Source organism: Bolinopsis microptera, chromosome 1, assembly GCF_026151205.1.
Source record: "Bolinopsis microptera isolate Bmic1 chromosome 1, MBARI_Bmic_1.0, whole genome shotgun sequence".
Taxonomy (NCBI): domain Eukaryota; kingdom Metazoa; phylum Ctenophora; class Tentaculata; order Lobata; family Bolinopsidae; genus Bolinopsis; species Bolinopsis microptera.
Genome location: NC_087072.1, coordinates 12,560,157 through 12,678,470, shown reverse-complemented (window position 1 = coordinate 12,678,470; position 118,314 = coordinate 12,560,157). Strand labels below are relative to the sequence as shown.

Here is a 118,314-nt window from a genome sequence, read left to right as displayed (position 1 = left end):
AAAACAATTTCAATTTATTGAATAATAATTCATAGTTAAATCAGACCTAAGTGCAGAGGGTCGGCGGTCGCACGCGAAAAAAGTGCATACAATCAAAACATCAAAGCATCAAGTATCAACCGTAAGATTTTGAAAGCTTTCATGATCTTAGGCAAATATAAAACGTTCAGAATATGATTTTTATCTGGAGTCTACTTTACAAGCCTTATAATCTCTTGACGACATGCTACTCAGCTTCAACTTCAAGTGAGATTAAGGGGGAAAATAAATACAGTAAATCCCGATTCACCGCAGTCTTTTCTTTCCCCCGAATAGGCCTTAACATCACATACTTAATATGAATAAATAAAATCACGATTTACCGCGAACCCCGATTTACCGTGCCTGTTTCCTTTCTCACAAAACCCGCGGTAAATCGGGGTGTTATATTTGGCAAATTACTTCAGATGTTTTGAAAGAGGATAGAGGTTTAAAACCGCGAGGAAAAAAGAGGCCCACAGCTGCTATAGTACAGCTCATGCCTTTAAAACATAAAACCGATAAGGTGGTAAAAGTAAAACCAATAAAGTCTATGATGAGGTCGGAAACGTAGAGCAATTGACAGAGCACACAATTAGTTACTTCTTATCAAGACACTACTTGACCGGCCACTAACTGACACTGAAATGTGGTGAGCAGTGCGTTTAGAACTGCTTGGATGACACGCTCTGTGTTTTGAGTGGTGCTGATTAGCTGGCTCTGAAGCCGACTACTGACAGGTGGCTTTAACAGGTGCCACTTTGCTTGTCAGCCGGACAACACGCCGCTCTGACAAGGCCCTTGTAGTTGATCAAGCAATAGTAGGCAATACACACGCAGTGGAGTTGAGCAGGACATCACAGGCTGCTGAACATGACGGACAGCGTCCGGAGACCGCCAGTAAAACGAAAGTCCGCCAGCGACCAGTGAAAAAATAGCATGGGCTGAGGGCAACCAATCAGCAAGCAGTACATGCCTTTGACAACCAATCAATTTGAAGGACAAGTCACGTGGTACCGTGAGCCCAGTCAACGGACAAGCATGAGAATTCATGAGAATGTTTTCAGAGTTATGATCCCAGACGAGGAAAATTAAGAGATGAGACGGTATCTCTATATGCAATTATTACTGCATCTGTATCTAATGTTCAATCTCGTACATTTTATCATTTCAGGTGTTGTTTCTCTAATAGTCCCAGCATGCTTCTCTGGACCACCTCTGGGTAGGGGGTCTATGTAGTGTACTCCTGCGAATCTGCAAGAGTGCAGGGGCGGTTCAGTGGTTGTTTCAATTATGTTTTTGATTTGTCTAGAGGAAAATTCGTACGCAGTAATTTATCAAAAGAAGTATAAAATTAGTTCCAAAATACACAAAATATCCTCTCTTTAAGTGCCCCACAGTGACGGGTCCACATTAAATATCTGTTATCAAACTTCATCCCGACCCTTTCTGAACCCAACTAAACCTCATATCTCTTATCAAACTTAACCACCCGACCCTTTCTGAACCCTTTCTGAACCTCATAATTGTTAATAAACTTAACCACCCCTTCCTGGACAATTTTAAACTTAACCACTCTCTGAACCCGACTAAACCTCACATCTTAACCCAAACTTTTCTGAATCAGTTTCAGTATAATCAATTAAATTCATATAGATTTTACTAGAAACACTGTTAAAGGGAGATTTAGTATGGACCCGAGTTATAAATAATTCTACCTCAAATCCAAAATACATAAGTTAAACACGATGTATAGAACATGACTTGACCACATCTGCATAGCGAGTACTGGGAAAGGACAATTCTGTTCGCGTCCTCTGGCCATAAACTGATTCATTCTCAATTTGAAACTGGGCTGAGCTTCTTGTTACTTTGTTAGTGTCGCCCATATGCGCGCGTTACCAGACAACTTTTAACTGGGCTTCTTCATAACCCTAGTTCCTTCTCAAATAAGCAGATGTGGTCTCCATCCTGAACAATCGACTAAAACACACCAGTTCCGAACAAACAATGTCCACACACAAAATTAAATCTTCTCAAATCTATTTGATCAAAGTAGTGATATATCTCAGAGTTTGATAAAATCCTTCATTAGGTGGTGTTAGTTCTTTTGTATTTGAGAAGCCAGCCATTGATGAGTCTCTGAGTTAGTATGTGAAGACTTGAGACCCGTTGTACGGCGCACAGCACGCCACTGCTCGTCTCGGTGGTCTCAAACCATTCTCTGATCAGTTCGTTCTGCAGACCAACCTTAGAGGGGAGTTGAGGTTACAACTTTGTCAAAGTTAACGTCCATTAAAATATTAAATATAGGACGTGAGAGTAATCATCATGATAGCCATCTAGAATTTATGCTAACAAATAACTTCATGCGTTCAACTAATTGGAACCATGATAGGTTGACGTTTTTTCATCAAAATAAAAATGTTGTTGGTTAGTGGTTTATCACACTGTAGATTAAATAATTGATTTTAATCATGATGAAGCAACTATTTGACCTGCATTCCTCTGTTCTAGTGCATTATGTGTAACTGTGTAACGCACTCTAGTATCAATTTGAGGTGTTACATGTTTCAACTCTAACAGTTTGTCACGTGGTATTGAAATCTCAAGCATGAAAAACAAATTACCCCTCGATATTTGAAGCAGTTAAACATCTATTCTGCAGTTAAACAGTTAAATTACTAAACTGAAGAGCACGATGAGTAATGATTGTTCTAATTGTAATTTATTTGTTCTTAAAATACCGCTTTAATTACACGATGATGGAGGTCACTTGTACATGTTACGTTTGTGGTGATCAACTTTGCTTTGCTTTAAAGCTTTTCTTTGAGCTATTGATGGAAAGAGTTATACATGTCACGATGCTCCCGAATAACGTGTCCCAAAACAACTCAGTTGAAGAAAAAAAAAGAAATGCAAATAGTAAAAAAACTAAATAGCTGTGTGTATGATTTACCTCCTCCTCAGTAATGAAGTGAAGGGGTAGAGGCTGATGTTGCGAGTCAGTGAGAGGTAGTAATATAGAACTATCGTCGCTTTCTTGCTGTATCCCGACTAGAGCAGAGAAGTGACCTCGCGTGTATCCCAGTACTACAGGAGACTTTATACAACATCCTGATCCCCACAGGAGCGGTAGATATATTCCTGGGGGTAAATTCTTGTTAATGTGTGTGTGGGTTATGAAGTAGTGTCAAGTGAATTTGACGGTTTAGTTTAGGGAGATTTTGGTTCTAATCATAAAACACGATTCGGGAGAGAAATCTCTTAATTTCACGTGTCACTTAATTGCGCGCGTCGCGCGCAGCAAAACAGATACGCTAAAATTTCGTTTTCTATTACATTTAACACGCGGATTGCTCACACCTGTAGACCGGTGCCGCGCACTCGAAAATTGGCCTGGAGAATAATACCGGGATCGACAGTTCACCTTATGAAAAAACCTTAAAGTGGGTGACGTGACGCAACAACTATTAGGGTTGTTAGACGGGTAGACATGATTAGAAACTGGAAAATACCCTTACTGTATTGATAGGGTTGGAACTTGATGGTTGTTCACTATAAATAATAAAGATATTATGTCCTTTCATGTTAGGTCAAATTGTTTATTAAATTTTGGGGTATTTGAGAGAGAAACCATCACCTCTTTAAAATGCACAGCAGAAGCTCAGTACTAAATTACATCTAAATGCCTCTACCGTCCAGGACTAAATATAGCCATAGGTAGCGAGTATACGCCACATAAATGTAATAAGCTGCAGTAATAAGTCAAATATTTGAGGGTTTTTAAAAGTAACTTATTTTAAAGAGCATGCGATGTGACCACACTCCATGTTCCAGTGCACAATGCACATACGAACATTATCAGACAGTACGTTTCCAATTATAAGCTATACATCTGTCTATACCCGCACTGCAACACACTGAAGTACAGTGCAGACAGCAGGTTTATACATACCCAGATATTATACTAGACCTAATCTGTATGTTTAGTACACACAGTTAACTCTATATCACTATGTAAAGATAGTAGATAACGAGAAAAGTTTGCTGTATTCCCGTGTCTAGTAGCTTCCTTTTGGCTCAGATATAGAAGCTATTTCTTCAGACACGAACCCACATATCTAATTAAAAACTCCAAATATCTGAGCACGCTATAATTTTTTTAAAAAACTAATTACAACACTACAAATCTATTACATTTATTGAGTGGAACTATGTAAAAGGGGATCGTTGCTAGCGTTAAAACTGTTTTAACCCTGCCATAGTCAGTTGAAAGTCTGATAGCATATGTTCCGTTTGATTTGACCAAACTAATGCCTTTCATTGCTTTATAAAGGTAGACCCTGGCTATAACAGACCACACTGTTGTGATAAGTGAGATGTGATATGTGCTGTCTAGCTGGGATCAAATACAAAATATCACGTGACAAATACAACATTTCACGTGACCACACACATTAACTTTAAAAACAGACAAGTCAGAATATCTTACCTTCAAATCGCGCGTAATCCAGCACCTCTCCAGTGGAGTTGTGCACGTACTTCACCCCGTACACTATGACAGGTCTGCGGAGCACGTGCGCTAGACAGAATATGTGCGCTTGTTCGAGGGACTTGCCCGGTTGTTCCGCTAACTTCACTAGCTTCTTCCAGGCAGTGCTCCACTGGGACTCGTTTAGTGTGTAGTGCAGGTTAGCTGCGTGCATACACTCGTACTCCTTCCAGCGGGGGTACAACCTGGGGGAGTAGTGCAGGTTAGCTGCGTGCATACACTCGTACTCCTTCCAGCGGGGGTACAACCTGGGGGAGTAGTGCAGGTTAGCTGCGTGCATACACTCGTACTCCCTCCAGCGGGAGTTAATATCAGGTAGTATAACTATGGTAACATCACCTTATATGGTAACATCACCTTATATGGTAACATCACCTTATATGGAGAGGGTCATTTCCTATTTTTCTGCATACTATTCATATGATTCTCCAGAGGGGGATGCCAGGTAATTTATCGCCGTTCTCATAAGACTCGGCACGATCTATGTTTAAAACTAAATTGAACAAAGTCCACAGAAATTATATAATTCCACAAAATTATTTAATTCCACAGAATAAGTTAGCTGATATTCATATTTCTGAATATAATTTTATATCGGAGTGTAATTTCTTTTGTGCAACAATACTCTCTTTTTGACGTAATCTCACTGGAAATGCAGGAATGTGGCTGTTTTGTTCCACACAATCCACTCACTCCGCATAACTCCGATAATATATTTCATTAGACCTGCCATGACTCACACACAGACACAGTGTTTTCAAGCAATAACTGGATGAAATGTGCAACTTGCACAAGCTAATAAATGAGTTTTATTGCTACTACTAACACTACAACAGGTGGGGTGCTCACTGTTACAGGACTGTGTATTGGCAGGTGTGTGTGTATACACGCAATATCGACCATACAAACCGCATATTGGCTGCTACTAAAGCTAACCAGCAGATATTTATACATTGACTTGTATACACTGTATACATTGACTTGTATTCACTATTCACTGTATACATTAACATTTGACGGTTACTATAAATGAAGTTGTGACGAGGAAATACGTGGCTCACTGCCAGAATACAGCATACGAGGCTTTGTACCATTGTTACCATGGTTACAATTATAAAATTTGTTATAGTTTCCATAGTCCATACATTAAGCAATAAGCATATTAGGTTGAGTGTAAGTACATTATAATTTATACATTGCACATTATACATTGTAAGTACATTATTTAATATATATTCATAACTTCCTGGATTAGTATTAGCCCTGAAGTCTGTATCAGACCAAGACGCACAATGAATGATGTAATTTGATAATATCTGTTGTACCTATAACATTCATTGTTATAGGTACAACATTGTATAATAATAGTTTGTAATTTGCTATGTTTTGTTAGCTTCAATTTGCTGCGGAGAAAGCGGAGAGCGAGACGAGACAATGAAATCGACAAGAAATAAAGAAGGAGGAGCTCCTCCTCCTCCTCCATTATTACAATGGTTAAACTTGTCTGGACTTGTGATATGAGATACGCAAAAAGAACATCACAAATATAAAGATCTCTATTATCTCTATATTACTAAAATGTGTAGAGTTTGACTAACTTGTCCTGTGCGTGTACAAGTGTGTTGGAAAGTGCTCGTCTCAGAGACCCGTCCCTATCGTTAACTCCCCATGTTGCCTGAATAACACTTGATTAACAAACTTATCTGTTAATTATATTATATATTATGTTAAATATTATATTATAGAATATATACGGCATCTTATGCTGGATGTATTTATAAAGTTTTAAAAGCATCTTCATCTGGATTCTGAATGGCTCTTCAGTTATAAAACAAACCTATTATACTATATATGTAGCGAACTTACTAACTTTCTAATGTAATCTGCACTTTATTGAACATATTATTTATTAATAAAAGTGTTAAATTATAGAAGTACAAGATAAGTTAAAAAGGGATACTTGGTTACTAAACTTCAAAGTAGAATACAGGGTTTCCACAGCATACGGGCAGCATACAGGTTGCGTGTACGCGGTTTTAGAGTTTGTAAATGAAAACACACATATTGTTAACACACATATTGTTAACACACATATTGTTAACACACATATTGTTAACACACGTATTGTTAACACACATATTGTTAACACAAATATTGTTAACACACATATTGTTAACACACATATTGTTAACACACATATTGGCTAATGATAACACGTTTGATAACACCAGGCACATCCGGGACTAGTTTTAAAATAGGCAGGTATTATATAAACTATATCAACACTTTACACTTATTACATTTATTGGGGGAGAAAAGTGAAAGGAAATGACAGTCAGCCTGGTAAAACTTGTTTAAATTGCCAATATTACAGTCTCTACTAATGTGAACCTAGTTGATAGTGTCTCGCTTGTTAACAAGAAATCAGGTTTCAGAGTTTCAGTGTGAAATTCAGTGTGTAATTGGGAGGTATCAGGTGACGCAATATTTGAACAACATTTCACCAGCTCAGGGCGGTAGTTATCTGTAACACACCATAATAAAGTATTTGGTCAAAACCTGGCACAACTTAGCGAGTTTAGAAGGTTTGAGATGTTATTTGTGCTCCCTAGGGTCTCTACTTCAAAAAAAATTTGGGTGGATAATTTTTTATGTTTGTTTAAACCCGTGACCACGCCCTTTTTAAAGCGTGGGAAAATTTTCCCAAAATTATTGAAATTTGCCTATAATATTTGATGGGGGTCTCTAAATGGCTTGATATGATGCCATCAGTATTACTAGAACATAATGAAATAAAATTTGGGTAAATAAAAGTGTAGTGGCACCCTGACCACGCCCATTTACACAATTTTTGGCGGAAAATTCGGAAAATTCGAAGTTGTTTACTCTAGCAGCAGGGAGGTGTTTAGTGTGTATTTAAACTGCTGAATCAAGTTAAATAGGTTATATAAGTAACTTAATTCAATTAATTGGGCATGTTGAGCCATTAGTTCAGCCTTGGGGAACCACGCCCATATTTCATATTAGGCGCGAATGTGAGAAATTTTTATCTCAGCTTCTGAAGGCCGTAGAAACTTAACTTTGGGCTTAAAATTACCGCAATATGTAAGTTTATTTTGACACTATTAAGGTGCTGAAGCTCTCCAGGACTTACTTTTGGATAAAAATGAGAAAAACTGATATAATTTACTGAAGCGCATTAACAAACAAAAAACTTCCCTAGCAGCTAGGTTAAGTCAAGTAGGCACATCAATGTATAAAGTTTTACTCGACACGGTCGAGTAAAATTCGTAAGGTCTAAAGGTCATTCTGGGCTAGAATAATTTGATTTTGGGTGCCCACGTTTATCAGTAGTCCAACCCTGGCCTAGGTAGTAAAATTTCTACATTGCCCTGCAGGCGCGAATATAAGATTTTTCTATCCATCTCAGCTCCTGAATATTGTAGGACTTTCAAGATAACCACAACAGCAGAATGGCCATATTGATATTTATATACAAGCTATGAAGCAGTATGGGGTCTATAGTGCATAGTTTTTGAGATATTTATTTTTAAAACATGATTTTTAAATATATCTTGCGCTTAAAAATACAACAAAGGTTCAACACTACCGCATTTATGAACCAGCACCATCACTCCAGTGGCGTAACGTTGCCTGTTGGCGCCCCCCTGCCGAAAAAAGCGCCCCCCTGTTGGCGCCCCCTCCCCTTTTGGTGCCCCTCCCTAAAATTGAACAAATTAGGTGATTTTAAAGAATACGCCGGTAAAATCTCTAAAAAAGTGTGTATCTAGATCAAAACGCGCAGTTTTGCTAGTACTTTAGTGAAGTTTTCGAAATTGTCCCACATTCAAACGACGATTTGGCGCCCCCCTAAGACGGCGCTCCCCTGCACAGCGGGGTCAGCAGGGCCTTTCGTTACGCCACTGCATCACTCATCAGCTCATCTTAGAAATCACAAACAACCCGCCGGGCAGCTATCTCTAGTTAAGCTCATTTCAGTACCCGTCGACTATAATATATGCCCACTTTTATGTCAGTACAACCTCATCTAGCAAAGTCCAGCTGAAGCAAAAGGCCGACTTCCAGGTCCCCCCATTATTAGGGTCCCATGGAGATCTGATCATGTCACTAATCAGTGACGTATAATTAGTGATGTGATCCATCGGTAGAATTTAACTGACCTAGAAATGGGCGAGATACAGGGTAGAGTTCACATGTCAACTCTGTATGTATCATAGCTGTGCATTAAGAAGTAAACATGATCTTTAAGATTTGACCGCTCGACTCGTATATCACATAAGGGACGGGAGCTCTTGGTAAAGCTAAGGGGGGTTCTCGTATCTAGGGATGTCAGACGTACGTGCCAAAGAAATGCAACGGGAGTGAGCCGATCTGATGTCGAGCAAGTATTCTCTGAAATAACGTACTATATACAGACAAACTTGCCTAAGCTAATGTCTATAGTTAATTATTTCGAGAAGACTTACTTTGGGTCAGTCATTGTGGACAGTGAGGTGAGGCTGCTCCCTGCATATCCCTTAAGAGTTATTAAAGAGCAGCAAGTCATTACTGACTTGTTGTAATGACTCAAATCACATGTTCTGTAAATCATAGATGGTGGATCACATCACTAATTATGCGTCACATCACTAATTATACGTCATATGATCTGACCCATAATAATAGGGGGGCCTGGAAGTCGTGCAGCCGCTGAAGCTACTAACAGTTACCTCCAGCCCTATCCTAATATTAATTTTCCCTCCAATTCTAGCTCTTTCCAGTGACTTCAACTTCATTCTAATTTGGTGAAAAATCGTGTAAAATGGTGACAAATAGTGAATGATTTTGTTTCCATTGTAAAATTTCACCATTTTCACAATTGTTCACCATTGTGACCCCCAGTTCTCTTCCGGTATTGGGATGGCCTGAGATGCTTATATCCTTTTCAGTAACCCTAACCCACTTGCACTCTGTGTCAAGGCACTATACTCGTATACTAGTTGTAGGGGGTTAGTCCTACGGGCTACGAGCCAGGGAGTGTGAATCTTAGTGATTGGCCGACATTACCCGGTTCCGGTCCGGCAAAATGCGGCAAACCGTATCCTGTCTTTTCCGGTCCGGTGGCCAAAACCGTTGACCGGTCGGTTTCTAACCCTCTGCTCTATCCAGCGGCCACTGGAAGCCTACTATTCCAGTTCTTCTGCCAATAACTTCCTGCTCCATCCATTTGTGTTCTTCAAGTAACTTTATCATTTTCCAGCAACGACTGTTGCAATTTACTCTATCCATGTAATAGCATCAACATCCTACAATTAAAGCTCTTTCAAAATGTTCCAAAAATGATTACTTAATATGTGAAAGACCTCCAAAAGGTTGCTATAAAATTTAGATTTGTAGGATACTGGTGATAGCTAGCAGGCTAGAAGCTACAATTAGTTGAAGAGGGCAGCAACAGGGTAGATTTGGAGCCTAGAGATAACTGAAGGTTGCTAAAACCGGAATTTACTTGTCACTTGATGAGATTGAGGTCAGTAGAAAGAGCTAATATTGGAGGGAAAGGATAATATCAGAAGATAGCTAGAGCTGCAGTTAGCTATTGCTGGAGTTTCCTAAATGAGATTGAGGTGGGTGGAAAGAGCTAGGAGGTTGTACTGACATAAAAGTGGGCATACAGGGTGAGTTGAAAATAGTGTGTAGATTGTAAAAATCGATAATGTTTTATGTATATTATAGTCAACGGGTATATTATAGTCAACGGGTACTGAAATGAGCTTAACTAGAGATAGCTGCCCGGCGGGTTGTTTGTGATTTCTAAGATGAGCTGATAGTACTGGTACATAAATTCGGTAGCCCAAGATAAATGCGGTAGCCCAAGATATATTTAAAAATCATGTTTTAAAAATAAATATCTCAAAAACTATGCACCCCATACTGCTTCATGCACCCCATGTACTGCTTCATAGCTTGTATAATGTATATAAATATGGCTTTTCTGCTGTTGTGGTTATCTTGAATGTCCTACAATATTCAGGAGCTGAGATGGATAGAAAAATCATATATTTGCGCCTGAGGGCAGTTTAGAAATTTTACCACAGCTAGGACAGGGTTGGACTACTAATAAAAGTGGGCACCCAAAATCAAATTATTCTAGCCCAGAATGACCTTTAGACCTTACGAAGGACACTGTGTCGAGTAAAACTTTATACATTGATGTGCCTACTTGACTTAACCTAGCTGCTAGGGAAGTTTTTTTTGAAAAGGCCCATGGGTGAATATGGGTTAATGCGCTTCAGTAAATTATATCAGTTTTTCTCATTTTTATCCAAAAGTAAGTCCTGGAGAGCTTCAGCACCTGAATACTTTAATAGTGTCAATATAAACTTACATATTGCGGTAGTTTTAAGCCCAAAGTTAAGTTTCTACGGCCTTCAGAAGCTGAGATAAAAATTTCTCACATACGCGCCTAATATGAAATATGGGCGTGGTTCCCCAAGGCTGAACTAATGGCTCAACATGCCCAATTAATTGAATTAAGTTACTTATATAACCTATTTAACTTGATTCAGCAGTTTAAATACACACTAAACACCTCCCTGCTGCTAGAGTAAACAACTTCGAATTTTCCGAATTTTCCGCCAAAAATTGTGTAAATGGGCGTGGTCAGGGTGCCACTACACTTTTATTTACCCAAATTTTATTTTATTATGTTCTAGTAATACTGATGGCATCATATCAAGCTATTTAGAGACCCCCATCAAATATTATAGGCAAATTTCAATAATTTTGGGAAAATTTTCCCACGCTTTAAAAAGGGCGTGGTCACGGGTTTAAACAAACATACAAAATTATCCACCCAAATTTTTTTTGAAGTTGAGACCCTAGGGAGCACAAATAACATCTCAAACCTTCTAAACTCGCTAAGTTGTGCCAGGTTTTGACCAGATACAGGATTACTGCGGTACTTGCAGTACCGGTTACGCTGCTATTTGGCAACCGCCCAACTTATTTACCGCACCACTGCGGTACTTGCAGTACCGGTCGCGCTGCTATTTGGCAACCGCCCAACTTATTTACCGCACCACTGCGGTACTTGCAGTACCGGTCACGCTGCTATTTGGCAACCGCCCAACTTATTTACCGCAACTTTCAATTATCGTCTACTTTAGTTGGGCGGTTGCTCTTATCGCGGACTAATTATCATATTATAATATTCCAGCAGTGGTCGTTAAATCATTATATTTATCAATTTCAGTCGGTAAATCTCATTATTTCAACGCCGAGCTGCACAAATGTTTTAAATTCAGATCGGCTTGTCAAGCTGTGCAATGTGTATGTGATTTAAAGTATGATCGCAGCGGGTATTACTGCGTTAAATGTCCTACTACTATTAAAGTCCTAGTGTAATGAAATTAGTGAAACCTAGGAGACGCGAACAACCTCTGCAGTCTGTTTTAACTGGAAATTAAATAGTTAGTTAGTGAAACATTATTCTGAGGAATATAGTGGTAGTTATACCTTGTACAGCAGTGACAGTTGTAAGGACTCCGTGCACAGTACAGTTACTGACAACGCAGTAAGTAGATATGTAGACTGTAAAGTTACTAGGAGGGCACTCAAACACCCAGCATACCACACATTATCATAACGCAGAAATAAATATTATGTTAAATATACTAATATTATGGTTTTAGAGGTATAGACTGTACTAAATCACTACATACCACGCAGATAACAGACAGCACATATTTACAGGCGCAGTTACACGTGCAGTTACACGTGCAGTTACACGTGCAGTTACACGCGCAGTTACACGTGCAATACGTTCAGTGACACTACTTCACACATAACACACAGAGCAGTAACTCTGTAGAGTGGACACTAATAACACTTTATAATCCAGGTTTTATCTCTCTCCGCAGCAGTGTGCAGTGTGCAGTGTGCACTGAGTATATGAATATTGAATAGTGTGTGGTATTGTCTACTCAACAACCAGTACGTGAGCTAAGTGTAGTAGACGCAGCAGTAACAGCAAATAGACGCTGTACAGTATCGGCTGTATGGATTTAGAATAATGGAGTAGGAGTACTGTAACATTGTTAGACACAGTGATACACTAGACATTAGCCAGGAGAGAGTTAGTGTGTGTGTTAACGGGAGCAGGAGAGAGTACCCAGTAGGGTACCATATGTAATATGTATACAACAAAACGTGGACACTATGAGAACGAGACAAAGAACGGGGTCCCGCATAATCAAGATGAGAATAAACAAAGGAAAACCCCAAAATCACCTTAAAATCCTGGTGAAAGTTGAACCACGGCCCGTTTAAAGGGGAAAGCAGTGTACTTTATTATAATAGTAATACCATTTACTGCTTATATTTACCTGTAAAGCACTGTCAAGAAGACAGTCACCAGCACTCCTGTTCCAGAGAGCGTAAAGTTTACTGTTGTGTTTAGTTACGATCTCCTTACTCCAGTTAACCACTCTGTTCTCCTCCAGCACTGAAATAGATCACGTGTTAAGTTAAGTGTCACGTGTTAAATAATGTATCACGTGTTAAATAACGTGTCACGTGTTAAGTTAAGTGTCACGTGTTAAATAATGTATCACGTGTTAAATAACGTGTCACGTGTTAAGTTAAGTGTCACGTGTTAAATAATGTATCACGTGTTAAATAATGTGTCACGTGTTAAATAATGTGAATAACAGTGTGCGTGCCCATGGTAACCCCACACAACTAGATACTTTTTAAATATAATATCTTCATATAAGATTGAAATTTCAGGGCTAGAATTATTTATGTTAGAATTATAAGCTAGTCCAATAATTATAGGCACTAGCCCTCGCACCGACAACGGAGACAGTAAAGTTAGGACTGTGAGTGTGAGTAATGTAGGATGTTACAGACCAGACTGTGTAACCACTGTGATCCTGTCACACCCCACTTGTCACACCCCACTTGTCACACTGTGCATATCATCTTAGTAAGCCATACGATCTCCCCATTTCCCTTAATTCCCTTAATATAACATTTAACTTTAAACACCGTTTTGAAATTACCTAAATCAGACGAGTGTAAACGTGTAATGCAGGATAATATATTTTAATACAGGAGGATTTTATCTTAACGTCTCAGAATCACCCCACACTCCTACTCAATCCCAGTTCATGTGTATTTCAGCACAACTGTGCAGTGTGTACACTGTGTATAATCTTACTGATAATAATATGGCAATATTTCAACGGTTTGAAATATGACTACACTTTTTTCATCTTATCTCTTAAAGTTAGCTTAATAATATTACTAGCTCAGAGTTGTAGTGATCTCAGTTTCAAAAGCAGAAGAAATGGAGAATATGACGTTGAGTCGATGAAGTATTGAATTTAGGGTATGATCATATTGCCTATCTCATATTATTATATATATATACTATTAGCGGTTATTGCAGCTGAATAGCGTGTGTAATATTGCACTACTCTGAGGTGTCCTCAATAAGCATTGAGTAAAATAGTACTTTAGTATAATAATATAATACTTGAGGTCACTTTACAGTTCAGCAGTGTACAAACTATAGTTGACCCGTCATAACACGTGACATAACACGTGACATAACACGTGACATAACACGTGACATAACACGTGACATAACACGTGACATAACACGTGACATAACACGTGGCATAACACGTGATATAACACGTGACATAACACGTGACATAACACGTGGCAACACGTGATATGGCTCCCAAAATAGCTTCACAGTTTTAAAGCCGAATATTGGGCCCCGTAGTGTAATTATATGCCATATGGAGTTGCTATGCTTTACATAACATATTAAATATAGCTTTAGTTGCTATGGTTAACACTAAATATAACATTTTACTTAAATAGTTGCTATGGTTTGCATGATTGTTAAGATTAGTCAATGCCCCAGCTCAGCATTTTAACACAAAGATTAAATTACCTCTTTGCGCCTCTAGGTCCAGGATCTCGTCAAATAAACACTTTTGTGTGTAACTGCCAAACGAAAATATCTCTGAAATAGTGGGTAAGTTAAACTTGGTTAGTAATTGAGAATTTACACATGAATAACATTGTCATATCAATATCATAATCCGCTTATTTCCCCCCGAGACCAATAATAATATCCCAGCCCTGTTTTTTACTTGAAAACAGTGTTAGTTATAAATATAATACAGTGATACAGTGTTATAACCTATAATTGTAATACAGTGTTAGCCTAATTGTGAATGTTCAGAACCAGACATCCATCATTAGTTTTACAATTCGGTTCATGTGCATGTTACATAAAATATAACAACTTTTGATAAGCACACACGTATTATCACTTCAGACATAACTCTGAATATATGCAAGCATGGCACGTACGGTTTTTGATATATCCAGCGCGATTTTCTTGGACTCAAGCCAAATGGAAAGTCTAAACTTTCACATCTTCAGATTTAGCAGTAACGATGTTATAATCTAGCTGCTGCAGATGCTGCAAAAAAAGATATGCTACCAAACACAACGCAACTGTGACGATGTTATGTCTCAATAAAACAAGTATTCAAACAAGCCTATTAGGGCATGTTTGGGCATGCAGCTTTTGATATTTTATTTGTAGCCTTCCCAGACCTAAGAATTAGCACCACACGTTATTGCGGCTCTGTTCTCTTAACAGATTGACTTACAGACCAAGCCTCACTACCCGCATTCCACTGTTCACAGAAGTAATAGTGTATACACTGGCACAGTAATAGTGTATACACTGGCACAGTAATAGTGTATACGCTGGCACAGTAATATTGTATACACTGGCACAGTAATAGTGTATACACTGGCACAGTAATAGTGTATACGCTGGCACAGTAATAGTGTATACACTGGCACAGTAATAGTGTATACACTGGCACAGTAATAGTGTATACACTGGCACAGTAATAGTGTATACGCTGGCACAGTAATATTGTATACACTGGCACAGTAATAGTGTATACACTGGCACAGTAATATTGTATACACTGACACAGTAATAACTTGTATACACTGGCACAGTAATAGTGTATACACTGGCACAGTAATATTGTATACACTGGCACAGTAATAGTGTATACACTGGCACAGTAATAGTGTATACACTGGCACAGTAATATTGTATATTCTGGCACAGTAATATTGTATACACTGGCACAGTAATAGTGTATACACTGGCACAGTAATATTGTATACACTGGCACAGTAATAGTGTATACACTGGCACAGTAATAGTGTATAAAGCTATACTAGTATACGGAGGTATGCTCACATACCGTAGGGAAGGATGAAAGTAACAGGATCGCTCATGTAGTGACAGTAGAAATCTCCATGGTTGTACTGCCTCAGGTTACTGGCTACAACTCGTCTGATCTCTGTAGCTGTACTCGGACATTCGTACGAGGGCATTCTTTTTAGGTTCCCCCCTGTTCCACTGGGTCTCGACTGAGGAAATACTGGGTGTTATCTACTGATTACTATACTAGTTTTATGCTCGTGAAGGACATTTAAGGTAATAAAACTCCACAGCAAAAGCTATTATAGGAATCGGAGATGTATTAATATGAAATTAATAATATAAATTTACTGAAGCGCGTGATTAACCTGTGCGGGTATTTATAATTTATTAACCTGTGCGAGTGCCGTATTGAAAAACGCACTTTATAAGGTAAAATAGTTTCCATAGTTGTGAGTTTGGATAAGTTTCTCAGAAAAACAACTTTACACGCTAAATAACGTTCTGTCAACGCCACTCCTTATATGGGCATCACGTGTCAACGCCACCTGCTCAACAATTGCAACCCAGTCTCCCATTACAAATTCTGGCAAGCCGCCAGCGAAACATGCCCAAACATGGTCATGTCACAATGGCTCACCACTGCACAGTAAAACTTGTACCACATGGGTCACTCCCTGGTGAGCGACCAGATGACCAGTGCGTCACAACTTTCGTACTTTACCTGTTGTTGATGACTGAGAAGGACTACAAGGACGTTGTGATTGGAGTGCCGTTGGAGTGCCAGATGAATGAGACTCTGACCCGGGTCGACTGTGTGTGTGTCGCAACTCAGCACTCGCGCTTCTTCAGGGGTCAGAGCGCGTGTGATGCTCCCTATTCTCTTGATATACGTCTCTACCGGGATAGGGTCTCCGTCAATTGCACCTGTAAAGTGTAAAGGTTAAATAACCTGACAGAAATAGCACGTTAGAGCTACTAGTAGGAACCCGTCTAACCTGTCTAACCCTAAAGTGGTGTCAAGACTCAAGATACTAAAACAATTATATTACCTATTTAATTCGCGTTTTTGACACCATTGGGAATCCAAATTTTGGGCACTAAAATTCTTATTCCTTGGCCAATTTTTTATCTTTTCATGCTGATATGAAGGCCATTAAAGTATTTGAACCAGTCAAAAAAGTTTAAGTCATATATCTTCTACGGTTTTTAAGGAAAGTCGTGTTAACTTGATGCCGTCTCGCTTTATATATAGTAAGATGGGTGACCTGAGTGAACTGTGTTTGTATGTAAAGGGCCCCTCAGCTCTGAGTAATTGAAACATCCAACCTTGAGGGTTTTTTGGTATTTGGCCCACTTCCAATAATCATTCACACAACAGTATTGCATTAAAACACAGGGCGTTATACTTTCTTAGCGCACATTTACTAATCATTTACTAAACATTGTGTCAGGCTTTTTGTTGTCGAGAAATAATTTCATCATCTTTTCAAGAATATAATTGCTTTTAATTTTCATAGACTCCGACGTTAATCCTGAATATGGCATGCAGCCAGCAAGCTAGCGGAGAAAGAATTAGCATCCAGATCAGCTGCAATAATAATAATATGTTAAACTCGACACATTCCAACGGGCGAGTGCTAATCACTGTTGCAGTCACTTGTGTGTAACATGTTAATGGGTGCACTGTGCACTGCATCGTGTGCACTGTGCACTGCATTGTGTGCACTGTGCACTGCATTGTGTGTGCTTACAGCAGGGACGTGGTAGATATCACGTGATGCCCATATAAGGTGCGCTACTACTGGTGGTGATGCGGTGCACGCTGACTATTAAAAAGCGCACCTCCATTTCAAGAAATTCAATAATATAATTAATATCTTTATTGTCTCTTCAGAACGTTTAACTTCGGTATAACCATGAAGCCATGCAGACTGTTTAAAAGGCTTGCCATTCTGTACAAATAGCATGCTGAGTGTAAGGTCAATAGACACATGTTTCATATAGATATGTGCGTGCGAGTATTTAGCAATACGCTACTGGAGCCTGGCCAACGGACAAACTTATTTATCTTAGAATCAATCATCTAATTTCCAACAACATTTTATCATACCGATATCACAAATTGAAGTTTACAGAATACACATTATGTAATTATAGTAATGCATAGTGTTATGTATAGTACATATATCGCTGTACACAGTGTACTTACCAATACACGCATGTATCCAGATCCAATCCTCTTGAAGTATTTTATTTCTTATTTGCTTCTTCCTGGTAGAATCATAAAGTAGTTTGCGCTTCTCTGGCCTGCGCCCCTCCGGTCTGTCCGGCCGGAGAGTGCTGCGCTGCTCGGTGCGCGTGCACTTCTCTATAATACGTGACGTACCGGAGCGACGTGACTCAGTGCTGTGTATACTGTCTGTGCTGCTGGAGCTGGAGTTGGAGAGCTGTAGAGGGAGGAAGTTAGAATATCGCGGAGAATGTGGAGGAGAGACAGAGTTAGTTTACGCTCAAGACAGACAGCCTCATTATTGGATTTGGGGATATACGTATTGTCGGACGTTTAATGAGATAATTGGCGAATGTCTTTGCCGTTGCAATTTTGTCGCAGTAAGTTTACATCACACGAAACGAATGTAATATCGATATTTCCGCCGATTTGTAGCAGAAGCTGCATTTCATATTTACTGTTTAGGTTGGTTACCAGCTCAGTTTTAAGTTCAAGAATCTAAAGATTTTGAAGAATTTTCAATTGAAGGTATTTTATGTAAAACCATAACTTTTATCATAATGGGAGTAACAGTAACAAATTTAACAATCAGTTGAACTTAACCTAATATAAACCCTAATACACCCTAATATAAACCCTGAAAGTTAGGTTTAACCTGTCTTATTATAATATAGACCCTGAAAGTTAGGTTTAACCCGCTTATATACCCTGAATGTTAGGTTTAACCTGTCTTATGTAGGTGGGTGTAGGAGAGGTCTGGCACATTACACACTTCTTTGTCTTGGGGAAGTTCACATACGTACACTTAGAACACACCCATTTGTCAGCAGGCTGAGAAGTGTGACACGGTTAGTGACTGATGAGTGTGACACGGTTAGTGTTGAGGAGTGTGACACGGTTAGTGATTGAGGAGTGTGACACGGTTAGTGGTTGAGGAGTGTGACACGGTTAGTGACTGAGGAGTGTGACACGGTTAGTGGTTGAGGAGTGTGACACGGTTAGTGATTGAGGAGTGTGACACGGTTAGTGATTGAGGAGTGTGACACGGTTAGTGGTTGAGGAGTGTGACACGGTTAGTGATTGAGGAGTGTGACACGGTTAGTGATTGAGGAGTGTGACACGGTTAGTGATTGAGGAGTGTGACACGGTTAGTGACTGAGGAGTGTGACACGGTTAGTGACTGAGGAGTGTGACACGGTTAGTGATTGAGGAGTGTGACACGGTTAGTGATTGAGGAGTGTGACACGGTTAGTGATTGAGGAGTGTGACACGGTTAGTGGTTGAGGAGTGTGACATGGTTAGTGATTGAGGAGTGTGACACGGTTAGTGATTGAGGAGTGTGACACGGTTAGTGGTTGAGGAGTGTGACACGGTTAGTGGTTGAGGAGTGTGACATGGTTAGTGATTGAGGAGTGTGACACGGTTAGTGGTTGAGAAGTGTGACACGGTTAGTGATTGAGGAGTGTGACACGGTTAGTGATTGAGGAGTGAGACACGGTTAGTGATTGAGGAGTGTGACACGGTTAGTGATTGAGGAGTGTGACACGGTTAGTGACTGAGGAGTGTGACACGGTTAGTGATTGAGGAGTGTGACACGGTTAGTGATTGAGGAGTGTGACACGGTTAGTGACTGAGGAGTGTGACACGGTTAGTGACTGAGGAGTGTGACACGGTTAGTGATTGAGGAGTGTGACACGGTTAGTGTTTGGCTATTATAGAGTTATAGGGGATATCAGCAAAATTGCTGTCTAAATATTTTCACTGTGATTAAACAGTAATAAACTGTTTTAGAATTATAATTATCGTTATAATTCATTCATGCCGGGTTGCTAGAAATGCATATTAAGTTAGGTGTTTAAACTCCAACCTCGTTGCAGGTTGATCTGTTTTTCCTAGACCTCCTAGAATTCCTCACAATACCAGAAGCAGTGGTTTTAGTTGACGCACCACACGCACCATCAGAGGTCTGCTCACTCTCGTTTGGAGCTGTTATTATTGTGTCATCCTTTGAAACCTGGCACATTGTGCACCTTTTCGTGACAGGCCAGTTGTCATAGGTACAATTCTGAGGAAGGAAGAATTAATTACAGAACATCTTTTGATGTTATACTAGCTAAGTATAAACTGCTCACTATCTACGAGTACTCAAAGTAGATGAATTCTTTCGTTATGGGTCCCCGAATATTACCTTGCAAGTCCATTTGTTGCTAGGTGGTTGTATTATCTCAGCTTTAACCTTCCCTTTCTCCACATCTATGACACTTTCTTTGGGAGTCAAACACAGCGTGCACTTTCTTGCAAGAGGCCAATTTGCATAACTACATGTTGTACAAGGCCACTTGTGTGTTTCATCTTGATTCATTTGCTTCTGAAGGAATTGTGTTAGTAAGACAAATAATTCACAATATTTGTCATTTTCCGAATTTATCAATTGATATTATTAGCAAGAGGATCATAATTATTAAAGCATAATTTTGAGCAATCGCACTTACAATAAAAACAGGTTACATATCACTAGAAATCTATTACATTTATTGAGAATTATGTAATGTAACGTGATGGAAATATTTTAAGCGGGCATTATCCTGTCCAAACCCAGGATGCATAACAAGAAGAATTTGTTTTAACTTGTATGAATGAAAAGCATTAACATCTAATTTTCAATGCAGAAAAGCTACAGGGGGCCAAAAGTTAGTATATGAAATACATACGTTGGGACTTATAACATAGCCAATATTAGCCATGTTTCATATTTGAGACTTGTAGCTTTGCTGATGACTGTAATTACTGGTTCGAAAATTCTGTTGTTAAAATTTAATTTTTCGAATATTGAAGACCACGCACATTTAATGTTAAATTATTGTTCTTTTCGATCATGCTTAACATCCCATTTTTACATATTAAAGTTGATTGTTGATTGCTGCATCTGATCTAAAAAAGATGTGAAATGGAGATGTTTTCCCCAAACCAGTTATGTATCAAAAATAATTATCTTTATCGGGTTTTCAGTGATTGAGCTATAAACGCCAAGTGATTTCCTTTACCTTTTTCCTGAGATACTTTTTTAACTAGAAATACTTTTTTATTTGATATAACGTGATCCATAATAAGCACTTAGGTAGATTGCTCTTTGGATGAGTGCATGTTTTTCTTAGATCCATAAGAACATCATTGCACTCAACAGAACACACGGTCCCACCTTGCGGATCAAAAATAGAACCATTTGGAATCATCAAGCTGGTACAGTTTGCAACAAATTTTAAATATAAAAGCTGTGAAATCAAAAAATTTGTACTATAATTCATGCACAATAGGTTTAAAATTGAGATGAGAAAACTGAGAATAAACGAACAAAACATCTCATTCCAATGTTGGCTGTTGTAATTTACCGATTAGAGCAATAAAAAGAGTAGAAGTTTTACGGTTTCATAACAGAAAAAACAAATCAGCTAACTTAAACAATATATTTTCTGCCTGACTCTTCTGAAGTCTTCTTGTAGAGATAACACCACACTATCCACCAGGTGAGAATTCCTCCCACGCCAGTTGAGAATACTCAACATGACATCAAGGTAGAATAATAAAACTATCAACTGACCTTGTTTGCATACACCATGGTTTGAGTATATATTATAGAGTACTATTTAGCGCTAGAAATTAATTGGATATTATATTGATTGATTGATTGTATTTATTTGTGATAAATAATAAAATGTTCCTGTCTCAAAAATTGAAGATGAAACCAAAGTTCTCAGATCAGGCCCCATGTATCAATACTTAATTATAGACCAGGTAAAGTTATTACAAAAAAATTTGCTACCATTGCATTAATTTATTTATGCAACTTCAATCTGTTTAGGAACAGAAAAAGCCTGATTCGAGGTAGGTAAAAATATGTATAACTAACATAATAACAGTTAAGGATTGGGTTATGGTTAGGGTCCGGTTGGGATCAGTGTTGATTGACGAATATGTCAATCCTTCGCAGTTTGGCGTGGCCTAGTGGTGCATCTCACCGATCTAACGGTTACGATAAGCATAATTTAATGCGCGGCCCAGTAGTGCATCGCGCTACAAGGATAAGTGTAGAAAGTTTTTGGGTTTCAAATAGTCTTACAGGGCCTCCTAGAGAATGTGTTAGAAAAGTCATGTGACAGTCGAGTGTAGAGTAATTAATCACTATACATTTGACTGTCACATGACTTTTTAAAAGCAGGTGACTATTTTAAAGCACTGAAAGCACATCCAATTTAATACGTATGATATAGTTATATAACTTGTTTGATTCTGCACTATGTTGACGTGCATCAACCAAGAATTTGTGGATACATGGAAAACTGCCAAGGCATCCTCGCCAAAATTAGAATTCTATAATCAAATTAAACATGACTTTGAACCAGAAACATACTTAGGAGTGGTCAAGATCCCTGATGATCGAAAAGCTTAACAAGGTTTCGTATTAGCTGCCACAACCTGTACATTGAGAGGTGCCGATACGAAATCCCTCTAGCACCAAGAGAAGATCGATGGTGCAGTTACTGCTTTTTTAGCAAGGGGCTTAAGCCTATTGAGGACGAAAATCATGTTTTAACTGACAGTTTACTCTACTCCTCAATTAGGGGAAATTTAACTTCCATCCCAAAAATATCACTGACCTAGCCGGTTTAGTTTGCTCTCCAGTGCATAATGCTATAAGACCTCAAATAAAATTGAATTTAACTAGCACAATATCAAATATAATATTTCTAAATTATTCCAATACATCTGTAAATAATTTTGTATATAACAATTTTTCAAACGGTAAATACATGTCACAATGACCCTATATAAAACCAACCCTATAAAAACTCAATACATTCCCCGTCTCAAATATATTGGGACTCCCGATTAGGGAGAAACATTAGAAAATCTGTAAATAATTGGAAATGTTTTTAACTTAAATTATTTCAGAATTACAACTATTGTGTACTTGTAGGTTTATAACCTACCAGGACGCGCGCCGAGTTGTTGAAACAAATATTTTACGAGTATCAACCGTTAATTGTGTACTCAATAAAGTAATTATCACTTTTGTATCCTGGTATATATCCTTGATCCTTGCATACTTGTATACTTTCATCCATGTTTCCTCGACAAAAATCGAACAGGCAACAATTTGAAATGAACTTTGAAGTATATCTGACCTAGATTTTTATTGTATCACGTGGTGACCCCCACTGTCGCTTCACTATAGTGGTTCAACCCCCTGTAGAGTTTCAACGATACAGGGGAGCCGCGCACTCGTGAACGGCGGGTCATACATGACAATGTGCGACAAGATTTTATTACGGAAATAGGTTTTTTAAGCTTGTTATTCATTATTACGGAAATAGCTTTTTTGAGCTTGTTATTTTCTTTTATTATTCTAACTAGGAGGTGCACCATAAAAATAAACTTGCTCGGATCTTAAAAATGTTTGTAAAGTAAAGTAAAGTAAAGTAAAAATTATGACATAACATCATCACTAATGTCTACAAAGTATCATCACACTACATGGAAAAATAACTATTTCTCCATCAAATTTAAAGGTAATAATTTATCAAATATTAATCATGAATAAAAACAACATTACAAAATTTAATTTATTCATACTTCCCAGTGGAGTAAAGATTTATAAAACGTTTCTTTGCTACATAAGGATGGAACCACAGATAATCATTGTGTTTTTCCTTATTACTGATATAACTGGTACCTTCAATTCTTGTTAAAACTTCTTTCGAAACATTCCAAAAATGAAAGTCATTTACAATACATTTAGAAATCATATTCTTTTTAAAACTTTCCAATCCAATTTTAAAACTCAAAACTGTCAAGCAGTTCTTCACCTCCGAAGGGAGTTTGTTCCAATATGGAACAACCCGCTCTGGAAGAAAAGAACACTGAAGATTCTTGACCTTTGTCACACTCTTACTACATCTATTGGATGAAACCAGATTAAGACCTGATCTGCTTGGTCTGAACAAGTCTGAACCATAATCAGTCAAGCCATTAATAACCTTAAAAGCTTCAATAAGGTCCCCACGTATTCGCCGCTCTGCCAGCGTTGTCAAATTAAGGATCGTACCATTGTTTTCTAGAGACTGTGAGAATTTTCGCAATACCAAATTTGTCATACCTTTTTGGAAAGATCAGTGAGTTTTGCCTAGGTGCCATATTTGATGGTGCGCGGCTTTTGGAGCAAAATTAGCTGTAAAAGTCGCGTAATTTGACTAAATTTGACCAAATTCGTCAATTTTTGTCGTATTATTTGGATATATCTTCAGTTCCTTGAATGAGATCATTCTGAAAATTGGTGACGACCTTCCAATAGGGCTTTTACAACTGTCCGAAAAATTTGGTGGATATCGGAGTTGATATAGTGATCAAAATGGGGCAAAATACGCTGCTTTTAGCTGTAACATAATGTTTGATGGTTGGATATGCTTTAAACTTTTCGGACACATTTCTTGTAAGTCTATGAGTAAGCTTACCAATTTTTGTTGCAATCGGAGGTCGGGAAGAATACTTAATATCTATTTGTTTGAAGAAAATTGTGCTGGCCGAAATTAGCGCTAAAAAACCATCCCACAGTCGACACGCGCGGCTCACTGTCGATGGCGCACTACCTATTCTAACGGATCCGGAAAAGTCAATGCAGCGCGGCACTCGGGTCTTTGTTGTAGCGAGATGCGCTACTGTGCCGCGCCGAGCTGCCATGAATTGACATCGTCAATTAAGTTACTGGGCCGCGCTCAGCCTGTCATTCCGCCAAATCTATATATGTTAATGAACATAATAGCCTGGGGTCCTCAGGTAACAATTAAGGGTCTTTGGTATTGTCGTCGGTATATTGTCCATTATCTACGTTCTGCTCTCATAGTTTAACAATAGTGAGTTCTAAATAAACAGCTTTAAACCGATTAAGTATGAATAAATGAAATACCTGACAATCCGCACTCTTATAATTCAAAAGCATGAGTAACTCGTAGTGACGTATGATTTTTAGAAACTTTAAATTAAATTTGGCGCTCACAGGTCCTCGTGATCATGTGATCGCCGCGCATGAGGTTCTGTAAATGCGCAGGGCACCTTCAAGCTTACAGTTACATGTTAAAATATTTACCTTACTGAGACAGTCAACCAACGCGCGGCTTTATTGTTATGATATGATATGTTTTGATTGTGATTGTTATTAATAAATACCAAAATTTAAATTTGTCTTCCTAAAATTTGTTTTCCTATTTTAACAAGTGATACTTGTAAAATATTTGTTCCAAATTCTCTTTTAAAAGTATATTCCAAGTAATTTATGTAAGTGAAAATGTTGCATTTAAATACATTGCAAATAACATTGCAACATATTTGATCTCGATTCAAGTGTAAAAGAAGTTACTACAATTATGCACGCAATTTGGGGAGTGTGGTTACTTGGCATGGCAGCGCTCAGCCCATGTCATTCCGCCGAATCTCTATTTTATTTTTGAACATAATAGCCTTGGGTCCCCAGGCCAGGTAAAGAGTGTGGTTGTCCATTGTTAATGAACTAACCCGGCGCGCGCTACTTCGTAGCACTTACCTCGCACGAGTGCGCGGCTAGATAGATTTTTACGATGCAGGGGGAGTGAAACGACCGTTGGGGTCACGACGTGATACAAGGAAAAACCGTCCCGGGTCCCCCTGAAATTTCTAAGTGTGAACGATTCTGTGAGTTGCTCGTTTGTGTTTCACTCGAACATATTTGATACCTACTTTTCATTCCTGTTTTTTAATCTTAGAACTACTTTTAAAATTGTAGCGCGATGCACTACTGGGTCTCGCGCGCGCATCCAATAATGCTTCTCGCAACCACTATGCAGATCGGCGAGATACGAAGGATTGACATCGTGAATCAACTTTTAAAAATGTGTACTTGTCATTTTAGTAGTGGCAGTGAGCCCTTATTAATGCTTTAATCGACAGACTTACATGATCAAATACAAAAATCGTGCAACTGTGTAATAGCTTGAAGTACTTTACTTACATAATAACCAATAGAGACACGATCATGATTGATGATAAAGTCTTATAATTAAGAGATGCGTATAGTAAATCGTGAATACAATAACTGAACTCTTAACAAAATATCTGGTACTTATTGAATCCCACTCGCCCACCCGCGGAATGCGGTCACCTAGCTAATCGGGAGGTAGTCGCGGCCACGTCCGCGGCAACTATTTTCACAAGTAAGAGGACAATCCTAATTGGTGCAATGTTGTTTTTAGAAGGCTGGATTCCTGGAACTCAAAGGTGATCCGTTTGGATTCTGGAAGTCGCTTGCAGAACCCGGATAAAAGTAGGATAAAGGAATTTAGAACATGAGGTGGTTTAACTAAATACAGGTTATCGTAACCTGTTATGATGATGTTTTTAGCGACTTTGGCGTTTGCCGGAGTCCAATAATTACTTAACAACTGTATACAAATTAATTGTAAAAAAAATAATACTATAATTTTGTTAATTCCTGAGAATGACCATGTAAATTTCAATACCCAAGTTGTTTGTATTGTCGAGGGACTGCTTTCTGAATAACGTGACTACTGTTCTAAACTTCCTATTCGTGTAGCGGTCGGTACTTGGAACAGCAACGGAGCCCGGAGGTAAAGTCTTACTGGGCCGCGCTCAGCCGGTCATTGATCCGCCTAATCTCTATATTTATGAACATGATAGCCTGAGGTCCCCAGGTAAGTAAAGTCAAGCCTCGTATCTTTGATTATGTTTTTATTAATTAACTTCATAGGGTTGATAATTATGGGTATTATGTCTTTATGTGGACAGTAATCATTTTCAAGAATCAGGGGTGGGTGGGCACCAAAAATTAAAATATTGTAAAATGTGATGTTTTCCCGGGTAAGATAATATTGTAGCATGTTATTAATTATTATCTCGCAGGTAAGATATATTGTAAAATACTGTTAAGGTAAGATATGTTCTAAAATATTGCCATCTCCCAGGTAAGATATATTGTAAAATAATGTTATCTCCCAGGTAAGATACATTGTAAAATATTGTTATCTCCCAGGTAAGATATATTCTAAAATATTCTTATCTCCCAGGTAAGATATATTCTAAAATATTCTTATCTCCCAGGTAAGATATATTGTAAAATATTGTTACCTCCCAGGTAAGATATATTGTAAAATATTGTTATCTCCCATTAAGATATATTGTAAAATATTGTTACCTTCCAGGTAAGATATATTGTAAAATATTGTTATCTCCCAGGTAAGATATATTCCCAAAATATTCTTATCTCCCAGGTAAGATATATTCTAAAATATTCTTATCTCCCAGGTAAGATATATTGTAAAATATTGTTACCTCCCAGGTAAGATATATTGTAAAATATTGTTACCTCCCAGGTAAGATATATTGTAAAATATTGTAAGATATATTGTAAAATATTCTTATCTCCCAGGTAAGATATTGCGGGATGATAAAGATAAACTGGCGGACTGGTTACTGGACGCCCCACAAGTAGCGTGCAGTAACCAGTTCAAGCTAGGAGGTATCTGTGACGATCTACTAGGACTAGACGCAACTGAGCAGCCTGCAGATTTAGGTTTGTGGCTATTTTTAGTTACATGACCAGTGAGGATGTTGATAACCAATTTCCGTCAGCACTTTTGTAGCTATCTTCCGTGACCGTGAATCAGTTGCGATATTTTGGGGCTTGTTACAGGCGATCGAAAAGCCACTACGACTATGAAATATATAAAACTCCCGCCATTCCCTTCAAGTAAATAACGTTGAAATTCAGGCAACAAAACGCCGTCCTACGGTTACGTAGATAAAGGAGCCAGCTACCAGGACGACCCTGATGTTATTGCTATAGGGCTACAAGAACTTGTCGATATAACTGCTGGAAAAATCGTCTCTACTAGGTTATATATTTACTTACTACGAAACGAAACGAAACGAAACACAATATTTACTACCCCGCTCGTATGCTGGGTAGTAAATATAAACTGGGATCTCATAAAAATTTAAGAACCAATGTACTTTATTTGACAATAAAAGATAAAAAATTGTGTCACACCTCAGGCACGTAGACAGTGGGGGGGGGCTAGGGGGGCGGCAGCCCCCCCGGAAAAATTGAACCCCAGAAAAAAGATAAGCCCCCTAGTCCCCATGGTCGCCTGGTAACTGGGCTGTGTTTATGACTGCAGTCAGTCAAAGATTTGAACTGTGGATTAGTAAATATCTGTCATAACATCCAAGCAAATATTCTAGAAGACTTCTATAAATAGTCAATAGTGTCCCCTAGACCGTAGGAAATGTCAAAATCTTAAGACGTTGAGGCCTGAGTAAGTCGTAAATTCTGATTGGAGAATGCAGATTGCTGTTGTGAAGTTACCAAATTTGAGTGAGTACTTGATTCTTTTCAATCCCAGTTTATTGCTGTCGGACTACAAATTTCTTTAATGCCAAATGCCGTCTAAAACACCCTATTTCGCAAAATTTTCCGGGGGGCTGCGCTCCCCATAGCCCCTGCCAAGGGGCTCCGCCCCAAGACCCCTGCCACAGCTTGCTCGCTTCGCTCGCTGCTCGGCTGGATTGGACACGTCGGCTCGCTTTGCTCGCCGACAGCCCCACCCAAAGAAAAATCCTGGCTACGTCCCTGTCACACCTAAGGTTTATATTTTATAAACTACCAAGACGTGCGCCGAGTTAGACTCGTCGACGGTCTTATATAATTAGAACAAAAGATTTACGAGTATCACCCGTTAAGTCACACACAAGAAAAACTTCATGAATATGCATCGTTCACTATGATATCTTGTCCTCACAACAAATAATACCACTTCTGATATAATATCGTCTCTTCAAATCCTTCTTTGCCTTCTCTTTCATCTCCAAAACGAGCAGATGATGTCTGGCTTGCTCCTCAGGTGACCGATCTGGTGAAATGAACACAGTTTTGTGGTGCTCATTCAGTTTCAGGTTTTTCGATTTTGATAAAATCTGATGTACAGTATTCGAATTTGATGACAAAATTTTGACAGGTCTGGTCTTGTCAGCTGAATGAGAACATTCCTGCTGCGATCCTCTTCTGACACAGCCTTCTGCACAACTTTTTTCAGGCTCTCCTCCGTTATTGTAGTGTTCGGCGAAGCTTTTAACACAGCTTGGCTGTATGGCTTGATCTCAGCTTGAACAGTGTCCTGAACAGCAGATTTTACGGTGGTCTGAACAGATTCCAACTGATTGGCTTTGGCTTCAAGAAGTTCGCTCTGCAGTTTGATAACCGACTCTTGTGATCGGATGAGAAAACTCTTCAATTCCTCAACATCTTTCATTGCATTCAGAGTTTCTCCGACGACAGAATTCAACTGATTGTACATATTATACATCAAATTTGATAAAACCTTCTTGACTGGCTTTTCAAACTTTTCAACTGAAAACCTTGTTCTATTTTCACAGTTCGTGGCTTCTGAAACATTCGAAATTAAAGCGTTGAAATCCTCATGCGCTTCATTGAAAAATGTAGAGTGTCCTGATAAACGCTGCAGTAAATCTGTGTCCTCCATCATGTACTTAACTTGTATTACAAGGCTACACGGTGGTCGCAGTGCAATTAAACGATTTTACTGATAAGAGAGCAACTGTTATCAACACACAAGCTAAAAGGTTTTACAGCAAAATACTTACTTAATTAATCAATTAATTAATATCGTTTAAAGAAGAGTTTCTAAATAATAATAGTCCTATTTAGTTACCCATGATAACCGGGAACGAAGTAATTTTTCTCAAAATCTATCGCTCAATCGTGTAAATGACACTGTTGGACGTTTTGTTATTTTATCTAATGTAAAATTTATCTAATCTATTTAATCCACATGCCATTTCAGTCAGCGTAAAAGAGGAATGTGGAGTACCAGATTCCATGAGATTCTGTGTAGGAACTCAAACTGAAACTACATTCTTCAGTCTTCACGACAACTTGTGGGCGAATGCCTCTTTGTCTTCATAAAGGCCAGCCATCTTCAACACTGCACGTTAGTTTCAACATGTGTGTTGAATGTTCTGTTCAACATTCTATGTGTAGAATTGCTGTGTTGTGTATACCAATTATTGTTCATCCTCTACTGCAGTGCTGCCTTCACTGTGTTTATTTAATATAGAATTACATCATCATGCCAGTCTTGGAATTCCGAAAGCGAAAGTTCCATTTCTAGCGGATGAATGTGAACGAGTTCCTTAGCAAGACTTTGAATTTGTTTCTGCTTATTGTTTAATTTGATTCGCTTTGATATGTGACACCCGTGGTGTAACTCAGCCTCCCGATCCCATTCATAATGTTATTTTGCGATAGTGTAAACGTGATGGTTAGCTGTCGATAGATAGCACAATCTAGCGATAACTATCTTGTTGCACCATCTAGCCATAACTAGTAACTAGCGCTTATAGTTAGTTTGAGCAAGATGTCAGAATTATTACTCGTCCGCTGGCAGTTTTTAGTTAGTGCTAACTAATGATCTATAGTGTAATAACTTTTCAAGTTAGTTCTTAAAACCTTGATTTATTTAGCTTTTAAGAATATTATATTATGTTATTTTACGTGCAATGATTAACTTAGTTGAACTCAGGATTGCTGAGCAGAGTCAACATATTATAAGTGCGGCGGGTACAGGGTGTGGAATCGCACTATTAGCTGTTTATTCCCGCACCTATTCTTACTTAAAGCCGCTTCCAGCACTATATTCGCACTATAAACAGTCGTTTTCCGCAATTTGGAACTTCCTTCTTCACAATTTTAAGTATAAAATTCCACAATCTATCGAAAAATTGGGGCGAGTTCAGTTAAAAATTACTGCAGAGATCTTTGTTATTATTTTTTGTTACCACGTGACTGTATTTATCGTTATTGAATCTCTTATTGATTAATCGTTTGCTTTCACACTAGTTGATTGCTAATCATGGATCATCGTTTAAAACGTTCTACACCGCCACCATCCGATCCTAGCAGTAGCAGTAGTTTGTCGTCTTCTAAAAAGCCTTCAGTTTAATCAAGCTAAACAAGAAGATATTTCGGCTGCATTTAGTATAATAGAGCTCAGGAATTTAGTTTACATAATATTACCTACGCGTACGTAATCAATTTTTGTCAATTTTCTGCTGTGTTGCCAATGATCTTTAATCCCCTACTGCGGTACTGCCTTCACTGTGTTTATTTAATATAGAATTACATCATCATGCCAGTCTTGGAATTCCGAAAGCGAAAGTTCCATTTCTAGCGGATGAATGTGAACGAGTTCTTTAATGATGAATGTGAACAAGTTTATTTATTTAGCAAGACTTTGAATTTGTTGTGCGTATTGTTTAATTTGATTCGCTAATCGCTTCGATATTTTACACTCATGGTCATCTATAAGTATAACTCAGCCTTCCATTCAGAATGTTATCTTGCCTGTTTTTATGCGATAGTGTAAGCTAGTCAGTGCACTGACCAGCTTTACTTATAGCTATCGATAACTAGCACAATCTATACTAGCGATAACTATCTTGTTGCACCATCTAGCCATAACTAGTAACTAGCGCTTATAGTTAGTTTGAGCAAAATGTCGGAATTATATTCGTCCGCTGGCAGTTGCAGTTTTTAGTTAGTGCCAATTAATGATCTATAGTGTAATAACTTTTCAAGTTATTTCTTGCTTTATTTAGCTTTTAAGAATATTATATTATGTTATTTTACGTGCAATGATTAACTAAATAGTCGAACTCAGGATTGCTGAGCAGAGTCAACGTATTATAAGTGCGGCGGGTACAGGGTGTGGAATCGCACTATTAGCTGTTTCCCGCACATATTCTTACTTAAAGCCGCTTCCAGCACTTTATTCGCACTAACAGTCGTTTTCCGCAATTTGGAACTTCCTGCACAATTCTTCACAATTTTAAGTGTAAAATTCCACAAAATCGGGGCGAGTTCAGTTAAAAATTACTGCAGAGATCCTTGTTACTATTTTTTGTTACCACGTGACCGTATTCACTGTTATTGAATCTCTTATTGTCATTGATTAATCGTTTGCTTTCACACTAATTGATTGCTAATCATGGATCGTCGTTTAAAACATTCTACACCGCCACCATCCGATCCTAGCAGTAGTTTGTCGTCTTCTAAAAAGCCTTCAGTTTAATCAAGCTAAATTTAAACAAGTAGATATTTCAGCTCAGGAATTTGGTTCAAATAATATTACCTACGCGTACGTAATCAATTTTTTGCCAATTTTTACCCCAAAAATAAGACAATAGTATCGCATTCATAACATGCCTACCTTCTCTTATTTTTTCCTTTCTTTTTTAAATAACTTTATTAAAACTTTATTTTTCCAGCAGGAAGGCAGTTGGGTTAAAACAATAATATGTCTGATGACACTAATTATCGTGATATAATTAAAATATGCGAGAAGTATCTAAATGATATACACAAAGAATTGGAAAAGAAGGAGGAGGATGACAAATATTCTTCGAACCCCAAATTTTGGATAACTGACCACTGTAAAGCTGACAAATTTATGGCATGGTTTGATCAAGAAGATGAGAGTAAAAAGACTAACAGTTCAGAAAAGACAAAGCTGAGTGCCAAAGATTCCTTTTACGTCCATTTGGTGGAACATATTTTAAAGGAGGCAAAGAAAAATACAAAAGAACATTACGATGTGGATCATGGATTGAAATATGGCTGCTCCTCTAGCCTCGTTATAGATATCGTGGACCCGAAATTTGACTGTGAAAAAGGTAAGAGTGAGAATGAGAAGAACGCTGAAGAAGGCTACCCACGGAAATGGCTTCATACAAAGACGCACCTCGGAAATATTGCCGTAGCACTGGTCACTGAAGAGCATCTTAAACTTTTGGACGATCCACTGAAAACAAGTTTAAAGTTGAGGGTTGCTATTTGTGAACAAAAACTATGGATCATGCCTCAACTTTATGACGATCTGCTGGATGTTCCTAAAAAATTTGTTAAGGGTTTGCTAGAAAATTGCATGTCTCTAAAAGAAATCGAATTTCTTATGGATATCGAAGATACGGATGTTCTGCTAGATCTACAAGCTGGGAAATTCTCCGATGTTGTGGCAATGCCTGTTTACAAGAAACTTTACCTTGAAAGAATATTTTGGAAAGAGCGGGTATTTGATGATTTCCCTCGTTTTTTCTTTATATCTTTTTTGAGAAGGTTGCTATGTTTGGTACTCTGGAACATCTTGTACCCGTTCAAGATAGCCTATTACAAAGTTAGAGAGAAGAAAAAGCAAAAATTCATACCTCATCACCGACTTTTTTCACCTATCTCATGCTTCATTGCCGATATTATCAGTTACTTCATCATGACTTTTCTCATCTGCTTTGTTTTGCTACAAAGAAGAGACCAGAAAAGCACGATAGATCTGATATCTCAATATCGCCAAGGAAATGTTACCTTAGACCACCCTCGACTTAGCATTGGAACTGTCGATGGAATAATAATGGTTGAACTTGAGAAAAATTCATTTTCCCTCAGTTTAGGGACACTGCTGCTGTGCCTAATTTCGAGGATTCTTATTGAATTAAATCAGTTAATCAACAACCGTCCCCATCAAGGCTCTAGAAAGCGCGGATTGAAGACAATTTTGACATACTTCGAAAGTGATATGAACAAGGTGGATGGGTTCATGATCGTGTTCTTGACAATTGCCTTTGGATTCAATTTTCACTACTGTTTCTCTACACATTCAGTGTATGGGCAGGTTTGTGTAAAAAATTCAAGTTGTGACGAAACTTTAGACTTCACAATTGAGACCCGTCGAGTTGTCTACATGACAAACCTTTACAGTGTTGCCCTCTTACTAACTCTAGTGCGGATCTTCCACAGTTTCTTTCTCTTTATTCCCATCGTTGGACCAATCATGCAGTCCATGCAGAAGATGATAAAAGACGTCATCAAAGTGGTCATGATCTTGACATTCTTCTCTGTAGGGTTCTTTATCCCTCTTTTTGCCATTGTAAAGTGCCACATTTCTGTGCATCAGCTCGAGGTCGGTGAGAATCAAGTATTCCAAAGTATGGATACTCCAGTTAACGGATTTATCACGATGATCCTGAGCATCATGGAAGGTAAACTTACGTATTCTGAGGACATATACGAGCCAGGAGATAAGACAACAAAATTCTTCTTCTTCTTCTTTATGATCTTCTACTTCTTGATATTTGGGCTTCTTTGCCTGAATTTGCTCATCGCCCTCATTTCAAATAGGTACTCGACTATGATGGAAAACAAGAATGAAAACTGGAGATTTTCTCAGTTTACCCTAATCGTGGATTACATGGCACAAGATAAAAAGATGCCATTTTTCTTTCCATTCAACCTACTCTACTTTTTCCCCCGCATTTTTATAAAACAAACTAAAGATCAACCAATAGAAGATAATATGGAAAGGAAAACGTTCATAACAATGCCCATAGAAGATAATACAGAAAGGAAAAAGTTCATAAAAATACTAATGAAACGCAAAGAAAACGCAAAAGATAAAGATGAAGAAGTACAGAAGGAGTTACTAGAGACAATGAAAGAGTTACTAAAGACACAAAGAGTTACTAAAGAAGTAAAAGGACAGTTGAAAGAGGAAGATGGGTAAATGTTTTTGTTGACTCTGCTCCAGTAAAAGAGTCAGTTTCTAACCCTGAAACTGTTCAGAACTCAATATGCCAATGTTGCATTCGATAAAGCTATTATATGTGTATATTATATACTGTTAGTGTTGAAGAAATAAGTCTCTTTCAATGAAACAATCTAAAGTTTTTATTTACATTATTTTAATCATATCCTCACCTAGCTGAACATAAAAATGAACTAAAAAGTGTGTTTTGAGATAATCGAGAAAAAATGATTTCGGAATGTATTGTTACATTAAGAGTACTGGAATTATATTTTTGGAGAGATTGGGGTTCACAGGCAAAACATGGATCAAAATATCATACTTAATTGATATTAACCGTCCAGGAATTATAATTTGAGATAGACCCATTCTTTTAACTGATGAGCAGAATTGACAAAGTTTTTATAGTATAGGGGGTCATTTCGACATGGACCCTTTCTTTTAATTAATGAGCAGAATTGACAAAGTTCTTATAGTATAGTGATTAGTGGGCCATGTCGAAATGGTCTCCTTCAAAGCATATGTATTATTTTAGAAAAATAAACTTCTTAGAAGCCCAATGTCTTCATTTTGAAGTTTTTCATTGCATGAAAAGGTGATATGTTTGCTTTTAAATAACAGGTGATATTTTTGCTTTCAAATAACAGGTGATTTTTTAAAGCAGACTTAAAAAGGTCCGTGTGCACATTTTGATAAAAAATATGTGATTTTTGATAAACTAAAAGATAGCACGTCTACAATATGCGCCCTTCGATTTGTGAAATATTTGGTAAAGTTAAGTCAGTTATAAAAGATCAGTTTGAGTATCCTAATTTTGAGCAAAATGCCCCCATATCACTAACATGCATGTTATTTTAAAAGGGGCTAAGTCGAATAATACCCTTTCATTTTGACAAATTTACCACGATTTAGTTAACTAAACGTCATATACTTGGGAAATAGAATTTTCTGTGATGATTATTGTATAATATAATCATTTAATAAACTTTGATTAAATGTTAGCATTTTTATTATGGCAAGTAGTGGAATAAAGTGAGATATGGCCACAGATAAGTTTCTCTATGATCTTAGAAAAGTTCTACTTTACAGAAGATACTTAGATAGTGCTGTGTGGCAGGAGTGAGGGACCAAAACTTTTGGAACCTATTTAAAAACCACAATGATATCATATTTTATGCTTTATTTGTCTGAAACTAACCCTACTGCTATTCTAATGTTCTTTAAAAATCTCTTAGGTACAACTAAACATGTCAATTTGAAGAGTAAAGGAAGGTGAGGTGGAAACAGCTTGCTAACCGTGTGAAATTTGCCAAAATGTTCCAAAAAATTATTACGTTATATGTGAACGACCCCATGTTACACACTTAAATTACACTCATTGTCCGGCTTATTATCGATTTTATCTGATCAATAGTACTTAATTTCTAATCACTTGAGCCCTTCATAAAATCACTGCCCACTGTTAGTGTTCCAATGTGATTAACAATCCCCACCTTGTAACCAATGGTAACCCAGCATTCACACCACGTGACTTGGTTTGCAGTCTTGTTTTTGGGGGCTAGTTATAATAGTAGTGTAAAATTCAGTGGTCGACCGGGGCCCCGGTCCCGGCCAAAATCACAACCCCCGGCCCCGGCCGAAATTTGAAAATTCGCCGGGGGTAAACCCCGGCCCCGGCCAATAAATTTACCCCCGGCCAAAAACCATGCATTTACCGGGGGCACAGCCGGGGATTTCATGAATGATTTCGGCACATTCTTGAAAAAAATCAAACACAATTTAATGGTATTAATTTACGAAATTTCAACGTTGAAACAATTTATTCATTATTGTCTACGTTGAGTTCGTTCAAATATACAGGGTGGGCCAAAAGTCAGTGGGCACATGCGTTGGCCTTCATCAATTTCTGTTCGAGTCTCTTCTTTGGCAAAATGGGTCGATGTTTTCCATTTTTTGTGAATTATGTGTGCTGTTAAGGAGATTAGAGACGCTAGATTAAATCAATTTCAATTAATTTTTAATCCGTTTTCACATAAGAACTTCGACTTGATATTGTCAGTTTAATTTCAGACAAAATGTTTGTTATAACCAGTGACATTTTCGCAGCGGTAAATTATGACAGATTTGGCTCGAAGAAAAGTGCAGCAGGAACTGGTTGAATTACCAGAAGCTGGAGAAGCTTGTTGTGAGGATTGTGGTAATACTGAGGTGAAGTTACTTAAGTGTGGAGCCTGTAAATCAGTGAGATATTGCAACACTGTCTGTCAGAAGCGTGATTGGGGTAACCATAAGAAGAGTTGCAGCGTTTTGAAGGTCTATCCCATCTACGAAAAGGACCGTGCAATTAATACCAATATAAGCTTACTCACGGGTAAAGTTACAGGACACAGAAAGAAAGCAATTGGAAATTCAGTCAAAACAAATGAGGACATGATTGTGAAGATTCAAACTTCTTTGGGCCTGCAAGATCTAGCCGTCTATAATGAATCTAAAGAGTACTATGCTAGCATTCCAACATCTGACAAAAACCACCGAGTGATAAGTGACAGGATCCTGAAAGAAGGTTTAACATGTGCTCAAGTACACCCTCACCTCAAGAAACTGTACTTCAAAGCTCACCTAAATCCTGACTTCTCTCTTAATGTGTACCTAAACTGCACACATAACATTAATAGTTGGTGACTTCTAATTGTTTTAGCTGAAATTTTCTAGACTTTAGATAAAAACCTTTGTTTTTTAGTTCACTGATGTACACATTTAACGGTATAACACTTATTCATTTTTAACTTAATAAGATTCATCAGTCTTAATTTGTTTATGGGGGGGGGGGGGGGGGGGGGGGGGGGGGGGGGGGGGGGGGTTGTAGCGCGATGCACTACTGGGTCGCGCGCGCATCAAATAATGCTTCTCGCATCTTCGGTAGATCGGCGAGATGCACCACTGTGCCTCACCGAGCTGCGAAGGATTGACATCGTGAATCAAGGGGGGGGGGGGGGGGGTTTTGGTCGTTCATTACGTAATCAAAATTTTAATTTTTTACCGATTTTCGAAATACCGATTGGACAATTTTCGTTAATTATGTAATCAAAATTTTCGTTTTTTAAACCAATTTTCGTTTAGTAAGTGCTTTGCGATTATTTCATTCGTGAATCCGTTGTTATAGTGATACGGGGAGGGGGGGGGTCAAACCTTGATTACGTAATATAGGGGGGGGGTTCGGTCTTGGTTACGGTTAAGTTGATTACGGAGGGGGGGGGGGGGGGGGTAAAAATTGCCAAAATATTAATTACGACTACGTAATATGTGAACGACCCCTAAGGCCAATGTATGCCCACTGACTTTTGGCCCACCCGACGATAAAGTGAAACGACCGTGTGTAGTGGGGTCGCAATAAGACCGCGTGGAGGTTCGGTGAGGTTTTTCGTGGGGCACTTATTTTACGCATACTTACTTGTACTTGATAAGGTCTCCACAATCATTCGATTGGCTTGATTGACGTTGTCAACCCTTCCAGATTGAAGCAAGAATGCTAGTTTGCGAAGCAAAAATGCTAGTTTGCGCGGCGCGTCGGAGTGGCGAAGTCTTCCAACCTTTTTAGGAAAATTAGTCGACGTCGCGTACGGCACTTGGTACCTGATCCCTCCCCGTATAAGTCACTAGCTGACGCATATGAAGTAGCCCTGATACTGGATTATAATTTAGAACCTGTAAGAGTTTTTTGAGATTCAAGCAAATCGAGGACGTTCAACTTCAAAGCGTGCAGGATGTTCAGCTCGACAAAATGACGGCGGAAAATAATTCGGAAGCCCTAAAATAACTCGTCCAGATCCAGTCTTATGACCTTCAATTTGAATTAGGCATAACTCACTGAGCTAAAGTTGCTCTGATACGCGGCCAGATTAGATTTAAAACCTGTAAGACTGCAGTCTCAACTAACCTCGCCATTTTTGAGATTCAAGCAGATCCAAAAGCTAAACTTGAAGAGCGTTGTGTATTGCATGGGATTGGCGTGCCAGGTAACGACGAGTCCAGAGTCCAATTCGGCGCGTGTCTGTCTTGCTATGTTATAAACCTACAAAGTTAGAAGTACGTCAATATTTATAAACCAACAAATAAATCCTTGTCATACGTTGTATGACCCGCCGCGCACGGGTGCGCGGCTCCCCGGCCCTGTATCGTGAACGATAAAGGGGTGAAATTACGACCGTGGGTGTCACGACGTGATACAAATAAATCCTTCCACAGAACTTTACGCTCAATCGAAGTTCTATTGGGAAATAATTAAGACTGTTCGATTTTCTGTTTTCTTTTACCGTCCAATTTTCGTTATGAACTGAGACTGAGGGTTACTGGACCAATTAATTATAATCCTGGATAATTATAATGTTAAATGTTGATAGAAACCAAACTTAAAAAGTGAAAACATACAGCATCAAAATTTTTAAAACAAGCAATTGTCATCATAAAATATTCACGTTTTATCATATTTACAGATTATAATTAGTTTTAAGTTTTGTTGATATGCGTCAATAATTTCTGAATATAACATAATAATCCATCACAACCAGACCTCAATTTTACGCGGTTTTCCATTTTAAAACGGCTTCAGTTGTGCTGGTTCCATAAATTAAATACTTTATGATTCGAAATTCAACAGGCGCCATCTTCTTGTTCTAATTCTATGGATGTCATTGTAATCTAAAGATAATCAATTTTGACTTAAAGAGCCAATTTTAATTACAGCTTATTTGAGATAAAGTTATCTCGAGGGTCGATAATAGGAATGAATATTAACTTCAAGGACAGTGGCCTTGGTCATTCCTATTACTGCCAACACTACAACTGGTAATTGGTGCACACTGCATTATAAGCATACGTTATGTAGTGCGCGCATTTTCCGACCAACAGCAGTGTTTTAAAGGTCTGACTGTGCTAACAATCAATATTTTCATACTAAAACCCGTAAACTAAAACAATTACACCGTAAAATGGCTCAGTAAACGTCTAAACAGAACTTACAATTAGCAATACCAAATTAACCAATTCTGCAAATTTGAGTTCGTTACTGTAAATCTAACTAGAAATTGTCCACGGGAGTCAAAGGTTAGATACCTCTAGTTCTCACGACACTACAATGTGTACAGGTCACATGTGTACACTGTACAGGTCACATGTGTACATGTCACATGTGTACATGTCACATGTGTACAGGTCACATGTGTACAGGTCACATGTGTACATGTCACATGTGTACAGGTCACATGTGTACAGGTCACATGTGTACAGGTCACAGGTGTACAGGTCACATGTGTACAGGTCACATGTGTACAGGTCACATGTGTACAGGGCACATGTGTACAGGTCACATGTGTACAGGTCACATGTGTACAGGTCACATGTGTACAGGTCACATGTGTACAGGTCACATGTGTACAGGTCACATGTGTACAGGTCACATGTGTACAGGTCACATGTGTACAGGTCACATGTGTACAGGTCACATGTGTAATTGTGTACAGCACGTTACGTCATGTGTGTCATGTGCAGGGCTGTGGTGATGTCCTCAAAGTTCACGTTAGTCAAGTTAGCTCCACGCAGGTTAGTGTTGTACAGCTCAGCTCCATTTAGATCGCACCCCTAAAAAGTGAGACGGGTTAATTTTTATTATTATCTGTATGTGATATTTGATTATAACCCGTATGTGATATTGTCGGTGGACGCTCTAATAATATTAGCTAATAATATAACCTACCTCCAAATCAGCACCAGCAAGACAAGCTCCCTTGAGCGAACTGTTCTTGAGGCAGGACCCTCTCAAGTTGACCACTCTCATGTTTACCCCTGCTAGGTTAGAATTCTGAAACACAGTAATTGATTAAACAATTAGAGAAGCTGTACGGGGGGGGGGGCTGTAGCTATGGTAACAGGGGGGGGGGGGGGCTGCAGCTATGGTAACAGGGGGGGGGGGCTGTAGCTATGGTAACAGGGAGGGGGGCTGTAACTATGGTAACAGGGGGGGGGGCTGTAGCTATGGTAACAGGGGGGGGGGGGGGCTGTAGCTAGGGTAACAGGGGGGGGGCTGCAGCTATGGTAACAGGGGGGGGGGGCTGTAGCTATGGTAACAGGGAGGGGGGCTGTAACTATGGTAACAGGGGGGGGGGGGGCTGTAGCTATGGTAACAGGGGGGGGGGCTGTAGCTAGGGTAACAGGGGGGGGCTGTAACTAATAACTATGGTAACAAGGGGGGCTGTAACTATGGTAACAGGGGGGATGTAGCTATGGTAACAGGGGGGGGGGGCTGTAGCTTAGACCGGTTCATAAAACAAAAATGTTCTTGAATAATTATGAGTATATTCTTATCTGTTGATCCCTAGGTTCAAATACCACCAAAAAAAATTTCAAGTTCCAACTCTTTCATCTTAGTCCCGCTCCGGCCACGCCCATATTTTTTACCAAATTTTAACAGGTAAAATTCTCTATATCGTCAATTTAGTCATGAAGGAGCATAGAAGGAGTTCTAAATGTATGTTACTTCAATATAAACAGTAGGAAAAGGTTTACTTTGGTCGAGGTTTTAAGTCTCTACGATGTCGGGAAGTTCCCGCATGGAGTTTGCGGGTTGCGCTGAATCGCGGGATTCACTGCGCAAAAACGGAAGGTCGTAGAGACATGAGATCTTGACTAAAGTTAACCATTTTCCACCATTGCTATTAGAGCATGACACTTCCAGAACCTTTAACACACTCCTTCATCCCTAAATCGGTAGTTATGTGAATTTTGCCTGTAAAAATATATCATGTTTTACTGATATCAACTAACATTGTTAGCTTTTAAATCAAAATAAATCATAATGCCCCCTACAAAATGTACACACAGTACGAGAATATATAGAAAGAAAGGTCTTCCTTGAATTTCACATTGAACTTTGATCAGATTCTGGAATCGCTCATCATTTCTCGATTGTTCTCCGATGAAGTCAGCACTGCCAAAAACCAAGTTCTGATTTAGATAGACTTGGTTTTCGGATCTCCGTATGTTCAGAAGCGGGCCAGAAGGGATTCAGTTACCAGAGGAATATCTTCGTGGAACAAGGAAATTAATGAGGTCTTCATTAAATTTTTCATAATTCGTCACTGACAGGATGAGCATTGACAAGATCCACTGATTACTTCATACTTTCATAGCTCGTCATTGATAAGATCAGTAATAATGAGATCTTATGATTACTTCATAGCTCGTAACTAACTGGACTAGCATAACATGACTAACGACTCGTTAGTAACGAGATCCAATCATCTCTTAATGATACGTCAAGACAAGGTCAGTAAATAACTATAAATATCGAAGAAAGTAGCTTACAATTTACAGAGTTCTAATGCCTTCTTCACAACTATCGGCTATGAACGGAACAGATGAATCTCTTCTTTGGCCTCATCCTTTTGAATGACTCAGTCCCTCAACTAGATACAACTTAGGACTAGGAGGAACTCTCGTAGGATCCTTTAAGAGGAAGTATTCTTCAGTCAGCTAAAATTCTTTTGTAGGATGTTACCACTTATCATATCAGTTATCCAGCATAATCCCACTACTCGACCAGCTCATTCTTTAATCTTGAAAGTGACAGCTGCAGCATGAGCTATATTTTGATGGTCGGTCCTCTGGTAGATGAATCCCTTCTGGCCCGCTTCTGAACATACGGAGATCCGAAAACCAAGTCTATCTAAATCGGAACCTGCTGAGTCAGCAGGTTCTGGATTAGATAGACTTGGTTTTTGGCAGTGCTGACTTCATCGGAGAACAATCAAGAAATGATGAGCGATTCCAGAATCTGATCAAAGTTCAATGTGAAATTCAAGGTAGACCTTTCTTTCTATATATTCTCGTACTGTGTGTACATTTTGTAGGGGGCATTATGGTTTATTTTGATTTAAAAGCTAACAATGTTAGTTGATATCAGTAAAACATGATATATTTTTACAGGCAAAATTCACATAACTACCGATTTAGGGATGAAGGAGTGTGTTAAGGTTCTGGAAGTGTCATGCTCTAATAGCAATGGTGGAAAATGGTTAACTTTAGTCAAGATCTCATGTCTCTACGACCTTCCGTTTTTGCGCAGTGAATCCCGCGATTCAGCGCAACCCGCAAACTCCATGCGGGAACTTCCCGACATCGTAGAGACTTAAAACCTCGACCAAAGTAAACCTTTTCCTACTGTTTATATTGAAGTAACATACATTTAGAACTCCTTCTATGCTCCTTCATGACTAAATTGACGATATAGAGAATTTTACCTGTTAAAATTTGGTAAAAAATATGGGCGTGGCCGGAGCGGGACTAAGATGGAAGAGTTGGAACTTGAAATTTTTTTTGGTGTTATTTGAACCTAGGGATCAACAGATAAGAACATACTCATAATTATTCAAGAACATTTTTGTTTTATGAACCGGTCTACTGTAGCTATGGTAACAGGGCCGGGGGGGCTGTAACTATGGTAACAGGGCCGGGGGACTGTAGCTATGGTAACAGGGCCGGGGGGGGGGGGGTTATGACGATGTTATTGTTTTTAACTAGCTGTCCCCAACACTCCAACAGATCCAACTTTATACAGTTACAGCTCTCAAATATGAAACATAGCTATGTTATAAGACTTGTGTGTACTGACTGGGCCACCCTGTAGTTGTCCACACAATCTATTTAATAATAATTACCTCCAGATTGACACTTTTCATCTGAGCTCCGAGAAGGGACGAGGGTCTGAGTTTGGAGTCCTCGAAATTACAACGTACCATGCTGGCGTCGTCTAACACAGCTCCCTCCATGCTGACTCCGGCTGCGTTAGCTTCCTGCAGACAGTGCTACTGTCAATCATATGTTGCTTTTAAAGTGTCACGTGTGTATTTCAGTGTCACGTGTGTATGCGGACTACATCATCAGGGATATAAATATTCACAGTAAGGAATACATATTACGTAATATCAATTCTCGCCCAAACTTACACAAGTCTAATTACTGATTTAGCGAGTATCACTTCTGGAGTCAACTAAGTGAGAAGCAGAATACTAGGTTAAAATGAAATGGGAGATTGTACCGTAACGCGTTACGTACCGTCTAGCTAGGGTCTTAATAACAGCACCATCGTAATAATTTCAAACCCCTTCAATTCTCAGTTATAACGTAATATGTAAACGCTTGAAATCTAATATTAACTGTAATCAACTGTACAAGTTACAACTAACATCAAGCCTTGCCCCCCTCATGTCGGCTTTGTCAAAGTTAGCCCCATACACATCACTCTTAGTGAGATTAGTCCCGACCAGTTTACTGTGGGAGAAGTTAACATGTCTCAGATCCATGTTGCTCAGATCTGCTCCGGAAAAATCTAATCCCTGAGGAAAAGGCGCTGTTTTAGTAGTGCGGAAATAAGAGGGGTATTGGTTGGGCTCAAGCCAATGACCATATATGGCATTATACATGACTTAAACGGTTAAATTGCAATTGTCTGAATTAAGGGGGGGGGGGGGGGGGGGGGAGTTATGAGCTAAAAACTATATGCCCATATTTGGGCATACGCACTAAATTTGATCGATTTTGGCCCATAAATTGGTCAAATATCAATATTTTTGAATGAAACTAACTTTATATGAAAGGTAAGCCTAAACTACACATTCTCTATGATTATCAGATCAATATCTACCTAACTGTGGATTCTGTGTTCAAATAATCACAAAAAATGAACAAAATCGCCCATATCTCAGTTCGCGATATTTGCAAAACTGACTTCGCTCAAAACAATAGAACTCAATAGGGTTTCAATATTTTTTCATGAAATTTTTAGAATCGACGTAGAATTGTCTCATGACCTTAAGTTTTGGGACAGAATTTTGAGTTAGGCCTTTAAAAAAATTTGGCGGCCAAATTCTAAAATTTGCCGGGCATTTTTCAGAATTTGGCCGCCAAATTTTTTTAAAGGCCTAACTCAAAATTCTGTCCCAAAACTTAAGGTCATGAGACAATTCTATGTTGATTCTGAAAATTTCATGAAAAAATATTGAAACCCTATTGAGTTCTATTGTTTTGAGCGAAGTCAGTTTTGCAAATATCGCGAACTGAGATATGGGCGATTTTGTTCATTTTTTGCGATTATTTGAACACAGAATCCACAGTTAGGTAGATATTGAGCTGATAATCATAGAGAATGTGTAGTTTAGGCTTACCTTTCATATAAAGTTAGTTTCATTCAAAAATATTGATATTTGACCAATTTACGGGCCAAAATCGATCAAATTTAGTGCGTATACCCAAATATGGGCATATAGTTTTTAGCTCATAACTCAGTCATTTTTTGTCTAATCTTGATGAAACTTCATATACGAGTTCAGGGGACCACTAGCTACAAGTAAAGCACCTAAAATCTGGGTTTTGGGCATGTTCAGGTTATTTGGCTAAATTGGGCCTGATATGGACCAAATATGGGCGTGGCTGCCCCGCGGGCACCGTTTGGCGGTTGGGGTCCGGGACCCCCTCAAAAGTTTGGTCACTGGTCCTAGTTTGTTGGTCAACTGCTATCTCGAAACCAAGTTTTACAAAAAAATCAGGGGGAACCCCCCCCCCCCCCCCCCCCCCCCCTTAAGGCTACAATTATAGCATATTATACATGGTGACATGTCACATGGTGTATGTATATGGTATATACTATATATGGTGATCACTTCGGAACCAAAGTAAACAGAAAACACACACACACACACACACACCTCTTCTAGTTCTCCTTCATCATCCGAGTGTGCATTATGTACACAAATCACACGAATCAGTTTCATTTAAAATAATTAGAACCATAGTAAGCAACAAAAATACTCGTTCGCTTACCCTGAATCGTAATATGTAATTGGAAGGAGTGGTAATAAGAGCTCTGATCACATCATCTCTGCAAAGTGGTTCTAGAACTTTCCTCTCACTCGCCAGCATTAACTCTTCTATCTTCCCAGTTAATTCAGTAAAACCAAAAAACTTCGCCTCCAATAGAACACCTGTAATATCACAATATTAATTTCTGAGCAATCATATTTTAAGCCAATTTTACTTACTATTTAAAAGAACATAAGACGTATCCATTGTCACGTTGTGAATTGCTAAATATTATTAACGATTATTAACACAATTAAAATGTGATATATAAATTGGAATATACTTACCCTGAGGATTAATGTCTTTGTCCAGAACTATTTCTCCGTTCCTCAAATAATCCAAGAGAGGTAGGAAGTGTTTTGGAGATCTGTCTATCAGATAAGCTCCGTTACTGTCCGTCTTGTTCTTCCAGTTACTATCTGAAACAATAGCTCATGTTAATGGAGAGTTATACTACTTGGCTTGTTCATCAGGACACGTATATCATCAGTATATTATCAGCCGAAAAGTATCAAATAATAAGAAATCTGTGTGTAGTGCGCCTCAGCTGCATTTCAAGGAAAGTCAATTTGATGTTTACACTTAAGATATCTATCGGGAGAGTTCGATGCACTGCAAAAATTGCATATGCATGTTCATAAACAAGGCCCGGGCCATGCTGCATGCATGCAATATAATGCATGCAATTCAATTCAAGCGAAATTCGGAAATATACCTAAAAGTCCTAAAAATGGTCCTCGCGTCTTACGTAAGGAGAACTATTTGTGCTCGCGCAGAATTGTGATGTGGAGCCGCGCGCTTAATGCGAATGTAAGGAAAATTTGACAACCTTCAGTTAATGTTGCTTATCTGTTGTCAACAATTAAATGCTTATGTTGATATTTACAACCATCGACGGGTTCTGCGGAATTTTTAAAGAATGCAGACTTTAACAAAGTGGTAAAAAGTGGAACAGAAGTACGTAGCCAACGGTTGTCAGTATTCGGGGGGACAATTTTACGAAGCTAGCAAATGCGTGGCGGCCATATTGGATTTTGAGGAAGGAGACCTGAGCCGAGACACGGACACACGAGTCGTATCGAGTGTAAGTACACACGGAAATTTGATCTCATGTCATTGAAGTGATCAGAGATTATCAGCACATTTTTCAAGTTTGTATGAATAGAATTTATGTTGAATAGACATCAGACATGTTTCATTAAAATCATGTTAACATGATGTTAGTCTTACACAAAAACAATCAAGTGCGCGGCGCAAGAGTCATTGTATAAATATAATAAATTGTACAGTGTATGCGTGTGGCGGGAGTAGTACACTAAATACATTACACGCGAGACTTACCGTTATCAAACATACGTGCTAACATCGTCTCCTTTTCTTTTGTTAGAGTACGCCTGAATGGGGGATGGTGAACAATTGGGGTTTGTAAAGAACTTCAGCTTAAACCAAAGTGACTGATTGAATCGCTTTGAAGCTGCAAACAGCAAAAGGTTGACAGGACAAAATCTCCAAAATTTACTGATATCGCGTCGGTCGAAATATAAAAATATAATCACGTGATCCAACTAACCATGTGGTTTGGACGATGTGTCCCCCGACGTTCAAAGTTATCCAACTGTTGTCATGAAATGGGCTGGAAGTTAAGCTCCTTAATCTCAGCTCATCTCCGTCCCTAGGATGGTTATCTGCAAATAGAAGGGATACATATCTCGTATCATGTAAAATTCGGATTGGAGTAACATTGAAACGTTATGTTAAGTAATTCCTTTCCTGATGAGAGCATTTTTCCTTGTCGCATCAAACGGGATCAATACAAATTTACACAAGAATACATATCTCGTATCAGCTGCTGTATCAACATTTTCAAAATGGTATATGTACAAAAGCAATAAATATATAATTATGACTTTAACCAAGTGCCAAGACTCTGTGAAAAAGGTTCAAAAATATAAAAGGCAGCATCCTGTGCGCGTGTAGATTTCCATATGGTACACTGTGAACTCAGAGCAAAGTTTACAGTGCCGGGATAATTTCATTTCCTTAGGACCTCTTTAACTCTTTATGGGAGTTGAGCGGGTTACCTTTTAAGGTGAACACTTACTTAACGCATTATATCATATATGTATATTAGAAGCTAAACTACACCTAGGTAGAGCAATAATTTAATATGCATGTTAATATATGTATATTGTATAATGTATATTGAAGTAACAACGAAGTACAAATAGTTCGGGGACAACTTTGTCACAATTAGAAATAATAATATTTCCTTGTTTGGTTTGATCATTATTTAAAGCTGTGGAAGAAATAATGAAGAAGTGAAATCCTAATTGACTCAATTAAGCTTTAAACATACTCACAGATTTTTTCAGCTTTAAAGTTTTAATTCAATTATTAATGCGAACTAAAAAAGGAATGGACATCAAATAAACTAAGCAACAAATAAACTCAACAAGGCTCACCTGATCAGGTCTATGCCAGTAACCACAGCCCCACTAGTGGTCAGTATGTCAAACTCCTCCTCTAATTTGAAGGAGGAGGTGAGGAGATCAGTCAACTTGTCCCAAGTCTCCGGGACGAGAAGGAGGTGGGTTTCTGTTTTCCAGCTCACTGACACACGCTGCTTAGACGTGCTCAGTATCATCGCTATCAGGGCAACTCTGGTTACTTGTAATGTTACTTATAATGTTACTATGGTTACTTATAATGTTACTATGGTTACTTTTAAACGGTTACTATGATTTCGTTTAACCGGTTACTATGATTTCGTTTAACCGGTTACTATGTGCTACTATGGTTATTGTTGCTTCTCAGCTACTGGTTACTGACTTGGTAGAGGGTGGCGTGATCACAAATTATAGGGGTGACTCTGCCCTGGATATTTAAATTCGATACTCAGAATTATGGGTCAACTTTATTCTATGTACTAATATGATTCAAGGAGACTAATAATTCAACTACGATCTGATTCAAAAGTCATCAAAAATAAAGAAAAGTAAGCTGAAAATCAGATCAACTGATAAATAAGTTACGCAATCACACATTAAATCTATTACATTTATTGAGGTATGATCCCGAGCCTCAAAGCTATGACAAATGACAAGGCTGCAGGCCAAACGCCCAGCAGTGAAGAAGCAGAGAAAAAGAGAAAGAAGCTCTCAGACAAAGGTACTGTTAAATCAAAAAAACCTATACTAAAGATTAAAGATGTTTCTAAAGATGTTTCTAAAGATGTTTCTAAAGATTTTTCTAAAGATTTTTCTAAAGATTCTAAAGCCCCTCCAAAGAAAAGTGCCATTAACCCAAAAGCAGTCCCCAAGTTTAATCTCCAAGGGCTGTGTTGTCGCTGTAAAAGTGATAACATGGCCTATGAGTCCATTTCTTGTCAGATATGTAAAGACGTTTTCCACGCATGTTGTAAGGATAAGGCTGGCACACTTATGCCCACGTCTATTTGTACACGGACTTTCCTGACGAATATTTTGCCAGTTATTCACAAATACAGTAATACATATTCCCAAAGATATGGTGACTTTGGCTGGACATGTCCTAACTGTAAGAAAGTTCTCCTTGCAAAAACTGCTGTTAAAACTGCGGACTCAACTTGTAATACAAGCATGGATAGCACCAAGAGTGTGGCTAGCACTGAGAGTGTGGCTAGCACTGAAAGTGTGGCTAGCACTGAAAGTGGGGCTAGTATCACCACTGATACAACTTCCAGCAATGGAGATGAGAAGACATTGATTGAAACTTTGAGCAATTTTAAAGTAAGTTTACTGTCAAGTGTAGAAGAACTTATTTCCGTCAAACTTAAATCACAAATAGATTCTCTGCTCACAGAAGTACCAAATCTTACACAAAGATCCAGCACCCCTAGTAGTGCATCATCTATCCCTAGTAGTGCATCAGCCCTAGCCCTGCAAACATCTAGTTCTTTAAGTGCTTGTCCAATGAAGTCTACCAGTTCACTTTCATCTTCAAAGAGCTACAGTGTTGCGTTGTCTCCTGAATCGGCTATAGATAGCCCGACTAGTACTGCTACTGAGAACTTCATAGAACTAACCAAGAAGGAAACTCCTATGCAAAAACTTCCCTCTGACAATACCCATAATAATGCTCCTGATAATCATGTTATCGTCCTCAATGTAGAAGCTAGTAATATTAATCTTGAGGAAGCAGGAAAGCTAGCTAGCAAAGCCCTTGGTACAATACCCATGATCTTCTTGACCCCTAAACCAAAGACAGGCAAAATTGTTATCTCCTTCCCTTCAGAAAAAGATAGAGAGAATGGGAAAATAGCCCTTGCAAACTCATCAGCTGTAACTTCGTCCAAAATCACTGTTAATGATGCAAAGAAAATGTTCCCGAAAGTCACAGTTACGAATATTCCAAACAACTTAATCTCCCACATTGTCTCTGAAAATCTATCAGTTCCTGAATTTCGAGAGAAGGTTAAAACCTTCATGGAAGTGAAGCTTCTGGAAAAGAATCAATATGTTAAAGATTTGGTGACCAAGCATGATAGAACATTTAAAGTTGTGTATGTCAATTATGGAAGAGAATACACTACTGTTGGGATTAAAGTGTCTCCTGATATAAGGCATTTCCTGTTAAACAATCAGTCCATTTACATAGGAAATTCCAGATGTAAAGTAGTTGATAGATTTGATCTTAAGCAGTGCTTCCGATGTCAGAAACTGGGACACATTTCATCTCAGTGCCAGGAAACTGATGTTATTTGTATGTATTGTAGTGCATCACACATAACCCGGGCTTGTCCCTACAAAGAGGTCAGAAGAAGTCACAGATGCACCAACTGCTCACACTCCACTTATGAATCATACAGAGAATCTTGTAACACCCATCACTCTGGTGCTGAAAACTGTCCCATCATAATGCTGGAGAAAGAGAGTCTTCGACAAAGAACAGAGTACTCAAAAACATGTAAAGACTACGCTTCTCAACCTAAATGTCGGACTGTTTAACACGAGGTCACTATGTAATAAAACTGCACAAGTATTTGAGCAACTGTCTGACTCCAATATTAATGCCTGTTTCCTGACAGAAACTTGGCTACGTAAGGGAGATACGTCAAAAATAGCGGAAATTAAAGACCTAGGTTATAATATTGTCCACCAATCTAGAGCTGGTAGAGGAGGTGGTGTCGCTATTGCCTTTAAGAAAGATCTTAGCTTCAATAAACGCCCTACAAAGACCCATAAATCCTTCGAACATGTTGAGTGTGTGCTGAAGTCAAGTTCCAATGACCTTCTTCGTTTCTGCTGTGTCTATCGATCTTGTACGGCTAAAATGTCCAAAATGACAGACTTTTTACGGGAATTTGATGAATATCTTGACAGTCTAACTCACCTTCCAGGTAGACTGATCATTGCTGGAGACTTCAATATCCATGTCGAAGACCTCACTGATCCTGATACGATAAATTTTATCCATCTCATATCAAACTATGGCCTCATCCAGCATATTTCCAGTTCAACACACATTGGGGGTGGAATCTTAGACCTTGTTCTTACTAGAAGCAATGCGTGTGATATGTTGAACATAAAAGATATAAATGTAGCTAAAACAGTAACAACATCAGATCACTACTTCGTAAATTTCTCTATTGCCTTTCCTCACCACAAAGGAAGCAACAAAGAAGATATGGTGGGCAGAAAGATATCAGATATAGACATGAATCTTTTCAAAGAGGATCTGTTGCTATCTGACATAAATGACCCCAACAAGTTTATTGACTGCAACTCTGCCACAGAACTCTATAACAAAGAACTTCGCAGAATTCTTGATAAACATGCTCCCTTATCTGTTTTAGCATTAATCCTGATCAAAGCAAGTGGGTGGACACAAAATGTCAAACTGCCAGAAGGAAACGAAGAAAAGCTGAACGTGACAACAGGAGACTACAAACTGCAGATTCAAAATTGGACTATAAAAAAGCTGTTAAGCATGCTGAGGCAGTTATAAACACCACTAGACAGCTATACTATGAAAATCGTCTGCAAAGCTGTGAGGACAATAAAAAAGATACCTACAAAATAGTCAATCAGCTAATGGATCGGGACATATCTAAAAACTTGAAGCCTAATAACAAACCTGCTGAAACTCTATGTGAGGAGATGAAAGAGTTTTTCAATGATAAAGTGGAAAAGATTTACTCTGCCATTAACAATGATACTGCAGCTGACACTCTAACTTGACCACTCAGAACCATTTCAAGGTGAAGCCTGGAGCCAATTTGAAACCATAAGCGACAATGATCTCAAAAAGATTCTTTCTGAACTTAACAAAAAAGAATGTGAAGAGGACCCCATCCCTCTAAAACTTCTAATGCAGTGTTTTAATGAAGTTAAACCAATTGTGTCATTTATTATCAATGACTCACTTGTCACTGGAAAATTTCCGTCAGTCTTAAAGAGTGCTCTTGTCAGACCAGCCATCAAAGATGATAAAGGAGATGTCAATAGCTTCAACAACTATAGACCAATTAGTAACTTACCTTTCCTCTCGAAACTCATTGAAAAGAGTGTCCAGAAACAGATGACCAAACATCTTGACTATCACAATCTTCATGCTGAGCATCAAAGTGGTTATAGGTCAAATCATAGCTGCGAAACTGCAACCCTTACCATCTACAATGATCTTCTTTGTATCAGTGACATGAAAAGCAAGGTTATCCTCCTCCTTTTGGACCTCAGTGCTGCTTTTGATACTGTAAATCATCACTTGCTCCTAAAAAAACTAAAAAAGGACTTTGGTTTTGAAGGTACTGTTCTCGAATGGTTTACATCATACCTTAATAACAGATCCTTCACAGTAACTATTGATAAATCAAGATCAAAGAGATGCTTCCTTAGAATTGGAGTCCCGCAAGGTTCAATTCTAGGTCCAATTCTGTTTATACTTTACACAAAGGAGCTCAATCAGATCGCAAAGAGACATGGATTTAACATCCATATGTACGCAGATGACACTCAACTGTACATTGAGTTTAACCCACTATTTCGAGATCTGTCAACAATCGAAGAGAGAATAACAAATTGTTTTGAAGATATTAAAACCTGGATGACCCAAAATAAACTCAAACTGAACCAAAACAAAACAGAAGCTCTTGTAGTACAGACCAAGAACAGTTACTCTTCATGTCCAGTCGATTCAATACAACTTGACAATGCAGCTGACCCTGTGGAGGCATCCCGCACAGTGAAAAGTTTAGGTGTCCTATTTGATCAATTCCTAACATTTGAAGATCAAATAAATTCAATTATCAGTTGCTGCAACATCCATCTGAGGAACCTTCGAGTTATAGGCTCGAAGCTTAACTATGATCTAAAAAGACAGCTCATTCACTGCTTGATCTTTTCAAAACTAGACTACTGCAATGGACTCCTATACGGTTTACCCGATCTTCTCATAAAGAAACTCCAGAAGGTACAAAATTCCTGTGTTCGATTCTTGTTTGGTTGGAAAGCTATCAAAAAATGGGACAGTGTCACTCCATTCCTGAAAAAAGCCCATTTTCTTCCAATACGACAACGAATAGAGTATAAGATTGCTCTAACCGTATTCAAATGCGTCAACAACATAGCTCCGGAGTATATCACCAAATGTATTGACATCAAGAGTCAACCTGTACGTGTACTAAGAACTGAAGAAGACTATTTCCTCCTAAATGTTCCTCCTATTTCAAACTATAGTAAAACCGAGAGAAGTTTCAGCTACTGCGGACCCTCTGTTTGGAATCAGCTTCCTTATCAATTGAGAACACTAACTGATATCGTCTTATTTAAAAAGAAACTAAAAACTCATCTCTTTGAAAACGTATTTGTATAAGTATCATGTATTACCTCTCTCATAAAATCCATACTTCATAAAAATAAGTTCTTATGTACATGTTACTCATGAGTCGCTTTAGATGGTTTGAACTGAATCTTTGGGTTTTGAGTTCTTTATGGCTATAAAGCGATGTATAAATTCCTACTTATTATTATTATTATTATTAATTTAAAAATTTCACACGTATAAAAATATAGATTAATTTTCAATTATAATAAACTCTGAGATTCTGAAATAATGTGAAGTTAAATCTCTGATGAAACATGATATGCATGCCGATAGTAAAATTAAGCATTTTGTAACTACGGACTCAATCTGAGATTAAACACAAAAAAGGTCATTAAGAATGAATAAATCTATAAACAAAATCTCCAAACATCTCTTCAAACCAAGATTCAAACAATCAACAAAAAATTTCATCGGTACAAAGACTTCAGCTCAAACTCCAGTTCAGGAACAAACATACCAAGAAAATGATCAACAATAAGAAACAACATGGCTTTGTTAACAACTTGGTCCGCCAGACTATCAGCAATGTTCAGCAGAGCTTGTTCAGTACCAAACAAACTCAACAACCTCTCACGACCCACCTTCTCCTTGATTCTCCGAACAAACTCCTCACGACCCACAACAAGTTCAGAACCTTCTTCTGGTTCCAACTCGAAGAGAAGCTGGTTTAGTTTTGTGAGGTATACAAACCAGTAGTTCTCTGAGGTCAGCGTGTTTATCTTGTTGATAAAGTAACGGTTAATTGGTAATCTCAGCACAGTTGTAAGTACTTGAGCTAGACCGTATGTGCCCAGAATTGTTTCTGATTTGGAGAAAGCAAGCTGAATGGTATGAAGGAGAGTGGAAGCAAACTGACTGTCCCTGATACTGACACAAGTATTCTCACGGTTGTAGTACTGACAGGGGGAGGGTACACACGGTCCTTTCTCACCTGCCTCCATCTTTTCTCTGATGTATTTCTCCAGTGTGTCCGATATGTCAGCGCTGGGAGGTGCTTTCAGGAACTTAGCGTGATCGTGAGAGAGCGCAGTCAGTTTCTTGGTTTTCCGAATACTGTCCTTGTACGAGGCGAACATCTCAGAGCTGATATCCAGCAAACTCTCATCGCAGGTTTCTGCTCTGGTGTCGGACAGGGAGAGACCTCTGGAGAAGCTCCTCAGCATCTTTGTTATGTTCTTTCCTATCTTAGATTCGATAAAACTAGAACTCTTAGCTTTGAAGACAGTGATCTCCTCACAGTTGTATCCCAGAAACTCCTTCATATTCTCGCTCTGCAGGACCTCATCATACTGGCAGATCTCGTTAAGATACTGTGTAAACAGATCTCGTCTACTACTCAGAAACTCCCTGTCGAGTCTGTTGAAGGGGAAGGAGGAGAGGGGTTCTTTGCTGGGGAAGTTCACTTTCTTTACAAACGGTTTAGTAGTCTTATCCTTTAGTAAGCGTTCGTGTAGAGCAGCGAACTCATTAAATCTCCGACCCAGCAGATGGATAGAAATATCACTTTGATCTCCGAGGTCAGGATTCCACAGTTTATCAGAATATTCGATAACATAAACAGCAAACCTGGTGATACCTACCCCAAACAACCTGACTTTAGGAATCCTGAACTTATTGGACCTTTCTCCAGGACTGCAATCTAGAGAGGCGAACTGTATAGTTGTGGAGGTGTCATCCTCTTCAAGCTCCTCCGATATTATCTCGAAACACTTCTTATCATGAGGCTTGTTCCTCAGAAATTCCTTGTCGTCGTCACTGATTCCAGAGAACTCCTCTTCATCATCGTCCTCCACCAGCTCCACTATCAGTTTGTAGAGGGTGGAAGGATCGGAGAAGGTCTCCACCAGCACGTTTAGCAGCTGTGAGGAGAGGATCTCACGGAGGACCGCCCGCAGTGCTTCACACTCGTAATTAACCTTGGACAGACTGATCCTCATGAGGAGATCACATATGGCGCGCACGTACTGATCCTGAGACTGGTGGTTGAGGGCAGCAGTGTGTTGGATCTGAGTGAGAGTGGGGGAGGTGGAGTTTACCACTTCTTCTAACCTCACCAAGTATACCCCCATTACGTGCTCTATGATATCATACTTGTTAACAAGTCCACATCTGTAGTAGACTTGGTGTATAGCCTGCACCAGCTCCAATCTCACCAGTCTTGGGAAACTCTTACTGGTGGTGATGCCAGCGTGCCAGCTTAACACAAACTTCTCAATCACATTGTCCAGCAGGATGTATATAGGCCGGGATATGACCGAGTAGTTGAGGTTATCAGGGAAGGGTTTAAAGTCCCTGATAACAAAGAAGTTCCTCAGACAATCCTGAGGGTAAGTCCAGCTCTCCATGAAGGTGTCTACCTTTAGAGAGGTAAGTATAGAGTACTTAGAGAGTAGAGTACTAGCGAGGTAGAGGGTAGATACAATAGATAACAAGACCAGGATGTAGGAGGAGGCTCCACATGTCACATACCAGACAGAGATAAGGGTAAGGGAGCATCTGATTAGGAATAGAGGGGAGAGTTCGGGCCGGTACAGGGCCTGGAGGTTATTCATTGTTAGGTAAGTGGGTCCTGGCTGTCCGTCATGCTATGGGAGTGTAGTTTTTCATTTGAGAAAATTACATTACATCATTGATATTTTCAGTTGAATAGAATATTCAGTATTGATATTTTGTCAACGGAATCAAGTGTTATTGCATTAAAAGAAAACAAAGAAACGATTATATTTAAATAGCCATTTTGGCAGCGCATGTTAGGATAATACACTCAAATTCAAATCTGCCCATAAATTAATTTAATTTATTTGTTTACTGTTTAGTAGCAGTATTGATGACTAATTTTAATTGAAATTCGACTGCCATATTTCGTAGCCGGTAATTATCAGACAAGATCAATAACGCGGAATGTTCGTAAAATTTAAATACGAAATAAATACTACGTACGTTAAATAAATACTACGTACGTACGTTAAAAAATAATTAGCTTATTCTTAGGTTGGTATGAAAATGGAACGAGGGTAAGAACAAAAAACATAAAAAAGGTGAGCTTTAACATATACAGTCATACCTCAATATACCGGGCCTCTCGAGGGATAATAAAAGTGCAGGGTGTATTTAAAAAAATCAAAACCCGGTATAGAGCTATACTCTACTACTAGTCGAGAGGTTTAACCTGATCCCAACGCCCAGTTTCTGTCAAATAACCTGTCAAGCGTCACATATACCCCCATTTAAAGTTCTTTAAGTCTTATCATAGTTGCAATAAAGCTTGTACTTCAATCACCACTAAATGCGGTATGAGATGGTGTAAATCACATTTTTTGCAATTAAGCTAATTAACTACAAGTTTGGGGGAATATATATGGAGGTACCCGGTATATAGAGGCATGGTAATTGGTATATACTTATAGAGGTTCCACTGTAATTGGTTATGTTGTATGACATAAAATTCAAACCTTGATAAGGAATAATAACAAGATATATTTGATAAAATAATGATCCAAAAGTCGAACTCACGATAATATAAAAAGTAAAAACCTGAAAATAATCTGATAAATTAGTAGAAAAATCAACATAAAATTGAATAACTTATGATGCAAAACAATGTAAGAAAACAAACTATTTCTACGCTCCATTAACGGAATGTTTGGACAATATCTCCTCCAGAGAAGTAACACCTTGGTGGAAATTCTGCACGGATTTATGCAGTCCAGCTCCCAAATCTTTACCCGCTCTTGTCCGGATGTAGTCTGTGTAGAGACGTAACAGCTTATCCTCACAATGTTGCTTCATTTCTGCTATTACCTGGGATATACGAAACATAGATAATAATATGTAGGTGATAAATAACGTGTGCTCTATTTCGCATGTACACTGTACACACTACACACTATACACTATACAGGGTCATGTACACACTACACACTATACACTATACAGGGTCATGTACACACTACACACTATACACTGTACAGGGTCATGTACACACTATACATGGTCATGTACACACTATACAGGGTCATGTACACACTATACAGGGTCATGTACACACTATACAGGGTCATGTACACACTGTACAGGGTCATGTACACATTGTACAGGGTCATGTACACATTATACAGGGTCATGTACACACTGTACAGGGTCATGTACACACTATACAGGGTCATGTACACACTATACAAGGCCATGTGTAGAGTGTAGAGTGTAGAGTGTATAGTGTAGAGTGTAGAGGGGCCATTTACATTGCCAGGTAATACAGGTAGTTATAAGCTAGTATAATGAATAAATTAGACCACCTGGACGTCAAATAAATCATCAATATAACAGATACAATTCATAAAACATTTTGCTGGTACGTAAAATAAAGACTGCTTCATCTTAAACGGAAGTAAGTTGAGTTGATAAGTGAGGTTGACTCTCTGTTGTGTACTGATAACATGACTCTACCTGTTGAGTTGATAAGTGAGGTTGACTCTCTGTTGTGTACTGATAACATGACTCTACCTGTTGAGTTGATAAGTGAGGTTGACTCTCTGTTGTGTACTGATAACATGACTCTACCTGTTGAGTTGATAAGTGAGGTTGACTCTCTGTTGTGTACTGATAACATGACTCTACCTGTTGAGTTGATAAGTGAGGTTGACTCTCTGTTGTGTACTGATAACATGACTCTACCTGTTGAGTTGATAAGTGAGGTTGACTCTCTGTTGTGTACTGATAACATGACGCTACCTGTTGAGTTGATAAGTGAGGTTGACTCTCTGTTGTGTACTGATAACATGACTCTACCTGTTGAGTTGATAAGTGAGGTTGACTCTCTGTTGTGTACTGATAACATGACTCTACCTGTTGAGTTGATAAGTGAGGTTGACTCTCTGTTGTGTACTGATAACATGACTCTACCTGTTGAGTTGATAAGTGAGGTTGACTCTCTGTTGTGTACTAATAACATGACTCTACCTGTTGAGTTGATAAGTGAGGTTGACTCTCTGTTGTGTACTAATAACATGACGCTACCTGTTGAGTTGATAAGTGAGGTTGACTCTCTGTTGTGTACTGATAACATGACTCTACCTGTTGAGTTGATAAGTGAGGTTGACTCTCTGTTGTGTACTGATAACATGACTCTACCTGTTGAGTTGATAAGTGAGGTTGACTCTCTGTTGTGTACTGATAACATGACTCTACCTGTTGAGTTGATAAGTGAGGTTGACTCTCTGTTGTGTACTGATAACACCTCAACACTCCCACTTCCCCAATAGCTTCCAACTTATCAGCATCGGACACCATGTTCCTCAGTACCTCATACTCTCCCAGATCTTTCTTCAGACCTTTAACCTGTGTTTTAATAGGATTACTGGAATGTGCACAAAAATGTGTTATAAAAAGAAAGATAATTACATAACAACAGAACTTGCCATCACGTAAGCTTTGCCAGGAAATTTAGTACTGCATATCATTATCATGATTTAATTAAAGCATGAATCAAATAGGCAGCATCTTAACAGTTACCTCCTTGGAGAACGATACATTTTCAATTATATCGAATATAAGTGTGACTTGCTGATCACTGAACCGAGCTGCTAAGAAGTCTCTCATCACCTGCTCCTTTCTGTTATACTCCACTGGATCAGATATCATCTTGTGGTCCAACACATCGTGAAGCCACGCAGCGCTTGTCACAACTTCCTTAGCTCCTGATACAGTTAGAATCAGTTAGCACCCGCTACAACTAGTCAGGACCTTGAATACCAGTTGTATTGAGCTTGTGATGGTGGTATAATTTGGGCGATCAAATAAAGTGCGGTAGGCGAAGAAATACGCTTGAATTACCTTTTTTGTGAAGGTCGGGAATGTCTTCTTTCATAGCAGAGTAGATTTTGGCGGCATTTGCAGCAACTTTTTCAGCATGCTCGTGGTTGTGTGATTCTCCATAACCCTTCGTTAATTCTTTCACTAAGTTCCTTAACATTTCAGATGTCTGCATACCTTGACAAGTTTGTTGATGTCAAATCTCACAACGATAAATCGATTGACACTTTAAAGTTCTTATACTTATTATGAATTATCTGTAATATTACGGCAAAACTTTAAACGACAAAATTATCATTATGTTTTTTCACAGGATTTAAACGAATAAAACACAATGATAATGAAACATGACGTTAACAATACAAACATGGAAAACAAATATTCGGCTTTATTTGACAAAACTGTCAATTTTCTAACGATAAAGCTTACAATTTCTTCTTTATCCCCCTTATCTTTGAAAAACTTCTTTTCGATTTAGATTATATTTCACGATAAACTATGGTTTAATCATAATATGATCCCCAAATATACGCCTATACTCCGTTTGCTAAAAAAGCAAATATTACACGTTAGTTAAATAATTATTTAATCAATTGATCAGATCATTTAAAATGACACAATTATTTGTAACATCTGCTAAGAGGAACTCGAGAGAATACTATTCCATGTGTATTTTATTATTCGCACTTCATGTATAATTCATTATTATTGTGAAAAATTCTAATTTAAGCTCTTCTTGAAAACATACCCAGCCGAATATAAAATCTCTATCGTATAAAAGTTAAAGAAAATATAATACAGATATATTCGTCCGTATAGTATTATATAGCTAGTTCATTTAATGCCTCGCTATTTCTGAATAATTTCATTATTATATCTCAAGTTGTAGTGTTTAACAGCCATTGCCAATAAAATATACTAAAGTTACACGATTACATGAGGCCTGCTGTTCATTACTGACACATTTATTTTGTTGTTTTATTATGGATAATGTTCATTATTGTCTTCATAGAGATTCGATGTTTCTGCGGAGAATGTAAGCCTTACGAAACATTAACGTACTAAATACTTATATTCTTTGATGATACAATATAAATAATAAATGAAAATGAAACCGTTCAAACTCCAATCGAACTTGAAGACTCCTGGATTAGATTGAAGATAAGTGTGGGTCGAATATTCTAGATACCTTAATGTGGTAATAATTTAGCAAAAAAATATAATACATTTTAATTTTACACTACTTTTATTTTGAAGTTCATTGGACTCTTCAGGAAAAATGTATCATACGTGACTGAGAGAAATTATGCAGTGTTATTTGTGCATGAATCTGTTCTGTTATCTAGAAACACATGGTTACAACTTTTAACTTGCGCCACTGAAGATTAAATGTTCGCTTTAGCTTTGCAAGGTGCGTCAAATAAATATCCTATCTTGACAACTACAACATAAACTATTTTCATAAAGAAAATGCGCTACTTTTTAAGGTGATCACCTTATTCCTAAAATAGGTGCGCTGTAACAACAACTAGACGGTGAAGCCAAACCTTGTGTACAACAGTCAACACTACTGGGAATATGATTATAATATAATTCACTTTATATTGTTAGAACCTATAATCTGTATATCATCGTCCACAATGTTTACAACATGCAACACTTTCTTCACAGTTTCCTTCTTTTCTGAGCTAATTGAAAGAGAGATGGCAGGCCTAGAGTCGTCATCATCATCAGTAAGATCAATAACAATCGGCTCTTGGTTTCCTGTCTGACCAAGCTGGATTGGGACACGCTGGAGTCTGACCGGCTGGGTAATACCCCCAATCTGCATATTGAACACAAAATTGTCAGGAGATTTTGTGTTCGTACTCCTTGGAGAATTTCCAGACACAATCTGTATTTCGTTGTCTTTACTACTTGGCTGTTCTTCAGCTTTACTGTCCTTAGTGTCTTTAGGTTCGTCTGTCTCCATTTTCTCTTGTTTTGCATCATATTCATCAAGAAGGTCATCAAAGTCATATTTGTCTTTCTTGCTGTAGTAGAGGCTTCGGCACTGTGACACTGATTTAGTTCCAACAATAACTGCAGCAGCTTCAAAATCTTTACCATAGTTGGTGAAACTTAATTTGAACATTTCTACTTCGTGATCAGACCACCCTTTGCTGCTGGAAGGTGGGCTTTCTGGGATCCTATACTGCTCCAAAGAAAGGTTTTTGAATTTCTTCTGCAACCTCTGGTATTGTTGCTTCTGATCAAGGATCTTGTTTTTGTATGTTATCACTTGATTGGTAAGACATGCCAGATAATGATGAGCATCTTTTGGACTGGCCACTAACTTTAAAGAATCCAAGGTCAAATCAATGCCTTCGGGAGGATTCAAGATGGTTTTCTCATTGGTCTCACCAGTTCCAACAACAGCTGATTCAAACAAGGGCCTCATAGTTGAATACTTCTGATAGTAATCTGAGCAAGCATAACACAATAGATGCTCACGCTTTAAGGTAACTAAAGTTACAGCTTTGGCTCTGTGGCAATTAGTGCATGGTTCATTGACACCTGTTCCATTGTTGGTATTGTAAAGGGCTTGTATAATTGGAATCTGGCTTTGCGTAAAACTTGAGGTTATCAGTGAAGAAGAACCCATCCTTATTCTTTTGTTCTTGTGCTCATTCAAATCATCATAAGAATCATCATCACTGTCCATATTTGAGCGTTTTGACTTCATTTTATTCTTGAGGGTTTGATACTTTGACCGAGTTTTCTTCCAAATGTAGTAAAACTTAACTATGTTGTTCACAGACTTATCTGGAAGCATCATTTTAATCTTGTGAAAGTCTTTTCCATGCTCCTGGAAACCTATTTCGAAAGTTTGTTTTTCCAATGGCGTCCAATCATCTGGATAAGGTACAAAATTAACAAGATCTTTGTTGGCATCATCAATATTATATCTGTGACAAACAAGTAATCCTAAAGACTGCTCCTCTCTATAACCAAACTTTGTCCTGGAGAACTCAACGAATTTCATAAGCTTTTGTTCAGGTAACTTAGAATATGGTTTCCATATAACCAAGGCTGGCCCTCTGCTTACAACTCGTTTTGTTGTTTCAAGAGGTGGAATTGATGCTTGATATTCAGGTCCTATTCGCATGTGAACTGGAGATTCATCAGACCCAGATGATGGACGACGCATTCTTCGATCAGACTCCCTAAGAAGAGTGCTTCCACTTCCATTGTTGCTTAGATTATTTGTAGCTTCAGCCATTTCCTGAGAAGAAAAGAAGTAATGAAACAGCATATTTTGACAATTCATACGACTCAAAATACAAAAATTACCAATGTCAGAGCAACTCTCCTTTACATCACTCTGTAAGAGACAAATCTAAGATTGAGTTGAGCGTGGCACTGCACATCACTTGCAGCTCCCAGTCAAAGGGGCATGCATTCTATAATTTTCAAAATTGAAATTATACATGGAAGTACAATGTATGATCCAGTGTTTTATATATTGCAATAGATCACTAGATGTGGAACATGATCCAGTGGGACAACTATACAACACGGAGTTGAAATGACAAAGTTATCAAGCATTTTGTTTAACCTGTTAAAAAATTCATGGGGCGATCAATTGATAGTGTGATACAACACCCTAATTCGGTTTAAAAACACGATTCCCAGTATATATACCTAAGAACACTTGATCGGCTCACTCCCCGTGCATGCCTTTGGCACGTACGTCTCACATCCCTTGATCGAGAACCCCCCCCCCCCCCCCAACCCCCTTAGCAAGAGCTCCCGTCCCTTATGTGATCTACGACTCGAGCAGTCAGATTATGATTACTTCTTAATGTGATTTCTATGATTTACAGAATTGACATGTGAACTCTACCCCAGATCTAGCCCATTTCTATGTCAATTATATTTAATCCATGGATCACATCACTAATTATACGTCTCTAATTGGTGACGTGATCTGACCCCTATTGGGGCCGGGGTCCTGATCAGTTTCCTGACCCAAAGTCTCTCAGTGAGCAGATCTAATGTCGAGTGTTAACCCAATCATCTGATCTCACGCATCGTTATGCTTGATATTTCGGTCATCTGATAAGCTAGTTGAATTGCCAAACGCAATGTGTTGCCATTTAGATCGAACTTATCATTATTAAAAGATCTAAAATAGAAATAAATTTCGTCTCAATTATATTTGACGGATGTTTCGAACAAGTCATGATTGCAAGTCACATTAAAAATGATTATTTCAATTGGGCACTCAATGCAATAAGCTGGAAATTTGCCACACTGTACTGTTTTATAATTATTTCTACCTGTTTAAATGAGATGTAATTAGAAAGTATCTCATTTGTGGTATTTCAGCAAAAGCATCCTTAAAAATATAATCACAATGACCCGATATTTGTAGGTTTACAACCTACCAGGACGCGCGCCGAGTTGGACACGTCGACGGTCCTGTATATATGGAACAGATATTTTACGAGTGTCACCCGTTAACCCTATATAAAATCAAACCTTTAAAAACATAAAATATATAATATTATCACACTTTCGAGCCAAATTTGGCAGGAAAGCAGAATTGATATTACATGCCCCGATAGGGAGCACTGGCTCTCACCCGGGGGCATGAAATATCAATCAGTTGCTCAGAGAGAGTCCGATATTCCCATAGGAACAAGGAGCCCACTCTCAACAACTGTTCTACTACTGTGAGGTACTGATTTAAATAAAGATTTAAATCAATAACCTGAAGTAGTCTATGACCGTAAATGCAATGATCAGATAAACTTTCCAGATTTAGGAAAAATATATATTTATACCTTGGTTTAAAAACATTTCCTTGCGTTTGAGATGTGTTAAGCAAAATACAATTTTTTGTTGTAAAACTTTTTCAAGCTGTTGCTTTTTTACTGCACTTCATAGTTCAAAACCTAATTAGGCTTCGGATGATGAAACAAAGTAAAAACTTCCTGGTTTGTACGAGTTTCAAGCGACTTAAGGTTACTGAAAACGAGATCAAAGTTTACAAGCAGACTTGAAAGTTGCACAACGTTTTGGTACTTGTCAGCGATACAATCAATCAGGCTTATTAATTTCCTTAATCGCTTACTTGAAATTAAAAAGGAAGTGTCAGAACAAACTACAGTCACCCTCACAAAAAGTAGTAGACACAGAAACGATGTTTGATCTATTCGAAGGAAGAAAACACACAAAACAAAGCCAGATTTCAGCCATTTCAGACCTGAATTTTAACCCCCTCTGATCCCTTCTTTGAGCCATATTCCATATAGAAATTGTGCAGAAATTATACTTGGCTTTTCCATTTTCCAAACCGGTTTCGCCTAGATTAGCTTGCGAAATTCGTGGCTGATCTATAAACAGACTGATAAAGAGACTTATAGATTCTGTACAATAAAGAGCGAAAATTCTATCCCAGGACTAGTTTTAACTGAATTTTAGTTAGTGCAAATAAGTGCAATAAAAACATCCTATAAAATATATTATCTATATAAATATATCAAGGGACGAATGACGTAACTTAATCAGCTAATCTGGTTATAAATTAGTCTGGGCACTGGGGCAAACAGGTCCGATGATTAATGTGCTGCCATTCTTTAGACAATTCAATATTGGTAACAGTACGGGTGAACTACCTGGCCATGGCCATGACCAGTCACCAGGGTGGTTATAGGCTGGTGGAGTACTGCGTTCTAAAATGTTGAAGAGATACATTTGAATATTACAAATGTTCTGATAATTTCCAGTTCAGATAATTTCTAGCTCGAAGCAGATAATGGCAAATAATGGCAAGTAAAGATGGATACTGACTAAGAACTAAGCAGAATACTCGATAAAATTCTAAGTCAACGATAACAAGTTGCATTAAATCATTCTGAAATAACAGACAATCAAGAATCAAGACGGACGATAATATTGTTGATGTAAATTAGGGAGTGTAGTGTATAATGTGGACTGATAAATAGACACTAATTATGACCCCACAGCTCTATTCAAATACAAGAACTAGGAAATTCTTTCACCCCATCGCAGATACAGATTATACGATAAGGACTGTGATGTATAATCAACACTTAAACGGATGTTCTATACATTATACATCTACAGTTTTAATGACTCTAAAAATATCTAATAGAAATAAAGTATTAGAATCACCTCACATCGATTGATTTGCAGGATGTAATTACGTATCAAACGCGCTCGCGCGGAATATTCTAGACTCATAAGTACAAGACCCATAGGCGGAAAACACATTAATATCGCATGCACTAGGTAGCAGTACAAAGCAAATTCAGCGCGGCACACAGCATTCACTGTGTCATAAATGTGAAACGCGAGATTCTAATTTCACGTATTGTATCTTTAATATCTGAAATACTAACTTATCGAGAGCTATAAATAGCTTGGACATTATAAACATAAATAAGTTCGACATGTCTAGTTTTGCTTTGGTGAGATTTATAACTAACGTTTGATCAAATTCTGCTTTCCAGGCCAAATATGGCTCCAAATAATGGCAAATAATGGCAAATATGGCAAGTAAAGATGTATACTGACTAAGAACTAAGCAGAATACTTGATAAAATTCTAAGTCAACGATTACAAGTTGCATTGATTAAATCATTCTGAAATAACAGACAATCAAGAATCAAGACGGACGATAATATTGTTGATGTAAATTAGGGTGTGCAGTGTATAATGTGGACTGATAAATAGACAATCATGGCGCCACAGCTCTATACTATTCAAATTTAACAACCAGGAAATTCTTTCACCTTATCGCAGATACAGATTATACGATAAGGACTGTGATGTATAATCAACACTTAAACGGATGTTCTATACATTATACATCTACAGTTTTAATGACTCTAAAAATATCTAATAGAAATAAAGTATTAGAATCACCTCACATCGATTGATTTGCAGGATGTAATTACGTATCAAATGCGCTCGCGGCGGAATATTCTAGACTCATAAGTACAAGACCCATAGGCGGAAAACACATTAATATCGCATGCACTAGGTAGCAGTACAAAGCAAATTCAGCGCGGCACACAGCATTCACTGTGTCATAAATGTGAAACGCGAGATTCTAATTTTGACGTATTGTATCTTTAATATCTGAAATACTAACTTATCGAGAGCTATATATAGCTTGGACATTATAAACATAAATAAGTTAGACATGTCTAGTTTTGCTTTGGTGAGATTTATAACTAACGTTTGATCAAATTCTGCTTTCCCGGCCAAATTTGGCTCCAAAGAAAGTGTGATAAAACATTAATCACATGCCTTCTCATGCGATATCAACATTTTCAAAACTCGGCAAGCCTCGTGATTGAAAATGTCGATATAACCCTCGGCAAGCCTCGGGAAATATCGAAACTTTCGCTAACTCGGCAAGCCTCGTGGGCGAAAGTTTTGATATCGCATGAGAAGGCATGTGATAAATGTATAATAACTACAAACATTAATTTATGGATTAATAGCCATTGATATTTTAATTATATACCACATACATTCAATTAGAAGTCAACCTAGATTATACTGTGATCAAAAATGGCCAATCTTTCCAACACTGTGCACTCTGGGCATTGACTAGTTGGAAGTGAAGACAAAAATTATTACAGCGCTCGATTTAAACAATACACTGCATGGCGTGCTCAGAATTGTCAGTTTTATGTTACTGCTGCAATTTTGGGCATGGTTGAATTCATTCCATAATTTAGTTAAAATCGTGTTGGTTTTGTGATTGAACAACTCTGTAAAGCTAAGTCCACAGTAATTATATTATTTGTTATAGCGCGATGCTTCACATAGCCATGTGTCTACGCTTGTTTCACAAGTAGAATAGACACATACAGATCAGCACACCTTTGCCGCCTTCGGCGGTCGCGCGCTACTGCAAGCGAGAGGGCTTTCGGTAGAGCAAGCGCGATGCAGTAATATACAGGGTACTGCGCCGCGCGTCAAATAATGTTTCTCGCTACCACATACTTGCTCGATCCAGAGCCCTTGGCCCTTTGCGCTTGCAGTGCTTGCAGTGGCGCGCGCCCGCCTTTTGACTTGTGAATAAGCGCGCCCGCAGCGGCGCGAAAGCACATGGTTAGGTGAAACCACATACCAATATAGTAATAAAGGCTCTTGCGGGCAAAAAATACGTGTTTTCTGCTATGGGTTTGGTCTGGAGAACTAACCATTAATTAAATGATGTGCAAGGCCAGGATCAACAATCAAAAATGTGTTTAGAAATATAAATTTAACGGGTGATACTCGTAAAATATCTGTGCTGTTCCAGTCGACGAGTCTAACTCGGCGCGCGTCCTGGTAGGTTATAAACCTACAAATATAAATAAGACTTTATTAGTTACTTGTAATAGCGCGCGCCTGCCTCACGGCGGTAAAAAGGCCAAAATTTCCCGCGCTTGTGTCCTCATATCCGACGCCGCGCGTGGCATTTTAGTCATTTCACATTTGTTAGTCGCTTTGAATGATGTGAGCTAGGTCATGTTTTTCAAATTTCTCGTTGGATAATATTCGAGATTCATATCATCAAATTATCAGAATGTTCAGTTAGTTGCACTTTTTTTTGCCAAATGCCCACAATTCTCGAAAACACTCACTTTAAACTTTTTACTTGTGTTAAATTCTACTACTACTATGTCGGAGCTAAGTCCGATCTACGCCAGAAAACCCCCTCCATATATCCCTGTCCCGCATCAGGGTTCGCAGTTCCTCTTTAGAGTTTGTCCCAACTTCCTTCAGTAACATAGACAAGTAGCTTTGTCTTGGTCGGCCTTGCTGTGCTCTACCGTGCGTAGGTTCCCATAAGACTAAATCACTGGCAAGTAGCTCAGGATGTCGGATGCAGTGTCCCGCCATTTTTAATCTCCTGCTTCGTAACTTGTTTGACAGCCTTGGGAGGCTACCATACAAAGTTATATTGCTGACCTTGTCCTTCCATGAGATACCCAGCACCATACGCAACATCTTTGTGTATGTCCCGTCCAAACTTTTCTCTTGAGCCTTTGTCAGTGTCCAGGTTTCTGATCCGTAGAGCAGTACTGATTCACAAGCCGCTATGAACAATCTAATCTTTAGGCTCTTTGAGAGTTTGGATTTCCAGATATCCTTCAGTCTATGTAGGGCACCCCACGCTTTTCCCTTTCTAACCCTTATCTCCCTATCTGTGCTCTCAATCCAGGAGCCTAAGTAGATGAAATCATCTACATTTTCTATGGCTTCCCCGGATCGACTTTGTAGGTCGCTAGATCGATCCTCCATATTCAGTGTCATGACCTTGGTCTTGCCTTCGTTTATGTGTAGTCCCACGCTTGCTGCCGCCGATTCTACTCTAAGCAGGAACTCGTTAGCCTTGTCCATGTCCTCAGATATAAGTGCTATATCATCTGCAAAGTCCACATCGGTGATGATCTTGGGCCCCACTCTTCTGCTTTTTCTACGTTCGAGGGTGAGTCCAAGTCGCTCCGCATCATCGCCTATGGCTTGCCTCATACAGTAGTCGATGACTATTGCAAAGAGGTAAGGTGCTAAGGTATCACCCTGTAACACACCTGCAAGTATCTCGAACAATTCAGTTTCTCCGTCTGGAGTTAGGACTTTGGCCATTGTCTTCTCGTACATGAGCCGTATAAGCTGCACGATTTTGACTGGAATGCCGTAAGCTTCTAGAATCTTTAGCATTTTCCCACGATGTACACTGTCGAAAGCCTTCTTAAAGTCTATAAATGTCAGAACAGTGTTAAATTCTTTTGTCTTAAACTATGGATACTTTACTCCAAAATATCTGAAACGATAAAGAATCAAATGAATAAATTACATTCAATTTCAGCAATGGCCAATTGGCTGACTATAAGGTCATGGCCTGAACAAACAATTTTTTTAAAATAGTCAAGTGATGCTAAAGCAGAGCACAAATGTGTAATAAGTTAATAGATTAAAAACTGATTCATGTGATGCATTACGCCATTACGCAGAGCACAGATAAAAATACTGATTCAATGATTAAAATTATAGCTGTGAGTGTCAATAAATTACTGTGTCATAAAAAAAGGAACGATGTACACGTGATCTGAGATACCAATATCTCAATATCAAAAGGATAGTGTCTAGAAACATTCATAGTCCATGGTGGCAGGTATCAAGTTAAACGAAGTTACACTGACTGGCAATGTATACGATTGCCGTCTCCCTCTCTCACCCCTGACCGCTATCAGGGTGCTCCTGAGGATTGAGAATCTAATCCTGGTGCGCATGTAACACATAATAGCCGCATAGTCTTCTCCTCTCTTCTGGGATAGTTTTTCAGCGAGTCTCTTGTGGTATCTTGTGGCTTGTGGACCCCATCCGCCATTTGTTGAGTATATAAGTGGGGTAAAGGTGCCTACATCCCTGCATACTTCACGCTGCAGCTCTGCATTTAGATCACGGATGTTGTTGTGTCTCATAGAAACATAGCCACCTTTCTTGCATATAAGTGTGTGATTCACATTATTTCTCTCTCCACAAGCACAGTGAAATGGGGTGTTAGGGATCTCCCAACCATAACGCAAGTACAGAGCATCACGGAACTCAATCTTGTTCAGGGAGTAGCCAAATCTCTTCAATGGAAGTGCAGTAAGCCAACATCCTGAACCTTTCTCTTTGATCAACTGGAGATATCTCTTTAGGTTGGGATCTCTTACACTGTCCTCTATTGATTTGCTAACCGTAAATAAGTGTTTCTCCTTGATTGCCTTGAGACTTTTTATAGTGTCATTTTGAATTGACATGTTGTAATGTTCAAGGGTGTTTTGCTGGTTGATAATCAGGTCTGAGATCTGAAACTGAGCTTGTGAGATCTGAAACTGAGCTACCACCTTTGTCATCGGTCATTGCAGCTCATATTTTTAGAATTGCCAAGATATGCATTGTTTTCAATAGCATTTTGTACTGCTTCCTGTGACCATGTAGTCTAATTAAAGTAACTTCTTCGTCCTCAATTCAATAAATTATATCAGTTTCAGCTAGTACAATATGTCAATAATTATCCACCTACACAATAACCATGTTCTTCCTGAGCCTGGCACTTATTTTAGTCCTTATTTTTTTGACTTGTGAAACAAGCGCGCCCGCAGCGGCGCAAAAACACATGTTTAGGTGAATTTTTGACCCAAAAATCATTTCAAAACCAATTTTAATCGATTCTACGATGAAAATACGCTCAGAAATGCAATGTGTATTTGAAGTTCCTAGCGTATTGAGCAAATGGGTATTGACTTTTGGCCCACCCTGTACAGTTTGGCTTAATTGAATCGTGCTGCACGGTGAATTTATATTATTCATACTTAAAGGTAATGCAAGTTTTGGTACCAAAACTATTACATAATCCGTGCATTTAAGGCCCTAATAAGGCTTAAATTAGATAAGTAAAGATGCTTAAAGGATGAGGGGACCTTAGAATTTACTTCCAAATATTCGCGTTTAAGTCCTGTGAAAGTGTGTAGAATCAAAAAATACGCTGGACTGTTAAATCGATAATTCGTGCAATATCACGCCGCGCTCCTATTGGCTGATAGCAATTTTGGGCTGTGACGTCACTTATGTGTTAAGACCAACGTGCGCGCGCACCCTTTGCTCGTGTCAACATTTTGTTCTGTTCTGTTTTAATTACGTTGTGTTATCTTTGGCGTTTTGCGAGAGCGGTATCTTTGGTTGCACTGAATTAGTCTAAGTTACGAATAATTCTCTTTAATAATTATAGTTAAATGTAACTCAGAAAGGCTTTCTTGTAGTTGTAGTAGGTATTTCTATTTATAAATAGCTAAGATAAGTAGCATCCGCTAACTAAACCACAAACTGCTATTTTGTTTTGACTTGTTTGAAACCCGATATGGACACAATTAAAAAGAATGTATGATGTAGTAGAAGACATTTTACTAGCTGGCCCTTGGCGCCTCTAGTCCTATCTGAGTACGCACGTGCGGTTTGACACTGTGTGTGTACCGGCCTTTAGTTGTACACTCATTTATAATTTACCGTTTTAGTTTGCTGTGACTTGAGTGTAAAGCGTAACGAATGTGGATGTGTTCGTCTGCTATGCTTGGTATAATATTGCTTGGTGTAATAGTTGCAAATCTTGCTTACGTTATAACTTGTGTCACATAGTGAGTTAGAACTTAAAAGCTTGTTGCTTGTCCAACTGGAATGAAGACATGCATTTCATACCTACCCGATCCATTTTTATTAGGACCGTGTTGTGTTGATATGACATGTTGATATATCAACTGTGGTACGAAACAGGGAGTTGCTAGGTGTTACGTTGGGAGCTATAAATATACATAATTTACATGCCTTTCTGTGTGACTTCAATCTTATTCCAGGTGTATCTCGGCTCATGGTTTGGTTATCGTAGGGTGATAATTCTTTTTTCAACCGGTCATAAAAAGTCTCCTCTCTATTGGTTATAGGCTCGTTAGTATCGTAAATTGTTAATTTATTCTTAACTAGTAATTTAGTCGGCCCGCACGCTCATTTTACCTGTATTTCTATATGCGCGGATCAGAGCAACTCACATAATTGACGTCACAGGTTCAAATTGTTTTGGCTGGATATCTCGGCGCGCGAATGAAATACAACTTTGCGGATTTCACTAAAGTGGTTTATACGATTAATGTAATAAAAGGATTTGCACGAGAAAAAAACTTTTTCTAAGGTCCCCTCATCCTTTAACAGGTTATTTAAGAGACCAGAGATACTGAATTGGGATCACGTGGACCTCTCTATTTTTTTCGGTTTCCCCTATACACTGCAATTTTCTTTTCTCCCACGAGGCCTGGTTACTGTTACTGTTTAGTCCCAGACGGCTTTAATCCGTAACCGGGTTTCTCCTCCGGAGTAGGACCTCAAATTTTACTGGTAGAGGTTCACCGTTCGGCCTCCCTTCTAAGGGAATCCACGGAGATAGGTGCGAATAATGGGCTATCTGGATAAGCCTTCAAGCCCTCGCGGATCCTTAAGTATCGTCCTTTCTGTACTGGCTGTGCACATAAGGACTTCACAGCGACCTGTGGGACAATATGTCTGCCACTGACGTCAAAGCAACAGAGCAGAATCATTATGACATGATCGTCCCGAGAAATAATGGCCAGATATGCAAGCAGCCAACTGACCTTATTCCTCATGAGAGCCATTCGGTATGATATTGAGCTAAGACATCAAAAGACTCTCAGAAAGCCTGTCTCAGCTCACTATTCTGGTTGAAAATGTCTGGAATTTGAATGCTTGTATCGGTATCATAAATAATTGAAATTACATATATATTAACTCTCTTCCGGCAATTTGCTATACTTTGACTCAAGAACCATGCATGATTAAGTCTCCGGAGGTGTCTCAAAATCAGTAATAGAAACTGTGGATGGTTAAACTTGCACATGAAAGGGATCGGCTGAAAATTTTGGCATAGCTTCCGCTGTCCCTGAAGGATAAAACTGTCACGCTGTCCCTATCTGAAGCTGGGAATAGCCATACTGATTCGATACTTGTTCAACGTTCCTTTACTGGCAAGGAACTTGTTGTAGAATTCTCCTTTACCGGCAAGGAGTCTGCCGTTTTTTGTTTTTGTTTGTTCCTTTACCCGCAAGGAACCTGCGGTTGAATGTTCCTTTACCCGCAAGGAACGTGCGGTTGGGGTGAGGTGTAGGAGATGTGGGGAAGAAAACATGAACATGATAGTATGGTACACTGTTGCCAGCTGACTCACCAGCAACAATGCAAGTCCAAGAAGAAAGAAGGAGAGACACTGTCCGTTATCTGGGTGAGCCACCACCAACAGTGCTCCCACTTCTGTGGGGCTGAGGGTGTTGGCTCCAAGAACCAGCCGTGAGCGAACAGCGCCTGACCCCCTCTATGGTTAACTTGAGAATAACAGGACTATGCCTTTCTCCAGGCCAATCCGTTCAGTAACCAGCTTACCCAGCACCACCTCTGATGGAAGATGTGGTTCGGATTGGACTTCGCTAGGATTTGTCAGTTTTTCTGTAGACACTAATGCTCCCTCGAGGAAAGACATGAGCCCCGGCGAAACTGACCAAAAACGTGGCAGGGATTCTCACCCTACCCCACGAGGCCTGGTATATAAAGGTTTCACTGCACTTAAAAGTTACAGAATTAAATTTAGACTTGCTTTATCTAAGATCTTGTATCCTGCTTATATTTTAGTGGGTATGGATACATCATTCTTTACATGTATTTAAATCTAGTTCTACGGTAACCATTCTTGATATTTAAATATTTTGCTAGGTGTACAACACGTGGCTCTAATAGCTTGCATAATTTGAATTTGAGTTTGATAACTTCCTGCCACATTTGGCCACCGTTGCATTGCACCAATAATTGTTTTTAAATAACTAATGTTTTTAATTTGTCGGCTGCAGGCATAGTAGCAAGCATGCTAAGTTGAACTCTCAGCTGATCTTTAAAATGAATTAATTGTGGATATTTTTTTGTGGATGTTCTTTTTTACTGTACCATGATGTTATTTTGTTATCATCATCTTTGATTTTGTTATCATAACCCATTCGATTAACAAATTTTATTTAATTAACGAACTCTGCACAATGATCCTAGGTTTCATAATGGCGCGGCATGGAATGAAAACAAATTTAAATGAAAAACCAACATACAAATTAAGCCCTTACTAGATCATGAAGGAAAGCAGCATTGATTCCTTAAAATATGAACGGCTACCACATAGATCCTACTCATCGAAGATAAAGGTATATATAAAAAGGTTTATTGTGTGAATGAAGACAGTGTATTACTTGTACAAGAAGGCAACATAGTTGCAGATGGATGCTTATTGTGCAGATGATAATGATATAAACTAGAGGAATTCATCTCCCATAAAACACAACTAAAAAGGCTACTGAAGGCCAGAATGTTGACAACTTTTCAGCTTACAGTTGTTTATTCCAGATAGTGGAATCTAACAGTGATGTTGAGTTGGTAGACAGGTGGTATGTGAGACTTTTATCCCTGATATGTGTCCCTCTGTACGGTTTCTTAAAGATCTATGACCTGTACAGGTTTATTAAAGATACATTCTTCACAGCTCTGGGAGGTCTGATCAACTTTGTCATATTTTTTGTGAGTATACTTTTCTAGCTATACTTGCATTTTCTATTCCTTTTGTTATTCGTTGAATTATGAACTATTATAACAACCTAATTACATATTTGAATGAAGATAAAAATTGAATATTTCTGTATAACATGATTTTTATTCCAGTTTCTGTTTGGTTGGTTTTGGAGAACAAGACTGTACAAGATGTGTAAGAAGATTTCTTGGATAAGAAAAATGATAAAACTAAATGTTCATTATCATTTCTTAAATTTGTTCTCTGCAGCTTGTCAGGTTGGTTATCAATAGATCAATTTTATCGTTGTTATCCTTTAATTGGCCTTTAAAATATCATCACACTACACCATGATAGCTTCCATTCATATTAAAGAATTTACACCATTACTTACATGTGCAATTATTCGGAAGAAGAATGCATTTCAATCATTCATGATCAATCACAATATTTATGTATTATAATACATTATTACTTTCTTATAATTGTAATCCATCAATATTCACAACTTGTACTTGTAGGGATATTTCATCAGTTTGATCATTCCAGTTTCACCAGATCATCAAAGCTACCTTAACATAGCATCTATCATACTTGCAGTGGTTACTGGTAAGAACATGCTTGAAACAGTTGGTCATAATTCCCATTCTCATAATGTATTGTTTCTGACCACGCACAAAATTGGTGTTGGAATGTACCATCAATTTGATTTAAACACCATTTTGGCTTGAACTGTTATAATTTATTATTTACTTACTTTACTTTACTTTATCATGGATTTAAATTTTACAGTTTTGCTGAGTATATGGAATCGTAAAATACATTGTTTCTGTCTATTGTTGCTGCCAATAATTGCATCACGCCATGGCAGACGGGTTGTTTTGGTTATGCTGATGACCTCTCTTCTAAATGGTCCTGCAGCTAACATGCGCAATAACACAAGTACAGTAGTTTCATCAATTCTTTAGCATTTAACTGATCAGACTTCATTTCGTAACAAATCTAGTTAAGTTTTACTAATTAAGTTTTACTAATTATGGTTCATTAAATTTAAAATTGTTGAAAATTTTCACTGCTATTGTCATTTAAAAGTTGGCTAAATTAATCAATTTATCCAGGGTTAATAACGTCCCAGATGAACTGTATTGCTGAAAAAGCTAAAAACATGAGTGATGTTTTGACGGATGCTGTCGAAGAGAGATACCAACGATTGCATGATCATGTTGTTCAAGTTAAGGATAAAGCAAAACAAAAGATGGATAATATTCAACAAAACCTTCAGGAATTAAAGGATAAGATTGAAAAAAAGCATGCATTTCTGCTAAATATCGCCAGAAAGATCAACGAATTTAGTGATAAGTGTGAAGCAACGATGAAAAAACTGAACAAAAAGTGCTTTGATGCATTCAAAAAATGTGGCAAAGAAAAGAAGCGGTCAGTTAATAATTTACAGCTCAATTATTTGCCACCTACTTCACACAACTTTACTGAATATAAGCCATTGAGAGATGCTTTCATCACGAGGAAATCTGCCAGATCTTACAGTTACAAAACCTCGACAAAATCTGATGAACCTTACCTACCAGTAGCAGGACAAAGTAATGAGACAAATCCTAAGCTGACTCTGGTAACTGGAACTCCCTCATACCGATTGAAGTACTTTGCAAACAGCTCTCATTCTGATTACATGGAAAATAAACCTGTTACTCCAAAAGCACCTTATTCTAATACCTTAGATGAGGAAATCAATGAGATGACTAGTGAAGATGCTGAGCTGGAAGACACTACACCTCACCATGTGTACTATCAGAACAAGTCCCGCTACAATTCACATCCTCATTCAGAGACACTTCACACTGGAAAAGTGTTTCACGTCAGGACAAGGAGAAACATCTTTCAGAAAATTCTCTGCTTCTTCAAAGATGCCTTCAGTATTGTAATGCGACCCATTTGTGATATAATCTTTAATTCCATTGCATACCTCTGCAATGTGCCAAAGCTTGTCACCCACTTTATCACCAGCATCATTCTCAAAAAATTCTACTATTTGGAAGAAACCATCAAGAAAAACGCCTGGATTGAAATAGATGCTAACATGACTTTTGATCGGAAAATTGTCGAAGTTCGAAGTGCAAAGGAAGCGGCAGTAGAATTGGAGCAGCGTCTTACAAACCGTTTCTCCTTCACACCCTTCACCATTATTGAAATATCTGACTACTTGAAACTCATATCTCTGATACTAGTTTATTGGAAAACCTATGGTTACATGAGCACTTACAAAAGTGACTCCTCCTTTGATAACCATTACATTGGCAGATTTCTTATCAAATACGACAGGCTGGCTGAAAGTTCTATTTTTCCTATGAAGCAAAGTGATGGTGCAAAATACATACAGATGGGTCAACTAACTATGTCACCTGAAGAGTAGTGAGTGATTTTGTTGTTACTTTTTTGTTGCCCTTTCTTTATTCATATTGCGATGTAGATCACTGAATTACTTTTAAATGACAGTTCAGCAAAAATTAATATTTTCTCGACTAAAAGTTCAAAACAAACGGCATAATGTCACAATTTATCTATAATTATATAAAAATCATTGTTTTTCAGTTTTGTAGCGACTAGAGGCTCGTTGAAAGCTATAGCTTTCCTTATTTTGATAGCAGTGATCGAAGGAGGAGATAAGATGTTACAGTTTATGATACACATAATGCATCAGTATGGGCCTATCAGAGTGGAACACTTTATTGATGTCAAAGGTTACTAGCAGTCCTTACTTTTATCATGATTGTTTCTGGGATAACTAGATTAAACACTGCTGAGTACGGGTATATGACCCCCAGAATATAGGTCTTTTTTTGAGCACTTAGAAACAGGTGTTAAAACTACTTCTAAGCATGTTTAGGGCTGTAAATATGTACATAGTAACCCTTTAAATGTTTCTTGGGTAGTTGAAAATAATTATTAGGTTTTTAAGTGTACTTTTTTTTCACCTGTAAAAATACCATTTTTTAAAAGGGCCCCCAGAATATAGGTCCAAACATCTGTTCCTAAGTTGTTCTAAAATTGTCACAGACAGTTATATGCAGTCAGAATATGTTGCTGAGACTGTATTGATGATGCCAATGGCTCCAGATACTAAATTGAAATGGTTTAGAGTATACTTAATAGCAAAAAATCAAAAACTACGGCCCCCAGAATATAGGTATGCAAAAATCGTCCTCAAATACTCCACCTTCATACATTTTGATGATGCCATCTCTTCAGCATATGTTCTTTAACTGTTTCTCATCACTACCCCACATTCCTTAATGCTCAGGGTGACAGAGAAAATGCAGAATCTTGGTCGCTATTTTTTTTTAAAAACCTATATTCTGGGGGCCATATACCCGTAATGAGTAAAATCTTTAATTTTACTTGTTAAAAAGTTTTCATGCACTCATTTAGTAGGGATCTTAACTAAATACTTAAATAAGATTGAAGGAGTGTCCCTAGATATGATTGAGGGGGGGCTGTTTTTATCTGTATCAATACAATGTGCACCTCAATGACTGTAAATCAGACATTTTTGGCCGCCAAATTTTTTTAAAGGCCTAACTCAAAATTCTGTCCCAAAACTTAAGGTCATGAGACAATTCTACGTTGATTATGAAAATTTCATGTGAAAATATTGAAACCCTATTGAGTTCTATTGTTTTGAGCGAAGTCAGTTTGAGATATGGGCGATTTTGTTCATTTTTTGCGATTATTTGAACACAGAATCCACAGTTAGGTAGATATTGAGCTGATAATCATAGAGAATGTGTAATATATGCTTACCTTCCATATAAAGTTGGTTTCATTCAAAAATATTGATATTTGACCAATTTATGGACCAAAATCGATCAAATTTGGTGCGTATGCCCAAATATGGGCATATGGTTTTTGTTTTTATCCCATAACTCGGCCAATTTTTATCCAATTTTGATAAAACTTGATATGTGGGTTCACGAGACTAGTAGCTACAAGTAGAGCATCCCAAAGCATGGTTTTGGGCATGTTCAGGGTTTTTGACCAACCTATATTCTGGGGGTCGTATAGACCTATATTCTGGGGGCCCGTAAAATTGTGGTGGCCATAACTTTTTTCCAAATTGTCAGTTTGCAGATGTCTCGATGAAAAGATAGCTTAAAATAATACTTATACTCATACCAGTAGTCTTAATGGCATGTGTTGGACAGATTTTTGTCATGACAATTTTTCGCCATATTTACCCCTCTAGAAAATGACAACATCGTTTAAATCTTTCGCTGTCATGACCAAATATACCAAAATACCTCATGTAGGTCCAAAATTTTTATCCAGAAACATAAGTTACATGTTTTACTCCAACCTAGCAGTAACAGATCCCAAGAGTATCGCTTATCTTGGTTAGAACTGTATCCACTAACATGACCTATATTTTGGGGGCCACCTATATTCTGGGGGCCATATACCCGTAGGTATAAGTTTTAAATCTTAATCTAGAGGTTTTCTTAAACTTTAATTTGTTATTATACTATTATTGTTCACGTCTATATTCTATAAGTATAGGCGTCGTTCGAATGATAATTTGAGTTTGTGTGTACAAATTATTGGTCTTATTGTAAAGATTAATCTGCTTTCCAGATCTGAATAAGATAGATGCAATTTCAACTAACACATCCAGAATACACCTGCTGTTTGACACTGAGTCATGTTTCAAGGAGCCCTTAGCACCTCATTCTCAGACAGCTTATCACTTCTGGCTGGGAGGCATCATTCTACTCATATCCCTGACACAAATATACTTCCTCAGACTCAGACATACCTTGTGTGACAGGTATTTTTTATAATTGATGAAAATAAAAATAAAAATATTCACCATAGCTGTCATAATTAAGAGGAAGTTATTCTAATTGCTAGTTAACTGATTAAGTTATTTAATATAATGCTGATCGTTACGATCTAGTTCTCCGTAATTAATTAATTATTTTAATTGTTTGTGTTTTCAGTTTCAATCCAGTCATCAGAAGACGCAGAGTTGAATTGTTGCACAACAAAATATTAAAAAGTAGAGCTTACGACTCTAAGCATGAAGCTGAGACATTGTTTGCTAAAGTTTCAGAGAGGAACAAGATGCAGAGAATATTCCCTTGGCTATTCGAGACTGCATGTGCTGTTTGTAATAGGAATGATTTACTGGAAGAGTAAGTATTAAATTAAAGTTATCTCTCTGTTTCTCATGTTTTACAGCGATTCTGAAGATAATTATTTTCTGGTTTCTTCAGTTGAAATTATGAATAATTGCTTAGATCATGCAGATATTTAGTATTTGATAGCATTATATGCATTTAATGCAATAACCAATATTATACCATCACGGTGGGAAGGCCGGGTAGTGCAGTTCCCCCTGGCCTCAGATAATAAGTTAGAAACAATAAGATATACCCACTTTGACTTCTATCTTAGTACATTTCTGTATGTCTATCTACCTTCAGATGCAGCAAATGTGACACTATGTACTGTCGAATCTGCCTCAGAGATATGGATCAGAGATGTAAGATATGCGAGGACATCCTCTTCAAGAAGAAATCCTCTCAAATGTTGGATATTGACAATGAGGAATTCATCTCAAATGTTGGATATTGACAATGATTGATTCCAGCAGAGACTTTGCGATTCAATTTAATCTTATTCTATGAATAATATTCATAGCAATAATCGGTGTTGTTTGACACGTTATTGAAGTTCATCTCGACAGTTAATTATGTAATTAATTAATTATGTATCTTTATCATTTCAAGTTTGTCAAATTATAACATGTACCTGATATTTAAAGTATTTAATCCCTTGATATGTATTGAGTCGTGATCATTGAGGCAACAAGACCTTACAGTACATTCTATCTTTAATCAAGAAAATAGATAACTTTGGAGTTGTATTGATTACCTTCAAAAGTTTAGCCTAACATCCAAAAATGTATTGTTGATAATTTGTAATGAATAATATAATGCCTATTGCTAAACCAATTAAAGTGTTGAAGGATGAATTATAATGACCAATCTACGAACATTGCTGTTCAACATCCAGAAATAGCAAATAAACTGAGCAGACGGCTGATCCAACTGCGTGCAGCACGCACTTTGTGGCACAAAGATATGAACCAATTCATGGACCATATACTGAGGGTTAATGACGATGGGCTCTCTTACGATGTCTTCCCTTGGATAATTGGTTAGCTTTTAGTCGAACATTTCTTTCTCTTCTTATTTTGGGTTTGACTTCAATTCGGTGCAGCCATATTCTAAAAGTAAAGTTCTATATATCAAAGTCATTATTGTAACGGTATATTAGAACCAGACAGAAACAAAGTGTGAAGGGCCTGGACGGAATATTGCGCGCTGATAATCTCTCCACAACAGGGCGTGTACGGAAAGGGGAGAAGTCCAGTCAGCCGGTCAGTATGGGAGCTTGTCAGGAGTTTATGCCTGTAGTTCTGAGGTTCCTGCACAGTGACAGAGACGAGCACCTTCACATTGCTCTCGTTATGGTATGTTGTAGAATGCAGGGGGGGGGGGGCACCTTCACATTGCTCTCGTTATGGTATGTTGTAGAATGTAGGGGGGGGGGGGGGGGGCACCTTCACATTGCTCTCGTTATGGTATGTTGTAGAATGGGGGGGGGGGGGGGGCGGGGGGGGGGCTATTTCGTACTAATCTCATCCCAATGTTTTATTCTAAGATATTTCTAATAATTTCAGGCGGCTTTGTTGTAGAGTCTTCGATATAATTAATAATTTGTATGTATCTAGTTTGTATTTATGTTTCAAGTATGGATTAGCTGGAATGTATCTCCCTCTCCTCAGGTACAGTCACTGCTGGAGAGGTTCTGGGACCAGCTGCTCCAGATGTCCCGGAACCACCTGACCAGTTGTCAGTCAGGTAACTTGGAGAGTCTGTACATGATACTGGTAACCACTGTGGAACGGGTCAGACAACTCACTTCTTGCAAGAGTCCTGAGGTCAACAAGGAGGCCACTGCTGCATATGCTCTGCTCGAGAAGTTGTGAGGTTGTGCACCCGGGAGTGTTGCTCGGTCAAACTGTCAAACATTGATTGATTAGATGGGTTGAGGTCCTGAATTGTGGTGTCAAACCATGCAAATAAATTGAAGGAGCAAGCAAAGTCATAATGTTCACATTGATTTGAAGAAAAGCGTTGCACTTCGGAATAAATAGCCATCACTAAAAAACTGACGAGTTTTCTGTCAGATTGTTGTATGGTTTGATTCAACTGATTGGGCGCATCAAGCCCTGGCCTTAATTTGATGTAAATATTTAAATAACACAGATTAGACTATAGATTTTTACATTTCTTAGATGATAGATATTTGTATTCCTACAATACGTTACTGTAATGCTTTTTTGTTTCAGTGGATTTTGTTGAAATTGTAGAGAGTGGTTCACACAAATAAGTTTTTATGAGTTGGAAATTAGTTTTTTTCAATTCTGCGGACATTAATTTAACTTTTTAAAACATCTCAATGAGATTATTTTTTGGTTAATGTCAGGATGATAATTGTTTAGATTGAGTAATTTGATACTACATTTAGATGTTATTGAACTTACATTTTTATCCAACTTAACGCAGTGTATTACTCTACTCGCATTATTTTTATCAAATAAAAAATCGAATTTTCTACTCTCTTAGATCTCTTAATTACCATAACTCGATTCTTGTAAAATTCTGATTCCCCGTTATGTTAGCAGGATAAGATGATTGGGACATGATCCACCCCAACCCCCGATGAGGACCAAATAAGGGCACTCTGTAGCCAGGCACCAAATAAGGGCACTCACTGTAGCCAGTGGCCGGTAACTATGTCGGAGCTGGTGGTGTTATACGGCTCTGAGACTGGTAATGCCCGGGAGCTGGCAGAGTATCTCTACAGGGAATGTGTTTACAGAGAGCTGAATGTGCGGTTATCTGACATGAACAGTGTCTCTCTTCAGGACCTTCAATCGGTTTGTGAGTTGTAACTTAAGCGGTTGTTATGGAGATTAATCAGAAGTTATTCTTCTTTTAACGTTAACGTAAAGTCTTCTAATATCTTAAATTGTCCTCTAAAATATATTCAACTATAATGTTATGTTCTAGAAGTCATTGTTTCGTTAACAAACACTTGTGTATTACGTAGTATTATGAAGCATGTAAGTGTGTGGCTACATCACATGACACTATTACATCACATGAGACTATCTCACACAACAAGCTACTGTAACTCACCACATATTCTCACATAACAAGGTACTTAACTGTAACTCACCTTCTCAGCGGACAATAGCACTGTTCGTGTGCTCCACAACTGGGGACGGGGAGGAGCCTAAAAACATGAGACTTTTCTGGAGACAACTCTTGTCCAAACACCTCACTCCGCAAACATTTTCCGGTCTCAACTTCTCTGTTCTGGGTCTCGGAGATTCTTCTTACGCAAAGTTTAATTACACCGCTAAGCGTTTGTATAGACGGATGGAAGGATTAGGTTAGTTTAGAAAAGTTGGCTTTGTTATCCAAAAAGTTAATAATAATAGTTAGTTATAACTACCATCGCGTCGATAATAAGATAATATCCACTACATTCTACACGCACAAGCTCAGTTTAACAAATTACATTAGATCGATGGAACTGATTTCCCCGTGTAGGTTGTTTCTCTGAGTAGTAAGTGAACCTTGTAGTGTAGGAACGTATATTATAATACTACAACATTTCGGCAGGAGGGAAGCCACTGTACACACTAGGATTATCTGACGAGCAGCACCCTGAAGGAGCAGACTACCAATCCTACGTCTGGATGGGGGAACTGTTCCAGAAACTGGGCAACCATCTCCAGAAACAGCTCTCTAGATCTTATCGTATGTTACCTCCACGGTACAATTTTACTATCAGTCAGGGGGAGAAAGGGGATGAGGTTGACAAGATAGAAACAGATGAGGAGGTCTCTAACGAGGTCTCTAAAGAGGTCTCTAAGGAGGTCTCTAAGGAGGGTACCTGCTCTAAAGACAAGCCGTTCAGCAGTGTAATGAGGGGTATAAGACGGGTAACGAGTGAGGAGCACTTCCAGGACGTTAGGCTGGTTGAGTTTGATATAACCGGGAGTGGGATCCTGTATAAACCTGGCGATGTTGTTTGGATATACCCCAGGTCGGTGGTTGTAGACTCTCTAAGAGTTCAACAAATGTATATTTAGTTCATTAATGATGTTTAGAACATGAGTTCATTTGAAGTATATGAAGAAAAAAAAATTCTGAAATTATACTGTGTACTGTTTAGTGTGTACTGATTATAACATAATGAAAAAACGCCCTAAATCCCCCTAGAAACACTAACGAGGACGTGATGGAAGCAGCGAGCCTGCTGAACCTGAACCTGGACTCAACATTGGAGTTTACATCAGCTCCTCCTGCTCCACTCCCTAAATCTCTGACTATACGAGCTCTTCTGAAGGAGTATCTGGACATTGCTTCCATTCCTTCCAGAGTCTTCTTTGAGATTTGCACCAACTTTGCTACTGATGAGCTGGAAAAGGAGAAGTTTGAAGATTTCATTTCGGTACGTTTTTCTTTTATTTGCCCTACGAGAACAAGTTTACATTTAACAAGAAGTTCAGTAAATATCACGAGATGTATACTGCTACTACAATCTACATTCTACATCCCACATAACGGTTTTTTAAATTGAAATCTTTCAAATCAATCAATTAAATAAAAATAAACACAATGGATTTACAAAATGTATCCTGAGAGTAAATGTACATTTATGTGTTCATAAGGTATTATTTACACATTACAAGAATCATTCCCTGCGTGCATTTCTGCACAAGAAGTTCAGTAAATATTTGATTGAGTAGGGGACATTGTGTTACCTGATAGTGGGGGAACTGGTTACTAGGTTAGATATATAGTTGACACGACACGCTTGTTTTACAACCGTTTTTTAATCATTCTGCGTACATTCTTATAGTTATTGAACGTTATTGGAATCAGTTCAAAATATAGAATAACTTGGCACCTATTTTCTGGCTTTCAATCTTATAATTGTTGAACTGTTACATTGGACAGATATATTGACATTTATTGTCTATTATATAGTTATATATTATTATATTATTATAGAACCCAAGCTTTTAAATCACTTAAATTCTATAATTATTACTTTATACAGCTATCATAGCTTGTAACGGATCCAAATCCTATCTGCTGCCTGATAATGAATGTATCTAATGACGAACAAGATCAACTGCTCGCCTTCAAGGGAGCAATATACCAGCTCAGCCCTCTTACAATCACACTTTCTCTGGTAGTAATCAGCCACAGCACAATTATCCTCGCCGATTACTTCAAGGACAGAGCCAAGTTTGTACCGAGTTTGTTCATGGGAATAGCACTCTCAGACATTCTCGCTGCCCAGGGCCAGCTGATAGTATCAGTGATAAGTATCCTGGTGTTCAACGGGGTAGTCAGCGAGGAAGTCCTCTACAGAAGTCTATACTACTACATGGCTACAGGTCTCCCCGGCTACTCCTGCTCCCGGCTCTTTAACATAGCTCTCTCCCTCACTCTCACAGTTCATGTCATTGATCCCTTCCGTCGTCTCAACACACCACGGTTAAAGAAGACCACTATGATCCTTGCAGCAACCATCACATTCCTCCACCTGTCTGATATCGCATTCTTCAACATAGCTGACCTGAAGTACAACATACAGAAGATACTATCCACCCCATATCTGGATCTGATGAAGTTTTTTGATATCCCGGGTGGGTTCACTGCTGCTCTCCTCTTCTGTGCTCCCTATCACGGAGGAGGGATCCAGGACTCACGGTGTTACAACAGTGGTCTCCAGCTGAACGGGTACACTGTCCTGGCAGCGTTCCTGCTAGACCATATCCTACCTCCCCTCCTTATCTTAGTCAGCATGGTATTACAAGTGGTTTACCTGAAACGAGCCCTCCCTGACACCACCTCCTCTCTAGCCAACACTGGTCGTCATGCCTGTATCACCATCGTCCTCGTCTCACTTACATTCTTTATCTGCCACATATCGTTTGTGATTGTTATGATGATAGGATCTCTAGTGTACAGATATCTCATCCTACCATCAGCTATCCGTCAAGGTAACATGTTGGGTCTCACTGAATTCTCCCTTCCTCTCATTAACGCTGCTGTTTACCCCATTATTCTTATTACAAGGAAACCTGAGCTGAGGCAGAGATACATCAACTTGTATAGGAGAGTGAGGTCTTGTTTTGTTCAAGAGGAGTGAGGTTTGTTGATCAAGACATTGGTGACGAAGATGGAAAGTAAGAAAGACTAATAATCACATACTGCACTGGGAGGCTAAAGTTGAGTAAGTAGTATTGAAGATGAGATACTTGTATAAGGCTGCTTGTTGTGGGAGGACCAGGAAATAGACGAGAGGTGAAAGTTAAAGAAAAGGCTGCTGACGAATATTATATTTTGATTGTTTGATACTGTGATGCGATTCATTTTTGTTTTGAAATATTTTATGTTATGGTTCAATAATGATTATATTGTTATGTTATGCAATGTTATGTTTAAATTGTTTACCAATGTTATATCTAATAACATGTTATTAGTTATAACATTAATTGTTATTAGCTTTGAAAGAAATCTAGTCCCCGATTCTGTATGTAACTGCACTAATTACCAAATAATAATTTGTGACCACTGCACTGGTCACTGGTGTTGATGAATCCCAAATTTGTATAAATACGACTTAGCGTCGTATCTCCTCTTATCTCCTCTTATCTCGATATCCTCTTATCTCCTCTTATAATCTTATCTCCTCTTATCTCTTCTTATCTCCTCTTATCTCCTCTTATCTCTTCTTATCTCCTCTTATCTCCTCTTATCTCCTCCTATCTCCTCCTATCTCCTCCTATCTCCTCTGATCTCGTCCTCCCCTCAGTTGCTTGGAAGAGAAGAGCTGTACTCGTACGTGTCCAGACCTCGTCGTACGATACTGGAGGTTCTGGGAGACTTCCACTCAGTTAGAGCTAATCTGGACATGAGATATCTCCTCGACTTTATTCCTCTTATCAAACCCAGGGGCTTCTCTATTGCATCTGCCCAATGTGTTGATAAGGATAGACTACATATTTGCATGGCTGTTGTCAGGTTACTATTATATAATAATTAATACGTTATAATATTATATTATGTTCTAAGATAACGACAATTCAAGAAATACGGGACAGGTGACATACTCCGCGACTTGAACTATTATACATATAATTTAATAATATATTTATATATTTACTTCTACCATCAAAACCTCGTATTGTACAGGTACAGAACGATAATGAAGAAAGAACGAATAGGCCTATGTTCGAATTACCTTGCTAATCTACCATTGAATTCTTGTGTCAAACTGTTTGCTGAGCCGGGGTCTTTCAAGTTTCCCACCGACCGACCCATTATCATGGTAAGAAGATTTCGTGTTTAAAATCAACCGATCTTGATTGTTTATTAGCCGTTTATAGGTTTTAGGTTTCTATATACTCCTTCAGTTTTTGAACTGTTAAATACATGCAACATGTATCATTACAAACATGCATCATTACAAACATGCCACATACATCATCTCACAACCCCTTTACAGATAGGACCAGGAACAGGCTGTGCTCCGTTTCGTTCCCTGATCCAATCCCGCGCCAAAACATCACAACAACTCATCCTGTTCTACGGGTGTCGGAGCGAACACCACGACTACTTCTTCAGATCTGAGTGGGACCAGATCACCAACTTGCAGGTCATCACTGCTTTCTCTAGAGATCAGGAAAGGAAGATTTACGTGCAGCACAGGATTGTTGAGCACAGCGCGCTTGTTTGGGGTGCGCTGGAGCAAGGTGCTGTCTTCTGCGTCGCTGGTTAGTGCTCACAGGGTTTTTACTTCATTGTGTTTTCCCGTCCATATTAAATAAGATTTAATTTACCAACATGTCAATCTTCATAAATCATTTCAAAAAGATCCTTTTTAATTTGATCTTTTTTTCTAATATATATTCAGTAATCTCACAACTTTAATCTCACAGGTAACAGTAAGAACATGCCTTTCCAAGTAAAGGATGCCCTAATAAGGGTATCAAGTGAACAGGGTAAACTTTCTAAGAGTGAGAGTGAGAAATATGTTGAGTCGCTCGTTAGAAACCGGCTCTACCAGACAGAGACTTGGTGAGAGATGTTCTGGAGTAAAGTTGTTAGTTGTTGTTGACTTGTTGACTTTGAAAATGCTCGTGACCTTTTGACTTTATGAGTTTATGAGTTGATATTTTTTATTATTTGGTCCAGATATTGGGTTTTAAGTTATTTGTTCATCGTTTATTGGGGCAACTTTTATTTAATTTTATAATCTTGCAACTCCATCTGAATATAATTTGTTACTTTTATATGAAAATTAGGCAATCGGTACTTAACAATACTGATTCGTTACTCAACAGTTTCAAAGTATTTCTTGAACATATCAGAAACGTCATTATAAGCCTGACTTAGAAATTCAAGCAAAAGATGAGGAACACAGCTCAGTTCCGAATGTAAATTTGCTGAATGTTTTTTTAGAAAGGAAACAGTGTCATTAAAGAACAAGATTGTTGCTGTGCTCAAGATAAATGTGAGCTTATTAAATCAGAGATTAAAACTAAAGTGTCCATTGGTTACAATATTTATTGCTTATAAAGACCAAACTTAGAAATTCCCCTCATTACACAAAACAAATTATGCAGTAGTATGTCTCTGTTCAACTCATTACTCAAAACAAATCATGCAGTAGTATGTCTCTGTTCAAGTCACGGGAATGGTGGTACGTGCACGCGGGAGCTGGAGAGGATTATGATGCGTGCAATATCTGCATCGGAAATGTGGATAACAGTCCTGATGGATTAGGTGAGTACGTTTAAAATCTTTCTTTTCATTAATGTTTGGATATTTATTGCAATCTGGTTGAGATTCTTCTAAAAAATGCTGTGCGATTTGGCACACATTATTAGCTAGAATACCTCTCTGGAAGCCAGCATCATAACAAGACCTTATTTCAGAAAAGATAATAGTTGGCTCGCTTCAAGGAATTCTAAGAATCTACTGTCCACAAACCAAAGGAGGGAATCACGAGGACATGATGTTAGAATACCAGACAGATAGCCCTATTTTAGGGGTAGACATTGGGCGACTAGTTGGGGACAGTGGAGTGTACCTAGCTATACTGCATCCTCGTAAGGTAGTGGTGTGTAGTGTGAGTGTGGATACTACCACTAAAGATACCGGCACCTTTTACAACGTTAGTCAGGTTTACTCCCATAAGTTGGAGAGGACTGCGTGTAATATGTGCCTTGGTAGTTTTGGCAGTGTTAAAAGTAAGTATATTATTTTGTTTTTATATCGATTTTTTGTTATTTCCCGGTTGGACAGTTCTTGGCATTGAAATCAAGATTTCCGATTTTGTATGAGATTTTAATTTTTCGAGTCTGATAAGAATCTATCACAAATTTTCAATTTATAAAATGTATCTAATCTTCAAGCTGTGAGTCATCTATTATCTTATTTCAGATAAAGATTTCATATGTGTCCAATCAATGGACGGCATGCTATCATTTTACGAGCAAGACAGTTTCGCGTTTGCCAGGTTCCTCCCCCAGTTTCTGATCCCGGGTCCGCTCTGTTATGTTCCCTCAACAGACACCTTCATAACCTCCTCTTCCTCCAACTTTGTAGAGGCGTATAGGTACCAGACATTAGCCGTCAGCACTGAGTCTGAGAGCAAGGACCAGATAAAAACAGGGGCCGGTAAACGGCTCAGAGTTGACTGGAAAACTAACATAGGGGACAACGTGGTGGACGTTAAGATATTTAACTGTGCTGACGACAATGCTACAACTATATTCGTGCTGGGGGAGCACAACTTGTTCGCTCTGCGCGAGAATGGTGTAATCAGATACATGAAGAAGTTTGATTTTAACCCCAGTTGTTTCGCGCCGTACGCTAGTCTGAGCGAGGGTACGGTGAATATGTTGGTCGCTAACTACTGTCGTACTTGTTACGTTTGGCAGGATACAACTCTCGCTTGGAGCTCTTCTTTTCAACATGTCCCCGTTTTTATTGGGGTTCTTAGTGTCGGGTTTGTACTGGTTCTTACTTCTGTTGCTATTACTGAGTAAACTCAGATCTAACCTTATTTGTGTTTTGGTCGCTTTCATGAACGTTATTGCGTGCGTCCACAGTGACTTGAAGAACAACTTACTTTGAGTATTTGTTTCCTGTAATACTGATGTTTCAGACAACTGAGAGGACACATAGTAACGTTAGATGAGACGGGTAAAATATACGTGTCTTATCTTGGAACGGACCCGTCCTTACAAACAGCTACTCCTGCTGAAAATAGAGAAATTAATTACGATGTGAGTTATCTTTCTGTTTTCCTAGATCTTTCTTGTTTCTGCAACTTGTATTGTTCAATGTGCCTACATTGCATAAGTACCTACACCTAATGTCGGTAATTTAATTTCATCCAATATTCAGGAGAAAGATCAAGAAATGGCCAAATTACAGCAAGTAATTAGAGATTGCACGAAACCTATTGAGCACGCTCCCAAGGTTACAGATCAGCCTGACTTCTCCATATTTGTAGACCCCGTCAATGGGTTGGATATAGTGGGTGTAAAACACGAGGAGTCAGACACAGAATACCCTACTGTAACCGTAAAGGTTAGTTTTCAAAATATAAGTTGTCAATAAAACACGAGATACTGGAACAGATTGGGCCGGTCCATGTTGATGCGTTTAGTTTGCGTAACGCGCGCTACCTTTTTCACAATTAAATGTTCGCGTCTGAAGTGGTCAGTGTGGGAAAATCAAGTTGTTGCCTGCCTATCTCTAGTCTGGAACTCGCGGGTTTGTCTTCTAAATCTATTAATTTCTTGTTTCAACCGGGCAGGCAATAAGAACTTGAAATCCAAATAATAAGAACCTTAGCCGAGTATTTTCTCGTGCATATGATAGTATCGGTTATGGGCTGTTATTACTTTTTAGCATTGTTCAGAAATTACAATGTTATTACTTGTTCTAATATTTGACCTGCGCTGCAACATCCAGACATGTCTTGCTTTATAAAACTGACCATTCATCAGCTTGATTGCAAATAATATGCTAAATTGTCTTCCCGAATTATCTGTTCAAATATTTGTAATGTATGTTCACCCGGCTGGTTCGTAAGCATCTTAATTAGATGTACAGTAGACTTTATTTCTTAACTCAAAGTTCTCTACAACCGCTTAATCTACTATGCAACTTATGCTTTCGTGGAGATAACATCTCATAATAACTTTTTCGATAAGAGTGGTTTGCAAATTTGTGAGTTTAACCCAGGTGTTGACCCTACCTGGGTAGCAATAAAAGACTTGCGATGACCGGGAATCGAACCCGGATCCACTGCTTGGAAGGCAACGATGCTGACCATTACACCATCATCGCATGATACATGTACATAATGTTTCGACTAGATTCAAAACAATTTTTTTTGAAGTATGTTAATGGAATTTTCTTTTGTCAATCTAATTGGAATTGCTGCAACCATTGTGGACGATTCTTTAGCACCAATCTGAAGTGAGGATAATTGTAGTGTTTGAGTATTTGTAGTGAAATGGTCAACATGACGGATTTCCAAGCAGCTAGCTGACCCATTTTCAAATGCCACTGTCAACTTCAAACTTGGATTTCACCGTCAGATCAAATTTTTTATAAAAAATGAAATTTTTCTAATATTTTATCGAAACATATCTTAATCCACTAAAAATAATAATTGCAGTTTACACGTGGCTTATATTTCTTAATCGACACAAAATGTTCAATATTTTTACTCATGCGATGATGGTGTAATGGTCAGCATCGTTGCCTTCCAAGCAGTGGATCCGGGTTCGATTCCCGGTCATCGCAAGTCTTTTATCGATCGTCTTAATTGCAATCGTGTGGATTCGAATCGATGCTTAGGGGGGGGGGGGGGGGGGGGGGGGGCCAATGGCATAAATGGAGAAAATGGAGAATTACTCATAGGTTTTTCCATTTTCTCCATAGAAATAGTCTCCATTTTATGCCATTTTATGCCATTTTATGCCATTGAAAACCTGAAAAATTTAGAATTTCGAGAAAAATTATTTAAAAAAAGATATTTTCGGCCAATAATGAAACAGAGTAAAAGTGGTTTTCAGAAAACTTTGAAAATGTGACTTAGAAATGTTCGGTCCGAGTCATTAACGATACGTACCTCCCGTATCGAGAGCTCCCGATTCCGAGCTCCTGTTGCAAGGAGAGGCCTGCCTTCCGAGATCGCATACCTCTAGTCCAAATTGTGTATCGAGGGGAAGGTGTGGACTTCGAAAAACCGAAAAAATATTTTCGGCAAATAATGAACAGAGTATCATGAAAGAGGGGAGAAAATGGTTTCAGAAAAACTTTAAAAATGTTGACTTTAGAAAATGTTTCGGTCCGAGTCATTAACGATACGTACCTCCCGTATCGAGAGCTCCCGATTCCGAGCTCCTGTTGCAAAGGAGAGGCCTGCCTTCCGAGATCGCATTACCTCTAGTCCAAAATTGTGTATCGAGGGGAAGGTGTGGACTTCGAAAAACCGAAAAAATATTTTCGGCAAATAATGAACAGAGTAGCATGAAACGTGGAGAAAAGCGGTTTTCAGAAAAAATTTGAAAAATTTTGACCGAAAAAATATTTTCGGCTTATAATGACAAAATAGCATGAAACGTGGAGAAAAGTGTTTTTCAGAAAAACTTTGAAAAATGTTGTTTTAGAAAATTACCCCTCGGTACACAATTTTGGACTCGAGGCTTCCCCACGGTAATGCGATCTCGGAAGGCAGGCCTCCCCTTTGCAACACGAGCTCGGAATCGGGAGCTCTCGATACGAGAGGTACGTATCGAGAATGACTCGGGCCGTAAATTTTCTAAGTCAAAATTTTTCAAAGTTTTTCTAAAAACTACTTTTCTCCACGTTTCATGCTACCCTCTTCATTATAAGCCGAAAATATTTTTTTGGTTTTTCGGTTTATCGAAGTCTGCACCTACCCCTCGATACACAAATTTGGACTCTAGGCTTTCCCCTGGTAATGCGATCTCGGAAGGCAGGCCTCCCCTTTGCAGTGCGAGCTTGTTTCGACTGTCGAGGATGTAGGTCTCACTTCTCAGTGCCTATTACTCTCCCCTATTACTCACTCCTGCTGTAGCCTGTAGAAATAACTTTACACTTAACACTAGGCTTGAGTAATTATGAGTTTGCCTGAAGTGTGCCTCTACTAACCTAGTATAAGCATCTAGTAGCCTACTATGAGCTTTCATAAGCTTGTTACGCCCCTAGTAAGCGTAAATAAACATGTTAGGATGTCCAATTTAGGTGTTAAATGGTGTTAAAGATGAAATTTCGAAGACTAAATTCATGGCATAAAATGGAGAAAATGGAGAATTACTCATGGGTTTTTCCATTTTCTCCATAGAAAAAGTCTCCATTTTATGCCATTTTATGCCATTGGCCCCCCCCCCCCCCCCCCCCCCCCCCCATGCTTAGACAATGGAGCATTTTTTAGTGGAAGTATAAACTTTAATTTCAATCCATGTCATGATGTTGTAAAAGTAGGAATCGTTGCCTTCAAATCTGTCAGGCCGATACTAAGTCCCCATATCGATGGCATAGTTTTTTGTAATAGTAAACATAATATTCAATTGATGGTCATGCGATGATGGTGTAATGGTCAGCATCGTTGCCTTCCAAGCAGTGGATCCGGGTTCGATTCCCGGTCATCGCAATTCTTTTATTGCAACTGACTTACATATAAGTTTTCAGATAAATCTGCGATGCTCTTCTAAAATAAGTCTGGATAATGTGACATTAATGTTATTTTCAGATAAATCTGCGATGCTCTTCTAAAATAAGTCTGGATAAGGTGACGTTGACAGTGGCTCCAGAGGTTCCCTTCTACGCTACTCAGAGATCTGTTGTTTTGACTAATGTTGGTACGTGGAAACTAACACACGGCACAACTATAAGATACCTTCAACATTCCCCAGACAGACTTGAATACACACGAACCGATCAAACAGAGACAAATGCTTAATACCAGACTGACAAACAGGCAAACTCTAACAATTCGACAACCAATATATTGTTGTTAACTTTAGAGTTGTTAAAGGCCTTAAGGGGTTGCCTGTGTTCAGTTACTTCTGGAGCACCCTGTATTATTATGTTGTTAACTTTAGAACATTCCTAAAAATGGCCTGTAATTCTCAGGGGGAAATTCCATGGATTCGATGAGCGGGTCCCTTAGTTACCGTACCTACAATTTCGGTATAACATATCGTGACAATGTGCGTATCTAGTAATACCTGTCAGACAGTGCATGTGTTGTTAATATTACTAATATATTACTAATATATTACTAATATATTACTAATTATACTAATTTGATAGTATATTCAACTTTAGCTCGTTCAGACGAAGCCATGGAGCCTGTTTTCTTATAAATATTACTACTAGTAGTAGTAGTTATAACGTAATATTATCTTAATTAGATATTCAATTCAGATTTCCAGCTCATTTGACGCACTCCTGCATGAACTTTTCAAGAATGTAAAAGAACCTAACACCTTTCAGCCCTTTTCACCGGTCATTCAAAGCTGTTAATCCTAGGTTCAGGTCCGACGTCGCTGGCAACATTCTCAATCTACAACACGGGTCAGAGAGTAGCGAGCGACCTGGTGGTGCCGCTAGTGGCTCACTACACCAACAACCACAACTCTCCCCGCTCTGTTCACAACTCTGTTCAGCTTCCTCTGCAGCTCGTCGTTACTGCTACTTGTCCTGAGAAGACTGCTGCTCATAAGGTCAGTCTGGGAGGATGGAGTTGTTCATTTCTTGATCTGATCATTCCAGCACATTTCATTGTTTATTCGCAACTTTGCAAGCTATATATACCGGAATTTGGGTATATATACCCGAATCTTTAATTCGAAAACGAACAAAATTTTAACATGCATGAATAAATACGATTACAGTTATTGCCTGACTACAGATGTCGAGGTGACCTCTATTCGTTTTGAGAAATGTGTATTACATCTCTATCTGTTGTCAAGTTTATTATTAATATTATAATCATTATCACGTGTCGTACTAATACACACAAACAATAAATACATTAGCGGCAATAATTTAGTATTAGTAAATAGTGAACAGGAAAACATAGAAATAGAAAAACTGAACACTTTTGCCCCTTCCAAAACCCCTGGATAATGTTTTTAGCTAGCTAACCACTAAACATTAGGATTAACTAATTAATTAACTAATTAATAAACTAATTAGGATGAATCGTCCAGGATTCCTAGTTTTGCCAGCCCCACTCCAACATTTCCTTTCTCTCCCAGAATCTACACTCCTGTATCTGGGGCCATTCTCTAACGACCTTTACTGCGTTTGGGAAATCCTCGTTCTCGAACACCAGAGTACTGTCCTGGTTCCAGGCCTCTATCTCCTTCTCGTAGCACAAGTAGTGGACCAGGTCCCTCAAGTTCTCCTCAAACTTCCTCTGGTGCCTCAGGTTGGAGCTGTTCAATTTGAACCAGCCGTACCCGAACAGAGCCTCTGTGTCCCAGCCGTGTATCGTCTCGTACGGAAGTAAGATGGAGTTGGTTCGTTTGATCTCGTCAGGTCGACTCTTAACGTACATTCTTCTCGCTTCGTAAAGTGGGTTGTTGTTCAGGTCCTCTGTCAGGTCGTTAGTGATACAAGTTGTTCTGATGTCGGTTACGAGGGTGTCGAAGTAAAGCTGAGGCCACCATTTGCCTTCCTCTGTTACCCCGAAGTTGTACCTCTCCTCAATTGCTGACTGGAGACCATCTCTCACTCTGAAGCCTGTCTCTTTTTCCAACTTCATCAACCTGTCACTAAGCAGAGAGCTAGCCTTCTCCCAGGTGTCCACCAGATTAAGTCCGTAGTAAAGAGAATTATATCCCACTTCTTGTGCAGTGTTAGACAGGATTACCTTTACGGGCTTTACTCGCTCTCTCTTATTCGCCGTGTTCTTCCTCCTACCAAGCTCTGTGGGAGACACTTTAATCAGGGTGGGTTCCAGCACGTTGTAGTCCACACTCTCTCCCTGGAGCCCTGCTGCTAAAGGGAAGTCATAGAAACCCCAGCCTCTGTTCAGATCCACGTGTTTTATGAGACTCTCCACATCCATCTCCCTCAGACACTGTCGCCTCTCCGCCTCACTGCTCTGATTACACCCAACATCCGACACAAAACTCCTCCTCCTCTCGTACGCGTCCTGGTAAGTTGAAACCCACTTTGCTGGAGCAGAGAGAGCTATAGCTGTCCGGAACAGACCGTCTGCCTGGTCAGCTACCAGGAGTCCCAGAACTATAGTTCCTCCTGAACTCTCTCCTAATACTGTCACTGCTTCTGGGTCTCCTCCGAACTGTGCGATGTTAGTTCGCACCCATTTCAGGGCTGTTATAGCGTCTCCTATCCCAAAGTTACCGTAGTTTCCCGGGTTCTCAGGGTCGTTCCAGATCTCGGGGGTGGAGAAGAAGCCCATCAGATCCAGCCTGTAGTTGATGTTGACAGTAATTACGTTTAGGTCTGCTGTGAAATTAGCAGTTGGTGCGTATCCCTTGTCATCACTCCAGCCGCTCCAGAAAGCACCTCCATGTATCCAGACTAGAACGGGGAGAGGAGAGGAGGGGTCCAGGGTGGGTGTCCTCACAGACAGGTGGAGACAATCCTCCTGCCCCTTTACACTACCTGACCAGTACTGCACACACTTTATAGGGGGGTCCTGTGGACTGGCCGCGTTGTAGACCTCCTCCTCCCAGCACTGTCCTGTCTCCCCAGGCTCCAGGAGAATAGAGTGAGTCCAGCGTCTAGCTCCCACTGGGGGTACTCCGTATGGTATCTGGTGGAACTCCAGCACATCTCCCACTTGAGTCTCGTTCCTTGTTCCTCTGACTTTACCACAATCCAGATCTACAGTCACTTCACTGTACACTTCTGCCGCTAACACTGTTAACGCACACAAGTGTATTAACATTGCTGCAATGTTGCTTTTATTAAAATTAAATTAAATTAGGTTATACAATATAGGTTATACAAATTAGGTTAAACAATATAAAATATAGAACGTACACGTTATCAATGAGAAAATGTGAATTTAAGATAGGTTTATAGCCACATGGAGTTGGATGACAAGAAATAGAAATGAACTTTTTCACTGAACAACAACGCAAACACAGTCCACAAACAGTGAGGTCCTAGTTAACGTTATTTAATGCTAGGCTAATAATCCGTGATATAGTTTGGCTAATGCGACCAGCCAACTGTCTAGTTAGCCAACTGTCTACTTTAGTTTACTTAAATTGAGGTGCTTTCTATCTAATCAAACCGATATAAAAGCCTCTCAACATCCAACTTAGCTATAAACTAACCATCTATGAATCTCGTTAATGTCTATTCCAAATTCCAATGTCTACTCCCAAGATGAACACTATATTACAAAACAATTTGTAGCATATTATATTTATAGCTCTGGGAGTTGTAATATTGCCGTAATGTCATGTGGAACAGCGGGAGCTCATTACCTACTGACGCGCACAGATTATACAGATTATACAGGTGCTGTGCTTTAACTACTTTCAGATCCTCAGTATCTGATTGAAATCCTTTTTTTAATAACATTTTCGAATAGTTAAATAAACATTTAATGTTGTAGCTCTAGTGGCTAATGAGACAAGGTTCCAAGTTGCAAGGGGTGTTGTTGTGCACGTGCACAACTCGGTCGTGCACGTGCACAACTCGTTCGTTTGCATTGGATATTTAGTTGATGGCACTAGCGGTCTCTCTTTATCATCTGTTTATCTGTTTATAGCTCTCAAGGGACTGCACCGGGACTGCAATGTCACATGTCTCTGGAAGGAAAATAATCATTCTGAGGTCGGTAGGTATATCAAACTTTATTCATAAATTTTATCTCACGGAAAGACGCCTTATTAATAAATTTTTCAAATCGGCCTTACACACTCTACAACCAAGGGGAAAAGAGCTCAGCCATATGTCGACTATCTAAGTGGCATACTGTATTATAATTCATTGTGCAATGCCGTACGGTCTATGTTTTGCTGTTTGAGAGAGTGTTATGGTAAATAGTGTAAATGCCAATACAAAAGCTGCTGAAGTATATGCTCTTTGTAGAATTCTGTAGGTTATTTAGGTGTGTAAATAGTAAATACGGACATTACTGTGCATAGGTCCACAGACGGGGTATACAAGAGAAAGCAAAAGTATGATCCTCCAAAATAGATCAAGTTGAAGCAACACATCAGTATATACCAAACAATAAATGGCAATTTTTTGTGACTGAGCCCAACAAACGCCTAACCTTGTAAGCTAACAGTAACAAACCCTTATTATTAATAGATTATTAATTAATCTCCGGTCAACAAGTAACCTCCTCAGATAACGATAGAGACGAACAAGCCAGCAGTTAACCTACTGGAACTGTTCTCTGAAATGAACTGCGAGGCGGAGGGAGGCCAGAACGGGTGTGTTGCTTTCAAGTGTGCCTCAGGGGAGATAGTTACCCTTCTCGCTGCTAAAAACTCTCGTGAGTCAATAATGTTGCTTTCAAGTGTGCCTCAGGAGAGATAGTTACCCTTCTCGCTGCTAAAAACTCTCGTGAGTCAATAATGTGTTGCTTTCAAGTGTGCCTCAGGGGAGATAGTTACCCTTCTCGCTGCTAAAAACTCTCGTGAGTCAGTAATGTTGCTTTCAAGTGTGCCTCAGGGGAGATAGTTACCCTTCTCGCTGCTAAAAACTCTCGTGAGTCAATAATGTTGCTTTCAAGTGTGCCTCAGGAGAGATAGTTACCCTTCTCGCTGCTAAAAACTCTCGTGAGTCAATAATGTGTAGACAACTGACGGATTTCGGATTTAATTAAAATTAAGCTCATCCTTTGTGGAAATTAATATAGCATTTAAATGTAAGGCTTGTAGAGAACAAGGGGGGGGGGGGGGGGGACAAACGACAGGCTGCAACAAGCATGCAAAGAAACCAAATAAATAACAATGACAGTGTTTTGTTTGATCGAACGAACAAGATGATAAAAATATAGAGCGAACAGTTTATCTGTAGCAATACAACTGATTTAGACATAAATAAGAAAACTTTACAGCCTTAAATTATATTATTATATTATATTATGTGATAGTTATCAGTTAATTTGTTACATTAAATCATAAGATTTGGAACAGTGAGAACATTTATCAGCTTCTAACATTCAGACAAATGGCTGGACCTTGGTTGAGAAAACTGGCCACGCAGCTTCAAATAATTGAATCTATATCATATAACTATAACTTACCTTAGCGAACAAAATTCAATATTTAAAAAACTCACAAAAAATATTTTGTCTACGAAAATAATGATAGTGAAAACTTTATACAAAGGATTCCATAATGCTGGGAAGATGCCGCTACCTCTAAGTCGCTTAGTTGTCCACAAAACGCCAGATACGACTGGGGTTTGGTTGAGAAAACTTGCAGCTTCAAACAATTAAATATATGTTATAACACACCTTAGCAAACACAATATGGAAAAATTTCTATTTATCTCTTGGAACTATTCTCGTTGTGGAGTTGATCTCCTACTTGCAGTTGCTGTGAGAGGAATATAAATAATTTCTTGCAGTGCGGAAGAAATTACAACTGAATTTCTGGTATGAAATTTAATTATGAGAACAAGGTACCTTAAATTAATTTAAGTTAAATTGTCCGTCACAAGAATCATGCTCCCTGAAATAATGTGTACTAGACAGACTGAATTTAGTGGGAGATGGGCTGTGAGATTCCCGCTCCATTTTCTCTAAATTGCAGCTTGAGTGCCAGTTTTTATACGCCCAGTTTTTATAAGCCCAGTTGTGCGGAAAGCTGCCCTCCGGGGGTGGCAATCATAATGCTCTCGCCTCTCATTCTATTGGTCCAACCCGGGCAACGTGTCTCATTGTCACTATCAGCCACGTTTCAGCCGAGCATGACCAAAGCGCGAGGATGTCTGTAAACTCATACGTCAGTGTGTTATGATATTATTTAAAAACATTATACTAAGTGGGCTATGTTCTATAAGTCAAAATGTGTTGCTGTTATCATGAATATTTGCATATTTATAATAAACAATAATATATTGTATTGGTAAGTGTTTAGTAATATATTTAATCGTGGTTGGTACGGGGTCACCCTAAATTCTGATATCAGATCAAGTTGCCTCTGAATTACTTGTTATAAAATCAAAACTGTGGATTTATTATTATGAGTTATATTTTTCCATTCACACTGTTTTGTAAAAAGACAATAGTGAAAGGTTACGAATGGTAGTTTTTGCAGAAAAACGTGGATTTTGGAGATAGCGGTAATTGGGTCTGAATATGTTGTCATTCCTTCCTTCCTTCCTTCCTTCCTTCCTTCCTTCCTTCCTTCCTTCCTTCCTTCCTTCCTTCCTTCCTTCCTTCCTTCCTTCCTTCCTTCCTTCCTTCCTTCCTTCCTTCCTTCCTTCCTTCCTTCCTTCCTTCCTTCCTTCCTTCCTTCCTTCCTTCCTTCCTTCCTTCCTTCCTTCCTTCCTTCCTTCCTTCCTTCCTTCCTTCCTTCCTTCCTTCCTTCCTTCCTTCCTTCCTTCCTTCCGTTCGTTACCATGACAACTACACAACTAGACGCGCGCATGGCGTGCAAGGGTTACTTGCGGAGATGTGATGTATATTATAGCATGTAGTCAGTGTTCACTTTTTGCTTACAATTTCTTAAATTACAGATAAAAATTAAGCTCTACGGCAATTGAATTCAATCACAAGTGTTTCTCTATTTAAAAAATAATGTTCATATTATGAAGTGAGCTGATTAGAGCTTGTAGTTGAAGTGGATGGAAATCTAGCGTCCGCTACAACAAAACATCGGGCGCAATTCTTGTTAAAGAAGGAAATCTTGATTTTTTCCTTCAACTTAACTCTGCTCAACCATTGCAATTGTGTATTATACATACATTATATAATACTAACATGAATTCTAAAATCAAAATGCCCAAAACGAAACTGCTAACCCAGATTAAACTTTGAAATGCATTATATTAATATAATAGCATATACTTGATAGAGTGCTCATCTTTAAGTTAAATGTTTTTACATGCTCTAATGATCTAGTTTTACGAAGATTTCAAGCCTTACGTTGTGTGTTTCCCTTCGTGTCCATATTTATACACCAACATGATGAGATTAAGTATAATCAACTCCGCTATTACGCTTGTTAAATACTTATATAGTAGTAGACCCTACATAATAATATATGAGAGTTATATAACGATCACTCGATCAGTAAACCTATATTTTAATGTTTGGGATAATGTTCATGTACTTGAACATTATCGAATGTTCGTACTTGAAATAGATTCTTGTGATAGCACCATAATGACATTAAAGTGCATGGTGTGTGTGTGTTTTTAACAGAGATCACAACACTAACAGTTGAATTTGAATTATTTGTCAGTATTAATTTTCAGAGAAGTACAGGATTCAGTCTAACAGATTCTTAGCTCTCTACATTGTTTTTCAGAGAAGTACAGGATCCAGTCTAACAGTTTCTTAGCTCTCTACATTGTTATAAAACAGTTCCTGACCAAACTTCGGCGTCACTTTGAAAAGATCGTAAGTTCAAAAAGCTAATCAAAATAATTAAGAATATTTGTCAAACCATTGACTCAACGCCAGTTCCTCAGGAGACCTTCCTTCTTAATATTTACATATTATTTAGCACTGCTCTTCAAACCTTTTACTCCGTGCTTGTTCTGCAACACCTACCTTTCTTTCTCAACCTCACTTTTTTATTGAAAGTTGCATTTCAAGAGCCTGATGATCACACCCGCATTATGTATTCTGTGCCGGTAATGGATTATAAAAACACTTTATTTCCAATATTACCCCACCGTCTCCACAGGGGGGTCCACAACCACTCTCCATTACCTTCCCGGGTCCCGTCCCGCTACAAGAGTATTTCGACATCATAGACTCGCGGTTCGAGCTGCGTGTCAGACAGCGCAGTTACCGGGAGATGTTGTCGCAGCGCGCGCAACAGTTCCGCGCCATACAGCGCAGACTGCTCACTCGCTTCAAGGACAAGACTCCCTCTCCCCTGCAAAACATGGACACTTTGCTGGAGGGCACCTATCAGCAGGTTTATAATGTATATTATTATATATCAAGTAGGTAAGTAGTAGTATATTATTACATATCAAGCAAGTAAGTAGTAGTATGTTTTAGATAAAGGTGACTCTCAAGGTCAAGATATGAGTATTAACTATTGGAGTAGCAGCTGCATGAGCAGTGTTCACAGAACGGTTAATGCTCTAACTTCAAACTAGCAACATACACCGACACTCTGACATCCTCTAACACCCTAACACCCTAACACCAGATATTAGCGCTAGCAGATGTGGATCTACAGACCACGAAAGCACTAGAAGAAGCGGACCACGCTCTGAGCACAGCCACCAAACTGCTGCTGCTGCTGGTGAAGCTGTGGTGTCCTGCGCTGGATGATAAGCAGTCTGCTGTGCTGCAGTCCTGTCTCACTCCAGATGTGAATAGTGCGGATGATGTGGTCAGTACTCTTTATAAAAAACACAGTACTTAGTATAGTGTTTACTTTGTTTTATTCTTGGTGACTATACAAGGCCCTGGCAAGGGTGTGAAGGAGAAATGACTAAGATTGTAAAAGAATGTGAAAACTTCCATGGGATGTTTATATTTATAATATGTATAATAAAGATCTCAATGGCAGTTAGCAAGTCGTTTAAGTGCTCCAGTTAAATGGACTGAATATTTTAGATAAATCGCAATTAATTAATTAATTAATTAATCAATAAGTTGAACTGCAGGGATGGGAGGAAATGGTTGATGCGAGTATCACGATGTTGCTGAGAACGTGCCTTGCTAAAACAACCAAGGAACAGTCAGGTAAATAAAAGAGGAAAACTGTAAGAATAGTTATATTTAGCTGTTCACTCAGCTAAAAAATAATATTTTAAAAATTATAAATAATAATATTAATAATAATTTATGTAAATATAATAACATCACTATGAGTATTAAGATAAAACACTCTTCTATCATACGCTACGGAAGCGCGTATACATATGATAAATATGATAAATTATAAAATTATCATTGAATTTATTTTTAATGATCTGTTAATGACCTGTTACTCCCAGTTGTGGCAGCGTCATTGAAGCTACCCTCGGACACGACTAAGTTAAAGAAGCACATTGCACTGTTACTGGAGCGGCTGAACAAGGGCGGAACTCTGTCTCTCAATACTTTCTCTGAGAAACAATCTCAAAGGTAAATATTAAAAAGCCGTACCGGAGAAATACTCTTCAGAACTGATATATAACTACATATTGTAGAGTTTCAACTATACTTTTATTAACGCGTTATGATAACGGTGAGGAAACCTAAAAAGTAAACCCAAAAGTACTGACACAAATGATGAATCACCACCAACAACTGAATTTAGTTCAGGCAACAGCAAATATTTTTAAATAATGTTATGTACACTTCAAAGAGGTCTAATTAATTCGAGTATTTGATGATGTTGGATGTACGGTTTTACTAAAACCGTACATCATCAAATACTCGAATTAATTAGACCTCTTTAAAGTGTACGGTTTTAGTTCTGTTCTTAATTCTAACAAAAATCAAAATTGCTTGTGTAGGACTATTTCCTGACCAATAGAATGTTAACTAATATAATATTTAATAATATAATATTGACTCCGATCAACTCGCGTCTTTGAAAAAATAAATTTGCTATCAAATAAGAGCCGCAATGGATTCAGTGTAAAACATTCAGTTTGGTCTGGTAAAATTCACGGTTCTCAGTTTTGATAGTAACTGAGCAGCACAATCTTTGGCGTTAACTTTAAGATTTCTCGATTGTTTGTGAAACTTAACTTAGTGTGTGTGTCTAAAAGTAGTTATCGAATTCGAAAGGTTTAAGGTATAAAGTCCTTGATCCCAACATCTTACGCTACGTCACACCACGTACACTTTTACTTACGTTTTTCCGATTATACCATTTTATTTTAACCTCATCCTTTCACAGGAACAAGGAGCAGGTAGACAGTGGAAGTTGAGGTGAAACAGAAAACCACCCTTCATGGGGAGTAGTGGAAAATGAGGTCCAGGATTGCTTGCGGAGAAGCTCTGACTTTTCTGCAGATGATTAATTTATCAGAAAAAATGATTTTATTTAAACCGGGAACAATACTGTTACATTGAAACCCAGCAGTTTAGTGGTTAGATTAGTTGATGGTTTGTCTACTGGTGTTTGTTTCTCGTTTCAAAATTCATCACCACGGTTGGAAAATTAATGTTGAATTTTTGAAAGTAGCACAAAATTCTCTAATTTTAAATGTAATAAGGAGTAGCTGTATATTTGTTGTTGTATAATGTAAAATTATGTACAGTGTATATCTAAGCTTGATTTTGGTTTTTGCGTTTCAAGGAAAACGATGATTTTTGAATATTGATTCCCTCATTTTATAGTTTAACTTTATAATTATATGTATCTGGATTCTGGAATACTTAACTGATTTTCTTTTCCCCGTTGAGTGACTACAGTCATCTGCATAAACCGTTTATGAAACTATTACTGTATTAATAAAATGTTCGCAATGGGAAGTGGATTAGATTTTTCACTTTAATGACAGGGAATGAAATTGAAAGGTTTTCCATGTCTTCCAAAAATGAGTCCTTTTTTGTGAAATCTGATATGTACATAATGTAGAAATTATAATAGTCAATATGCAATAGCGATCAGAACATTTAAACTTACAGCTTCAGTATTAGTGTTTCCTTTGCTTTTTATTGATTTTTCCACCATACCCCACCGACTTTCGTACCAAATTGTGCGATACCATTGAAAAATGGTTTACAAAACAGATTTTCCAGTATTCAGGTCCACTACCAACTACTAATTAGCTTAATTCTGACTCGCTGGAACCCCAATAAAACTTTACTTTGTGGGCTCGCTACTAGTTCTTCAAATTTTACGACTTTTAAGAAAATATTAATAAGTTAAGCCACTATTGCAGTAAGGACATCTACCATACTGTACTGATGTTGTTGACGAGACAGTTTTGAGCTTATTTAGACACTTGTATAACCCGGCCTTCGGCCGGGATTTCACTGCCGCAGTTAAAAAGGGTTGAAGTATTTACCCGCTGATTCAAAACCCGCATTAGGTGAGCAATTCTATTCGGAGTGCCCTCACGTATCCAATAGTAATTATAGTATTTAACATGTTCGCATAATCAGTTCTTTCTCGTGGATAATTAAGTCATTATTAGGCACCACATTCCATGATCATAAGGTCCGTACACTGACTATTAGTATTACACCTCATTACACTCCGGCCGTCTTGAACCGTTTTCCATTTTTATTTAAATCGTCTTAGAAATTAACCCTTGTTAACTCTGTACCGCCTATTAAATATAGTATTACATACATTTATCTGCATCATTCAAAGATTTGCGACCTTCAAATGCAATTTATGAAGGACATTTACTTTAGGGTTGCCATTATCGGTACAATTTCTTTTATTTTTATCGCGATAATCGATAACTTTTTCAAAATTATCGCGATAATATCGGTTATCGGCGATAAATTTGGCAAGATAATAAAAGTAATATTTGTCTGCACTCTGCATACTTGAATTATGCTCCTATGCTATGTAACCTTGTTACATTATCATTATATAGTTTAACAATATCATTAATTGAATTTAATTTTCAAAAATGCAGAAACATTGAGTCATGACAAATCCTTAATAAAATTAATATCGGTAAAATTCGAACTTCAAAGATAAAAATAGCTATAGAAAACTTTGATAGCATTATCGTGTGCTTTATTGCTTAATGCTTTGTTAAAGAATCAATTGCAATATTGGCATTGCCCTATAATAAAAAGCCCATCGACCATTAATGTTCTCTAAGGCCTATTGTTTCTCTGCAGAGAATTAGAATTACGTATCAAGGTTTACTTCGTGATCATTCTGTATTCTTGATATAAATCTGCATCTAGAATACCGGGGTCCGAGTAGAACGTTACCAGCGATACGAAGTTAAGGTTCTTTCTCTCGACATATCGTGTACGTAGCCTATCAAGAAGGGTTCGAGAAAGTGGCGAGTCTATCTCTTGACTCTTCCAGCTTGCTATCAATTAACTGAATATTCACTTCTGCTTAAGGGAGATTGTTGTCTCTTTAACACAGTCTTGATAGTGTCTTTAACTAACTCAGTCTCTCCTGTATTCAGTTTTAGATTACCTAGCTCCAAATCATTCAAAACTTCGTTCACTGCATCAGTTATCCGGTGACCGGTCATATCTCTTCAACATACTACACACTACACAGCAAGCTCGAACAGGTTTTGCAGTCTCGTTGCAGTATAAGTTTCTTTCCATGCTTCAACAAACCAGAATAACCGTCTGATCATACAACCTCCAAGCTACCTACTTAACTCATAACTAACTAGATGCGATAATATAACACGACTTTTCAATTTTCACTGCCGCAAATTCATAAACACTACACACTAAATAGCACATCAGAATACCATCACACTGCAAATTATGGTAGCAGTCGGGTTTTACAAAGAAACAGATTATAAAATATGTTGAATTTAGGCTATTTTCCCCTAATATTAATAAAAATTGGTTGATTATCGCGATAATCGATAACGATTTTTGGCAAATTATCGCCGATAATTATAGGCCGATAATATCGGTTGGCATCCCTAACTTTAAGTGTAACCAAAATGTAATTAGATCGAACGCAGAAATTAGATCGAACCGGTTCGATCTAGGAATTACTATTAGATCGAACTAGGAATTCGATTTCACATTCCATGTTATTCTTTGTTCGCTTAATGTCTTTTTACGTGTTCAGCTTGCCACTGCCTTAAGTTTAGCTTATTGCTTTTTTAATCCTTATTAGTACAGACAGATCCGTTTGAAAAAATCGATCTGCCGACACACAAAGCTTTTTAAGGATTTTTGACGTTTTTGAGTCCCATTAGGTGCCCTCTATGGCTGACCAAATTTTCCACGTGTCTTAAGCATTAAGGCCACTTTTTGCCACTTTCACCACTTTTTACCACCTTTCTTGTTTGTCGAATATCTTTAGTTTTGAACATCGTAAAAGTTTGCAGATTAATCGAGGGTGTTCATTTTATTAATTAATCAGTTAATTAGATAATTATCAATTAGCTAATTAGCAAATATTTTTTACTGGCCCAAAATAATCGGAATAGCTTAAATAAAGTTAAAACACGGAGAAAAATAATTTTATAAACAACTTTGAAAATTTTTCACTTACATTTTTTTTCGGGACTTTTTTTTCGCCAAAACACACTGACACAAGTGATCAAATTGCATGAAACGCGGAGAAAAATGCTATTAAAAAACTTAGTGAATTTTTCTTTTCAAGAATACTTAATGCTTAAATCACCAATATCTCGGCAGATTTTAGCAACCAGGAATTACTGAGTCAGAGTGGAAAGGTCTGAAACTGAAAAACGTTAACCATACGATATTCAATATTAGAGTTTCGTAACTAATTACATTTACAATACAGCCTTATCGATTTTCAGAGAAACTGCACCAATGACACAGTCTAGATCGAACCGATAGCCTGCTGTACTACTACTATAATTTTATTGATTCCAATGATGAATCAGTTAAGTGGGGTTAGTCTAAGTGCTAAGATAATCTGTACCATTAATTGTGCTAATCTAAACCGGCCTACCGCCTACCTGGAGTTGTTCATATCGCATTTGGTGGGTGATGTAAGTACATATCGAGCTGTTTTAAATCACAATACGACACAATACGTGCATATTATATGGCCCTTAAAGTTAATGCGGTATACCTTGCTCTAACCAGAGCCCCTTCGCTTGCAGTAGCGCGCGTAAAACAAACGCGTCACGCAGTACGCGTATAGTTATACACATGGCTATGTGAACGGTAGGTATACCTTATATATTAAGAACGACAAATTTAGTCTACCATAAATTTAGTCAAACTTTTGACTAAAATTGTTATAAACCAAATTTCATGAGACAAAATTTTTCGGCGACTAATTTTAAAGCAGACCAAAACACAAAATTTCAGTAGACAGTAGAGCAAATATGAGTATCAAGAATATTATTAAGTTTACATTGTTTTTAATTAATATATGACATCACCGTGATCCTACTGCACAAAACCGTACCAAAGTCCTATTGCACTTAAAGTTATAAGGGGTTAGAGCTCCTCTTGGACATTACATTTTTAATCGATCCATCCTTGGAGGACTTCGCCGCTTCGACGTTGACATACGTTGCATGCCACTTTTCGCCGAAGGCGCCGCGCAAACTAGCATTCTTGCTTCGCATCGTCGTCGATCGTTGCTCTGCGAAGCAGAGCAACGATCTCGATGGATTGACATCTTCAATCAAGATCCATCCCAATGCATGGTCTGTTGAAGTGTTGAAGGTGCAGTTTATATCTCCGCCAAAAGCACACTCCCCAAAATCAAATTGCGCGCATTGCTGTAACTTCTTTCAAACAATTCATGAATCGAGATAAATTATTTTGCAATGTATTCAGAATTAATATATGCACTTATACAAATCACTTGGAATGCTTTTAAAAGAGAATAACAAGCTCAAAAACGCTACTGACGTATTTCTGCATAAAATTAAAAAGCATAATAGCGTAAGAAGCTTTTGCTTGATACATGTTTCGTATCCAAATATCAGCGCGCGAAAAGTGGCATGCAACGTATGTCAAGCTTTTGCCAAGGTGCCTCGAAAGTGATCTTGAACGATTCCCCGTTAAATTTTGGTCGAGGAACGCCAACTTAGTGCATAATCAAGGAAGTTATAGACATATTTCATACGATTACGTATCAAATTGGATGTGCTTTTGGCGGAGATATAACGGGGGGGGGGGGGGGGGGGCAACGCCCTAAAAGGCCCTAGACGCATCGAAAATCCGAAAAGGGCCCTAGAAATCGGGGCTTTTTGGGGCCTTTTGGGGCCTTTTGACCCTGACCACTAATTGATAGTGTTTATGGACCATAATCTCCATGTAAATACACTCAAATAAACATAAAAGTACTGTGCAAGTAGTCAGATAATATCATTAAATTGCACTTAGCATATATCAAACTTGATGAAATTTAAGTTAATTCTAGGGCCCCAAAAGGCCCTACACATATGGAAAATCCAAAAAGGGCCCTAGAAATCGGGGCTTTTTGGAGCCTTTTGGGACCTTTTGACCCTGACCACTATTTGATAGTGTTTATGGACCATAATCTCCATGTAAATACACTCAAATAAACATAAAAGTACTGTGCAAGTAGTCAGATGATATTATTAAAGCACTTAGCATATATCAAACTTGATGAAATTGAAGTTAATTCTACTTCTAGGGCCCCAAAAGGCCCTAGACGCATCGAAAATCCAAAAAGGGCCCTAGAAACCGGGGCTTTTTGGGGCGTTGGCCCCCCTCCCCCCCCCCTATAACGTGCGCCGTCTGTTGAAACGGCTGAAGGATCATATCGACATAAACTACGTCGTACCGACAAAAATGGTAAAGTCGAAAAAGGGTGAAAAATAAAATGAACAGTGTACTGAAAAATTTTAATTGACGATGTCAATTCATCGCAGCTCGGCGCGGCACAGTAGCGCATCGCGCTACAATGAAAAACTTAGTGATACAGAGTCACAAACTCTAGATCTGATGTCATGTTATTGAAATTCCTGAGTAATGCATTGCAGCTTAATTTGTAATTGTAATGCTCAGAAGGGGTAGACTAAATTCGTCGTTTTAATTTTAAAAGTAAATGGAATGGAAAATGGTCTCGAAAATTCGAAAAATTTAACTTAAATTGTTGTTGTCATACGTTGTATGACCCGCCGCGCACGAAGTGCGCGGCTCCCCCTGTATCGTCAGAACCTAGTGAAACGACCGTGGGTGTCACAACGTGATACAAAATTGTTGTAGACTAAAAATTTGCAAAATTTGTGACTAAAATTTATGGTAACCAAAATTGTGGTAACCAAATTTATTGTGAACCAAATTTATTGGCCCTAGGCCTAAGGTATGAAACGCTCTATACCGGGGTGTATCTATACCGTACACTTCTCGTTTCTCCCGCGAGAGGCCCGGTATAGAGAGGTTTTACTGTAAGTGTATCACGAAAACGTCTACTTGGCCTCATAGTCATGGCTTATTGACAGCTCAAAGAAGGCAAGAAAAGACCGGAAAGTCTAAAATGTCAACTCGCTCTTTTCAATGCTCTTCGATCCGTCCCACATTAATCCCGAGCTGATAGTGATCATCATTGGCCCCGGATATCATGCGGAAAGAACCGGTATTTTTACTTCACAACTTCCGGATCAGGATCTGTCCCGTCTTCTCTAAGCAATTTCCAAAATATCCTGACTCTCGTTGAACTCATTTCACTGAATTAATTATTACCGTTTCTTTACTACTCATAAACCTCATTAAGGGCCATATAATATACACGTATTGTGTCGTATTGTGATTCAATACAGCTCGAGTCTCAATATGTATAACCTTACATCATCCACCAAATGCGATATGAACAACTCGGTTTGATTGTTGAGGGAAAGAAGAAGTCTGGTAATCCAGGTAGGCCGGTTTAGAATTAGATTAGCACAATTGACGGCACAGAGAGGTTTTATTTATTACAAATGTGATTATTTTAACCCCACTGATTCATCATTGAAATCAATAAAATGATTGTAATAGTACAGCAGGCTATCGGTTCGATCTTGATTGTGCCATTGGTGCAGTTTCTCTGAATTTTGAGCCAATAAAAAATTTTAAAGTTTGCTAATTAGCTAATTGATAATTATTCAATTAACTGATTGTCTGACGTAAAAATTGTCTGGCATAAAAGTTTTTCCTCCTGATAAGATGAACACCCTCGATTAATTAATTAAGCTTTTACGATGTTCAAAACTAAAGATATTCGACAAACAAGAAAGGTGGTAAAAAGTGGCAAAAAGTAGCCTTAAGATACGTGGAAAAGTTTGGAAAAGTTGATCAGCCATAAAGGGCACCTAATGTTAACGGGTGATACTCGTAAAATATCTGTTCCATACTCGTCGACGAGTCCAACTCGGCGCGCGTCCTGGTAGGTTGTAAACCTACAAGTACAACACCTAAATGGGGCTCAAAAACGTCAAAAATCGTTAAAAAGCTTTGTATGTCGGGAGATCGATTTTTCAGACGGATCTGCATCTGTACTACATCCCGAGATCTATTAATTAATAATTTGACTTATTAGACCCAAATACCTATCCAAAAACATAACAATTAATCGCGATTTTAGTGGTTTATGAATTATGACGGGATTTTTCCGCTACGGACGCAGAATATCTTTCTTGCTAGTATTTGGGTTCATATGTTTTTATCTTGGGTATTCTCAAGCAAACATACCATTCACGGTAAGATTTGATAAAATATCACGTATGTGTAAACCAGTGTAAACCAGTGCAGATACGTAATATCAGTTCGCGATGACCTCTCACTGCTCACTTCCGGCATGTGCAGCCTTCCCAAGCACCGCTCACTCGACAATGTATATACACGTACATCACATCTCTATACATTGGATGAGAGCAGAGTTCGTACCCGGCAACACATGCCTCCCTCACCACTTGCCAACACTTGTCACCCACAAGACGGTGAGGAGACCTCGGGTGGTGCTGGGAGACAGCGGTCATCTGACTCGACCAGTTCAACCGGCTCCCAAAGGTCCAGGATACATGGGAGGAAACCTCTAGCAAACCGTCACCATCCCTACAGGATATCCAACAGCAATGGTGACGATGAAGAGGACGATGAGGACCCATCCAGATCCAGAAACAAAATCCTTAGCCGCTGTGAACTTGACAGCAAAGAGCCTACGTTAGATAGTAAGACAGCCAAACAAAAGAAGCGGGCCAGTCTTCCCTGTAGGATTGAAATCAAGGGTAACGATGAGCTTAACGCAACCCAAGTTGTTACTGACAAGCCTAACGCCAGCATGATGTCAGAAACATCCTTTTTTGGGATAATTGGATCATTCGCAAGAAGCTGGATTGTGGGTCCAAACCCTAACGGCACCATCAATGAGGACATCAGAGTTTGCCCCAGTCAAGGCTTAGGCACGCCTATGACAAACAACAATCAAGACCTGTCCCCATCTGAGTTGTCACCTATCACCTTAATGACAACCCAGATCCCAGAAATAACAGTCCACTCACCGAAGGAGAATAAACTTAACAACTCTACGTATGATCGGCACTCTGACAACCTTGCAACACCCAAAGGCTCAGAACCCTCCAAGGACGCCTACTTCACAGGATTCGGCGACCCAACAATCACTCCAGTGCCCTGAATCAAATCGAGAGGTATGCAGCAGACACTAAAAACACTGCTGCACACACCATCGCTGTCCCCGCGCCAGTTAATACAGGAGAAACATCGTACTAGGAGACACTCCTTCTCGAACCGTATCACTGCGGCCGCTCCGAAGGTCACCGATGAGGACATAAAAGCCCAGAATAGAACACGTCACATATCGGAAGGTGATGTAGCATCCCTGAAAGCGATCAACACCGATGGGAAGCTACTACAGTACGAAAGGTATCAGATCCAGGGCCAAGGCCTCCATAAATGTGACGGTCATTCCTTTGAACTGAGTGATCGATCTTTTTTTGAAGGTTCCGAAATCTCAATTGATTCCGTGCAGTCAGAAATCAAAGTTGCCCTTCGTTAAGTTTCACCAGAAATCACGCCGGGCCAAGCCAAATCAAGCTGCACCGAATTGTTCTGGCGACCCAGTGTTGTGAAAGCATTGTGCAATGATCTTACTTCAGGTCTACCGCCAAATACACCCAGTCCTGGCCACCCTGAGGACAAAAACTCCCTTAAAACCTTGCTCGCAACCATAAACAACCGTGTTGGAGCTCTAACAAACAAAAATACCTTGTTCAACGGGCTCAGAATTATATATTCATTTGACAGGACCTCCAGAATGCCTCTGAAGAACACTCATAAAGATGACAATATGCCTCTTGTTATTCTACATATAGGAAAACCTAGAGACCTCAGTATCACCCCTCTCAGGTTTAACCCAGCCGTAGAAGACACCGAAGTCTGTGATGTCAGTCTAGGTAACTTTAGCCTCGTTACTCTATACCCAGATTCCATTAAACATCTACACTGCTATTTCTCTCCTGAACTAAAGAAAAATGAGGGCGGTGACGAACAAGTCCTGATCATCCCGTATGTCGAAAACGTAGTAGAAGCTATTGATGAACCAGAAACTCTTCAAGCAACGGAATCGCAACCGGACGAAACTGAGCCTCCTGCTGCCGACATAACCACACCAGCATCAGCTAAAGAAACAGCCGTCAGTCTACCTGCGTTTACCAATGAAACAGCTCACCATATCTCAAACAGTGTTCCACCTCCTCCTGACCCTTGTTTCATCAAACACAGTGAGGACCAAACAAGTGTCACCAACTCCCCAGTTGCAGTCTTCGACCCAAGAAGCAATTTGAACGAGCAGTCCAACATCTGCGAAAAGCCTGCTAGAATTACATCGGGTAAAGAGAAGGTTCTCGGAGTACCTAATCTGGACAATAGCGCCTCCATCGTGTTTAGATACATCACACTCGATCTCCTTAAAAACGCAGCAAACACATACAAAAAGAGCGCACTGGTGTCATTAGCATCGTCTCTCGGATTGAAAGGCTCCAACAATGTCACCACCAACAAAAAGAAGCTCTGTGACCTTCTCGAAACCTGTGAGACCACTGGTTCTAAGGAAACCGCAAAACTAGTCACACACCTTATAAACAAACTGGAGGACACCGTGATCAAATTTGAGCTCCTAGCAAACAGCCTCCCACTGAGCAATTCAGCCAGGGAAAGGAAAACTGACCTGGTTACGTTCTGCACAAACCGACACGTAAGCAGCGAAATTACTAGGCTAGTGTTCGATAGTCCAAATGAGGAAGCACCTGGAAACTCGATTTGTAGTAACGTCATACAGTCGCAGAATACGGAACATTTTGATAGCGAGCCAAGTCCACACGACCCGGGCGATTACATAACCCCTGGTGGACCGTTATCCGGCAGCTCCGACACAAAATTTGATTTCTTAACACCCCAGGCACAACAATGCCCTAAAATTCCGAAAAAGAAAAAGGGGAAGAGCAACAAAAAGAAAAAGAGAGGGAAACGCACCGATGATCAAAGCTTATCCATCTCAGGTGACACTCAGAAATCTCACCGAAAAACCTCTGATGCCTCAGTTACAAATGATGCTAGGATTATCACCAATGAGCTTACTACGGAAGCCAGCGATGGAAACCAACCAACTCGTGATGATAACCCTGAGGATCACCTGACCCTGAACGGTTGCAATAACTGCTCAGACCTGAAACATTCGATGTCTGTACTTCAAGACAGTCTACTCGAACTCAAAGAAGAGATGCTTCAACAAAAAGCATTCTCTGACCTCATCCTATCATCCCCAACCACATCTGAAAAAAGTGTGTCATCCATCTTTAAAAAGAAAGTTGGCCCAATAGAGACCAAGCTTAATGGAATTCGGGCCGACCTCGACCAACTTAGATCAGCAGTAGACGAGCAGAACTTAATTCTCGAGAGACTGATCAACTTCAAAGCTCAGTTCTCGGACGAACTAAACACGATACAAAGTACGACTCTGAAAGTATTGTCATCTGCCAATTCCGCTAACAAACAGAGGATCGAGACCCTCGAGATCGGCCAAGAAAACTTGACGAAAGCCACGAAAGGAATTGCCAAGTCTGCACTCAATCAATCACATGCCTCAACCCAAGAACTTAAACATGAGCTTTGCCCCATCGTCGAGGCAATTGAAACCACAAGCGCATCGAACAGTTTCAGAATTGAAACCCTGGAGATCAACTTAGAGGACACGATACAAGCTCTAAACGCTGCTGAACAACCCGCAGTGAATAATATACCAGCGGCACTCAATAGTCCTTCCACAGGGAACTCCAAGCCAACACTCAAACGCAAGAAATTCAGAGTACACCGTAACAGCTCCAGCGATGCCACAGCACGTTCAGGTGAAAGCGAGCCCAAGCAAGCAGAGATGTCCTGGGCAGAGAGGGTTGATCAAAGCAACAAGACGCCATTCACGGTGGCAAACAAGCAGAACATGAAAAACCACAGTGAAAGGGGCTCTAGAGGCGATCGACCCTCTAGCGAAATGAGGCGAAGTCGGGAGAACCTCAACACTAGAAGCCGCCAATATGACCTCGGAAACAGAATAGAACATACTAACCCCCCCGATCGGGGTTCCAGTGAAACAAACTCTGCCGCTGAAGCTAAGGTTAGCTACAGGCGTCACACAGTTCTTCTCATCCATGATGAGAGCTTTGACGAGTTTGACCCGAGGCGATTTAACAGTCAGTTTAATGTTCACTGTTTTAAAGCAGATAGTTACTACGATATGCTGAAAAAATCAAAGAAGCTCAACAACACTATAAAAAGACTAAGACCTGAGTGCATTTACATTCACACAGGGAGCAATGATTTCCTTAAAAAGAAATCAAGTCTTGTAAGCAATGTGAAGGAACTCTACGAACATTTACTGAACACCACAAAGGCTCAAATATGCTTTTCAGCGCTGATACCCTCCTCCAACAACTCTAGCATCAATGAAAGAATACAAGTCGTCAATGAGGAGACCAGAAACCATGTTAGCTGGCTCCACAAACACAGGCCGGATGTCAAAGATAGGATCTTCACCTTTTCAAACGATAAAATTGGCGATCAAAATTCTTATTCGTTCAACACTGGATTCGAGCTAAGGCAGAGAGGTCAAAAGATGCTTTGGCTTCGCCTCCGGGAGGGTCTGAGGAAGACCCTGCGACTCCCCCGAATAAGCTACCACGACAATGATAAAACAAGACGCAGCACCAACAGGTTTAGCAATGACTAAACCCACATCAACGAGGTCCCGCCACTCCCTTAAGTTTCTGTGCTGGAATATCAACCACTCTCGGGACAAAATTGAAGGAGCCAAGGTTGATATAACCGAAATTCGTGAACTACTTGACAACCACGATATTTTTGCTCTGCAAGAAACAAAAGGGGAGATCAACTTAAGTAACTACTGTTGCTTTAACTCTAACAGGAAGGGATCAAATTCAGGTGGAGTATGCATCGGAGTTCACAAAAGCTTAAAAGCTGGTGTAACCAACGTTCGTATGAATTCCACGGAAGATATCGTTGTAGTTAAGCTTAAAGCTAACTACTTCGACCTAGACCGAAACACCTATATTATCAATGTCTATGACTCACCCAAAAATGGATCTTACAAGAAGCGAAAAAAAGGTCTGGAAACTGAAGACAGTATGTCAACTCTAGAGGATCTTCAAGAATTCCTGGCTGGAGTTCCTCTGAACGAGGATATCATTCTTCTCGGGGATTTCAATGCTAGAACTGGCACTCTGGACGACATGTTATCAGACCATAGTCTAATGAAGGATACAGAGCTCGACGCTCATTTCTCTAAAAAGCTGGCTAAACGCAATAACTCAGACCCAAAGCTAAACACGAATGGGCGACCCTTCATCGAACTCCTTCAGATGACAGGCCTAGTCATCCTAAATGGCAGAACTCTCGGCGACATATTCGGTGAACCCACCTGTATTCAGCGGCATGGTGTCAGCACAGTTGATTACATTTGCGTCTCGACGAGTCTTCATGACAGAGTCCGCCAACTGAAAATTGAGAGCATCTCTCAATATTCCGATCACAGAGCGCTGTCAATGTCAATATCGACAAACCCTTTAAGAAGGATTTCTAACAGTCTTGAATCGCCAGATATCCAAGATGCACCTAAAGCTTTCAAATGGAACTTATCAGAGAACCTCTCTGCAGACACAGCAACTAAGTTCCGGCTGGCACAGAATGATCAGTCATTCAAAGACAAAATGGACTGCCTCCTTGATCAACCAGTGAACACAGCAAACGACGCTGCTCAGCTTAATAAAGACGTGGTTGCAACATACCACAATCTTGCGAATTTTGTTACTACGACCAAAAGTGGCAAACGCACCAGTAAGAAAAAGTGGTTTGACCAAAGCTGTAGACATGCTAAAAGGGAGGCCAACAGAGCCGACAGAAATGCCAACAGTAACCCACACAGCAACTTCCTTCGTGACCAGCACTTCCTCAGAAAAAAGGAATACCGAGCTATTAAGAGGATGAAAAAGGGGAAATTCCTGTATGAGATGAACCAGAAGATAAACGAAAGTGGAGATGTAAACTGGGCAGCACTCAAACGGCTATCTGACCAGTACAAAGATGAAGAACCATTCGACATTTACGATCTCATCCTCTTCCACAAATTCTTTAATGATCTCTACAACCGGAAGTGTGGTAGGAACGATCACTCAAGGGACGATGTCACCTCTACTCCATTGTCCAACAATTCGCAGCTCACCAAGGAACTGGTCGATGAACTGAATCGCGACTTCACGTTACAGGAAATCAAAGATGCAACTAAAAAACTCAAAAACAATAAGAGTGTGTCCGATGATCTGATATCCAACGAAATGTTGAAAAACTCCAACGAGAAACTCCAACTCGTCGTGGTAAAACTCTTCAACTCCTGCCTCCAGCATGGAACTTACCCCTGGAACAACTCCATCACAACTCCCCTCCATAAGAAGGGTGACCGGCAAAACCCTGATAACTATCGGGCCATAACAATTGGGAGCTGTCTCGGTAAACTCTTTTCGAATCTACTCCTCAAACGGTTAATCGAATTCAGAGAAAGAGCCTGTCCTGACCGACCCTATCAACTTGGATTCAGGAGTGGAGCCCAATGTAATGACCACATACTCACCCTAAATACAATCATTGAGAAATACGCCAAGAAAGAGAAGAAGCGACTATTCGCATGCTTTGTTGACTATCGCAAGGCTTTCGATAGTGTATGTAGGGAAGCACTTCTGTTCAAGTTGAGCAACATGGGAATAGCAGGCAAATTCTTCGAATGCATCAGTCACATGTACAACAACTCTTCAACCCGAGTCAAGCTGATCCAAAAGCTCTCCGCAGCCATTGACGTCACGATCGGTACAGAACAAGGGCATCCAATGTCCCCTGAGCTCTTCAAACTTTATATCCACGAGCTCTCCATCAGGCTGGAACAAATTGAGGAATTGGATGTACCTCTTCTAAACGGTGTTAAAGTAAGCCACCTCCTTTGGGCAGATGACCTGGTCCTCTTAGCGCTGGGTGCGGACAGCTTACAGGAACTGCTGAACTGCTTGCATGACTATGCCGTAAAGTGGGAGTTGTCTGTGAACATCAACAAAACCAGTGTGATGGTATTTAACACAAGCTCACGAATACTCAAATGTGCTTACGGATTTAAACTAGGAAACTTGGACATCGCACCAGTAAGAAAATACTGCTACCTTGGAATCCAATTCTCTCTGAACGGTTCCTTCAAACAAGCAATCGACGAGCTTAGGAAAAAAGCTCTACGCTCGTTCTTCT

The 118,314-nt window shown here is 38.8% G+C and overlaps 10 protein-coding genes and 3 non-coding genes across 19 annotated transcripts; 6 read left to right on the top strand and 7 right to left on the bottom strand.

Moving 5' to 3' along the window:
- Positions 1 to 1,354: 1,354 nt before the first annotated feature.
- LOC134819879 (ubiquitin thioesterase Zranb1-like) lies at positions 1,355 to 20,453 on the bottom strand. The gene is made up of 12 exons (XM_063830034.1): positions 20,270 to 20,453; positions 19,949 to 20,146; positions 18,808 to 18,912; positions 18,061 to 18,298; positions 16,573 to 16,775; positions 15,889 to 16,057; positions 14,541 to 14,612; positions 12,958 to 13,076; positions 6,172 to 6,248; positions 4,514 to 4,758; positions 2,978 to 3,165; positions 1,355 to 2,268 (listed from the first exon to the last, which is right to left on the bottom strand). The coding sequence occupies exons 1-12, from the start codon at positions 20,441 to 20,443 to the stop codon at positions 2,110 to 2,112; spliced, it is 1,947 nt and encodes a 648-aa protein (XP_063686104.1). The 5' UTR covers positions 20,444 to 20,453; the 3' UTR covers positions 1,355 to 2,109.
- Positions 20,454 to 39,151: 18,698 nt separating this feature from the next.
- Positions 39,152 to 48,398, bottom strand: LOC134820716 (BTB/POZ domain-containing protein KCTD9-like). 2 transcript variants are annotated; one of them, XM_063831265.1, is made up of 9 exons: positions 48,149 to 48,334; positions 47,257 to 47,371; positions 47,028 to 47,080; positions 45,974 to 46,105; positions 45,648 to 45,808; positions 44,015 to 44,164; positions 43,487 to 43,621; positions 40,528 to 40,632; positions 39,152 to 40,412 (listed from the first exon to the last, which is right to left on the bottom strand). In XM_063831265.1, the coding sequence occupies exons 3-9, from the start codon at positions 47,050 to 47,052 to the stop codon at positions 40,299 to 40,301; spliced, it is 822 nt and encodes a 273-aa protein (XP_063687335.1). In that variant the 5' UTR covers positions 47,053 to 47,080; positions 47,257 to 47,371; positions 48,149 to 48,334; the 3' UTR covers positions 39,152 to 40,298. The 2 variants fall into 2 exon arrangements, with proteins under 2 accessions (XP_063687335.1, XP_063687324.1); XM_063831254.1 differs by having other exon boundaries at positions 39,189 to 40,412; positions 47,257 to 47,358; positions 48,149 to 48,398.
- A 339-nt stretch (positions 48,399 to 48,737) lies between these two features.
- LOC134820666 (protein PTHB1-like) lies at positions 48,738 to 104,534 on the top strand. Of its 3 annotated transcripts, XM_063831177.1 has the most exons (16): positions 48,738 to 48,752; positions 88,369 to 88,484; positions 88,637 to 88,951; positions 89,145 to 89,712; positions 89,872 to 89,992; positions 90,114 to 90,299; positions 93,502 to 93,610; positions 93,885 to 93,941; positions 94,284 to 94,477; positions 98,100 to 98,247; positions 101,237 to 101,328; positions 101,618 to 101,854; positions 102,095 to 102,280; positions 102,558 to 102,636; positions 102,891 to 103,020; positions 103,784 to 104,534. In XM_063831177.1, exons 2-16 carry the CDS (start codon positions 88,373 to 88,375, stop codon positions 103,812 to 103,814), a joined length of 2,565 nt encoding a protein of 854 aa, XP_063687247.1. In that variant the 5' UTR covers positions 48,738 to 48,752; positions 88,369 to 88,372; the 3' UTR covers positions 103,815 to 104,534. The 3 variants fall into 3 exon arrangements, with proteins under 3 accessions (XP_063687247.1, XP_063687256.1, XP_063687264.1); XM_063831186.1 differs by lacking the exon at positions 48,738 to 48,752 and having other exon boundaries at positions 88,311 to 88,484; positions 94,290 to 94,477; XM_063831194.1 differs by lacking the exons at positions 48,738 to 48,752; positions 93,885 to 93,941 and having other exon boundaries at positions 88,311 to 88,484.
- On the bottom strand, positions 53,064 to 59,546 carry LOC134818245 (uncharacterized). Of its 3 annotated transcripts, none has more exons than XM_063827743.1 (4): positions 59,382 to 59,546; positions 59,061 to 59,245; positions 57,996 to 58,886; positions 53,064 to 57,350 (listed from the first exon to the last, which is right to left on the bottom strand). In XM_063827743.1, the coding sequence occupies exon 4, from the start codon at positions 56,099 to 56,101 to the stop codon at positions 53,957 to 53,959; it is 2,145 nt and encodes a 714-aa protein (XP_063683813.1). In that variant the 5' UTR covers positions 56,102 to 57,350; positions 57,996 to 58,886; positions 59,061 to 59,245; positions 59,382 to 59,546; the 3' UTR covers positions 53,064 to 53,956. The 3 variants fall into 3 exon arrangements, with proteins under 3 accessions (XP_063683813.1, XP_063683805.1, XP_063683821.1); XM_063827735.1 differs by having other exon boundaries at positions 58,737 to 58,886; XM_063827751.1 differs by having other exon boundaries at positions 59,151 to 59,245.
- Positions 59,034 to 59,520, bottom strand: LOC134816238 (uncharacterized). Its single transcript, XM_063825029.1, has 2 exons — positions 59,382 to 59,520; positions 59,034 to 59,245 (listed from the first exon to the last, which is right to left on the bottom strand). The coding sequence occupies exons 1-2, from the start codon at positions 59,518 to 59,520 to the stop codon at positions 59,034 to 59,036; spliced, it is 351 nt and encodes a 116-aa protein (XP_063681099.1).
- LOC134818279 (REST corepressor 1-like) lies at positions 59,699 to 62,621 on the bottom strand. Its single transcript, XM_063827770.1, has one exon. It carries the CDS (start codon positions 62,548 to 62,550, stop codon positions 60,955 to 60,957), a length of 1,596 nt encoding a protein of 531 aa, XP_063683840.1. The 5' UTR covers positions 62,551 to 62,621; the 3' UTR covers positions 59,699 to 60,954.
- On the top strand, positions 74,019 to 80,383 carry LOC134820684 (uncharacterized). 2 transcript variants are annotated; one of them, XM_063831209.1, is made up of 9 exons: positions 74,019 to 74,167; positions 74,367 to 74,537; positions 74,679 to 74,804; positions 75,319 to 75,468; positions 75,645 to 76,953; positions 77,134 to 77,282; positions 79,171 to 79,363; positions 79,536 to 79,730; positions 80,022 to 80,383. In XM_063831209.1, exons 4-9 carry the CDS (start codon positions 75,414 to 75,416, stop codon positions 80,170 to 80,172), a joined length of 2,052 nt encoding a protein of 683 aa, XP_063687279.1. In that variant the 5' UTR covers positions 74,019 to 74,167; positions 74,367 to 74,537; positions 74,679 to 74,804; positions 75,319 to 75,413; the 3' UTR covers positions 80,173 to 80,383. The 2 variants fall into 2 exon arrangements, with proteins under 2 accessions (XP_063687279.1, XP_063687288.1); XM_063831218.1 differs by lacking the exons at positions 74,019 to 74,167; positions 74,367 to 74,537 and adding an exon at positions 75,076 to 75,135 and having other exon boundaries at positions 74,734 to 74,804.
- On the top strand, positions 80,557 to 82,167 carry LOC134820717 (KATNB1-like protein 1). The gene is made up of 3 exons (XM_063831281.1): positions 80,557 to 80,757; positions 80,946 to 81,073; positions 81,389 to 82,167. Exons 1-3 carry the CDS (start codon positions 80,568 to 80,570, stop codon positions 81,590 to 81,592), a joined length of 522 nt encoding a protein of 173 aa, XP_063687351.1. The 5' UTR covers positions 80,557 to 80,567; the 3' UTR covers positions 81,593 to 82,167.
- LOC134820696 (NADPH-dependent diflavin oxidoreductase 1-like) lies at positions 82,289 to 87,964 on the top strand. Its single transcript, XM_063831228.1, has 8 exons — positions 82,289 to 82,546; positions 82,857 to 83,064; positions 83,298 to 83,724; positions 83,901 to 84,132; positions 86,512 to 86,720; positions 86,892 to 87,027; positions 87,205 to 87,472; positions 87,638 to 87,964. The coding sequence occupies exons 1-8, from the start codon at positions 82,403 to 82,405 to the stop codon at positions 87,778 to 87,780; spliced, it is 1,767 nt and encodes a 588-aa protein (XP_063687298.1). The 5' UTR covers positions 82,289 to 82,402; the 3' UTR covers positions 87,781 to 87,964.
- Positions 90,993 to 91,064, bottom strand: Trnag-ucc (transfer RNA glycine (anticodon UCC)). Its single transcript has one exon. It is a non-coding gene; the product is annotated as a tRNA-Gly (tRNA).
- On the top strand, positions 91,455 to 91,526 carry Trnag-ucc (transfer RNA glycine (anticodon UCC)). The gene has a single exon. It is a non-coding gene; the product is annotated as a tRNA-Gly (tRNA).
- On the top strand, positions 93,331 to 93,402 carry Trnag-ucc (transfer RNA glycine (anticodon UCC)). The gene has a single exon. It is a non-coding gene; the product is annotated as a tRNA-Gly (tRNA).
- On the bottom strand, positions 94,797 to 96,681 carry LOC134820707 (carboxylesterase 1C-like). The gene has a single exon (XM_063831239.1). It carries the CDS (start codon positions 96,676 to 96,678, stop codon positions 94,972 to 94,974), a length of 1,707 nt encoding a protein of 568 aa, XP_063687309.1. The 5' UTR covers positions 96,679 to 96,681; the 3' UTR covers positions 94,797 to 94,971.
- Positions 104,535 to 118,314: the final 13,780 nt, after the last annotated feature.

Coding starts and splice junctions, on each gene's coding strand:
- LOC134819879 (XM_063830034.1), bottom strand. CDS start 20,443: ATGAATCAAGATGAAACACACAAGTGGCCTTGTACAACATGTAGTTAT. Junction 20,147..20,269: donor GCAACAAATGGACTTGCAAG/GTAATATTCGGG, acceptor TTCCTTCCTCAG/AATTGTACCTATGACAACTG. Junction 16,776..18,060: donor CTGGATACATGCGTGTATTG/GTAAGTACACTG, acceptor TACACTTTACAG/GTGCAATTGACGGAGACCCT.
- LOC134820707 (XM_063831239.1), bottom strand. CDS start 96,678: ATGTTAATACACTTGTGTGCGTTAACAGTGTTAGCGGCAGAAGTGTAC.
- LOC134820717 (XM_063831281.1), top strand. CDS start 80,568: ATGAATTATAATGACCAATCTACGAACATTGCTGTTCAACATCCAGAA. Junction 80,758..80,945: donor TGTCTTCCCTTGGATAATTG/GTTAGCTTTTAG, acceptor TCTCCACAACAG/GGCGTGTACGGAAAGGGGAG. Junction 81,074..81,388: donor TTCACATTGCTCTCGTTATG/GTATGTTGTAGA, acceptor CCCTCTCCTCAG/GTACAGTCACTGCTGGAGAG.
- LOC134818279 (XM_063827770.1), bottom strand. CDS start 62,550: ATGCGTCGTCCATCATCTGGGTCTGATGAATCTCCAGTTCACATGCGA.
- LOC134816238 (XM_063825029.1), bottom strand. CDS start 59,520: ATGTTAAGGAACTTAGTGAAAGAATTAACGAAGGGTTATGGAGAATCA. Junction 59,246..59,381: donor TCCCGACCTTCACAAAAAAG/GTAATTCAAGCG, acceptor TAACTGTATCAG/GAGCTAAGGAAGTTGTGACA.
- LOC134820696 (XM_063831228.1), top strand. CDS start 82,403: ATGTCGGAGCTGGTGGTGTTATACGGCTCTGAGACTGGTAATGCCCGG. Junction 83,065..83,297: donor TAGACGGATGGAAGGATTAG/GTTAGTTTAGAA, acceptor ACATTTCGGCAG/GAGGGAAGCCACTGTACACA. Junction 84,133..86,511: donor AGTTTGAAGATTTCATTTCG/GTACGTTTTTCT, acceptor TCCTCCCCTCAG/TTGCTTGGAAGAGAAGAGCT.
- LOC134820684 (XM_063831209.1), top strand. CDS start 75,414: ATGCTGATGACCTCTCTTCTAAATGGTCCTGCAGCTAACATGCGCAAT. Junction 79,364..79,535: donor AGACATACCTTGTGTGACAG/GTATTTTTTATA, acceptor TTGTGTTTTCAG/TTTCAATCCAGTCATCAGAA. Junction 79,731..80,021: donor AGGAATGATTTACTGGAAGA/GTAAGTATTAAA, acceptor ATCTACCTTCAG/ATGCAGCAAATGTGACACTA.
- LOC134820666 (XM_063831177.1), top strand. CDS start 88,373: ATGTCTCTGTTCAAGTCACGGGAATGGTGGTACGTGCACGCGGGAGCT. Junction 88,952..89,144: donor TAGTTTTGGCAGTGTTAAAA/GTAAGTATATTA, acceptor ATCTTATTTCAG/ATAAAGATTTCATATGTGTC. Junction 89,713..89,871: donor ATTGGGGTTCTTAGTGTCGG/GTTTGTACTGGT, acceptor CTGATGTTTCAG/ACAACTGAGAGGACACATAG.
- LOC134820716 (XM_063831254.1), bottom strand. CDS start 48,330: ATGATACTGAGCACGTCTAAGCAGCGTGTGTCAGTGAGCTGGAAAACA. Junction 47,359..48,148: donor ACTGGCATAGACCTGATCAG/GTGAGCCTTGTT, acceptor TAACCATCCTAG/GGACGGAGATGAGCTGAGAT. Junction 40,633..43,486: donor TGAAAAGTGTCAATCTGGAG/GTAATTATTATT, acceptor ACTGTGTTTCAG/AATTCTAACCTAGCAGGGGT.
- LOC134818245 (XM_063827743.1), bottom strand. CDS start 56,101: ATGAATAACCTCCAGGCCCTGTACCGGCCCGAACTCTCCCCTCTATTC.